Genomic DNA, 144179 nt, shown 5'->3' with positions numbered 1-144179 from the left:
TGTTTTTTTTCAGCCGGCGATCGACTTTCATGTAAAAGCAATCCTAGTGGCTAATTAGCTGCAGGATTTCTTTTACAAGCAGTGGGAGAAGATGCCCCCCTCCCCCACTGCCTTCCACGGCCTTCTCGGGCAGTCGTGTGCCATCGGGGGAACCTGAGAATGCAGCCGGTGTTTCTGCCAGCTGACCATAGAGCTGATTGGAGACTGGAATGGTGCCAATCATTTCTATAGTCTAAGAAATCAGAAGCTACGAGCATTTCATCACTTCAGTTTTGCAGGATATAAACAGCGCCATTTGTAAATTGGGAAAGCATCTGATCACACTGATCTTGATGAGATTAGATAATGTAAGGGCAGAGGAGATATCTAGAGCCTGATAGACTCCAGATTTCTCAAAAAAGAATATATAACAATGCCCATTGAAGTTATAAGGGATATTTGCATTCCCTGTGATAACATTAAAAGTGATTAAAAAAAAATAAAATAAAAGGGACAGTGTAAAAATAATTTTAAAAATCAAATTAACTTTAAAAAAAAGCATGCGCGTGCACCTGCATGCGTGGGCATTGACCCTGTCCCAGTATGTAAACAGCGGTTGCACCATACATGTGAGATATCACCACGAACGTCAGATCAAGGGCAGTAATTTGAACAATAGACCTCCTCTGTAATTCTAAAATGGTATCTTGTAAAGGCTTTTACAGCGTTGCCTATGGATATAAAGAATGTATGCAGTTAGTCGCCATTGCACTGGGCATGTGCAGTTTTAAAGTATGTCATGTTTAGTATCTATTTATATGGCATACCATCATCATTTATATTTTACCAAATAATTGGCCAATATATTGTGTTTTTGTGCATTAAAAGTAAAAAAAAGTGTATTTTTTAAGAAACAAATGTGCGTTTGAAAAAAATCGCTGAGCGAGTACTATGTAACATACAAAATTTCAGCACCCACCATTTTATTCACTAGGGTGTCTTCTTTAAAAAAATATGTTTGGGGGTTCAAAGTAATTTCCTAGCAAAAAATACTGATTTTTTTCATGTGAACAAAAAGTGTCAGAAAAGGTTTGGTCTTCAGGTGGTTAGAAGAGTGAATGATGTGTGGCATAAACTTCTAATGCTGGACATAAAATGCCCCCACCCCCCAAAATGACCCCTTTTTGGGAAGTAGATACCCCAAACTATTTGCTGAGAAGTTTTTGGAAAATGAAAAAAAAAACTGTGATAGTTAGTGAGGAAGTGAAATGAGGAAGTTACGCACCTTCAGGCTTTCAAAGTGGTCATTGGATTTCAGGCTTCTGTATGTGGCTAGCCTTCCAAAAAGTCTCACACATGTGGTATCCCCATACTCAGGTGAAGTAGCAGAATGTATTTTGGGGTGTACTTCCACATATACCCATGGCTTGTGTGAGCAATATATTATTTAAGTGACAACTTTGTGTAAAAAAAAAAAATGTTTTTGTCATATTCCAAAAACTTGTGGATAAAAAATAAATCTTCCATTGACTCAACATGCCTCTCTGCAGATAGCTTAGGGTGTCTACTTTCCGAAAAGGGGTCATTTGGGGGTGTTTGTACTGTCCTGGTATTTTAGCACTTCAAGAAATGTGATAGGCAGTCAAAGTAAAAGTTGTGTAAATTCCATTATCTATTCCATAGTTTGAAGAGCTCTATTTCTGTGAGAAAAGGACAAATTTCATTTATGTACAGCATTGCATGACTGCACAATTGTCAGTTAAACTAGTGCAGAGCTGTATAGCAAAAAATGGCATAAATTGCAGTATCTATACCATACTTTGTAGACGCTATAACTTTCACACAAAGCAATCAATATACACTTATTGGGATTTTGTTTACCAAAGATATGAAGCAGAATACATTTTGGCCTAAATGTATGTCTAACTTTGAGATTACTCTATATTTTTTATAGCTGAAAGTAAAAAATATTGTTTTTCCGTTAAATATTCGGTCTTCTCTTGTTTATAGCACAAAAAAACAAAAACCCAGAGGCGATCAATTACCACCAAAAGAAAGCTCTATTTGTGTGAAAAAAAGGACATTAAGTTTGTTTGGGTACAGCATTGCATGATCGCGCAATTGTCAGTTGAAATAGTGCAGCGCCGAATAGCAAAAAAAGGCCTGGTCATGGGGGGGGGGTAATTCCTCCAGAGGGAAAGTATAGTTCACTAAAACAAAAACAAAGTGGGAGTGGAGGTCACATGTTATCTGTCCAGAGTGGAGATAAAGTCTGCAGCCAGACCCCCTTAAAAAGTAAGGGGAGATAAGTGATAGGAAACATGTTCAATTAAAAAAAAAATGCAGTGGAAATCTCTTGTTTCCTGTCAAGTGGAGCTCCACTCTGCAGCCTTTGCTTGTTTGTTACATTAAAGTTCACATAAAAAAGTGAGGGGTGGCAGTAGAGGTCACGTATTTCACGTCAAAAATGGAGCTCCATTTTGGTTGTTCCCAGGAAAGTAATAGAGGTGAAATCTTCCAATGGGGACACTAGTTCTGGTGACCTGGGAGTCCCCAAGGAATTCCTTTCATTTGCAGGGATTTCCTTTCACTGCCTGTTTGGTTATGGGACAGGAAGTGAAGGGAAATCCCCGCAATGGGACACAGATGGAGAAAAAAAAAAATCTGACAGGGGTTATAACCCTCCATTGCTCTATCCAAAATGAAAACAAGTTTTGCCTATAGTTCTATTTTATAAGGTAAATTGATGTTCTGGTTATTCATCCTTGTCAAGGCACAGATCCTGGAGCACCATGCTATCTGCTTTTTTGTTTGTTAAAACACACCTTGTGTGAATGAGCCGTAATTGCTATCATATGGAATGATGCAGTCACATGTGACTGGTCTATGAAGTAAGTGAAATGGCTCCTAGTATAAATCTGGTCATAGCTGATTAGTTTTGGCTGAGCGAGAAAATAACTAACCATTCCTCCATCCACCCAAAGAGATGGATGGAGGGAACACAAACCCCTCCCGGGACATTGTATTATTTGACAGTGGGACCTGACACTGTCAGAATTCACTGAGCAGCAACTGATCAACAAAATATTTCCAGCTTGTTCATTAGAAAGAAGTTGATCTAACAATCCAATCTGTCAAATAGGGACAGAATGATTGAAATACAGCTGGCCCCTGCTGAACCAACTGAATTTTGATCCATCTATGGCGACCTTAAGACATCCTAATTAAAGCGGTAGTAAACTCTATTTTTTTTTCTTAAATGCACCCCCTGCAGTGTTATGCCATAATGTACTGGTATGCACCACTTTGAAACCAGAAATGACTTCTCCTGTGCTCCAAGACCCAGAGCAAAGGTGGATGGATGAAACAAGAACTTGTAGAATTCAACCACCAATGCAGCTCTGATGAAGAAGGGACCCCCTTTGAAATGTGTCAGCTGTACTCTGAGAATCTACCCCCACGATGTGACTCGCACAGGCTTCATACCTCCAAAGTTCCTTTGAGGACTTATATGCTTGATTTACTTTGTTGTTTGTGAGTATTATTCTGAATTTAATAAAATTATGGTTTACTGAGGTAATGCGCAAGGTTGGTGCGCTTTCTTTTTGTTTCACTATGCACCACTTTATGACAGACTTACTTTTCAAAGAGAGCCCACCAGCACTGAGATGTCACCACTGCCAGCTCTTCCATCTTCACCTGGTCTTCCTTCTAGGTTTGTGCTCCTTGGCCATTTGAATGGCCAGGCCATGATGATGTCACTCCCATGCATGTGCATATGGAGTCATCGTCGCAGCACGGCACTCTCTGCATTTAGAGCACACTCAGGGCTCCCTGAATGCAGACCACACTGCACAGTCAGGGGTGCATCTACCACAAGGCAAACAAGGCATTTGCTTAGGGCGGAATTTTTTAGGAGGAAAGAAGGAATGCAAGAAGGATCATATGCAGCATGGGGACCAGGTGGGATCTGAGAGAGGCTGCAGGCTGCTTGATGGTGTATGCAGAGCCTGGCTCTTGTTCCTGGAGATGTCCGGCGCGGTGAAGGTGAGTGTCTTATCTCTTGCCAGGGTGGGGTGGGGGGTTGCCCGGTGGTAGTGGAAGGCTGGGGTATTGTTGATCAATGTACGTGGGGGGGGGCAATTTTTGTGTTGTCTAGGCCAGCACAAAACATAAATACACCACTGTGCACAGTGATATCATCAGCTAGAGCCAATGTCAATACCCCCTAAATGACGCAAGATTTCATGTAGGATAAAATTCAACATAGGAGTTTTGACATCTTGAAGCAGCAGTATGGTGCGCTCATGTAGAACAAGTTACAAGTGAACAGCAGATCGGCACGAAGCGAGAAGCCAGGGCTGGTAAGCAAATGGAATAATAAGCCTAGAGGGGTTAATGTCTGTTGGCATTCAGTTGAATAGCTAGATTAGAGTTAATGAAGCAGTTATACAATCCTGGGTGGGAAAGGTTTGTCCCTCTTTTCTTCTTCAGTCTTTGTGTGCAGTTATGAGCCATTATCCTGTTATCATCGCTCCCAATGTATGACACTTTAGAGGATTAACCGGTAATCAGGCTGCCCTGTGTTTACAGCAGTGTAGGCCTCTGTTGTGTCTGCATGAAGACTTGGGAGCTTAGCAGCTGTGAGTCATTTTCACCCCGCTAACAACTAATACAAAAGAGTAATACAAAAGATTACCAGCTCTAGAAGACAAGGTCTATATCTTGTAGATATGTTGTCATGAGATACGTACGCTCCCTTTAACCCCAATATTTTCACATGAAGATTTTACTTCTGGAAAATATTTAAAATATTTTCCATGAATTACACCATCCTTTCACATTTGCAACATGTATAGAACTAGGGTTGCCACCTGTCTGGGATTCCCCTGGACAGTCTGGGCTTTGAATCATATGTCTGGCTTTCAGTCCACCTGAGTCAGAGCGGACGGTGGCTCCCTAATAGCTGGAGAGAGGATTATGTGTTCTCCTCCCTCCAGCCTGCAGGGGACGATAGAGAGTTGACACAGACTGAGAACTCACCTCAGGCTCAGTGGTACTGCCGAGAAATGAAGCCAGTCTGGAGAGAAGAATGAGGAGCTTCTTTGCAGTTTGTGATCTGTGATTACAGGGAGAAGGGGGAGGGACACCTGGGGGCACCTTATGTAAGGGGGGTCTCTGATGGGCGCACCTGCTGTAAGGGGGGTCTCTGATGGGGCACCTGATGTAAGGCGGGACTCTGATGGGGACATTGGAAGTAAGGGGGACTCTAATGCATGCACCTGATGTAAGGGGGGTCTCTGATGGGCGCACCTGATGTAAGGGGGGTCTCTGATGGGCGCGCCTAATGTAAGGGGGGTCTCTGATGGGCGCGCCTGATGTAAGGGGGTTCTCTGATGGGCGCGCTTGATGTAAGGGGGTTCTCTGATGGGCGCGCCTGATGTAAGGGAGGTCTCTGATGGGCGCACCTGATGTAAGGGAGGTCTCTGATGGGCGCACCTGATGTAAGGGGGGTCTCTGATGGGCGCACCTGATGTAAGGGAGGTCTCTGATGGGCGCACCTGATGTAAGGGGGGGTCTCTGATGGGCGCGCCTGATGTAAGGGGGTTCTCTGATGGGCGCGCTTGATGTAAGGGGGTTCTCTGATGGGCGCGCCTGATGTAAGGGAGGTCTCTGATGGGCGCACCTGATGTAAGGGAGGTCTCTGATGGGCGCACCTGATGTAAGGGGGGTCTCTGATGGGCGCACCTGATGTAAGGGAGGTCTCTGATGGGCGCGCCTGATGTAAGGGAGGTCTCTGATGGGCGCGCCTGATGTAAGGGAGGTCTCTGATGGGCGCGCCTGATGTAAGGGGGGTCTCTGATGGGCGTGCCTGATGTAAGGGGGGTCTCTGATGGGCGTGCCTAATGTAATGGAGGTCTCTGATGGGTGCACCTGATGTAAGGGGAGGTCTCTGATGGGTGCACCTGATGTAAGGGGGGTCTCTGATGGGCGCACCTGCTGTAAGGGGGGTCTCTGATGGGCGCACCTGCTGTAAGGCGGGACTCTGATGGGGACATTGGAAGTAAGGGGGACTCTAATGCATGCACCTGATGTAAGGGGGGTCTCTGATGGGCGCACCTGATGTAAGGGGGGGTCTCTGATGGGCGCGCCTAATGTAAGGGGGGTCTCTGATGGGCGTGCCTAATGTAATGGAGGTCTCTGATGGGTGCACCTGATGTAAGGGGAGGTCTCTAATGGGTGCACCTGATGTAAGGGGGGTCTCTGATGGGCGCACCTGATGTAAGGGGGGTCTCTGATGGGCGCGCCTAATGTAAGGGGGGTCTCTGATGGGCGCACCTGCTGTAAGGGGGGTCTCTGATGGGGCACCTGATGTAAGGCGGGACTCTGATGGGGACATTGGAAGTAAGGGGGACTCTAATGCATGCACCTGATGTAAGGGGGGTCTCTGATGGGCGCACCTGATGTAAGGGGGGGTCTCTGATGGGCGCGCCTAATGTAAGGGGGGTCTCTGATGGGCGCGCCTGATGTAAGGGGGTTCTCTGATGGGCGCGCCTGATGTAAGGGGGGTCTCTGATGGGGACATTGGAAGTAAGGGGGACTCTAATGCATGCACCTGATGTAAGGGGGGTCTCTGATGGGCGCACCTGATGTAAGGGGGGTCTCTGATGGGCGCGCCTAATGTAAGGGGGGTCTCTGATGGGCGCGCCTGATGTAAGGGGGTTCTCTGATGGGCGCGCTTGATGTAAGGGGGTTCTCTGATGGGCGCGCCTGATGTAAGGGGGGTCTCTGATGGGCGTGCCTGATGTAAGGGGGGTCTCTGATGGGCGTGCCTAATGTAATGGAGGTCTCTGATGGGTGCACCTGATGTAAGGGGAGGTCTCTGATGGGTGCGCCTGATGTAAGGGGAGGTCTCTGATGGGTGCACCTGATGTAAGGGGGGTCTCTGATGGGCGCACCTGCTGTAAGGGGGGTCTCTGATGGGGCACCTGATGTAAGGCGGGACTCTGATGGGGACATTGGAAGTAAGGGGGACTCTAATGCATGCACCTGATGTAAGGGGGGTCTCTGATGGGCGCACCTGATGTAAGGGGGGGTCTCTGATGGGCGCGCCTAATGTAAGGGGGGTCTCTGATGGGCGCGCCTGATGTAAGGGGGTTCTCTGATGGGCGCGCTTGATGTAAGGGGGTTCTCTGATGGGCGCGCCTGATGTAAGGGGGGTCTCTGATGGGGACATTGGAAGTAAGGGGGACTCTAATGCATGCACCTGATGTAAGGGGGGTCTCTGATGGGCGCACCTGATGTAAGGGGGGTCTCTGATGGGCGCGCCTAATGTAAGGGGGGTCTCTGATGGGCGTGCCTGATGTAAGGGGGTTCTCTGATGGGCGCGCTTGATGTAAGGGGGTTCTCTGATGGGCGCGCCTGATGTAAGGGGGGTCTCTGATGGGGACATTGGAAGTAAGGGGGACTCTAATGCATGCACCTGATGTAAGGGGGGTCTCTGATGGGCGCACCTGATGTAAGGGGGGTCTCTGATGGGCGCGCCTAATGTAAGGGGGGGTCTCTGATGGGCGCGCCTGATGTAAGGGGGTTCTCTGATGGGCGCGCTTGATGTAAGGGGGTTCTCTGATGGGCGCGCCTGATGTAAGGGGGGTCTCTGATGGGCGTGCCTGATGTAAGGGGGGTCTCTGATGGGCGTGCCTAATGTAATGGAGGTCTCTGATGGGTGCGCCTGATGTAAGGGGAGGTCTCTGATGGGTGCGCCTGATGTAAGGGGGGTCTCTGATGGGCGCGCCTGATGTAAGGGGGGTCTCTGATGGGCGCGCCTGATGTAAGGGAGGTCTCTGATGGGCGCACCTGATGTAAGGGGGGTCTCTGATGGGCGCGCCTGATGTAAGGGAGGTCTCTGATGGGCGCGCCTGATGTAAGGGAGGTCTCTGATGGGCGTGCCTGATGTAAGGGAGGTCTCTGATGGGCGCGCCTGATGTAAGGGGGGTCTCTGATGGGCGTGCCTGATGTAAGGGGGGTCTCTGATGGGCGTGCCTGATGTAAGGGGGTTCTCTGATGGGCGCGCCTGATGTAAGGGGGGTCTCTGATGGGGACATTGGAAGTAAGGGGGACTCTAATGCATGCACCTGATGTAAGGGGGGTCTCTGATGGGCGCACCTGATGTATGGGGGGTCTCTGATGGGCGCGCCTAATGTAAGGGGGGTCTCTGATGGGCGCGCCTGATGTAAGGGGGTTCTCTGATGGGCGCGCTTGATGTAAGGGGGTTCTCTGATGGGCGCGCTTGATGTAAGGGGGTTCTCTGACGGGCGCGCCTGATGTAAGGGGGGTCTCTGATGGGCGTGCCTGATGTAAGGGGGGTCTCTGATGGGCGTGCCTAATGTAATGGAGGTCTCTGATGGGTGCACCTGATGTAAGGGGAGGTCTCTGATGGGCGCGCCTGATGTTAGGGGGGTCTCTGATGGGCGCGCCTGATGTAAGGGGGGTCTCTGATGGGCGCGCCTGATGTAAGGGGGTTCTCTGATGGGCGCGCCTGATGTAAGGGGGTTCTCTGATGGGCGCGCCTGATGTAAGGGGGTTCTCTGATGGGCGCGCCTGATGTAAGGGTGGTCTCTGATGGGCGCGCCTGATGTAAGGGAGGTCTCTGATGGGCGCACCTGATGTAAGGGAGGTCTCTGATGGGCGCACCTGATGTAAGGGGGGTCTCTGATGGGCGCACCTGATGTAAGGGAGGTCTCTGATGGGCGCACCTGATGTAAGGGAGGTCTCTGATGGGCGCGCCTGATGTAAGGGGGGTCTCTGATGGGCGCGCCTGATGTAAGGGGGGTCTCTGATGGGCGCGCCTGATGTAAGGGGGGTCTCTGATGGGCGCGCCTAATGTAATGGAGGTCTCTGATGGGCGCACCTGATGTAAGGGGAGGTCTCTGATGGGCGCACCTGATGTAAGGGGGGTCTCTGATGGGCGCACCTGATGTAAGGGAGGTCTCTGATGGGCCCACCTGATGTAAGGGGGGTCTCTGATGGGCGCACCTGATGTAAGGGAGTTCTCTGATGGGCGCACCTGATGTAAGGGGTGACTAATGGAACCTAAAAGCCAAGGGCTCTGTAGTTGCACAGTTAGGTTGAATATAGACACAAGTACATCTACTTCAATCAATTTCTAGGTGGCACCTAATAATATCGCAGAAAGTTTTTATTCTTTAAAGTAAGTTAACCTTTAGGAACATGTTACATGCGCCACTCGTTTTTAGGATAGAACATTTAACATTTCCCCCCTTCTCCCTGTGACAGCAGGCTGGGCATTTTCTCCCCACACCCGCTGTCACTATCTGAAAAGAGCGTGGCAATGCAGGGCCCAGGGCTATGTCATTCACTCATAGAGTTCTATGAATGAATGAACTACAATTACCGACAACCTTTGTGTTTGATAGCTTGTAGTTCTCAGTGAACTACCACAGGGCTGTTGAGTGCTCTACGTAGTTAAATTATTCTTCCCGTCAGTGTGTAATTGCCTGCCCATACGAGGTATGAGCAGACAGCTTACGGTGACAGTTTGCAAGAGCCCTGCATTGCACCTGCTATCTGCTGACCACGGGTGCATTGCTTTCCAGGCTCCTACAAAAAAAAAGTAAATACACATTTTTTTTAGCTGCAAGAAAAAAAGTACATTTATTTAAAGGTGAACTTTTCTTTTAACCTGACCTCCAGAAGACTTATCCCCCTTCCTGACCAGGCCATTTTTGCTTTACGGCACTGCATTACTGTAACTGACAATTGTGCGGTCATGCAACACTACATAAATTACATTTATGTCATTTTATTTCCACAAATACAGCTTTCTTTTGGTGGCATTTGATCACTGGGTTTTTTATTTTTTGCTCTGAAATAAAAAGGCTGGCAATTTTAAAAGAAAAAAATATTTTTTTTACTTTCTGCTATAAAATGCATCCAATAAAATTTTGTTATTTAAATCAAAATTTCTTCATAAATTTAGGCCGAAACTGTATGTATTCTGCTACATATATGTTTGATAAACAAAATCCTAATAAGCGCATATTGATTGGTTTGTGCAAAGGTTATAGCATCTACAAACTATGGTATATATACTGGAATTTATTTTTATACTAATAATGGCGGTGATCAGTGACTTATAGCGGGACTGCGATATTGCAGCAAACCATATGACACAAACTGACACTTTTGACACTGTGTGGAAACCAGTGACACAAATACAGTGATCAGTACTAAAAATATGCACTGTCACTGTACTAATGATACTGGCTGAGAAGGGGTAAATAGCTAGGGTGATCAAAGGATTATATATGTGCCTAACCAGTGTTTTTGTATGTACAGTGTGCTGCTTTCACTAAGGAATGTGCTGAACAGTATTCCTTGCTTTGCAAAGAAACAAAATCTAGCACATCCCTGGGAGGACGGAGCTCTGCATTGTTTACATATGCAGAGCTCCATCCAGTGTTTCTCCTTGCCGATCTACGGGTGCCAGCGGTCATCCATTGGCTGCCACCCATTGATCGGTTTCTGCTGTAACTAATCATATATATATTGCCCCCTACCCACGTAGTAGTTCTGCTACAGGGCAGTTGGGAAGCGGTTACAATACAGAGGGTTTTATACTACTTAAAGTGATTGGAACCCTCAGCTTATAAAACAACCCATTCAGTTTGAAATAGAAATGAAAGGCAAAACATTCACGTATAGATATAAAAAAAACACACTATAAATACCTTTTTTGTGATCACATTCCCTCTGTTCTCAGCTGAATAAGAGCTGAGGGAGAAGAAACAGCAGTACACTAATCTTGCTAGTGAATGGCTGTGCAGGGGGCGGGTAGGCATCAGGACAAGTCTTAGCATTGGAAGAGAGCTGGCTGAGTTCTCAGCATAGCTAGAGAACTGGCTACGCCGTGTTCTGCTGCCTAGCGTGGTCAGTTTTTAATAGGGAATCAGAACGATTGGCAGGAACACCAGGGATTTCATGCAAAGGAAGCAATACAAAGAGAACAGAATCTTTTCATACAAGTACAGTAGGCACATATCCAGAATATGAAATGTTGGGTTTACATATTCTTTACTGCTTCCCACCCGGCCACTGCACATAAACGGCTGGGTGGGAGCTTTCCCATTCGGAGTGGACATTCTGAACATCCTCTCAGAACGTGGGCCTGCGCGGGGGATGCTGCAGCCTGTGACAACTCTCTGCATAGCTGATAATTGTAGTGTTCAGCTATGTGGAGAACACACAGTTTGCACCCATACCCACACAGTACACCAAGCACCATCTGTCCCTGTCCAAGTGTCACATCAACATCTGTACCAGTGCACAAAAACATCTGCAATAGTGTTCCATTGCAACATCGACATCCGTTGGTGTATATCGGTGGACGATCAATGAGACATAAAAATTTGCAAAACCCACCATTTTATTCTCTGGGGCCTCTGCTAAAAAATATATAATGTTTGGGGGTTCTCCTTGGATGTTGTGCCTCTCTTTGTGGCTACGCTGTCAAAACGTCTGACACATGTGGTGTCACCATACTCAGGAGAAGTAGCAGAATGTGTTTTGGGGTGTAGTTGCAAGTATGCCTATGCCACTGTGAGCAATATCTTGTTAATATGACATTTTTGTGGGAAAAAAAACACATTTTATTTAATTTCTTCATTTTCTAAAGAATTGTGGAAACAAATTACAACTTCAAAAAGCTTGTCATGCCTCTTACTAAATACCTTGGACTGTCTACTTTCCAAAAATGGGTCATTAGGGAGGTATTTGTACTGTCCTGGCATTTTAGGGCCTTAAGAATTGAGATAGGCCATCAGTATATCAGGTGTGATCCATTTCAATGATTGGTACCATAACTTATAGACTCTATAACGTTCACATAGACCAAATAATATACAATGGTTTGGGTTATTTTTACCAAAGAATGTAGCAGTATAAATTGTGATTAAAATTACAAAGAAAAATTACTTATTTGCAAAATTTTATAACAGAAACTAAAAATTTGCAGTCTTTTTTTTTGTTTACAGCGCAAAAACCCCCCCCCAAAAACACAATGCTGATTTAATACCACCGAAAGAAAGCTCTATTTGTCTAAAAAAAAAAGAAATGATTTTGTCTCAGAGTACTGAGAGTATTGGCCCTTATGCCGAGGTGGAGATTGTGACATCATTTATCCACCTAAGCCAATCAGAGGAATACTTGTATTAATTTAGAAAATACAAAACTTTTTGTAAATTTTGTTCTGGGAGCAGGACAGAAATTCCACATCCCGCTGCCGGAACACACCGCTATATACTGTATGTGGCTGAAGTTACATACAGTTCATGCAGCACTGACAGCATTTATTAGTGATAGAAATTGTTCATTTGGACCAGTTTGGTCCAAATAAACTATTTAAAGTTTACTAAAACATAAAGTTAGGCTTTAGGGTCCTATTACGGTTAATCCATTGAGATGCCACCGCATGCACTCCCACAATGCACTGGACCAATCACTTCCCACATAGTTACATAGTTAGTCTGGCTGAAAAAAGACAAAAGTCCATCCAGTTCAACCATTAAAAAAAAAAAGTTATAATCCTATACCCACAGTTGATCCAAAGGAAGGCAAAAAAAAACCCCGAGCAAAGCATGATCCAATTTGCTCCTGCTGGGGAAAAAATTCCTTCCTGATCCCCCGAGAGGCAATCGGATATTCCCTGCTGGATCAACTTTACCTATATAGATCACCACAATGAAAATCTCTGCAATATACAGTATGTATTCCCCACATTTTATCCATTTAATAATGCTACATGTGCAAAAAAATTATCTGTTGAATTATTTTGCCCGAATTTCAGTCTGCTCCCAACTTGAATGGACTAGCACAGTGCCTCTACTTGACCAAAATCCCAACCCGTATCACCAGTCCTGTCTGCAGAACTCTTCTTATCCCTCTCTGTTCAACTCCAAATGCGTACATTCAAGTGATATTAAACTCCCAAGTATGCATTTTTAACTCAGATTGCTCTCAGTCTCCTCCAATTTCCTTTTTTTCTGCTGCTAACAGCTTCCTGTTAGAGGGTGATTACCTTCATTCTTCATGGTTCCACTGTATGAGCAAGAGAAGGTGGCTACATTCCTACACTCTGTAGATGGCCTAGGGACTATGAGATTTTTAGCGTACAAAGAAGAATACGTATGACCACAGCTAACTTGAAGAGCTCATTCACACCAGCATCCATGTTATACCACTTCCATTGGTGTGCTCTGTTAAGGAAGAAGTGCCACTGCATCATAAATGAGCCATCACACCATTTACTTCTTTCCAACTTTGTTGAAAAGTCATAACAGGTGACATTTCATTGATTTGTTCACCCCAGTGTGCTGCAATGTGGTATACTATATTGCAACACACTGCACTGAAAAAAGTACAGCAGGTCTTACTCTTTTCTGCACAAATCACTGTGGTGCAGTGGTGGGAACTAGATAGGAGATGAGGAACATTGCCTTGTCTAAGCATTAGAACTGCATTGGGCATGGTTTCCCAGCACAGCCCCATGTATATAACATGAACTGCTATTAAATACTTCCTTCAGTCTAGTTACCAGGAAAAAAATAGCAATCCTTCCATAAATATTGATGGCAAGATCTTGGTTAAATCTGATGGGTCACCATTGGTGCAGCTGCAAACAACTGTTGTTAGCCACACACAATACATGCAGCCAGGGATTAGATTACAGTGTGTTCTAATGGTTGATGTGATTCACGAAGACCTAATTATAATCCACTGTAAAGATAGGGTGAAACGGGGGCCACACCCTGTGAAAATGGCTGTCAAGCAGGTATGTGCCACCAATGGTATAGAATGTGTACTGTGTACTATGAAGGACTTAGAATTTTTCAGACTTTCAATAGAGTTATGTCTGTTTGGGTTTTGTCTGAGTGTAATAGATCTTTTTTTTTTTTTTAGAGAAACATTGGTCAGCTGTGTTCTGTGCTAACATACACTGTGGCTAAAAAGCTGACCCATACATTAGTGTTCTCCTGACTTTACTACCACAATGCTCTATTCGATGGTGTACCTAAAATCCACTATTAATCGACTTCAATATGTACAAAATTCTGCAGCCAGAATCCTGACTAGGTCTGGTACAAGTGATCATATTACCTGTATCCTGGAGTCCTTGCACTGGCTACACATCAGGTTTCACATTGACTTGAGGCCTCATGTACAAAATGAACTTTCCTAGACATTTAGCTCTCCTGGCAGCAGAAAAAAAGCTAAACATGGAAAAAAACACATGTAAATGCGGTACTGTGTTTAGGGCTTGGACATTTATTCATTTGATTGTCCAGAGTATTTTCCACTGACATGAATAAACGCCCAAGTGCTAAACTCGGCTGGTGTTTTTGCAGCGTTTAGCATTTTTTTTGCCAAAACTTTCCCCTCCTTCTTCAGCATTCAGGAGAGAAACTTTTAAATGCCCCTAAACTCTGCTGCTTGTGGACACATAGGTTTTTACTGAGCTGAGCTCAGGGCCTTTGACAAAAACACCAAAAGCTCCTAAACTAATGTTTAAGAGCAGCAGTGTACATGAAGCCCAAGATCCTCTTGCTCTTCATGGCTTGGCATCCCATTATCTCTCTGAATCTTTTTCAATTTACTCCCCCCCATAACCTCCACTCCTCAAATTCTGGTCTTCTGTGTGTCCCTCCTACTCACTTACTCGGTAGGAGACAGAGCCTTCTGCTATGTCCCAAAACTCTTTCATGTGCAGTAATTGTTCCTTTTTTTTCTACTGTGTATTTCTTGTGTTTTCTTTGTAAAGTGCTTTGAGAAGCTACCTTTAACCATTAGCCACCCGGCCAATGGCCATTTGGCGGCTTGAAAAGCGCTGCAGCTTTCCGGGTGCACGCCATTTGGCGTGCTCCCGCACATGCGCGGTTTGCGCGGTTGCAGAGCGACGCAGCAGTGCGATCTGTCACCGCCCGTGCACCTCGGACACGGCCGATGACAGATCCGAGTACTGGCTCCCGTTGCTGGTACCATGTGACCTGCTGTGACCAATCACAGCAGGTCACATGACAGTTGTATACAATGGATGGCTTCATTCATGATGCCATCCATTGCATACTAGTGCCTAGCTGTGAATGGTCACAGCTAATCACATGCACATGTCATGTGATTAGCTGTGACCAAATCACAGCTAAGCACAAACAAAAAAAAAAAAAAAAAAGCTGAATGAATCGATTTCATTCAGGTAAATGCTTGCTTATAGCAAAGTAATTCTTTGCTATAAGCAAATTGTGTAAAAAAAAAAAAAAATACTGATCACTTCCCTAAAGTAGTACAGTGTTACTATGGTAACATTGTAATATTTTGGTCATAGTAAAATATGAAAAAAAATCTTAAAAAAAATAAAAATAAAGGTAATAAAAAATTAAATATAATAAAAAAAAATACTGTCACCAGTCAGTGTCGCTGTTCACCGCCATGCCAGTTATATGATGACGCTGTACTGCACTGGTGACAGTATGTAAAAAAAAAAAATAGTGAAAATAATTTTTTTAATTTTTTCATTTTCCGAAAAATTATGACAAAAAAATACAACTTCAAAAAACTCGCCATGCCTCTTATGAAGTACGTCGGACTGTCTACTCTGCAAAAAGGGGACATTTGGGGGATATCTGTACTGTTCTGACATTCTTGGACCTCAAGATATTAGATTGGCTGTCAGTACTTCAGGATTGATCAATATTCAGATCTTTACCATAGTTTGTGAACTCTATAACTTTCCTACAAACTAAATAATACATCCTAATTTGGGTTATTTTCACCAAAGACATGTAGCAGAATACATCTCGGCCTAAATTTATGAAGAACAATTATTTATTTGTAAACTTTTATAACAGAAAAAGAAAAATGTGTTTTTTTTTTCAAAATTTTTGGTCTTTTTTTGTTAATTTAGCAAAAAATAAAAACCCCAGCGGTGATTAAATACCACGAAAAGAAAGCTCTAGTTGTGTGAAGAAAATGATCAAATTTTAGTTTGGGTACAATGTTGTATGACCACGCAATTGTCATTCAAAGTGTGAGAGCGCTGAAACCTGAAAACTGGCTTGGGCAGGAAGGTGTAAAATTGCACGGTATTGAAACGGTCAAAGGCGCTATATAAAATATACTTTAGAATTATATTATTAAGTTCTAGATATTAATGAAATGTCCTTGGTTCAACACCCCAAATCCTTTTTCCCTTTCTCATGCTTTTATTAAATGAACATACTGTATGTTACATATAAGACAAATGCCCGAGATATAAAGAAAAGTAAAGCGATCCAAGATTCTTATTTGAATCAGCCTCTCCTTGTAATAATATGGAAGGTTCCCCACCATTTAAAGGCCATGCTGTTTGAAATAATTGGTAAACAAAATATTAGACTAGAGTCACTGATCTAATTACAAAAGTAGAAAAATAGTTCATTGGATTGAAATCATTGTGCTGGAATCTACAATGGACAACATTGCACCATGCAGGCATGTAGGGACCCCAAGTGTTGATTCTTGACAAACATTGCTGCTCATAGTCCTACTCGACTACATTTACACAGGTGATTAGGGGCATGAGGATTCTTGTGGTTGTGATCACAGGTGTATGCAAACAGCTGCCGCCAAGAAACTTTAACAAAGCGATGACAGAAGTTGTGGCTGCTTGCATGTATCTGCACCATTACCTGCAGTTAGGGATGGAGGAGTGACCCTGTATCCATTGTATACCCCTAATGACCTGTGTGAATGTAGCCGTATACTAATTAAAACTACACAATTACACAACCCTCTAGGTGTCTATCCCATCAGCTATTCACTAAGTGTGTTATTGCCACAGTTATCTAATATGTGTTCTACTGATTAAATCTTTAGCACTAGAAGGAAACATCTGCAAATATAATAATATAAATAATAATAGATATACAGTATATATTATACATTACTCCCCCTCCCCCCACACACACAGCAAATACACATATAGTTAGGTCCATATATATATTTAGACACATGCTACTCTTAAGAGCTGTAATCCCTAAACCCTTCCTCCAAATTTTCAACTTTTCTTGAAAAATTCTTTTAAAATTAAATTTTTTTTTCTTAAATTCTTTTAAAATAACAATAAAAAACCATAAACATGTTAAAATCCCCCTGTTAACTAAGCTTACAAAATTTTAAAGTGCCAACATCAAAAATCCATAGACTTTGCTTTTAAAGGCTAGTTCTGACTTTTTTGAGCTGAAAAAAAAGCTGTCTGCTGTTAAGAATCTGGATAGTATAGTTTACTGGTTAATCCATTTTAAGGAATCTTCAAAAACAGAACATCTGTTTCAGAAGCCTCAGTTGGAAGATAACATTTTCCAGGCTTACTAACCCTGGGTCAAAGAAGCTAAACCTATTCAGCTGCATCATAAAGTCTGTGCCTAAATATTCCCATGCGGCCTAGAGGTCATTACAGAGTCCCAATAAAGATACTTCAGAGAAATACAAAGCCCATCATTGTTAATGTGCTTCTAAAAATGCTAGTTGCTTGGCTGTCACTGGCTTAAAAACGCTCTCAGTCACAAACCTAGAACAAGCATGCAGTTTGTAAAATCTGGAGATCTTCAGCTCCTGACCAGAATACATGTACATGGTAAGCCATGCAAATAGAATTTTGAAAGGAATAGTTCAATAATGGCAGTGTAAAGTTGGCAATTCACCAGAAGAATTTTGTTTGAACATTTGTATGGAAAAACTCAGAAAAATTGAATGTCAGAGCGTTTATTGGTAAAAATATTCGTATGAAACCCCTGAAAAATATGGTGCTGCTGTCATGCCATTGTTTTGAATTATACATCCAATTTCAGGATCACAGTAAGTTCAACTTTTCCCCATCGAAAATCACATTCAGTTAGAATTTTGTTTGTTCAAGAGAAACTTTCCATTCTCCTCCTTCAACATTACATTTGAAAATTATATATATATATATATATATATATATATATATATATATAGGGGTTGGACAAAACTGAGGCAACACCAGGTAAAAGAACAAAATCGTTACCTAATATGGTGTTGGACCACCTTTGGATGGTGGATGATGGAATCTGATACCATTCTTCATGAAAAAATTGTTCCAGTTCTCGCAGAGATGCTGAAGGCAGAAAACGAGCCTGAACCTTGTTCTCCTTAATTGGTCATAGTGGCACAGATATTGAGGTCCAAAGACCGCTTTGCCCAGGGAAGGTGTTAGACTTCCTCTGCATGCTTGTCAAATCACCAATTGACACCAGCTGTGTGAATCAGAACATTATCGTCTTGGTAAATGGTGCGGTCTTCGGGAAACAATATCTGCACCATGGTGTGCACATAGACGACCAAAATTTGTACATATTTGCTGGTAGAGACTCTACCTTTCAAGTCAATGATGGGGCCTGCAGAAGATATGGCTGCCCAAACCATGATTGCTCTACCCCCATGCTTTAGCATTGGCACAAGACAGTCCTGATTGTAAGTTTGGAATGGTGTCCGCCACACGTAAACACGTCCGGGGGTTTAGAACAGTATGAAGCTTGATTCATCAGACCATATTAGAGTCTTCCATTGATCGATAGTCCACTCTCTCCTCTTCTGAGCATTAATGTTGGCCACTAGTGGTCTGACAATTGCAGATTGCCCATGAATGTTTTGCTTATGGAGTTCCCTCCGCTCAGTTTTTGTGGACACAGGTTTTGGAAGACAGAGATTGAGTTCTGCAGTCACTTTTGCAGTAGTTTTCTTATTCTGGGTCACGATCCCCTGCTGTGTTCTTTTGTCAGTTGACCATGTCGATCGTGCTTATATTCATCAGACAACATTTTCCCAGAAACTGTTGCCATCATAACCTTTGATACTGTACCTCACGACACGGCAAATAAATTAGGAACTTCAGTCACAGAGGCACCAGCTAAGCGGGTAACAACAATTTGCCCTTCTGAAGCTCAGTAAGCTCTGACATTACTCCATATTACTAACAGTGCACACAGTGAATGATGAAAATGAGGCTTCCCACTTGTTAGCTTGGAGTCTCATCACGGAGTGGAAGCAAAAGAACGTTACATCACGTGTGTGTGTGTATACACATACATACAGTTGTGTTCAAAATAATAGCAGTCAGACATCACTAACCTGATCAATCACTGTTTTTGGTAGAAATGATATTTCTACATGGCAAATAATTTACTAGCAGGTGTAGTAGAGTAATAGAAATCCAACAGTCATGACATGCATGCTGCTGATTCTGTGTAATTCAATCACTAATTGAAAGGGGCATGTTCAAAATAATAGCAGTGTGGAGTACTATTAGTGAGGTCATTCATTCTTTGAAAAACAGGTGGCAAATATTGCCCTTATTTAAGGAAGGAAGGCAGCAAATGTTGTACATGCTGGTTACAGTGCATTTCTCTCTGAAATTCTGAGGAAAATGGGTCATTCCAGACATTGTTCAGAAGAACAGCGTACCTTGATTAAAAAGTTGATTGGAGAGGGGAAAACATATAAAGAAATACAGAAAAAGATAGACTGCTCAGCTAAAATGATCGCAAATGCTTTAAAATGGCAACCAAAACCTGAAAGACGTGGAAGAAAGCGAAAAACTACCATTGGAATGGATAGAAGAATAGCCAAAATGGCAAGGACTCAGCCAACAATCAGCTCCAGGAAGATCAAAGAAGGTGTAAAGTTACCTGTGAGTACTGTTACAATTAGAAGACGCCTATGTGAAGCCAAGCTATCTGCAAGAAGCCCCCGCAAAGTCCCACTGTTGAAAAAATGACGTGCTGAAGAGGTTACAATTTGCCAAAAAAGCACATTGACTGGCCTAAAGAGAAATGGCACAACATTTTGTGGACTGATGAAGTAAGATTGTTCTTTTTGGGTCTAGTGGCCGGAGACAGTTTGTCAGACGACCCCCAAACACTGAATTCAAGCCACAGTACACTGTGAAGACAGTGAAGCATGGTTGCACAAGCATCATGATATGGGGATGTTTCTCATACTACGGTGTTGGGCCTATTTATCGCATACCAGGGATCATGGATCAGTTTGAATACATCAGAATACTTGAAGAGGTCATGCTGCCTTATGCTGAAGAGGAAAAGCCTTTGAAATGGGTGTTCCAACAAGACAACGACTCCAAACATACCAGTAAATGTGCAACATCTTGGTTCCAGACCAACAAGATTGACGTTATGGAGTGGCCAGCCCAATCCCCGGATCTTAATCCAACAGGAAACTTGTGGGGTGACATCAAAAATGCAGTTTCTGAGGAAAAACCAAGAAATAGAGAAGAACTGTGGAATGTAGTCCAATCATCCTGGGCTGGAATACCTTCACAGGTGCCAGAAGTTGGTTGACTCCATGCAACACAGATGTACAGCAGTTCTCAGAAACAGTGCTTATACAACTAAATATTAAGTGATTCAAAGGAAATCAAAATCTTCAAACATTTTTCAGTTTATATAGTGAATGTTTGAGTTTGTAAAGAAGAATACAAACACTGCTATTTTTTTTGAACAGTCTAATATTCACTTTTCTTCGATTTTTTTTAGAGGAACAACACAAATTTGATAAGATTTTTCTTCATGTTTTGATTTGGAATAGAATGTGTTCCCAATGCATTTGTGTGTATGGAAATAAAAGCTATTAGAAGGATTTTGAGCTTTATTCACTTTTTTCAACACACTATTATTTTGAACATAACTGTGTATGTATATATATATATATATATATATATATATATATATCAAAATGTTTCAAGACTAATTTTGTAACATGCCAACAGATGGCAGCACAAGGCTACACGCAAAGTCAAAGGGAGCACTGACTTTCATAAGTCAGTGTGCCAAAAGACATTGTCCTATGTACATTGGGAACTGCACAAATGGTGCTGTTCTGACCGTTACCATGTCTGCTATTTCATCATGGACAGCAAGTTATAACAAAGAAAAATGTGAAATACTGCATGAAACTGGGCAAATCTACCACAGAGATGTTTGACAATGAGTTGTCTGAGGTGTTTCAAGTGGCACATGCGCTTCAAGAGCATAAGAACATCACTGGAAGATGACGAGAGATCCAGAACACCTTCAACAAGCTCAATCCCAAAAATGTGGAAAACCTTTCGGCAACTTGTGCATGATGATTGTCAGAGAACAATCCATTGTTGCCATTGTCCGTGTGTCATATGGAACAGTCCAGGCAATCCTCACGTGTGATTTGAACATGCGCCATGATGCTGCCAAGTTCATCTTCAGGCTGCTGACCCAGCAGCAGAAGGAACACTGCATTAAAATCTGCCAAGAACTCGTACTGTAGATGACCTGTCCATCATGTTGAAGAACATTGTCGGTGATGTAACTTGGGCATACAGGTTTCACGCAGAATTTCACCTTTGCTCTAACTTGCTGTCCATGATGAAATAGCAGGTGTGATTGCACAGCTCCTGCTGTGCACAGGATGATGTCTTTTGGCACACCGACTTATGAGGGTTGGTGATCCCTGTGACTGTGCACGCAGCCTTGTGATGCCATCTGCTGGTGTGTTACAAAATTAGTCTTGAAATTTTTTAATACCACCTCGTGTGTATATACTGTATATCTGTTTTAGTCTCTCTTAAAACTGCACACATTGAAAGATAGAAAGCTATTATTGCTTACCTTCTCATCTGAAGATTGCCTGATCATCATGCTTCAATACTTTCTTACTAACATGGAACAAGTAGAATTCACTGGCTGCAAGCTTGCTTAGGGATAATGACTCATGGTACATTTGCATTGTTCTGTGTAAAATACACATTACATGCATTAGCCTGTTGTGGCACCATTTGTTTTCAACGGCACCGCAAATCATCAAGGAAATGCACATGCTTTGCAACACAAGCACTGCGTTGCAAAAAAATGGTGTATGCCGTCTTTTTGGGGTGCTTTGGTGTAATGCCAGCCCATTTATTTGATCAGCTAGCATTTTTTTTTTTTTTTAAGGACAGCCACCATATTCCTGTTTGTACAGGTTGCTTTTCAAGTGAAACTTCAGGCAATTTCTTTCTGTTATAAATAGAGTGGGGAACGATTAGAACTTCTGTTAGCTGCTTCGCTCCCCTCCCAGTTACGGTTAAGATTTCCCCTCACTTCCTATAAAGATGCCATGGGGTTGATTTACTAAAACTGGAGAGTGCAAAATCTGGTGCAGCTGTGCATGGTAGCCAATCAGCATTTGAAAGGTGATAAAATAAATAGTGGGTGCAAGGAATAAATATAGAAAGCAGCTGGCACAATGTGGCAAACCCTCTGTCTTCACCAAACAAACAATAGTAATATTAAGTGCAGCGCTAAAGAGAATAATAGTGAATGTAAAAAGACATGAATAATACACATACAGACGATGTGCAATTATAAAAAGTCCACAGTCAGAGGAAAGGTAATGATAACCCAAATATGTAATATGATCAACCAAAGAATATATATGTCAATAACTACTGTGACTTGCACTTTGAAATAAAACATATGAATGATGAACGTACAAGTATGCAACTCTGAATGATGAAAAAAATGGTGAGCACAAAGGACAAATGTCAGAGGCAACTGACACTGTGTGGTAGACCCTCTGTGACCACCTAATGAACAATAATAATGATACAAAAGTGCAGCACTAAAAAATGTGTGAACTTGTGTCGCTACATATCCTCAATCTTAAATCGACATGAACCATCAATATACAAATAATGCACAATATTAAAAAGTTCTTTAGACAGGGAAATATATTGATAGTCCCAAAGTGTGTGACGTGATCAACATAAATATATATATGTGACTTCCAAGTAATCTTCCACCTTAATGCACTCATCAGAAGCAAGTGGTAAATTAACATAGAATGGATACATCTTTAAGGCAGACTCTGCTCAATTCCCCAGTCAGCAGATCTATCCAGGGGTAAGATCTCTCCAGAGGCAAGTAGTATATTAGAAGGAACCAATAGACACTGGACTACATATTAACTCCAAAATCATCTCCAACCCAGTATTCCAGAAATGGGAATCCTCCTAGTGTATAAGCTCATAAACCGAGCCTGGAGACAGTGTAATATAGTGTAGTACTTTTATTTAAAATATAGCATCCACGTGGAGCTCAAAAACAGACAAATGTAAAAGCACTTACAAAGATGGCCAGCGGACCATCACGTGGATGCGGCGGCGTGACGTCAGCACATAGGCTCCTTTCTGGCGTGTTTCGTGCACACGCACGTTCTCATAGGGATCAGCATTTAACTTCAACTTGTTCACTAATGCAGGCCATACATGGGTCGAATTCCAAACAAATTTTCTTTAGAAAATCGGAAATTTTGTGCGTTTTGTAATCCGATGGTGCCATTGATTTAGAAATTCAACCAACCAAGGCTTTCATTTCACCTCATGTTGCTACATTTCTTCTTCGATTACATTTCTCGCACGATTTTCCCATCATTGATTAGAAATTCGTTCATTTTTCTAAAAATTTCCAACATGCCCGATAACTCAAATTCGATGGTCACTCAAAAATTGGCCAATTCTGTGGTCCACTAATGGTGCGAAATTCATACGAAAATTCTTAGAAAAGATTTTCAAAAGAATATTCTTTCGGTATTCAACCCATGTATGGCCGGCTTTAAAGGTCAAGAGAGCAGTAAAAACTGACAGGTTTTAACCATTCCCACTCTATCCAAAACTAAACAAAAAATGGCTGGAGATGCAATTACATTTTTTTTCTTTTTCAATCAATGAAATGCATACAAATAAGACAACTACCATTTTTTTGTAAAATAATTTTATATACTAAAGAAAGTTTTGTTCACAATACAAACATAGGTATACACTGATGTCCACTGTTAATTTTCTCCTGTGTACAATGGTTTTCCCCAAAAATCAGAGCAAACAAAGCATTTCCTGAAAATGTACTGGAGTGATAGAGAGAAGGCAAACACATGGCAAGTGGGGCTACTAGGCACATTCATTATCATCCTCTTCCCATCTAAGGATTCTATCACTATCCTACCAAAATATTAGGGTTCTATTCCCCAGAATCATACTTAATAAACCCTTTAATATCATTTTGCTACTACTGCAATGACATTGAGATTGGATAGTGCGTATTATCTGTATGCTGAAAGATCCTTTTACCAATACAGATATGCCTGCTGGGATCTTAAGCATTTGGGCTAACAAGACAAATAGCTGAATGCCCAAAAGGGAAGTTTAAGGGTGGCTACAGAATCATTGAGAAACAAGACATTTGCCTGTTGCCATGTGCTGTGTTACTTGGCAGTGCAAGTGGAATGAAAAGATCACATAGCAGTGAAAAGTCTTTTTAATCGATGTTCAAAGTTTCTCATGTTAGAAAATGAGCATAGTCGACACCTATATATTTGTGTCGTTTCATGCATGTCAATCTTTGGAAGGTCCACATGTGAACAGTGGACCACTTATGGTTGTTGCAATGTTATAGCTTTGCCAGAAATAATCGCATGCAGTTAGAAATTTAAGAGAGAAGCAAAGTACCAGGTAGCTTGCCAAACTAAACTGCAAAATAGACATGCCAAATGAGCTTAAAAAAAAAACTTAAAGCTGAACTTCGGATAAACAAATATTTCTAAATGCAAGAGGCATATTTATTCTTACTTAAATCTTGGTGGCTTTGTGTATTTCTTTCTGATCTGTACAGTAATGCAGTGTGAAAAGTTTGCTTTGTGCAGGAGCTTACCATTATAAAGACCAGTCACTGTTGTTATCTCTCCTTGTGCAGGATGACTGGTCTTGTATCCACCTCTTCCTGTAGTTTTCTGCTGGCAGCCTGTGGTAGGTGGAGCTGCTGGGTCCCTCTCACAGCTGTGCTCTCTGCACAAGTATGATGACATTGCAGCATTTGCAAGATAAAATCTAGGTTTACAAAAGGCACACAAAGTGGATTTATATTCAAGGTGGTTATTGAAAAACTGAGAATAGAGAATTGTATGTTTAAATGAAAGTTTTTGTTCCCAGAGTTCAGTTTTAAGATATCTGATTCACATTTAATTTTGTTGCCAATGTTTTTTTCTAGCATGCAACATTTCGCAGGAGCCTAAACCAAGTACATCCCATTGAAAGAAATTTAGAATGATAACTTGAAGGCTTTTCAATGCAGCTACAGTATTTGCACATATACAGGTCAAATATCTTATGTTATGGCAAAGTATATGCACTTTATAATTGCATTTATGGATGTTAATGTTACCTCTCTCTAGTGAAACAGTTTTTTGTCCTGCTGTATATTATGTGTTTCTACTAAAGTCTGAGGAAGATGCAAAAGAAAAAAAACATTAAAATGCATTAGCTTGTGTTTTATTTTATTACAACCTGCATCTGATAGTTAAAACCTTAAGTTCCAAATAGAAGATTCAGCAAAATGTTACACAAGCCAATCTATTAGGACAAATCTATGTCATTGATGAAAAAAAATAATTTAAATACCCTTTTTATGCAGTGCTTAATCCACACTCCTGTCTAGCTCCACACACTTTCATAATCCCTATAAAAGCATATTCTATAATAATAAAATTGCCTCTAATCTGGCCACTTGACTTTATTTAGATAAATACAGATTCCTGATGAAAATATGACCTATATAGCAAAATTGAATATGGCACACTGTAATGGGTGCACAAAATGGAGGTTCCAAGCTATGCAGTCCTATAAATTAAGAGTAGGTTGGTTGTATTTGGGGAAACAAAGATTCCACTGGAGATAAGATCAGTAGATAACCATAGCCGGTATATCTTTGGTTTGATAGAAATTGTGTTTAAGAGCTCTGCTCATTTTAAGGCACCCATAAACTACAGATGACATTCAGACATTAGACAACAGTACAATTTTCAGAACATTGTTTTTTGTGTTGTTGTTTTGTTAGTGTTTTAATGCTGAATGATATGTACTGCAAGAACAAATTGCCACAAAACTTCAGCAAGATTGGTCCAGATTATAGTTTAGGTGTCCCAGGCTGTAGCCTGCTGCCTTAATGTCCTTTAACATGGCAAGTGCTGGACCACAGACCTGGCCTGGTTATGGGTACCTTTGGCACTCTTCTCTAACCACAAAATAACAAGTGACCTAAAGATACTGACATCTAACTTCTATGCATTAATAATTAGTCCATACATATGACAGTAGTGGCTTGCATGAGCACGTTTACAGAAGCAGTAGGGACCATTTCAGGTATCACAGTACTCCTTTGCTCTACAAATGTGGATGAATAAATGCCCCGTGTACAGTTTGCAGAGATGAGTAACACACATTCCATACTGCATCAATATCAATCACATGAAATGCTGATACACTTCCAACTTTACGACCATAAAAAAGACAAATTGGCACACTGCAGTGTAAAGGACCAATCTTCTCCATGCTTAAAAAAAAAAAAAATCTGGCCTTTCTTTGGGAGGAAGGGCAAGACATGCAGATTGTGGGCTGCCAGTTAAGTACATTATTTTGATAAAAATATTAAATCCACCCAGGAAAAAAAAATCTTGGTTTTCAATACAAAAAAATATGTATTTTCCACTTAAATTTTAGGCACTGAATTTGTGACACAAGAGGGTGACAGTCATTATACATTTTTTCCTAAGAGTCCTGCTTTACAAAAGTCCGACCGGCCAATACCAAAATTCTTTAGCATTTGTCTTCATGACAAGTCTCTGTTTGTGCTCAGGGTAACTTGTTAGAAGTGCCACAACGACACTTGTTGGAAGCTCCCACTTTAACTTGAAAATAAAAATTGAACTTCAATTGGTCTTTCATTCATACTCAACAAAACAGTCAAGGACCAGATGTCAATATTCACTTTGGCCATTCACCAAAATTCTAAAGTTTTTTGGCAAGAAGGAAAACTGCTTAACTAATTATTGAGTCACATTAAATACCACCTTCTGGATTCCCATAAAAACTTCACAAGTCCATATTGGAGAATTAAATGCACCAGCATTATTTAAAACTTTCACACATCGAAGACCAAAAAGGTGCATTAAACCCACACAGTAGAATTTGCTTTCTGCTGCTCCCTGATATGTTAAATAGGATCTCTTAGTCTTATGAACTGGCCACACACAACATGACGTTTAACTGTGAACCAGATTAAAATACTGTGCAAGCTATTAACAAAAAAAAAAAAAATTAGTGGGCTATTATGGTGGATATAGCTACAAAGTTTCGACCACGGAAAGTGCAGGAGTTACATTTCAGTGGGGTCCAAGAAGCTAAATTAAAAAAAAAAAAATAAAAAAAAAGTGAGACAAGGAGTGTTAATAGAGATCTCCTATCCCACGCAATCCTCCACAGCCTTCTCATAAAATGGCGCCGTACCATGAACTGATGCACTTGGCAGCAACATATGTAAAAAATAAAAATAACATTAAAAATAAAACAAAAACACCTTATGACAGTTGCGGTTTCTACATGGTTTTCCAGGTTCGGAAACTGTTTCACACACAAACATATTTATATTTATATATATATAGATATTTATATATATTCCTTTTGGCTCAAAACATAAAACACAGAAGGTTCTGTTAGGGTGAGGTCTTTGTGGTTTCATGGCCCTTCCCCCTCATGTCCATGCTTCTTCAATTTAAGGGTTCCATCCCTGTTTCCCCCAAGTCTCTTCACCTTGGAAAAGGATTGAGAGGCTCAAAGAGAATGTGAGATGCCTCTGAGACTGCCAAAGACAGCCAAGTCCCACATGGCTGACTCATAGGGAAGGGTTTTCTACAGCTCAGTCTTTCACCAGCCTGTAGATGTGATGCTGAGCTCCATGTTCACTGGTGGACACTTCAAATACATAAGCTATGCAGAGGAGCAGTTCTTGAGTGTCCCGATTTGTAACCACCTGAATGGGATACAAAAAAAAAAAAGATAACATATTAAGATTTCATTTAAAAATGCATATTAAGAGTCTTCAGCAAATATGTCCAAGAGCAGTTGGTTGTCTCACAAGAGACTAGCAACACTAGCAGCATTGGTGGGAGGCCATTTGGGTGAACAGTGAACATATCCTAAATATTACTTAAAAATCATCACAATGTAACTAGCATAAGTTCTGGCATTTTTCTATATATCAAATTCCTGTAATCCTATGCACATAAAGACACAGACTGGAAGAAGGAGGGGAAGCACAATGAGTTTATTAATTTGTACTAGAAATGTACCAAGGCAGTATCTGATAATCCCCTTTAGTAATAAGCATAAAGTAATAATAAAGTCTATTTAAAAAAAAAAAGTAAAATAGGTCATACGTACCTGTTCTGTTCAACGATACTGCATAGAAAACACTATCTTCTTTGCTTTTCTGGCAGTCCTCTGCTGACACCATCACTTTTCTCCCTGCTCTGGGTGCCTCCTTAGCAAACTAGGTGCTAAGCAGACACCGGCGCATGCATGCTCTTGAGCCGGGGTGTGTATGTCTATAGACACACAGTGCTAGTAAACCACACCTCTGCTCTCTTTAACTGACAGCAGCAGGAGCCTATGACTTATGCTTCCCTCAGTGTCTCCTGTAAAAGCAGGAAGCAAAGGGAGAGGTGCTTCAGCTGAGACAGCGCTGGAGTGATGACATGAGCCAGGTAAGTATTTAGGGATGTGGGGGTGGGAGGGTGGCTTTTATGGAGAGATAGTGGAACTGCTTTAAGGATTTTTGTAATGCAAACCTGTGGATCCGTTTTCTTGCTGACTCTGTTACAATAGGGTGCTGTCAGTCTGTCTAACACTGAACATGCTTACAGGAGGTAAAAAACAAGATGATGCATCCTACTCCTTTACTGTCCATTGAGCAAACAGGTGATGTAACTTGCACCAAGCTGTTCTCTTCCAGCTGTAGTCCATTATCTAGTTGGTCTCTGATTATTTACAAATCCTTTCACAAGTAAATCTAATTTATTAAAGCTCTATACTTAGCTGCTTGATTGGATTTGAATTAAAGTCAATGCGGAAAATTGCATAGATATATTACTGCAAAGGCCTGTGTGTATTGCATGGGTCACACCTCAGTGTGGTAAACACAGACTGTAATGCACAACCAACAAATAAATGCACAGTTTATACATGATGCTGACGTGCATTTGAAACACTCTGTGCCAAGATGCATAGAACTGGCCTATTAGCAAAGGAAAGTGCAAAAATACTTTTTTACCTGCAGTATAGTAAAGTTTTCTAACACACTGTTCATCATATATTTTTCTGGAAGCTGCTTTAATTTGTGGATGAAATTGATGAGATATTCACACATGGGTGAGCGATGGATGCGATAAAGAAAACGTCCATTTTCAAACCGAGCATACTCTGTCTGTGTGTGAGAAAGAATGGGATTATCAGGGTTAACCCGTTTACAAACCTTTACTTCTGAATAGGATCATTATATTTACATTGTTTATTGAAGGGAATTCTCAGGAAAATGGGAAATTCTATTTGTTTAGGACATGCAGGGCCCCAACCGCATGCAAATTTTGGACAGTTACAGGTAGCATCTGCCGCAATCTTTAAGCAAATCGGTCACAGAATAAAAAATGATTAACTAATGTAGTCCAGAAGGTGCCTGCACTAAGCCACAGTTTGGGAATCCATATTAGGTGCAGGTGAGAGCTCCCCATTCCCTAAAGCAATGGTGCTTTAATGTTTCATAGGTCAACAGAGATACCCAAATTTGCATTGAGACTCTGAAAAAAAATTGTGCCAGAGCACCAAGGTAATGCAAAGTCATGAATGGCAGGAAAGCTCTCCTTGCATGCTGATGATGCTTATAGATTTAATGATACATATAGCCACTTTTTGCTTCCTGCTCTGAAATACTTGTCTTAGGTAGAGACTTTTTATTGGATATAGAATATCTCTGAAATTATTTGCAAATTAAATCATGACTTCTTTTTTTTTTATTCAAAAGGCACTTTGCTATTAGACAGTGGGGTTGCCCATGACTGCTAATAGCAGAGGGGGCCATCACACAGAGCAGGAAATCACTCATTTGCCTGTGAGTGGCAGGATTGCAAAGCTCACATTGAAAGGGACCCCTTCCCAACCAGTGTTTTTGATGTGGAGAAACAGCCTTTGAATCCGGCACCCTATTTCCAGTTGCACTCAAATCAGAAAGTTTTATTTTTCTCATGTAAGTTCAGGCCACTATAAATACTGTACAGGAGACAATGGTTTCTCACCTCTACTTTCTCCACTACTTGCTTTCCAAAGGAGCAGACTTTGGAAGAACAGGTGATGGTCATATTCTCTGGGCTCTCATACTGGCTGCTTACGCCATAAAATATACCTGGTTCATCCTGAATGCTGGTATTGAGGTCAGCCTGTTAACAAAATAATGCAGAAATAAACAGAAGAGAAAACACACAACATAAAATCGTATTTGCATAAAGGTGTGTGACTTACTGAAATCTGGGACAGAGTCACATGTAGTGAGGAAGGATGAGTCACTGCTCAGACTCATTCACGCACGTGTGTATTTTCCCCACAGAACATCTCATAGTTCTAAAACTTCACTGAAATGATATTATCTATTCAGCTGAGAAGTAAATAGTGCCTAGCAGTTCTTCCCCAAGGTGAGCATTAGAAAGGTGACGTGGTGACGTACTTCCTGTAGACGCCATCTTTGAACACCAGGGTGCATCCAGTACACCCAGCTTAGTGGTGTAAAAGCTTGTTGTTTTCATCTCAAATGTAAGTGTGCACTTGGCGGTTTTTTTTTTCATCTTAATAAAGTAATGGTTTTACACTATGGAGGCATTCTGTTTTATGGTCCCATATGATGCACTGGCATGAATGTATGCATTGCAAACCGTGGATGGAGGCTTAAGAGGGAGTGAAGGAGATACCATTAAGGAGTGTGGAGCCTGACCAACCCAGAGATTACAAGCAGGATCCAGGGTGATCCAAAAGGCGTTGTGGCCTCTGGGGGTCGCAGTGGGAAGGTGAGCGCGCATGCCTGCTGGTTTGGATTTTCTCTTCACTTTATCACCAAACGCATGAGCACGTCTGAAAACGCATGGTTGATGCAACCTTACAATAGAAAGTTTATTTAAGGACATTAATGATTTAAGTTGATCTGTTTCATTATGACTAATACACATGTCACTTATATGGGAATATTTATCCCTATATAGGGAAGCACCGTGGTTTAATCAAATCCCTTGATGGGAATCAAATTAACACCACCTGTTTAGGTTCCATTGAACCTCTCATCTTTTTTGCACTAATTAGCACTTGTGGTTCACTGAATCAGATCCTATCAGATCTTACACTATATATATTGTATGATTTTGTGACATCTATTATTATTATTCATACTTTATATCATCAAGTATCAATAATAGGCGATTGCATCAATTGTATCTATAGCGCTGCATCATAGTACCAATATTGTCTTTAATGCATCTTGAGGGGATGTTTTAGATGCTAGCTGCTCCTATTTAGTTTTGCATAACAGCGCAGGTGGACCCCTTAACACTTTTTCTTTGGCATATAGTGAACTTGGTGTAGAGCTATTCACCCTGAAGTCATCACAGAGGACAAGGGGGCACTCTTTATTTCTGGAGGAAAATAAATTTAAATCTCCAAACACGGAAAAGTTTCTTCACAGTGAGAGCTGTGAAAATGTGAAATAGACTCCCTCAAGAGTTGGTTCTGGCCAGCTCAATGGGTTGCTTTAAAAAAGGCCTGGATTCTTTCTTAGATACACAGAATATAACTGGATACTAACATTTATACATAACGTTGATCCAGGGAATATCCGATTGCCTCTCGGGGGATCGGGACAGACTTTTTTCCCCTGCAGGAGCAAATTGCATCATGCTTTGCTGGATCAACTGTGGGTATAGGATTATAACATTTTTTTTTTTTAATGGTTGAACTGGATGTCTTTTTTCAGCCAGACTAACTATGTAAGAGGAACCCTTAAAATCCGATCTCAGGGAATCCCTGTAAAAAATGACTATATCTACAACTCATGATACATTAGTGTGATGGTCAGTGGGAAGAATGCTTCTTACACTTGAGTTCATTGGGAAGAATGATCCCCTTGCAGATTGCTAAGAGATCATTGGTGTCAATGGGAACTTATCTGAAAGACAGAAATTGTGAGTTGCTCAAGGAACCACTAGCAACCTCTGGAAGAACCCTAGGGTTCTATGGATCTCTAGTTGAGAAACCCCCATTGTTATTTAATCAATAAAACAACTGTCATGTCCTACCCAGAACTTGACCAAAAAGAAGGCATTGGGTGGCCCTTTCTCGTAGAGTTCTTTAAGTCCTCCCTTCTTTTCAGGAAACTTGTCGTAAATCTGACGCACATCCACAGACTCCAGTAATGCATCACTATAGGAGGGATTCGACTGGCTGATATGTACATACAGATGCTTGTTGTACTGTGGAGAAAAATGTACATAACATAGCTCAAGGCGGTTTATATACAAAAGGACACTGTTGTGAGTACAGATCTAGTTAGGCGACATCTATTGAAATGTACTATGCATTGTACTTACTGTATATGCCAATACCACAAAAAAATATAAAAAAACTTTTAAGTGCAAAAAACTTTTGTGCAAAAAAAGTGTCTAAATATGAAAAATTTCACCAAAAAACCTTGATAATATAATGGCAGATCATCCATAAATATATCTTCAGAAACGGAAACTCTGCAACACACCGATCCTCATCGATCGAAATAACAGGATGAAAAACTTTGTAGTTAATCGAAAATCCACTTCTCCAATAGATAAAGGACCACCTTCAAACGTATCCATGGGGGGAAATGCCAAGCACTCGAGAGAAACAGAAAGACTTCATGGTGCAATATTATAAAAACCAATTCCTTTATTAGGTACTCATTGCACTTACTCAAGAGGTGTCCCAGCCGACACCAGCATCAACAGCATAACAGCAATCACATAAACGAGCCTGGCTACTCAGCACATGCGCAGTAGCTGGCAGCCAAAAACGTAATGACGTCACATCAATCAAGGAGAACTCTAGTAATAATACAAACAATACAGTAATAATACAAACATTATTTTTGTATTATTACTAGAGTTCTCCTTTATTTGTGTTTAAAGTGTTACTGGCCCTTTAAGTTCCCTTTTTGAAACACAGTCTTAGAGGGTACTGGCCTGTTAATGTATTTATTTATTTAATTTATTTATCATTAGTGTTTTATTTAAATTTCTTTTTATTTTATTTTTGTTCTCTTGTTTTAAGTTTTTTTGCTTGTGATGGCAAATATATTGGATACATTGTATATCCTTTGTGGACTCCTGTCATCTGTGGGGCGGCTTGCTTTGCTTGATTCCCCATTGATGTCAGCTGTTCGTTTCCTGTGAGTGAATATTTAAGGAGGTTGAGACGTCTCACATCTATCCGCTCCGTGAGGACGTCGATGACGAAACGCGTAGGGCGGAGCTTGATTGATGTGACGTCATTACGTTTTTGGCTGCCAGCTACTGCGCATGTGCTGAGTAGCCAGGCTCGTTTATGTGATTGCTGTTATGCTGTTGATGCTGGTGTCGGCTGGGACACCTCTTGAGTAAGTGCAATGAGTACCTAATAAAGGAATTGGTTTTTATAATATTGCACCATGAAGTCTTTCTGTTTCTCTCGAGTGCTTGGCATTTCCCCCCATGGATACGTTTGAAGGTGGTCCTTTATCTATTGGAGAAGTGGATTTTCGATTAACTACAAAGTTTTTCATCCTGTTATTTCGATCGATGAGGATCGGTGTGTTGCAGAGTTTCCGTTTCTGAAGATATATTTATGGATGATCTGCCATTATATTATCAAGGTTTTTTGGTGAAATTTTTCATATTTAGACACTTTTTTTGCACAAAAGTTTTTTGCACTTAAAAGTTTTTTTATATTTTTTTGTGCTATTGGCATATATATATTTTTTTCTGGACTTATGATTTGATGATTTCTTTATATATATTTATATATTTATACACATTTACTAGCGCAAATTATTTATTTATTGGTACACTTTATATATGGTGATTTTTTGCAGCTGGTATATTATTATTAAGTTATATAATTTTGACCATAGGCGCTATTATTAATTTTTCTTATTGTACTTACTGCATCAGGTTCTCCTTGCTGTTCCATAAAGGCCATAAATTCCACTAAACGCAGCTTGGGTGTGCCAATAGAGCGGCCCTGCCACGCAGGCCCTGTAGGTATCGGAGACAGACTGGCAGGACTGGCATTATAACCTTAAAAGGCAAAGAAAACATGAGTGACAAGGAATTGCTAAATACATAAAAATAATGTAGGCATAAGGTCAGACCATATCTACATGGGTTTAGTTTACCAATGCACTCTAATCTAAAGCATAGAAATGTATGAATGTAAATATCAATGAACGTACATATGAATATTATAGGAATGAACGAATTAAGAATAACTATAACTAAGCACTGATGAGCCACTTTACAAGTATACTTGAGTTATTTTTCTTTTATTCATTGTTTTAGCATGAAGATGCCGAATTTGCGATAATAAATATCATGGGGTGGAGACAGTATATTTTCTTATATGCTGTTATTTTATAAGCACTTAGAAAAGGCTGGCTTTCTGCCCTCTGTAACAACCACCTCATAAAAACTTGATGTTAACCCCAGACAGAAATTATTGGCAATTTTTAAAGCAAAACTTGTGCGTGAACCGACTTTTACTCTTGGAATAATGCACAAACCATTATTTATCCATGTGATAAATTCAGCAAATTTGTGATAACACCTTTAGTGAATAAAAGAACAATAAATGCTTTTCTAAGTTATAAGCTATATTGTAAGCTCGAAAGAGCAGGGCCCTCGAACCCCTCGTGTATTGTTTTGTTACTGTCTTGTCTCATGTACTGTCCTCCCACTATATTGTACAGCGCTGAGCAAACTTTTTGGCGCTATATAAATACTGTATAATAATAATACATAAAAATAATAAAAATATTAAAAAGTTATATATTCCATAAGTGTTATGCTTTTTGTGAACCAATACTCTGATGGTTCATTCAAATTATCTAACTATCTAAATACCATATGCAAACTATTAGCCTAAATGTTCCAAAATGTTTTTACATCTGTAGCCAATGAAAGGAAACAAAAAGGTTGAATGAAAGGAGTGAAAAAAGAAAGAAAAGATATATCGGGAAAATGTAAAGCTGTCACAACTTATAGACAGAAAAAAAAAATCTGTACCTGGTACAGCAGGAGGGGGGGCAGCAGGCTGCAGGGGGTATGGAGGCTGGGAAAACGGCTTAACACTATAGAAAATAATACAAATGATAAAATAAACATAAGTAAATAAGTAAAATGAAAACAAATTCACCTTTGAAGCCCTTTTCTGTCCCATGAAGCAATGTAATTAAAAGAAAAAAATCATAGAAAGAAATAGATTGACAAATAGTATCATATATAAAATTTGTGTGTAAAAAAGAAAAAAAATAGTTTCCATTAGAATAATCTTACATACCCAACCTACAAACTGACCTGGGAAGACTACATCTATTTCTAAAATGTCTGACTGCTTTGGGACCCAAAAGCACTCAAAAAATCAGAGCTGCCGAAGACATGCATAATACTGTTCCAATTCATAGATTATTGATTCACTGATCATACAATATATAGACTTTGTGGGCTTCATAGTCACAGAAATCTAAGGTACAACTTTAACTTTATAACTGCAGTAACACACTCACTTTATGACCATGTTTTGACTTATTTTTGTGCTTTTTTAAAGTCCTAGTTAAGGACATACGTGTTAAAAAATGCACTGCCAGCAAGAAAATATGTTCCACACAGATTGTGACATTAGATTCAGAGAGAGTAATGACAGAATGCTTGAGTGGGCAGTACTTACTCTTGTGTCGGCCGGGGCTGGCCAGGTCCTCCGGGCCAGAACTGGAAAAATTCTGGAGACTAGAGAAAAGAAGAAAAAAGTGGAATGGTTATCATATTTACTCTATGCTTGCAACACATCTAATATCTGTGTTTAAAGTATTAATAGCAAGAACTAGAATTAGGCTCATTCACACAGGCGTACTATAGCATATGTGAGGGAAGTGTTTGCCTACACAGTGATGCATAGATGTTCCCATTCATTTCAAATTTGGAGGCATTGGCTGGACAAGGTCGCTGCTCCCATTTTGACAGCCATTTGGGTGTGGCACATGGTCCTGAACGCACACTGTCTGTGTTTGGGTTTTAATTTGAGTAAAAATAAACATTTCCAAAGTTTACTATAAAAGCTACACTTGAAGTTTTTGGGAAGACTACGAGATTGATTTATTAAAGGCAAATAGGCTGTTCACCTTGCAAGGAAAATTTCATGTTAAAAAGGTAATTTACCCTTTGCTTGAATGTGAATGTGGTGAAAATTCACTTTGCAAAAAATACCCAATCACAAGCAAGGAAAAAACATTTTTTTTTACTTGCATGAGATTGAATGATGGAAGTCAGTAAAGCTTCACCTTATTCACTAAGCTAAGAGAAAATTCCCCTGGTAAGTGAACAGCCTATTTGCCTTTAGTAAATCAAACTCTATATCCTTCATGAGGTAAGGCTTTCTGCTGTGTCCCTGCAGCTTCGCAGAGGAACAGAAGAGAAATTACAGGCAGCCCACATTCATATACGAAAATCAGCCTCTAAGCTACACTATACAAAAATGTAAGCTTATATTTCACAAAAAACACAAAAAAAAAAAACCTTTCATAACTAAGGACAAAATATTTTTCTGAATTTTACTCTGCTTTAACAAGGTGGGGGCAGAAAAATCCTGATCCAGTCACCTGCCTTCTGACCATCCCCTTTATTGTCCTCCTGGAGCAGCTGAAAGCTAGCATCTCCTCCTTGCCCTTCCTCCAGCGTACAGCTGCTGTGGGAGGAAAATCCTGGGGATCGGTTCTAGTAAACGCCTCCCCCACTGCCCCTCCCATCTTTGCTCCTCCTTTTTTCTGCTGCTTAGCCCTTCCCCCAAGTGCTCCTCTTTCAACAGGGCTCCTAAAGAAATTGTGAAAAAGATTTAAAAAATAAGAATGTAAATATAAAAGCTACTGACACCATCCACTGTCCTACTGACACCATCCACTGCCCTACTGACATCAACGTCTGCCCTACTGACATTGTCCACTGCTCTACTGAGTCCGTTCACTGCCTGCTAAATGACATCGTTTACGGCTCTACTGATGACAACAACCTCTGCCCTACTGACTGACAACAACTATTTTTAAGGTAGACTAAGTTTGTATTTTTACAGTGACATTAGTTTTATTATATTTTTCTTCATTTTCCTTGCTATTTAGTTAGGCCTTGCTAGTTAATTTTTTCTTTAAATGGTGCTGAACTCTGGTGATCTTTGATCTCTTTCATATTGTTCAGGTAGATCTCAACCTCTCATAGGTTGCCTACCCCTGGTTTAAACAATAAAAAAAAGACACATAAACACAGCACAAGGACCTTGTGGATGAAGTAAGAAATAATGGCAAACACTGTACTGAAAAAAAAACATATAGCCTCAATTGTCCATTCATGGGATTGATCCAGAGCCACACATAACCCAGTGGCAGTTGTGCTATTATGGCGGCATCACGGTGATAAAAATCAATGGACAGACTTTGCCATTATTTCTGACATTACCTGCAAAGTCCTTGTGCTGTGTTTATGTGTCTTTTATGGTTTGCTCCTATCCGCAAGTAGGATCTCATAGCAGCAGGACCTGTTGGGGCAGTTTCTGCCATCAGTGGTTGAGACGGTTTAGCGTCTTGGTTTCTTTTTTTGTACTTTTTGATAATTAAATATGAGAGCACATATCCAGTTACAGTAAAACTCTAGAAAAGCTTTTATTGTTAAGCTTTGAATATAGTGACAATCAGTTTTTTTTCTACTGCTGCCTTTATCTCCCGTGTGGAAAATTGCCTTCCTTCTTATGCTATGTGCAAATCAATAGTGAGTGAAATCTCCCCAATAGTGATACAAAGAGTAATAAAAGGACTTTTAAGACAGCCATAGAGGGTTTGAATCTTGGCCAGTTTAGCAGGGACTGGTCGAGATTTGATCCATCTATGGGCAGGCTGATTGTACCAAAGTCAATTCATTAATCAGCTTGGGTACAAACATGTCGGATTTCTAGCATGTGATTATTGCCAGTGGCTATAGCTGCTAGCAATAATCACTGTGTTCTGGCAGTGACAGCTCCCCGCACCCACCCCCCAATCCCCAGTTGGGAGAACATAATAGCTCCACAAGAAGTATTCCCCCATTAATACTAGGTTGATGGGGGAATCACATGAACTATGGCCTACCTTGGAGTACAATGAGAAAGGCTTAGAACCTGTGCAAGGTTTTCTCTGATGTGACCCCTTTAGTGCAACAAAGCTAATGATCATAAGTGATAAGAATCTTTCATTCAGGGACAGAAGTTTTGGATAGAGCTGTGCTTCATAAAAAAAAAAAAAAAAAAAAAACCCTAAATAAATAAATGGTGATCACTTACCCCAGCGTTGGGAGGGAATGGGGTCTGTGATATACTGGGTACTCCTAGCTTATTCTGAATGGCTGTTGCAGAGATTAGTTGTGCTGAAGACATTGCTGCCATACTCTGTAGAGCTTTATCTTTTGCTACCTGATCCTGAAACATGAGCATAAAAACATCATAAGTATGAACAAACCACCCTACTAAGGGAAAAAAACAATATTACAGCATTCATCCTTGCTATGACTGCAAACTAAAGCCATCATATTTACACTGTTCTGAACACAACAGATTTTCATAAGATAAAATGGAAAAATGCTAATCATTTTTAGCAAAAATGGACTTATCCTCAATAAAAAAAACCCCCAACAAAACAACCCCCCCCCCCCAAAAAAAAACAAAACAAAAAACAAAAATGAAAGTTGCGTTTATTTTATCAGCATGGACACAGAGCATTGGTGAACAAACCTAACAATGTTATTGTAAAAAAAGTATGGACAGCATAATGCACAATTTATTAAACAGAATAATTACAGAAAACCATGCTAACATACCAAGATTTTGCTTCTTTACACTTCAACATCATTAATGTAGAAACAGATTTTTAAGTATTAGCAAACACAAAAGGTTGTATTATTGAAATTTTAGTTCGCCTTCTTCGTTTTTCCATCTAAGGCAATATTTTAGGCAATAATAAAAGGTAACATAAGAAGCCACCCGCGTATTTATTCCACCAGTGCCCACACAATATGGGGATAACAGTTTTAGGCAAAGTTGGATTTTAAGGGCTTATGATTTGTTGAATCAATATCTAAAAGGCTGTATACAGGGTTTTCTTCTGATAGCAAAAATCACTGGTCCACAAAATAAAGAAAGTAGTCCCTTCTAAAGCCCAAAGATATTTGTCTATGTTTTGGCAGTCAGCCACGACTACGTCTCTGCCTAAGCTATTCTTTGTAGTTTATCCTGGAGGGATGGGGGTGGGGGGTTCATAAGTTTATGAAACATGTCATATTGGCATGTCTTTAAACCTTTGGCTTTTTTGCATATCGAAGTGTTGACCAGTGTGCAATTTCCTTAAAGTCATTGTGTCCTTTGCCCATGCAAAGCACCAGGCTCACTCTGTAGGCATACACTCCCAATCCTGTAGCTGTTCTCCGCCAATGGCATTGAAGAAAGGAAGCCCTATCTGAGAACTCTCTCCCTACCTCTATGTGACAGCATCGGGTACCTTAGCAGCCAACCACCAAGCACTAGTGCTGTCACATGAAAGAAAGGGGGGTGAGTTACATGGTCCCCCCTACTCAGAATTAAGGGGCATTTGCACCTGACAGCTGAACAGCAGGCCACGGAGAGCTCTTCACTCCAAAGGAAATGGGTGGGCAGCTGTTAAGTAAACCAGTGATTACGGACGTTCTTTAAAGTGATAATAAACCCAAAAACAAAATGTAATACATTTCAGTTTACCAATTATTACATGTAGTGGCTGCATTAGTTTTCTTTTTTAGGTTTTTTTCCCTTCTCTTTTCACCTGTTGATCTGGCCAGTAACATACCACCTCTATTAGAGGAATAAAGGAGCACAGAGGCACAGCTGACAGTGGTACTGTCATTCATAGGGGGAGAGAGTGTTAAATCTCCTAGATTGTAAGCTCCAAAGAGCAGGGCCCTCAATCCCCTCATGTTTTGCATTGTATTGGTATTGTTCTGTCACATGTTCTGTCCCCCTTTGAAATGTACAGCGCTGAGCGAACTATTGGCGCTTTATAAATACTGTATAATAATAATAATAATAATAATAATACTAGCAGATTTAGATACACTAACAAAATGAAGCCAAACTCCAGCTCACTCTTTATAATCAGTTACAGCAACTGTTGTTCTTTTCCTTTGGGATAGATGCTTTACATAAATAAATGCTGATCATTGTAAGCACCCCTGTTAAATGGTTTCTCTAGTCCCTGTAAACTGATACATTTGGAAGTGAGCTTGTTCTTTTGAAAACTGGCTGGATCACCAGAAGAAACCACACAAAAGAATGCCTAAAAAAGAAAACTAATGTAGACACCGCAAATAAGAATACGAATAGACAAACTGCAATATAATCAATTTTTGCTTTTGTATTTAATACTCCTTTATTACATTCATCAAATAGAAATCATACAGACTGCATAATGGTAATTAATTCATTCACTGTGTTTTTTTTTTTATTGAGGAAGTGGTTTGTTTAGGCAACCAACAGAACTTATCAAAATGCAATTCAAATATCCCACTTCCCATATGAGAACATTCATCCAACCACAAGAATGTCACTTTGATTTTGAGTACTGTTGAGTACTGTTAGAACTGTTTTGCTACAGCAAAAAGAAAATGGGCTATAGGGGAGAAAAAGGCCAATTACATGCCATCTTCTGTCTGACCGGCACAATCAAATGACAATGGAAAGCTGTCTGGTTGCTACAGACAACTTTTTTCCTTAAATTTTTAGAACACAGTGGCTTAGTGGTTAGCACTTCTGCCTGGCATTACTAGGGTCGTTGGTTTAAATCCCAACCACGGCACCACCTGCCTGGAGTTTGCATGTTCTCCCTGTGCCTGTGTGGGTTTCCTCCGGTTACTCCAGTTTCCTCCCACACACCAAAGACATGCTGGTAGGTGAATTGGATCCTGTCTAAATTGGCCCTAGTATGTGTATGTATGAATGTGAGTTAGGGACCTTAGATTGTACACCCCTTGAGGGTTAGGGACTGATATGAATGTACAATATATATATGTAAAGCACTGCATAAATTGAAAGCGCTATATAAGTACCTGAAATAAATAAACTCTGACCATTATGGTAGCCATTTTGTTGCCTGACAGATTTGTGTAAAAAAAAAAACTCCCAAGGAGAAAAAAAAAATCCCAAGAGCTGTAAACCACCTCCAGGATATCTGCATGTTATTTACCATTTATGCATTATTTAAGCAATGATTTTGCTATACTTTTGGCGCTCCTACATAGCAGCTGTCCTGGCATTTGCCTGCCCCTCCCCTCCTTGTCTATTCACAGGATGCTTTCCAAAACCCATTCAGAAAGTATAAAGCAGTCTGTAAATGGACAGGATATAGGGGGACGGACAGGACGACGGCAGAGTGGGAGAGACGCCTGCTGTGGGAGTGCCAGAAGTATAGAAAAAGCTATATTATTGGTGCTCAATGAAAGTGGAAATTGTAAAGAACAGGCAGCAATCTGAGAGGTGACATATACCCCCCCCCCCCCCCCCCGAGATTTAATTATTTGAAACCCAGCAGATTATTTTTTAAGGGCCATAAAAAACATACAGAGAAGAAAAAGGGACTTTTTAAGGTTATTTTATAATGCTCCTGGAGTTTTTCTTTAAAATAGCTAACAGACTAGAAACCAATAACATTTTTGTCATTTCTTCCTAGGGAATGTATATATGTGTCTTCTTATCTTAGAAAGCAGTTTTAAATGCACTGGCCCAAAGCAACCCAATGACATATTTTACTGATCTCACCTTAATGTATTTATATAGTGTGAACATAAAATGTAAAGCATGCTTGCCATCAGTCCCACTCTTAAAAAGGAGCTGACATGCTGAAGTCCCTAACACAGTCATACACACTCCAGGGCCAGTTTGCTCAGAAGCCAGCATATTTAAGTAGTATGGCTTTTGGGCAGTTATGTGACCAGCCTTTTCTCTAACCATAAAGACAATTCACACATCACATGCCGCAATAAGTCATAAAATACAGTCAGAGGGCAAATAACAATTTCCGCTCTGTTATGAACAGGTACCTTAGCGCTTGGCAACACTCTGGAAAAACGTACTGTTTATCTAAACGCCACACACTCAAGCCATGCATTGGCTTCCAACATCGAAAACCAACACATTGTTCTGACAACAGAAATAAAATATTGAAACTTCAGCTCCTCAAACTACAGGATATGCTACTGCTCAGCCCCGATAAACTGTCTGTTAAGGGAGAACCTGGAAATGTGCCGCCCAACGCTCATCCATGCACAAATGGTATTCAAGACAGATTTGCCAAGGAGGTTTGAAGAAAAGGGCATCATGTTCTACTCACTCCTTACCCAACAATCCTCAGAGAAACTCTCCATCTGGAGATTGTTGGGGTCCGAAATGGAAAAATATACGGACAACCTGGACTTAAGAAATAAGTCAAGAGAACTGGAAAACATCTTACATGTCCACTGCCCAGGGCAGATTAAGATTTGTGACATGTATTCAAATTTTTAAAACAACTACTCAACAGAACTGGAAGAAAGAATTTTCGCTTGATTGAAATATGTCCCTTGGGTATTTTACAACTTCTTTGCTACTTTTTGCTATTTCTACTAACTTACTTTTATGTCACTCAGTCTGCATGAGCCAAGTCAAAGTGCTTCTGGCAGTAACAAGGGGACCAACACATTTCTCAAACTGACACTTTTTAGAAAAAAACAAGAAATAAAAAAGTGATGTCTATCACCTCAAGCTCAGTGAATACTCAGCTATTTTCCTTTGAGGTGTACTGCTGTTCAAGTACATTTCAGTTATGTAGGAAAGCTTATGTTCTACCATTGGTTTTTAAATTCACAGTCAGAGTTAAAGGACAATTTCACCCAAGGCTAAAAATGAAGCTAAAGACATTATGACATACCACAGCGACTTCCTTATCTCTGAGCCTCCAGCACTCACTATTGAAGGTGAGAAGTTGTTACATCTTTGCAGTGGCGCCCAACAGGTGGGCAAGCCAGTATTATGCCTACAGGCACAGCTGAATCTTTTATGCAAGATTTCATGATCATCTTCTTTTAGTTTTAACTTAAAGTCTAACTGTAACCATTAATTCAACATAAAAAAGCTCTTCCATATAATAAAGTTCCGAAAAGCTCTAAACCCCAAGGTGACAGCCTACAAGCCTTGTTTTCTCAGCATTCCTATGCAGAGTTCACTCAGGTCTCATCTTTGGGAGCCAGAAGCAGATTTGAGGCCGGCAGTCCACCTCTTCTGGAAATAAAGACCTTCCCATAACAATCCCAGTCATACACACTGTTTGGGATGCCCTGAGCAATTCCGAGTGACTTGATGGTCATGTGATTAGAAGCCCAGGAGTACTTCCTACAAGGACACTGCATACCAGGCACTTTTTTTTTTTTGCGAGAACACGGAGGTGGATTACTACATAACTCTGACATCACAAATTCCTTCTCTCGGCATAACTTAGATGCCAGGAATCTGATGCAAGTATATTTGTGAGTAACTGAAAATTAAATATACAGGATGTGCTGCAGGTGTCTTAAAAGCACATAAAGGTCTGAAGTGTTAGTAATAGGATTAAGAGTTCATTCACACCAGAAACACTGGGGCTACGCTGGCCACTATTTCCACAGCAACCCTAATGCAAAGACAAGACAAAATGCCTTGTTCCCAATGTGGTGTGAGCTGAAAGGGAAAGTATTGCATGCAGTGCATTTTTTGTCAGAGCAGTGGGTTGCGGCAAGAACCAGTTGTAACACATCCTCACTCTGCTAAAATGTGCTTCTGTTATTGTCTATGCCCCTGTTTGAGAAATCTCATCACTTCCTGTTCTAAAGGGAAACAAGGAGTAATCTCCTCACCAGGGCCACAGATGGCAAAAATCATTGTAACATTCACCTATATTGAAGGTCTTACAGTGAAAAAGCTGAAGGTCCTACGGTGAAAAAGCTGAAGGTCCTACTGTGAAAAAGCTGAAGGTCCTAGGGTGAAAAAGCTGAAGGTCCTACGGTGAAAAACCTGAAGATCCTACGGTGAAAAAGCTGCAGGTCCTACGGTGAAAAAGCTGCAGGTCCTACGGTGAAAAAGCTGCAGGTCCTACGGTGAAAAAGCTGCAGGTCCTACGGTGAAAAAGCTGCAGGTCCTACGGTGAAAAAGCTGCAGGTCCTACGGTGAAAAAGCTGAAGGTCCTACGGTGAAAAAGCTGAAGGTCCTACGGTGAAAAAGCTGATGGTCCTACGGTGAAAAAGCTGATGGTCCTACGGTGAAAAAGCTGATGGTCCTACGGTGAAAAAGCTGATGGTCCTACAGTAAAAAAGCTGCTCCCCTATATACAGTATACTGTAGTGAGTGAGTGTCATCACCCTACTACAGAAGTGTTAGGGATTGTTCACATTGCCTGCAAACTAAAGCACAGCAGTTTAGTGTGTGGGCAGCTCTCCATTCCATATGCAGTGAGCCAGGGGGGCGGTGTGATGTGTCTTTTAGCACATCACACAGCTCCTTTTTTTTTTCTTTTTTAACCAACTTTATTTGAAGTGCACAAAAGTGAAACTTTATCATTGTACAGCAAGTGTGTTGCAATGCTGTACAGTGACATCCCTCCTGCGTGATCAAATGTAGAATTTCTTATCACAGTTCACTGCACTGCACCTCCGGGATGCATTGCAATGTGATCAAGACACACAGAAAACAATTGTTCTCTGTGTGGCCTAGTGATGACCTGCATTCAGTGTATTATAAAATAAAAATGCTTTATAAAAGGCATGATACGTATATATATCAGGCCACAGATGAGTAGTTACATAGTTGGGTTCAAAAGACATTAGTCCATCTAGTTCAACCAATAAAAAAAAAAAAAAAAGACTCATAGAAAACCTCCATATACATAAACCTATACCCACAGTTGATCCAGAGAAATGCACAATAACCCCAATAAAGCATGATCCAACTCACTTCAGTGAAGGAAAAAATTCCTTCCTGATCACCTAGGAGAAAATGGAATATTCTCTGGATTAACTACCCCTGGTATTATTACCTCTAATAATTTGTCGGGTTGAACAAAGAACAAAAAAATGACTTGAGCCTTACAAAGGCTCAGCGGGAAGGATTCCCCCATCCACATCGAGTGTGTAGATGGGGGAATCCTTCCCGATGAGCCTTTGTAATATAATGGGAAGACTTCCTGCGCTCAGAATACACTGATCAGTGCTACTAGCTATAGCCAGCAGTGCTGATCAACCTTGGAAAATCCGACAGGCTGGTTGTACAGATGTCAATCTGTAGGGTGAATTCTGTACAATCAGTCTGCCTATACATGGATCAAAGTTTGGCCTGCACCTGAGGAACCAGCAGGATTTCGATCCATGTATGTCTAGCCTAATGCATCCACAACATCTAAGGACTGGCAAGCTGCAATAAATTATATTCTTGGATGCAATTTAATGATAAAGCAGAGATAAGCTTACTTATCCATATACAGGGTCTGTTTTCAGTCAGGACAGCCCTAACCTATACACTTGCACTGACAGAAGTAGTAAAGCACAGCCACTGTGTACTAGTCAGGAGCAGAGCCTACATACAAATCACATTTACATTAAGTGGGTCATATTACAATGCATGAAACAAAAAAGTAAAATAATTAAAAGTGTATTAGAGATCAGTTATGAAATTACACTTATTTTCCCATAAATACAATACTAAAATCACAGAAACCCTGAAAGCAAAACAAAAAACACAAAAAAGCAAAACATACAAAACAATTATGCAAAAAATGTAAGGTCTCAAATACAAATGAACAGTCATAAAACCAAACAGACACTAAATGGTATATTTATGAAAAAGATGCAGAGATATTCATCCTGTGAAACTGAATGTATATTTGTTTTGTGAGAATGGGGGCAAAAAAATGTTAGGCTATTTTCTCTTCAGGTCAAATATTATCCTTCACACAGAAGAGTCGAGTCAGGAAATACCACATTATGGCCAATAGATGGAGCTGACAATCATAGTAAATACGTATTTACAGTGAAGGAAATAAGTATTTGATCCCCTGCTGATTTTGAATGTTTGCCCATTCACAAAGAAATGATCAGTCTAAAATTTGAATGGTAGGTGTATTGTAACACTGAGAATAGCAACAAAAAATTCAAAAGAAATGCATGTCTAACAAACTATGCACTGATTTACATGTTCACGAAAAATATGTATTTGATCCCCTTCACAAAACATGACTTCGTAATTGATGGTAAATCCCTTGTTGGCAATCACAGAGGTCAGACGTTTCCTGTAGTTGGCTGATGTTTGGCAACTCGAAAATTTCAGCTCCCTCCACAGATTTTCAATCGGATTAAGGTCTGGAGACTGGCTAGGCCACTCCAGGACCTTAATGTGCTTCTTTTTGAGCCACTCCTTTGTTGCCTTGGCCGTCTGTTTTGGGTCATTGTCATGCTGGAACACCCATCCGCAACCCATTTTCAATGCCCTGGAAAGAAGGTTCTCACCCAAGATTTGACGGTACATTGCCCCGTCCATTGTGCCTTTGATGCGGTGCAGTTGTCCTGTCCCCTTAGCAGAAAAACACCCCCAAAGCAGAATGTTTCCACCACCATGTTTGGCAGTTGGGATGGTGTTCCTGGGGTCATAGGCAGCATTCCTCCTCCTCCAAACACGGCAAGTTGAGTTGATGCCAAAGAGCTCGATTTTGGTCTCATCTGACCACAACACTTTCAACCAGTCCTCCTCTGCATCATTCAGATTTTCAGTGACAAACTTCAGACAGGGCATGCTTTCTATGATCATTAGTTCCATCTAGAGGCCATGATGCCATATTTTCCCCATTCACTCTATTCTGTATGAAGAATAACATTTGACCTGGAGGGCTAATAGCCTATTACTATTTGTTTTTGCCCCCATTGACGTACAACAAATGTACATGCAGTTTCACAGCATGAATAGCTCTGTATATTTTCTATAAATTGCTATTGCAAACAAATTCACTCCATCTCTCTAATTAGTATGGCCTAGGTTTGTACCTGTTGTACACAAACCAAAATGACAGAGATCAGTATAGGGAAATGTTTTCATAGCACGTCTACAAAAAAAACCTGCATGTCAGCACAAAAAATTTAAAGCAACCCTGTCAGGGGGTGAAAAACCTACCAACAGCAATACCCTGGAAAAAAAGCAGCTTTATACTTACCTGTCCAGTGTAAAGTTTTTGAGGAGCCACATCACTAGTTGTCCTTTAACAGAGGAGTCAGTGGAAGGCAACACTTCAGCCAGCTTGGGAAACTTCACTCAAAACACCCTTCTGGTTGTGTCCTTGGAGAGTAGTAGCACTCAAAACTGAAAGTAGAACTATAGGCACAACTTTTCTTTTCCATCTTGGTAGAGTAATGGGGGGTTATAACCCCTATTAAGTTTATTTTTTGCCATCTGCGTTCTATTGGGGAGATTTACCTTCACTTCCTGTCCCATAGCCAAAAAAGTGAGAGGAATCCCTGCAAATTAAAGGAATCCCTTGGGGACCTCCAGGTCACCACTAGTGTCTCCATTGGAAAATGTCTCTTTTCTGGGGACAACCCAAAAGTTGAGTTTTTCTTTTAGTTTCACTTTCAACGGTAAACAAGAGCGTTAAACAGGGCAAACAGAGAAGGAGAATCACCCTGACGAGATCACAGACAGCAATAAAAACCCAGTGGATGTTCTAATTCACCTCTACTCTGTCCAAAACTGTAAAAAAAAAAAAAAAAATTTGCCTTAGTAATACTTGAAGCTTCAGGTCACTACCTGCTGGACAGTTAAGTATCAGGCCTCATGCACAAAGGACGTTTTAAAAATACTCCTCCTCTTAGCAGCAGCGTTTCGGCAGAAAAAAAGCCTCATGCTTGTAAAAGTGTCTAACGCTTTTACAAGTGTTCAGACGCATTTACAGGCATCAAGCACTTGGGCGTTAATTCAGTTCATTGGCCAGAATAATAATTATTCTGGACTTTGAAATTAATTAACGCTGAAGCGCTAAATGCGTCTAGCGTTAACATGCTTTTAGAAGCGTCTAGACACGTCAAGTGGTTTTTTTCTGCCAAAACACTGCTGCTCCTGGATGCACTGGCAGTAGGTTTTTTTTATTTTACAGCTCCTAAAAGCCCCGACCACTAAAAGCTTTTAATAGTCAATGTGTGCATGGACACATAGGATAATATGGAGGGGCATTTGGAAGCTGTAAAAAAAATAAAACAAAAACGCCTGATGGCCCTAAAAGTGGCTGCAAAAATGCCCTGTGTGCATGTAGCCTATCGTTTCACATGGGTATTACTATTACAAGTTGTCCCCCCACCCCTATGGATCATCTTAAGAGGGAGTCAAAGAGGGAAAAATAGATATACATTCTGAAAGAGGTGTTCCGGCCCCCCCTCCAAAAAATTACAAGTCAGCAGCTACAAATACTATACCTGCTGACTTTTAATAATAGGGCACTTACCTGTCCAGGGATCCATTAGTGTCCTCACCCCAAGCCGTTTCTTCAGTCGGCTGTCAGGTGCTGGCGCTGCCATCTTGACTGAGGGAAGCCAGCAGTGAAGCCTTGCGGCTTCAAAGCCAGTTTCCTATTGCACATGCATGTATTGCGCTGTGCTCTGTGAATGGCCCACAGTCTTCTGGGACCTGTAAAGTCCCAGAGGGCTGTGGGGGAGAAGGGGGAGGGGCAGAATTTCCAGCACAGTTTGCCGCGTTGAAATGAACCGGAAGTGGGAGCGGGTACCTGTCAAAACCAGGTACCCACTCACTCCTCCCCTCCAAAAGGTGCGAAATGTGGCAACGAAGGGGGCAGATAAGTGGAGCTGCCAGTTTTGAGTGGAACTCTGCTGTAAAGTGGATCAACTTTGCACATGTTCCCATCATGTAAAGATCTGAACCTAGCTTTAGCTCACTGCAGCCTCGCTCACACATAATGGGGAATATTTATAAAATGAAGACTGTGACATTCAACATACATTCACAGATGGTTGGTTATTCTCTGTCATTTAAAACAAATGCACTAAAAAGATTCACCTGCAGTAAATATACAGTGAATTTCACATGAGTGAATTTCTTAGGCAAAAAGAAGTGGTTGTACAGCTTAGAGACATGTGACAAGAGACCACAGACCCCATTCAAGAGTAATATGAAATATTCAATGAATCAGGATGTGCAGATAACAAAGATGAATAACAAGATGAATTGCATGGACTTTCTGACAACAAGGTGACATTGATTCCAAACTAGCATTAGCATTTCACTGACTTTATCTGTAGCTGCAGCAAAGCCATATGACTTCAGTTTATTCCATTTCATGCAAAGCAATACCTCCATACAACCGGAATTCATCAAAAAAAAAAAAAGAAGAGGACTATATTAAGAGGTATTCTGAAACGCCAACTTACCATGTTCATAGCCTGGACACAAAGAGATTGTCATCCAGAGCGGAGAACAGGAAAGTTGCAGTCCACATGGAGGGAGGAAGGAAGGGAAGTTGCACAGGATGAAATGGAAAGGGTCGGGTAAAGGGAAGGGAGGGACACAGAGAAACAGTAGGAAGAGAGTGGAAATGTGAATCAAAACAATAATACATGTGCTTCAATGAACAACACGACGGATAACAACCTTTAGAAATACATGATCATATAAAGACAGAGACAGTGGGCAGCTATAGGGTGGTTAGGGGCAGAAGGTAGAGCAGCTCAGTTATAGAACATTGTTACTGTGAATACAATGCAGGAAAGGAAGAATGGGAAAATACAGAATACAAATACAGAAGGACAAAGTGAGGATAAACGTTTGGCTAAGTCAGCGGAAGAGATGTTAAAGTTCACACTGTGGTGTTAATCCATGATGGTGCTGCTGGTCAGAAAAAAAAGTGTTTTCATGGCACCGGCCTTTTAGACTTATTCATAACAAATGCCAGGCAAAGCAGAACAGGAATCGGTCACATCTCTAGAGGCAGGACAGACCAGACTAGAACAAACTACCAAAAGACAAAACGTCAACATCTAACAAGAGGACAGAGCCGGGGCAGCCTTACCATTCTATATTAGAACAAGAGTTGACAGAGACATAGCCAACTGCTACGGAGCTCAGCATGACGACAACAGGTCCCTTTTTGTGCAGACAGCCATAGCATTTACTAAATCTTGGATAACGGTGTGACAGCTCTGTTGGACACCTTCAATATTAATGCAATTAGAGTGCTGCAACCCTCTGTTAGAGTGCACAGGGTTTGGTTAAGGCTTGAGGTGTCTAATAATGATTCTGTGCTGACAGACCAAGATTTCATTTTTTTCACCTCCTTGTACTATTGTGCAGTGACAGCAGTACCCGTTTGAGATGATGTTCTTCTTCTGCTGCCAAGGCATACTTCCTACTAATGATCTGCCTTTACAAGAAAATTCTGTGCTTCACCTACATATACAGGGGTTAGACAAACAAATGGAAACACTACATGATTTGAAGGTGTGAAAGTGAGAACATGCTTCACATTGAAAGCGGAATTGATGTAACATTCTATTGCTTCCGCTGTGTGATGAGACACCTAGCTAACTGGTGGGAAGCCTCACTCTTGTCATTCACTGCAAAGACTGAGACTGAGCTCTACAGTCACCTTTGCAGCAGTTGTTTTCTTATTCTGGGTCACAATCCTGCACAATGTTCTTTTGTCTCTTTCAGTCAGTTGAACATCTCGACAATGCTTATCAGACACAGTTTTCCCAGAAACTGTATATGCCGTCATAACCTTTGATACTGTACCTTGCGGCACAGCAAATAAATGGACTTCAGTCACAGAGGCACCAGCTAAGTGGGCTCTTTGAAGCCCAGTAAGCTCTGACATGACTCCATATTACAAGCAGCGCACACAGACAATGAATTGATGAAAGTGAGGCTTCCCACCTGTTAGCTAGGTGTCTCATCACACAGCGGAAGCAAAAGAATGTTACATCACTTGCACTTTCAACGCAAAACATATCGGCACTTTCACACCTGCAAATCATGTAATATTTCCATTTTTTGTCTAACCCCTGTAGAAGTCCTGCCACCTAGGACAGTTTGACCAATATATATTCTAATCAGCTCAAATCTACTTATACGCCATATCTGACCCATTATCCTTTATGTAACACCAGGTTTTTGAACATTAGTTGGAAAGTTACAAAGCCATTTTATCACGGCAGCAACCACCAAGGATCATCCTGTAACACCGAGTAGGCTACATTAGGTTCACTTTTATCTATTTTCGATGCATGACTGTTTCCATCTTCAACACTCTCTGTAGACTGTTCTGTGGAGAGATGTGGCAAAATGCAACATTTTGGGCCCTGGGTAAGGCTTTTTTGATCCTTGCCTAATTTTTGTACTTGCTCTTCTTTAAAATTATATTGTTATGTAGAGTGTGTGAATTTTTTTCCCATTATACATTTTGGATTTATTGGTAAGTATTTTGTAATACATGCTATACTTGTATATACAAAACATAAAACAACATAGGAAAACAAAATTGAGACAAAGACATTTGACTGTTCCTTTTGGATGAACATTAGTATTTCTTATAAACACTCCACAGCGCAAAAAAATATAAATTTATGTAGAAAAAGTCCAAAAAAAGTCCCAAATATAAGAATGTGCTCCAGTCCCAGAAATAGTGCTCAACAAAATCTTCAAAACGTGCTCACACCATCCGTGATTGACAATCCAATCCCCACTCACCAGATGGAGTGGACTCTGCTGGTATGGCTAAAGAGTTAAACAAACTTTAAAGAGGGGGTGTATCCTCCCCAGATACATCTGCACTTGATATCCTCCAAAAACGATTCCCACGTTTAGATGGCAATGAAAAACGTTTTTGGAGGATATCAAGTGCAGATGTATCTGGGGAGGATACACCCCCTATTTAAAGATTGTTTGACTCTTTAGCCATACCATCAGAGTCTACTCCATCTGGTGAGTGGGGATTGGATTGTCAATCACGGATGGTGTGAGCACTTTTTGAAGATATTATTCTGAGCACTATTTCTGGGATTGGAGCACATTCTTATATTGGGGACTTTCTTTGGAGTTTTTACACATAAAAAAAATGTATATTTTTTTTGCGCTGTGGAGTGTTTATATTTATATTTGATTGTTTTTTTTTCCTTTCATGAGCAGCAGCATTTAGATTTGGATTATATATTTAATTTTTTCTTTGGCGCAGGTTTATTTCATTTATTGGTATTTCTTGGCTTACGCTACTAGTAACTATTGGGATGGTGTCTTCTCCAACATGTCTATTAGAACACTCACAAGCCCATACAGTGTCTTTAGGCTCTCTTCTGTATTTGCTACTTGTAACAGTTCCCAAAGTAAGAATATTCTACCATAAAGCAGTTTATCAAGGAAACCCTGAGCCTTGCAAGTGTGCCATCTACACTGATGGCAAACACAACCAGCGGTACACATCCCACGTGTTGGGAAAAACTACACTATGGCCTAACGCCCTCACTATTAGAACTACTGTCAGCTAAACTACAAAAATGTAGCAAACAATTACATTTTCAATACTCTATAGACATTATTAGCAAACAATTGAAACTGATCTAAAAAGAACAAACATCATTAATCCTAGTGAAAAATATAACCAGGTATCAAACAAAACATTAAATACATTAGACATCTAACTACTACAAAAAAACTATAAAAAGTTTTGTTTTTTTTTAAACACAAGCAAGATATGCTGCTTGCTGCTTAAATGTCAGCTCGTGAAAGTTGAAATCATTTCAGAAATGGCCTTTATCAAGCCCTGGGTTCATTTTTCTTTATTCTTGAGAACCCATAAAAATCTGCCTGCAGAAGATCTCCATACTTCATAAGTTATCAAGGCCATTAGCTTGTTATATACAGTAGATCATTTAATGGATGGTCAGCTTCTGCCACACAAACATTGATCTATTCCTGCATAATGCTGGTATTAATATGCATGTCCATCCTGTCTGGAGCAGAAGCATAGCCATACATAATGCAGGCAAGTCAGGATGCAGGCACAGAAGCAGAGTCATATACAATGCAGCCTGGGGCCATGATGCAGGCGTAAGCAGAGGCTGAAGCCAGCAGATAAAGTGCAAGTTTCCTACTTACCTTAAGCTTGGACTGGATCTCTCGAGACTTCCTCCGTGCTAAAACTTGGATGTGACTAGACACCTAAAGAGACAGAAAATTATCTTTATTGTTTTTTTTAACATACTCACATCCCCAACCTCCTCTACATTTTGTTTGTGTCAAGTAACCACAATTATAAAATAATAATAAAAAAAGAATAAAAATTACAATGTTATAAACTACACAAACTAATATTGAATAATTAACTGACAACCATAAGCAATCCAGGCCCCATTCATGAAAATATCTTGTGGATGACATTTGCCAATCAATCCAGTTTACCCTATCCAATATAGATGTGTAAATTGAAGAAATGTTCACACGTCTTTAAAGAATATCTAAAAACAAAAAATGTTATGTAGGGCACAGTACCTGTCCTTAGATGTAGCTGCTACATTCGTTTTCTTTTGAGACCTTTTCCCTTGTTGCTATCTGCGAATCCTGCGAATAACACCTAATGTCTCTTAACGGCTACACTACTGTGTCCATGTGGAAGGATGGTTGTCACACAGGCTGGTCTTCAAAAATGTCAACTTGTTCATCTCCTTTACATGGTGAATTCAATTGCACTGCCTTTCTGATGAGAACAACATAGTTTCTGTACTTGCAGGAAAAGTTTTTATTCTGAGTAAATACTTATATTTGAAAAAAAAAATACTTTGCACTTGGTGTAAAATCCGTTTTCTGAACTCATTGAGGGACACGGCTTTATGAACAATAAACAACCAAGTGTTATACTGCCTTCTACAGGAAAAACAGACACTAGACAAAAACACTGAACAGCAGCCCCCCTGGAAGCTAGAACCTCTCCCACTTGCTGAGTTGTAGTAAGCAGTCAAAACAAAAAATTATTGCATACGAATGTAGGGAGCTGTGTCTCTCAATGGACTCCAGGAAAGTTTTCACAGTGAGTAAAAGCCCTATTTCCTTTATTGATGAAGACATTTTTATGAATAATAAGCAACAAAAGGACCTGCAAATAAGAGTAATAAAGAGAAGGGTTCACCCAGCATGTTTGATTCTGTGATAAATCACACATACACCTAAGGTACAGAGGGAAGTAGCAATGCCTGCGTGTTGTTCACAACAGTGAGTCTTCAGAGATAGGGGCAGTTCGGGGACAAGTTAACTGCCACAATAACTCTGCAAAGAATCCCCAGATAAACTGGCCTGATCTGAATGGCGGAGTCCTGCGCTCACTAGAACACAGATGGGTTGTCACTGCTGACCATAGGACTGTCGCAGAGAGATCACCAGTATACTAAATGAAATTGGAAAACCTGAGCTCATTGGCCAATCAGAAAGCTTTTTAGGATTTCCAGTTACTGTTGACAGTATTAAAAAAAAGTCTTCCAATTCAGCAAAGTATATAGCTAAAAGGAAGGAGATATCCATTGTAACTAAGCAGATGTAGGGTGGGATGGATTATGGCTCCTAAGGAGCTATCCCTCTCTTTCTATGTGCCTAAGGTTCATGTCTTCTATAGGCAGCAGTATAACCCTTGGTTGCTTATTATCTATAAAAGTGTGTCCCTTAATGCACAGTACAGAAAAGAAAAAAAATGTGGCCACCACATCTAAGGAACTGTAAACTTTAAATATATGAAATTTTTGTTTTGGGTTGAGCTAAACTGAATTCCAGGTATATTATTTTCTTGCATAGTTCCATTGTTCCATTTTGGACCAATGTAAGCATCTATTTTCCATATCCAATCCCAATGGAAGATGAGAATCACTAGAGCAGCCGAAGTCATCCTTGCCTGTGTTCTGTGCCAAGTGGCTGCCCTGCTGCGTCGTAACCACAGGGGGTCACTCACTTGGCATGGGTGCAATTCAGACTACACCTTTCATTTTTTCAGGAAATGTTCTCTGATTGGACATAGTAAAGAGGCAGGGTGGTGAAGTTAAGATCTCTATCTTGTCCAATCAGGGAATGGTTTGTATTTATTGAGAAAATACAAGGCGTTATCTGAATGGAACCAGTGCCAAACAGGCATTCCAGGTATAGAAAATAAATACTTAGACCAAGGTAACTGCAAAAAAAAAAAAAATTGCTTTAATGCAGCTTGAGTTTTGAAAACTGAACATCAAAGCAAAAAAAAAGAAAAAGAAAAGAACCTTTATTTGAAAACATACAGGTTGTCTTTGAAACAAAAGGTTCTTAAAATGTAAAATCCTTTTTGTCCACATGGTGGCAGTATAAGAAAAGTTTTAGAAAGACCATTCCACTATTACAGATAAAGTCAACACAGTATGGATTTGGTTAAAATGTACACCTCCCTCTACTGAAATGTCCAAATCATTAGATGTTAAACTGCCTTTGTCAAGTACAAACTGAAGAGGCAATGAAAGAACAACTATCATTGACTTGAAACATCTTCAGATTGTGTTTTTTTTGTCTTATTAAAGCCCAAACTTAAGTTATAAAGTTCCTATAATTGCTTCTACACTCAAGACCATGCTAACGGACCTCTGGACTTATTCATAAGGGAAAAAGTAGTTCAACTGACCTCCCCTTCTAATGATCTGTTCCAAACTGTTCCCTTTTACAAGGTATCAGCTAAAATTTAATACGTTACTTAAAAGCAATGTTACGTTTATAAAATATGCAGAGATCAACAACGTCACTTCAGCCAGGAAGTGGCTACAGCTCATTTGGGTTGAGTCACTTGGGTTGCTGGACGATCTCAGAGGATGATCTCAAGTGCTCCAAAACAGCAAAGAAGTCCATCACAGGTGACCCACAAGCTGGCTGATCTACTGTAATGTGCAGGACAGTCTGGGATAGACCATGAAGAGAAGAGGGGGAACCTTACTGAATATCTTTTCAATATCTATTTAATAGCTGGTAGTTAAAGTATTCATGAAACTAGGAAGCCACGTAAAGTCCAGCCAAACCTTCACCTATTGGCCATATGGTGACCAGTTGCATGTACCCCTGCACAAATCATTAGTAAGACCTCATTTGGAATATGCAGTTCAGTTTTGGGCACCAATTCACAAAAAGAACATTGGGGAACTGGAGAAAGTACAGAGAAGGGCAACCAAACTGATAAGAGGCATGGAGGAGCTCAGCTACAAGGAAAGATTAAAGGAACTAAATTTATTCTCTATTGAGAAGAGGAGATTAAGGGGGGATATGATCAACATGTATAAATACATCAGTGGTTCATATAGTGAACTCGGTGTAGAGCTATTCACCCTGAGGTCATCACAGAGGACAAGGGGGCACTCTTTACGTCTGGAGGAAAAGAGATTTAATCTCCAAACACGGAAAGGTTTCTTCACAGTGAGAGCTGTAAAAATGTGGAATAGACTCCCTCAAGAGTTGTTTCTGGCCAGCTCAGTGGATTGTTTTACAAAAGGCCTGGATTGTTTCTTAGATATACAGAATATAATTGGATACTAACATTTATAGATAAAGTTGATCCAGGGAATATCCGATTGCCTCTCGGGGGATCAGGAAGGATTTTTTTTCCCTGCAAAAGCAAATTGGATCATGCTTTGCTCATTTTTTTTTTGCCTTCCTCTAGATCAACTGTGGGTATAGGATTATAACTTTTTTTTTTTTTTAACAGTTGAACTGGATGGACTTTGTCTTTTTTCAGCCAGACTAACTATGTAACTATGTTCATTTATCACACAAGCAAGCAAGATCACAATGGGAAATATGACTGAAATGGCAATAATGTTATATCAAAACGTACAGCCATTGCCAAGTAATTAGCAGTGCAAAATCAATGTTAAACCTTTCTTAAATGCCTGCCTCTGTAGAAGAAAGCAAATAAGAGTCATAAGCTCATGATGCTGCATATATTAAAAAGGGCAACGCGATCAATTTTTAATTTTTTATTTAAAGAAACTTTTCCTGAAAGAGACAGGGATGCTGTGATTGCTACTTCTCATCCTACAAATACTAGTTTCCTGCATGTCATATTTACTCCCCTGCATCACTACTTTGCCTACCGGAATAAGCATAGACATAAGGATGTGTAACTTTACAGATATGCATATTATTCCAGGGGAATGACCTTAGTGAACTCAGCTGGTCAGTGTAGTAGCCATGCAATTAGCAGCATCAGCACAGAGGCAGCTCCCATGTGTCTCTCAAGGAAAGCTTGCTTTAAATTGTATTTTAACATTAAAGTGGTTGTAAAGGTAAAAAGATTTTTCACATGAATGCATTCTATCCATTAACTAAGCTGCCTCCACCCAATAGCAGAAATACTGCTACAGGGTGGCAGGGCTGCGCAAAGACACGTATATATATATGTGGTTTGCATGTCCGGGTAGGGGGGCGCACATGCCACCCTACTCGCGCCGCCATGTTGGCTATGGATGTCAATCACCAGCTCCCGGCCAGAGATTCTCCACCGGCACCTGCTGATCGCCAAGTAACACTGGCAGAGGAGAGACCTGTATGTAAACAACACAGGTCTCTCTCCTGCCAGCAAGAACATGCTGCTGTGTGTTTCTCTGCACAGCAGAGAAATACACAGCAGCATGTTTCCCAAGCAAAACACACAGCACATGTTGTAAAACACAACACAGCACACAAATAACCCTTTGATCGCCCCAGATGTTAACCCCTTCCTGCCCAGTGTCATTAGTACAGTGTCAGTGCTTTTTATTAGCACTGATCACTGCATTAGTGTCATTGGGATGTCAGTGGCAGTTAGTTCCCATCCAGTGTCCGAATGCCCGCCGCAGTCCCTCTACAAGTCGCTGATCGCCACCATTACTAGTATAAAAAAATTACAAATAACAATTACAGAATATATACTGCCATTTGTAGATGCTATAACTTTCATGTAAACCAATTAATTTACATGTAGCAGAATATATTGTGGCCTAAATTTATGAAGAAATTAGATTTTTTTTATTTTTTTACTGGATATATTTTATAGCAAAAAGTGAAAAATATTGTTTTGTTTTTTTTTTCAAAATTGTCAATATTTTTGTTTATAGAGCAAAAAATTAAAAATACACAGGTGATCAAATACCACCGAAAGAAAGCTCTATTTGTGGGGAAAAAAGGACATAAATTTCATTTGGATGCAGCATTGCATGACCGCACAATTATCAGTTAAAGTAACGCAGCACAATATCGCAAAAAATGGCCTGGTCCGGAAGGGGGAAGGGGGGGGGGTAAATCCTCTGGAAGGCAAGTGGTTAAAGTAAAAAAGCTGTGCTGTGTGTCTGAATAGACACAAACAACCCAGCTTGGGAGGGAGCCCACTCGAGTGCCCCCATAGCAAGCAGCTTCCCATGAGGGCACTCATCGGGGTGGAGGAACAAGATGCGCTGAAGGAGGACCTGAAAAGAGGAGGATCCAGGCTGCTTTGTGGAAAACCATTGCACACAGCAGTTGACTATGACATTTTTTTTCATTAAAATAATAAACAACAACATTGAACCTTTAATACCACTTTAATTTTAAAGTGTAACTAAAGGAAAAAGCTCTTTTTTCCATTTTGGATAGTTATAACCCCAATGAGTTTTTTTCACCCTAGCTGTGTCCCATTGGAAAGATTTCCCTTCACTTCCTTTCCTGTAGCCAAAAAGGGGAAGTGAGAGGAAATCCCTCCAAAGTGAGGGAATCCCTGGGTGTCACCAGGATCACCAAAACTGGTTTCCCCATTGGAATATTTCCCTTCAATCAGTGTTCTGAAGTCAATCCAAAATTTGGAATTCTCTTTTACTTTCACTCTCTGTGATAATAGTAAACAGGACAAATAGGGAGAATCTCCCTAACGAGGGCACAGACAGCAATTAAAACTGGCAGGTGTTCTAATCTGTCTCCACTCTACCCAAATCTAAAAAAAGTTTTACCTTTAGCTATACTTTAACATATAGAGATGAATTTACTGAAGGCAAACAGACTGTTCACTTTGCAGGGGAAATTGCACTTTGCAAGGAAGCTTGCACCAGAGTTTAGTGAACGTTGAGAACTTTTACTGTGCAAAGAATACACATCACATGCAAGGAAAATTTAAAAAAAACCCACAACAGTATTTTTACTTACTAGATTGGATGATGAAAGTCACACATTCACTAAACAAAGTTCCCTTGCAAAGTGCAACTTACCTTGCAAAGTTACCAGTCTATTTGTCTTTACTGAATTTACCCCATAGAGTCCCTTTATGAATTGGTGAACTGCTGCATAGCCAAGACCTTTAATAATTGTGACAGATTGATTTAAAAAAAACAAGCATGACTCGCTGCTAAACACTATAAAAGTTAGCGTTTCCAAGGACAAGACATTATTGGCTCTGTGTAATGAGAAATTATATGGAGGAAATGAAAATTTTTCTAGAAAACACAATTATGTTTCTCTTTCTCACCTGTTTCCTTGTGCGCGTCTTTCCTGTCCGTAGTTTTATATATCTGGCTATTAACTCATTCCGGCCTGAGAAACAGGAAGAGGGGATTGAAGGAACAGATGAAAGAGTGTGAGAAAGTTTTCAGAGAATGGACACAGGATGCAGAGCAGAAAGACACGACAGAGATGAAGACAGAATCAAGAGAAAAGCAAACAAAAAAGACACATTAATAAAAATGTGGTAAAAAAAAGGAACAAAAATAAACACACACATAAAGAGCAAATGCCTAAATTTGCAGATTAAAAATTAACATTTTATGATTTAATTTCGATTTTAAATTTTTCATAAAGGAATATAGTGCTTGTCCCAATGTTCTTGGATCCAACTTGGCAAGCAGATCTCAATCTGCATACTCGTAGAAGCAGGGTTTTGCTGCCGTATGTCAAAACCTCCAGGAAGGAGAACAGTGAGCAGCACAATAGTGACGTCACCAAACCTGGTGAGAGCAACAATCAGACTAAGCAGTGTTATAAACTGGCCATTCACTGGTTGAATTTTGTAAGGATCCTGATGAACCATTTAAAATTCACACAGTGGGGAGGCCTGTTATCGGCCTCCTGCCTGACATCCCTTGACTAAGAAAATCAGAGAAGTTGGGTGTGAAACTGTCAGTCGAACAGTGACTACGTCCAATCAGTTGAGCCACTACTCAGGTAGTTTGACAGCCATCAAGGCCTAAAATGGAGCAAGAGTTTTTTAATCTGTATAGGTTATCACTCTGCATATATACACAACTAGGAACTGTAGGCACAGGAGTGCTTAGGTACCCACCCTAACACAGCATGAATTACATTTAGAAGTCATTCAAAACAAAAAAGGTAGATTTTAGGAGTACTGCTTAGGCACAATTAATACTGTATACGTAAATGTTCCCTATAACATAGCAAGGGTCAGGTCCACTTATAAGGAGCAATTCCAACTAACAAGAGTCTTCAGTAACTACTAATGTTGTCTGGTTAACACAGTAAAAGTAAATTTCTTTACTAGTGATGGTCTGAACACCCCCCTGTTCGGTTCGCGGTCGAAACTCTTCCCCACAACCCTGGCTGGGTGGTTGTGGTGGTCTGCGGACAGAGGGGGTCATTAGCATCAGTGTACCCCTTTAAATAAGGGGCACCCGGATGCTGCCTACCCCCTTTTGAGTAAGGGGTACTTGTACCCCTACCCATTCACTAAATGGTTAAAAGTGTGAAAAAATAAAGAGACCAGACTTTTGAAAAAATCCTTTATTGAGCAAAAAACAGTTTTTGACAAGTTCTTCATTTAAAAAAAAAAGCCAAAAGAAAAAAAATGTTGCAATCCATTGTCAATCACGACAATGCCGACTCACTGCAATTAAAAAAAAAACAACTGACACTGTGTGGACATTTACAAGTTAGATGTAAACAATTGGGCGGAGCTAGCGGTGATATCCCCGCTACCTCCGCCCAATTGCCGTGAGCCATGATTACCCAAAATAACTGGTCTGGTGTACTGCTTTGGCCAATTACAATGCACCACCATTGCATGTTGCATTGTGGGGCGCACAGGCGAACGCCCCGCCAAACGCCCCAGATGTTTGTGTATTCAGCAAACACAGGAACATCCAATGTTCGAGTCAAACGTATGTACCCACATGTACACAAAAATGCATCTATAGCCAATATTTTGTATGCTGTCTGTACCCCTCTGGAGATATTTCCTGTGTCCTGGAAAAAAAGAAAGGAATTGAGAGATGAACTTTGCAACAGGTGACCCCACTGCAAGATCTTCCTTCACTTCCTGTTTTAGAGACAACCATCAAATCTTAGATTTACCACAATTTTCTGCTCTGGGGACGATGCTAATCACGATAAACACAGGGGAGCATGGGAGCTTACCCTTCAACACTCTTCTATTTCAGAAATACTCATTGACACCCAATCATGCCACCATCTGACATCAATGGGCCTATTGGTAGCTAAACCATTTCCCGTTGACCATCTAGGTTTGCGTGTTTCCAGTCTATACCTGTCCTGTACCTACTGCTTCCAGGTAGTTGTGTACTGCAGTCAAACAGTGTCATTTATTAGTCATTCATTAGAATCAGAAAAGATTGAGTTCATACTGTGGCTAAATGGTTAGCACTTCCGCCTGGCAGTACTAGGGTCATTGGTTCAAATGCCAACCATGGCACCTGCCTGGAGTTTGCATGTTCTCCCTGTGCCTGCGTAGGTTTCCTCCCACACTCCAAAGACATGCTGGTAGGATGCTGTCTAACTTGGCCCTAGTATATGAATGTGAGTTAGGGACCTTAGATTGTGAGAACCTTGAGGGTTAGGGACTGATGTGAATGTACAATATATATGTAAAAGCGCTGCGTAAATTTACGGCGCTATATAAGTACCTGAAATAAATAAATATAGAGCGGATGGAACTTGTTCTCTGAGCATTAAGAAACTGGAAGGGGGAACTGGATCTTAGAACAAGATGGGGGGAGTGATCAATAAATGGCAGCAGTGTTTATCTCTAAACAAACCTCTGCATTTCCCTGTCTTATTTGTTAAAGCAGGAGCCACTTTCAGCCTTTCAAGTTTGTTGAATGGTGGGGTCAGTGAGGTGGTGTTTTCAAAACACCTTCCCTCCCAGGCCTTGGGGGGAGATAAGGGTCCCTGGGCTCTGCATTATCTTTTGTTAAACTGCAGGGAGGAGACTGCATGCTATGGCTACAGGCAAGAAGGGTGGAGGCTGCTGCACCTGGGGTGCCTTTTGGAAAGTAATGTCATGTGAGCTCTGACAGCAGATAATTGTTGAAAAACTAAAATAAATGGCCCAGAGTGTTCACTTACAAAGCAGGTAAGAACTGGTCAATTAAAAATAAAATTGTGTTTAGGGTTAGAAGCAAATACGTGTCAGGTTTCTGCTCAGCAATCACAGTCCTAATCCCACGTGGAAGTTTTTTAGTGGAATCTAGGTGTAGAGAACTAATTTTTCTATATGGAGGGCAAATGAGAGTGTGTAATACTGTAATATTTCCTAATCTATCACTTTGATGGTCATTAGAGAAATAATGGAGGTGGTCATTGCCAACATACTGAAATTCTAGTGTTCTGGCTGTCTGTGAGTCACTGTCCCGGAAGAAGGATAAAGTCCAGTTAGTGAAGTCCAACCTCATGATCTGCCTATTTTTCTTAAACACAAAAAAAAAGCAAATCAAAAGCATTAACGTCACCGGATATACAGTACATTACAGCCAGGTAACTAGTATTTTCAGAATGAAATGTCCGCTATGACAGTTGTAATATTTCTCACAACAGATTTTCTTGACAGGGTTTCTTTCAAAAGGTTTAAAGCCAGCACTCCCCTGTAATAAAAAGCTATATTAGAAGACTATAGTTTAGTCACCGAATGCCTCTTGCATTTGACAGAGTTGGGTGACTACATCCCCATCAATTATGGTTCAATTCTGAACCCCCTATGACATAGGGCTTCACAGTGATGGAGCAGTCAAGGGAAGAAACAATGGCACATGGCTGGGGGACACAGGCATCCCGCCCAATCTTCATCTGATTGGATATCATTCAGGACAGGATGTCCTATGATGACCACATACAAGTGTTTGCATGCATAGAATTTTGCATTGTTGAATGCTAGTTACCTGGTTATTATGTTGATCCACTGCCTTTTATCTATTCGGAGTCACTGACCTGGATCAGAAATTTCAGAAGTCCCTTATCAGCATAATTGGTCCAGGTCAGTGATTAACAAAAAGTAAGGAACTGAAGCAAGAAGGAACACATGACAGTCCAGCAACTAGCATTTTCAGAAGGAGAGGTCAGTAATAGCAACCTCTGTTTTTTTTAAAAGTAATATTTGGTGATCTTGTAAATATTTGCTTTATTACTATTATTATTATCTTATGTTAGCTGGGTAAATATTGTATATACTAAAATTCTGTAGCTTTTTAGTCGTCTGGTCGAATTTTGGTCTCCCGTTCAGTTCAGTTTCAGGTCTGTTTACAGAACTCTCTAGCTCAATCTGCAATTCAACACAGATTGATTCACACAGTGGCTCATCCCTTAACAGACAGCTCAGTTGGTGGTTCACACCAGATACAGTGCATTGCATTTTTTTTTCTGCATCAAAAATGTACAGTTGTGGCCAAAATTATTCAACCCCCAATGCTGTAAAGGGGTTTAGGGACTATAGTGTACATTTGGAATTGTATTCAGAATCAAATCCTACAAGGACGTTGTAACTACCCAAATGCAACTAAAATGACATCAATTGTTTATGTAATACAGTAGTAAATGGTTCTTATGTGGTTTCTTCATTGCCACAATTATTCAACCCCTTAAAGACTACCACTCTGAAGAACAGAGGTTCATACAGGTGCTTTCCATCAGGTATTGAAAACACCTGTGGATGTCACCGAGCAGCAATCAAGCATAATAAGCACCAATTAGGCAGCTTTAAAATGACTGTGATACTCAGCTCCTTCTAGACATTTACTGGTGTGGTTACAAACATGGTGAAGGCAAGAGAATGGTCCAGGAAGACAAGAGAAGAGGTGATTTCTCTTCACAGGAAGGGCAATGGCTATAAGAAGATTGCAAAGATGTTAAACATACCAAGAGACACCTTAGGAAGCATCATTCGCAAATTCAAGGCAAAGGGCACTGTTGAAACGCTACCTGGTCGTGGCAGAAAGAAGATGCTGACTTCGACTGCTGTGCGCTACCTGAAGCGTAGAGTGGAGAGAAGTCCCCGTGTGACTGCTGAGGAACTGAGAAAAGATTTGTCAGATGTGGGTACAGAAGTTTCAGCCCAGACAATAAGACGCACACTGCGTAATGAAGGCCTCCGTGCCAGAACTCCCAGGCGTACCCCCTTGCTGTCTCCAAAGAATAAGAAGAGTCGACTGCAGTATGCCAAAAGCCATGTGGACAAACCACAAAAGTTGTGGGATAGTGTTCTGTGGACTGATGAAACAAAATTAGAACTGTTTGGGCCCATGGATCAACGCTATGTTTGGAGGAGGAAGAACAAGGCCTATGATGAAAAGAACACCTTGCCTACTGTGAAGCATGGTGGAGGGTCAATCATGCTTTGGGGCTGTTTTGCTTCTGCAGGTACAGGGAAGCTTCAGCGTGTGCAAGGTACCATGAATTCTCTTCAGTACCAGGAGATATTGGATGGAAACGTGATGCAGTCCGTCACACACCTGAGGCTTGGGAGACGTTGGACCTTTCAACAGGACAATGATCCCAAGCATACCTCCAAGTCCACTAGAGCATGGTTGCAGAGGAAAGGCTGGAACATTTTGGAGTGGCCATCGCAGTCACCAGACTTAAATCCGATTGAGAACCTCTGGTGGGACTTAAAGAAAGCAGTTGCAGTGCGCAAGCCTAAGAATGTGACTGAACTGGAGGCCTTTGCCCATGAAGAATGGGCGAAGATACCCGTAGATCGCTGCAAGACACTTGTGTCAAGCTATGCTTCACGTTTAAAAGCTGTTATAACTGTAAAAGGATGCTGTACTAAGTACTAAGATTGAATGTCACTTGGGGGTTGAATAAAACTGATAATGCTGTGAGCACAGAAAAGACATTTGTGGTTATTTCATTATAACTGTTATGTTATATTTGTCTGACCTACAAGTGCCTCTTTAATGTAAATGTAAGCAAGATGACTGAATGATCAAAAGCAATGTCAAACTGGCCAAAACACTCAATTTCAGTGGGGGTTGAATAATTTTGGCCACAACTGTATGCACAGTGTTTTCCATGTGTTCCAATGGACCTAGTTCACACTAGTGCCGGTCAGTTCCAGTCCGTTTCCAGTGCAGAAAAAAAAGCAGAACATGCTGCATTTATTTCTGCACAGAACTGTACTGGAAAACAGTAAAAAGCTTTAAAAAAAACAAAAAAAACACAGTGACGAAGTGTGGTGTGAACTGGAATCAAAAACGCATCTGAAATGCATCTGGAGTGCGCTTTTGTGATGTGAACTGGCCCTTAGGCCAGTTAGGGGTTAGCGGCCAGTTAGGGGTTAGCTTCTGCAGTGGTGTCTCTTTACATAATCAAGTGTTAATGTATTAAGTGTAAATGTTTACTTTAAAAATGATAAACAAACAATACACATGTACCATAACCTGTAACATTAAAAGGAATGGAGAGTGTAATTAGGGACACTTAGCCAATTCAGATTCCGTGCCTATAGGGTCCCTATGCATTTTCAACTCTTCTACCCCAAAAATCCTTTAATGTAAGAGGCTATCTATTTAATAATTTTTTTCTCTTAAGTGTATCTAACTCCAAAAACTAAAAAATATATAAAAATAAATAAATACACACACACACACACTAGAATGCCAAAAGTATTGGGACACCCCTCCAAATCACTGGATTCAGGTGTTCCAATCACCTCCATATAAAACTGCGAACTGTCTGCAAAGTCAATAGCTAAAGACCTCCAAAATTTGTGTGGCCTTCAAATTAACACAACAACAGTGCATAGAGAGCTTCATGGAATGGGTTTATATGGCCGAGCAGCTGCATCCAAGCCTTACATTACCAAGTGCAATGTGATGCAGTGGTGTAAAGCATGCCACTACTGGACTCTAGAGCAGTGGAGACGTGTGCTCTGGAGTTAGAATCAAACTTCTCTGTCTGGCAATCCGATGGATGTGTCTGAGTTCGGCGGTTGCCAGGGGCATGATACTTGCCTGACTGCATTGTGCCAAGTATAAAGTTTGGTGGAGGGGGGACTATGGTGTGGGATTGTTTTTCAGGGGTTGGGCTTGGCCCCTTAGTTCCAGTGAAGGGAACTCTTAAGGCGTCAGCATACCAAGACATTTTGGACAATTTCATGCTCCCAACTTTGTGTGAGCAGTTTGGGGATGGCCCCTTCCTGTTCCAACATGGCTGCGCACCAGTGCACAAAGCAAAGTCCATAAAGACATGGATGAGCGAGTTTGGGGTGGAGGAACTTGCCTGGCCTGCATAGAGTCCTGACCTCAACCTGACAGAACATCTTTAGGATGAATTAGAGTGGAGACTGTGAGCCAGGCCTTCTCGTCCAACATCAGTGCCTGACCTCACAAATGTGCTTCTGTAAGAATGGTCAAACATTCCCATAGACACATTCCTAAACCTTGTGGACCGCATTCCCAGAAGAGTTGAAGCTGTTATAGCTGCAAAGGGTGGGCCAACTCAAGATTGAACCCTATGGACTAAGACTGGGATGCCATTAAAGTTCATTGGTGTGTCACAATACTGTTAGAAATATAGTGTATATATTTTTTTCTTGGCTATGTTAGTTTTGATCTGTCAGACTACGAACATTTTCAGCAAGTACAAAAAATACATTATGATCTTGCCAGAAATGTCCTTGTCACTTCGTGTTAGAAAGCAGAGAGAACCTTATCTTTATTGTGTTAGCTAGGCCCACTATGTAAAAGAAATGAACAAAAACAGGCATGTTCAGCCTGCATGACAGCAATGGGTGAACCAATAGATACAATGGAGAAATGACTGTAGACATAAAGGGATAGAAGTGTGTTATTTGCAGGATTACCTGGTGAAAATAAAGAAAAAAAAAAACAACCGGGGAAAAAAAAAAATCTAATGCACCACAACGAACAACCAGTAACCTACAATATATAGATGATTTGTTTTCAGGTTTAGATACTCTTTAAAGGATAAGTTCATCTTTTGGTAATAAATAATAAATGCACATTTTTTTGCAGGTAAAAAAAATGTGCATTTATTATTTTTTGCTGCAGGAGCCTGTAAAGCATTGCACCAGCGATCAGTAGATTGCTGGTGTCATGCAGGTCTCCTGCAGACCTGTCATTATCCGTACGGGATGCGCTAACAAGCAGATATACTGACAGGAAGATTCAATGAATTACAAGCTGACAGCTGCTAGGGAATTCATTGTAGCTGAAAATGCATTATTTTAGAGCCACAAAGGGAGGATTTACTAAACTCAGAATCTGGTGCAGCTGTGCATGGTAGCCAATTCGCTTCTAACTGTTATATATTTTACAGCAACACAAGCGTCCACCTTTTTAGACAGTTTGTTTGCAAGTTATATGAGCCTATCCAATATAGCTTTGCAAAGAGCAATGATGATATATATGGAACCTGAATGAGATATATATGGAACCTCAGCATGAGTTAGTCAGATCAATGACACATAAATTCGGATTGGTAGCCGTGGTTACTGCCTATTGAACATTGCTCTTTGCTTGTCCGAATATGTGACGTAGTTTTGTATCAATTACTAAAAACTATGGAATTATTTTCTGTCTCCTCGCTGCAGCTCTCCTTGGCCTGTACAATCACAAATACACAGGAGATGGTATGTTACTATTTGGATGTGGCTTTAATGGCTCATGAGGGTTGATTTTCTAAAACTGATGCACTCAGAATTTGCAGCTGTGTACGGTAGCCAATCAGCTTCAACTTCAGCTTGTTGAATTGAGATGTACCATCAAAACAAATTGTGGGCTTAAACAAAATCGGTCAAAACAAAAATTGATAGTTTCACGATTAGGAGTAGCATGCAGAATAGAAACCATGGTTACAAAATTGTAGCTACTAAATTCAAGAACCGGATGGAAGAATATTATGAGAATAGCTATGCAGAGTTTGGTTATAGGTGGATGCCGCTATGTATCCTGCTAGTGTTTCCAGCTCAGTACTCCACAATCAAATGACATTCCTAATTCTGGATGCTTCTAAATTGTAAAATCCAAATGAAAATAAGAGACTGCCCCTTAATGGGTCTAGCAGGCAAACAGACAGGACAGGTGTGGTGATCATCAGATAGATTCAGTGGGTGATCGAACCTTCAAGCTTCCACCATGACATGTGGTCCAATTTAAAGATGGCCATAGACCAGTAGAATTTCTTTCAAACATTTGTGTGGAAATTCTGAGCATACAATCATGCCATCAATGAATCAACTAATTTTGTTTGAAAGCAGTTAAATTTGGTCCAGACTTACTCCTTGAATGGAATCCCAGATGTATAAAACAGGTGTCTTTTGTAACTTGCACTTTCACAGTACAATATGTACAATCTTTTCCCAAACGTAAACCACATTCACAGTTAAAAGGTTTGTTTGAGAAAAAAAAATTCCATCCTGTTCCTTTGAATTTTCTTGTCATGACAGTAAAAAGAAATTGGTGTTTTGACCCGCTGTCAATGGTTTGCACTTCCGTCTGGCAGTACTAGGGTTGTTGGTTCAAATCCCAACCACGGCACCACCTGCCTGCAGTTTGCATGTTCTCCCTGTGCCTGCGTGGGTTTCCTCTGGGTACTCCAGTTTCCTTCCACACTCCAAAGAGATGCTGGTAGGTCAATTGGCTCCTGTCTAAATTCGCCCTAGTATGTGAATGTATGAATGTACGTTAGGGACCTTAGATTGTACACCCCTTGAGGGTTAGGGACTGATGTCAATGTACAATATATATGTAAAGCGCTGTGTAAATTGACAGCGATATACAAGTACCTGTAATAAATAAATTATAATAATAATTTGAAAACTGAAAGTTTTTAAACAAAATTCTACTGTTGTATGGCTAGTTTAGAAGGTTCGGGAATACCAGCTGGCTCTAGGCATTATGAACATTAACATTCAAGTAGGGGGAAGACATGGGGGGCATTGGTAACCTCAACTCTTTAAGGTGACAAATACCTCGGTTTTATATTGTGTCACTTTTGATGATGCAATACGCCATTGTTACCATATGACCATACCTCCTGAGCACGAGGACTTCACCAAATGTTAATCTGGAGTTCGTAATCTCCCAGTAATATGGCAATGCTAGCTTTCATAATATGAGTTGCTTTTATAATGTCCAAAATTGTAAGAGAAAGAAAGAAAAGAAAGAAAAAGAAAGAAAAAAAGAAAGAAAAGAAAGAAAAAAAGAAAGAAAGAAAAAGAAAAAAGAAAGAAAAAAAGAAAGAAAAAGAAAGAAAGAAAAAGAAAGAAAAAGAGAAAGAAAGAAAGAAAGAAAGAAAGAAAAAGAGAAAGAAAGAAAGAAAGAAAAAGAGAAAGAAAGAAAGAAAGAAAGAAAGAAAGAAAGAAAGAAAGAAAGAAAGAAAGAAAAGAAAAGAAAGAAAAGAATTTTAGCTATGTTAATGCAGTTCTCAGAAGAACTAGCGTGGCCCTTTTGGTTATCCTATCCACCATTTAAGCTCTATTTTATTGAGTAGGACATGCCTGCAATATATAATGTGAAACCAACATGTGCTGGTCAGTACAGAAGCTTTTCAAGCGCATGTGCAAAACGGCCTGCCTGATGTCTGGGGTGCCAAGCTGTTGCGCAGAGTACAGAAACCGTTTGAGAAATACAAGCTTTAACTTGGAAATGGAGCCAGTAAACTGGGCAGACATAACTGATTAATGTATTAACTTGGAAGCATACAAAAGACTGCTGAACGACTTATAACATTATAAAACTTGTGTTTGTAACAGGTTGGGGAATGAGAGCCAATATTGTCACAGCTGCCATGTGAATCCACCGTTTGGTCATCCATTAGTAGTACATCTGCTTCACACCCCCACCCTGTTCAAGAGCAGAGCTGCGGGGCAAACACATCCCCCTGAACAGAGACAAGTCACAGCACATCAGTGACCAAATATAGCAATAGTGAGGCTGAAAGTTGCACTAAGCCAAATCTACAGTCTGGAGGAAACACTGGAGTTCAGACAAACCATAAACTGAGCCTTCCAAATGTAGCCGCTGCCTTATTAACTCCAAAACATGAATCACGCTGAATGTTCCGTAATCCTGGCTTAGTTCAACAGCATAGTGACATGAGTACTGAGTGTTAAGCTACCCAACTGAAGGGATTTCCTGCACTTATACATAGTAAGCACTGCAAATCAGTTTTCTTGGAATGGACAATTCAGAAAACTTCAGTAAGTGTACAAGTTACCGGTCGGCTAGAGGTCGCTATAGTTTTGTCACCTGCATGGTGGACATGGTATACAGTAACTGTTGCCATCTTTCATCTTGTAAGCACAAGTCTTGGGTTCTACAGCCAAACTGAGCATTAAAAGTTTTTGTTAAAAGTCAAGCCAAAAACTAGTTTTCTATGGGAAAGTGAAGAATTAGAACTTTTGGTTTTTACTGCAATGCTCAGCGGTTTTAGAGAGATTTACAGTCACTTCCTGTTCTGCTGACAACGGCTTTATAAGACAGGAAGTATCATACAATATGGAGTAGAGACAGAAATAAAACCTGGCAAGGGTTCTAAAGTGCCAGATAGCATTAAAAACCCGACTGTGGGTCTAACCCCCTTCCCCGCCCTATACAATACTAAAGCTGGCCATATAATAATAGACTTTAGTAGATCAAACAGATTCCTTCATCCACACTATACATTGTGGAATGGACAAATTTGCAGGGCCAGCTATCATATTCTGAGAACCAATAGAAGCAGTTGTCTGAATATTTGAACAGTGGATGCAGCCACTGTTTGACAATTTTCCTTCGTTTCTTCAATCCAAAAATGTCAGGCAAGAGGAGGCCTACAAGACCAACCACAAAGCAAATGCTGGCCAGTTCATCAGGAACCGACCTTAATTCGCTCAGTGTATGACTAGCTTTAGAATGAGGTCATTCAGGAGGACAGGGACTGCCAGTATAGCTTGTGTTTGCATGGCTACAGCACAGACTCCTAACAGTAGGTTGTGAAGAGCTGAGAAAAGCTTGATGGCCCCCACTACAGAAGTAGGAATCTCCTCAGAAGGCTTACGTATTGTGTGATATGTTTAGCCTTTACGGATTGCTTTCCCAGTCAGCTTTGTGAAGGGTTAAACCTTCTGTAGCCAAGTTAATAGAGCATGCAATGTAACAGAGAGTAGAACAGGTTCTGTTTAACCGGCTGCTTTCTTTCTCTGTCAATAGGTTTACTGTGCCTGAAGCAAATGTCAGCAAACAGCTTCCCAGGCCTGATGTGTAATGTCCGTCAAATTTGAGGCAGGTGGAAGGCCGAGGCACCTGTCCAGTGTTTTTAAACACAGCCAAAGCGTTTATCCGGTCGGCTCCACTGGGAGAGAGCTAGCAGAACTTTTTTTTCCCTTCGGATAAGCATATTATCACTTAAAGCCATGCGGACTTGCAAAGTTGAAAACAGAGTATTACAGTTATCCGGGCTTGTTTTCACACGCACATAGCAGGTTTAACTAGGTAACCCGCTCCTCCTTCTAAGTCTTAAAACAATCATCCAGATGAGTCATACTGCTCTGTCACTGTCTGCACTGCGCTTTTAACCCATCAGTGGACTAACAAACCTAAGGCTTGCAACACGTTCCTAATGCCTACCTTTAATTCCCTGACACCCAATGTAGAGCTCAAGACAACAGGCTACATCATACCTGTATGTTAGCTTTGCACTTCTCCAGAATGCTTTCAGGAACAGTCCTCACTTGATCATGGAATAACGAAGGAACAAAAACTGAAATACACAGCCATCAGGTCCATGGCAGTGCTCATGCAGACTAACCTTAGCATGGCTATGGTAAAATCGGGATCTTCACCTGCACACCTTGGTATAGGGATAATAACAGGCATCACAGGCCAACGTTTCGGGACCTCACAGGATCCTTTTTTCAAAGTACAGTCCGCCTTAAAAAAGGAGGAGATCTTGAAAGGTCCCAAAATGTCAGCTTGTGATGCCTGTTACTTTTTGCAAATAAAGGACAAGATTATCACTATACCAAGGTGTGCTGGTAAAGATCCCTGTTTTACAATGACTGTATTGTGGTGCCATTCACCAATCCACTACTGCATCCCACATGAACAGAGGGTGAGCCTTCATAAACTCATGTAGGCCACACCTTCATCGACAAAGTCATGGCCCTATATAATTAACCCTTGTCAACGGTCTTCTCTCCGCTCCACTCTCTATCAAAAAGAGCATGAGATAGGGTTGCCCGTTTTCGCCTATGTGTTCCAACTATGGAACGTTTGGATATAACATTGCATTCTAGCCCATCTATCCAAGCATTAAACATTGGCATATACCACCATATGTTTTTTTTCTATGCAAATGACCTCTTATTTTGATCTGAGGTTGGTAACTTCAAGGCACACATAGATAAAATCAGATTTCTTGAATGTTTCTCTACCCCGTAACCTCCTACTCAGCTTAAAAACTCCTTCTCTTCAAAGGGCAACCTAAAGCCATTTCTTTCTGGATGCCCCAATACCAGCCAATTGGAAAAAAACTTCTCCTTTAGTGCCTAGATAAATTTGCGCACACATGTACATTAACATGTTGCGTTATGACAGCCTGTTGCATTGGATGGTGCACGTGATCAGGGTGAATAAAGTATTGAACAACAGATGCCTTTAAATCTTAGTTAGATTCCTAAACCACCAGAATACAGCATAGAAATGTCTACTTGGATACCCTATTATTCATTAGACAGGTGCCATGTCAGTTGGCCTTTCACATAAAACTTTCTGCCGTCATGGCTTTCCCTTCAGATCTGTTGCCGGTTACTTGCGACACTTTTCAATCTATTCTTCTGTCAGCACTACTTCATACCTCCTCTCCACCATTTCTAATACCTTTCCACGCATGTAAAAATTACAGTCTTATTTTCAAGATTTATTTCACCATGTTTGGACTTTTTTAGAGTTTCCTCTATCTTGCCAATACCATGCCTATAATAGCCATAAACCACATTGCTTTTTTGATTGACTTTATTAAGTTGGATAACAAACATTTTGGTCAATAATACTGTCTTTGTGAAATTAAGGTTAACAAAAAAAAGTATTTTACAAATCATGTTTTTTTCTCTAAGTGATATTATCTTTCCTGATGCCATTTTCCTGAACAGATCCTTGAGTAACAGAATTTTCCCAGCTTGCTGGATGATTTCAGTGGAGAAACTTTATACCTTTTGTCCTCCTGACCTGCCCTCATTATTAGTTTTAAATACAAACTATCTCAGTGATCTGTATACTCAGCATCAAATTGTTACGAGACCCATTTTTGCCCTTGGGTATTACTCAACTAGCATTGCTGGTTTTTCTTGCTCAGAATGCTGAAAACATCAGAATATTAACAATGTACAACGTACCATTTATGCAGAACATTATTCTATCAAGTACATTGCCATATGTTTAAATTGCATGCAATAAACTCTAAGAGAGCACAGATTGTTCCACACATAACACAACAGGATCTCTTACTTAGATGATGGTGATTCCAGCTGGTCTCTTTGTTCATTTATCAGTGAATATTTCTTGAATATGTATAGTCAATGAATCTTGTACCAGATTGATAAGTCACACTTTGTAAACAAGAAAGTTTCATCTATGTCAGCCATTCACAACCAGGGTTTCTCTAGATGTTGCCAAGGGTTCCTTGGGTTGTAGCTGATTGACCTCCCATTTGATGGTACCTGCATAGCAGTCACTTGGCAGACCCAGCTTCATAACACTAATGATCATTTTAGCTGTGCGTAAGGGAGGCATTCTAACCACTACTGTAAAGACGGCATTCTTCCCACTGACCACCAATTAATTGATTTCAGAAGGGATTCCCGAGACCTTAAAAAATATCACAAGGGTTCCTCTGGTGTATAAGGGTTGGGAAAGACTTATCTATACAATAGCCTCTCCAATGACATCCTTACCAGCTGTATGGATGGATCCATGCTTTCATGTTGTTTACACCAAATTCTGACCCTACTGCATGTAGCAGCAACCAGCCTGCTCATTCTCCTCTGACCTCTGAGAGCAACGAGGCATTTCTGTCCACACAACTGCAGCTCACTGGATATTTTATTTTATTTTAACCATTAAACCCTAGAGATGGTTGTGCGTGAAAATCCCAGTAGATCTGCAGTTTCTAAAATACTCAGACCAGTCGGTCTGGCACCAGCAACCATGCTACGTTCAAAGTCAGTTAAATTCCTTTTCTTCCCCATTCTGATGCTTGGTTTGAACTTCAGCAAGTCGTCTTCACCATGTCTACATGCCTAAATGCATTGAGTTGCTGCCATGTGGTTGGCTGATTAGCAATTTGTGTTACCGAGCAATTGAACAGGTGTACCTAATAAAGTGGCTGGTGAGTGTTCTTTGTTGCCTCACTATTCCAATGTGCTATTTATATGCATGCGTGTTTTGCATTTAACACAAATCTGCTGCCCAAAACATTGTAATATTTGCCAAAATTCACAGTGAAAGCAAATTCCTTGTGTATACCCCAGACTTTAGGGCATGTTCCCCATCTATACATTTGAGATTATAGTTTTAGACACGAAGGACTATGTACCGATAATCTGGTTACACTACATAACCCCGACTAAGCATCCTGTTTATTGCTAGGGTGGTTGGAGAAGAGGAGCTGATTTGGCAGTGCCATTTATTTATTTCAGGTACTTATATAGCGCCATCAATTTACACAGCGCTTTACATATATATATTGTACATTCACATCAGTCCCTAACCCTCAAGGGGCGTACAATCTAAGTTCCCTAACTTACATTCATACATACACATATTAGGAACAATTTAGACAGGATCCAATTAACCTACCAGCATGAGTTAGGAATGTGGGAGGAAACTGGAGTACCTGGAGGAAAGCCACGCAGGCATAGGGAGGACATACAAACTCCAGGCAGGTGGTGCCGTGGTTGGGATTTGAACCAGCGAACCTAGTACTGCCAGGCGGAAGTGCTAACCATTTAGCAACTGTGCTGCCCATTTATTTAAATTAGGTTACAATAGTTATTGTGACAGGTTCTCCTACTTCCCTGAAACCTGGTTCTTCCAAGGAATGATCAGCTGGAGGAGCAACCATTTACAAATTTCTATGGGTAAATTTAAGCTGGCCAAAAACCTAAACATTTGTACAGAAATTGAGAAAAATCATTCACAGGAGCACTCATTTTTGGCATCAACGAGTCAGCAAATTTAATTGGAAACCATTAAAATTTCATCCAGTCTTTCTACTTGAAAGGGATCCCAGATGTACTAAACAGCTTGCATCTGGAACAAGCACATTACAATATGTTCAATTTTTCCCAAACAAAAACCACATCCACAGTTAGATCTTCATTCATTCAAGTAGTATTTTCCCTCCTACTTCTTCAAATGTTCTCGTCATTATGGTTGAAAATAATCATTGAATTGATAGCCATTAACAAAATAGCAGAAATGTTCTGAAAACTAAATTTTTACTTTCAACATTTTTATTGTCCTTTGTATATAAAGAATACTGTCATACATAAAGAGTCACAGCATATACAGAATCTTGCCAAAGAAATTAAGTCCTTCTACTGGGGGCATAAACCACCCCACCAGGACATTATGAATATTACAAACAGTATCCTGAGTCTTCCGTATCAACAGAGGATAAAAGAAACATTGCCCAATAAATATAACATAGAAGATAACACAGGTAAGGCATTAAACCCTCAGATAAATCTTTTCAATATTGAAAACTACATTTCTGAATGAAATTGTACTACTGAATGGGCAGCTTTAGAGTGCCTCAGTGAATTACGAAGCATGTTAATGATTAAAAGAGAAGTATATTTATACTATAAATATTAATAGATACTTTTATGTTAACAGAAATCCCTGTTGCAGGTGCCTGGCCTGCATATTTACCTCTGATGCATGCAGTGGTAAGCAGTGTACCCAGAGGTGAAAGGGAAATTTCCAATTCAGAGCAGTTCACAACGAAATAAATTGCCAGCCTGTTGAAGTTCCTGTCCACATCAGTTTCCTCCGAAGTATGATGCTCACCCTACTGACGTTGTAAGGTGTAAATACCAGGCAATAGCAACTGTCATTTCTGATAGTAAAAGGACCCTAATTAATATTTATCAGGCAGCACAGATTGCCACTGGCATATCTGTTTTGTGGGGTTTTTTTGCATAAAAAAGTACAGATCTCTCTAATAACCTGAAAAAATACCCATTTTCATTGGACTGACCCTTTAAAGTGGAACTAGACCCTCCTATTTTTTACAGGCATGAAAGCTGCCATCCTAGCCTCTCAGTGAGCTGCAGTCACCATGGTTCTACACATGACCAGTTATGACGCCATTTAATTTGATGGCTTGGCAATTTGGTGTAGAGCACAAGCAACTGTGACAGTTATTATTCACAGCATGCCTTGAATGGAATGGTTTTGGAAAACTGTAAAATTGACGGGTTTAGTTCCGCTTCAATGTTTCTTCTTAATTCCAGACAGACTTTTAGCCCTAGAGAATAACTTTGAAACTGACTTTTTATTTTTACAGGTCCCACTCAGAAACTAGATAATCTTTCAATTACTTTGAGACATCTGAGGAATCACAAAAGTCCAACCCAAAAGTGTGAATTGAAAAGAGAAAAAAAAGGAGGGAGCTGAGGCTTTAGAGGAGTTGAATTCAAGTTTAAACTGTTGCTGATTCATCGTCAGTGAAAGAAGTTTATGGAAGAAGTTCATGAGCAGCTTGTCCCAGTTGGGATAGAAAAGACAGTTGTTGGAGGGAGGGAGGGCGGATGGGGAGGGGGTTAGGGAGTGATCTACGCAGGAGGGAAAAGTATGAAATTCAAGGAAATGGGCATGCCTCAGTGTTAAAAGGAAACTACGGCAAGGCATGACAGCTGCTTCGGGGGTCAAAGGCCACTGCTTGTGCATTCATGGGCTTAACAGTTAGAAGGCAGCACCTGCCAGCTTTAGGGTGTGTCTAGATTTTTCACTGCTTCTCTGCTGACATGTGACAGCCAGCCAGGAGAGGGAAGAAGAATAAAAAAGGAGGATTACAGAGATAATGAAAACAAAACAAAAAATTGCATACAGAGGTGAGGGCGCGACCGACCCATAGTTTATTTAACTGACACGCATAAACGCCATTAGGCAGATGGAGGAGAACAATCTGCAGCTAGGGGAGGGGAAAATAGGGCAGGTAAGTCAAAGCAATAAGAATTAGAAGGTGAAAGAAAAATGCCACTTAACACTCTTTGCAACTTGAACACATTACTCAACCTTCTTGTTATTCTGGAAAGACTACAGCTTTTCTTCAGAAGATCTTATCTTAGGCCCCTTGCAATTTGGCTGGAAATGTGGAAATACACTTTAAAAGAGAAAGTTTTTGGGCAATACTTCTCTTGTGGGCATAGGACTGCTCCCTTGTTACCCAGAGACAGCTTATAGCAGGCTATAGCTACTGTCATCTGGCATGGCAGAGCCACTCTAGGCTCTGGAAGGATCCTGACAATAATGTTGGGATTCACTCAGCTGCCTGACTGACAGTTGGCTCCGGCTCTCAGCGCACTACTGAGAGATGAAACCAATTGAGCTTGCCCCTTCTCCAGCCCAGCATGCCGGTGAGTGCTGGAGTATCAGACCTGATAGCAGAGACTGACAATCACGGCTCTCCAGTATGAACCAAGAACAGAGCGATCATGTGATAAATCACTTCGCAGGCGTAGACTCTGCATAAGACCGCTGCAGCATCAGACCAATGCTGCAGCATAGAGGTGAGTATGTGTGTTTGTTTTTTTTAACCCCATACAACTCCTTTATGGTTTGTTTGTTTTTTTTGCCCTAAGGCCTCATGCATATTGGACATTTTTACAGCTGCTGTTTTTGGCTTCTGGCGTTTTTTTCTACAGCCAGTAAACTCCCTAGCATGTTATCCTATGTGTTCATGCACTCATAGGCTTTAATCGGCATTTTTTGACTGGAGTGTTTTCTGGCTGCAAAAAAAAAACAAAACAGAACTAGTGGGTTTCAAGAGGCGTTTTTTAGCTGTAAAAATGCTCCGACTCTGATAAACACTGAAAAAACGCCAAAAAACCGTGGCTATCCAGCATTTATGAACGTTTTTGAGCCTGAAAATTGTGTGGGAGTATAATTTTGCTAAAAAATGCAAACGCTGAAAAACACTACAAGAAAAGCTGAAAAAAGCTAATGCAAAAACGCTAAAAAAAAAAAATGACGAAAAATTCATGTTTTTAATGCAGCATTCTACAGCGCTTTTTTATAACGTCCAGTGTGCATGAGGCCTAATAACTGTTTTTCTGCAATTACTATAAGGTGCTACAATGTTGTCAGTTAAGATCAACTTCATGCTTAACCTGTTAATGACATAAAAAAGGTGATTAAGAAAAAGTTTCCCTTATTAGCCTCAGGAAACAATCCATCACATATTTTTCTTAAAATAGTTGAGTTTACAGTATGCAGCACAGCAAATACATATTACTGAGAAATGGTGCATGCAGACATTCCTTTACAGAATCTGGACTATGATGTCCTCATCAGAATAATTGACTACAGGCAATACAATTTGATTGCCTGCTACTAACATTATTAATGAGATCTTGAGCCGCCAGCAGTCTGGGAGATTAGTGTTAAAAATGAGATTACAGCTGGCTACAGCTGTTCATACAGGATGGTTCACCATGGAAGAAGAAAGCCTCATCTTTGTATTTTCAATATTAATTAAACCACCGCTCAGAGGCCTAGATAGGGATGGGCAGCAGCGGCAGCTGCTTATGAAGTGAGGAAGACATGAGGGAGAATATATTAAAAAGGTCCTTGAGGACTGTGTGCATGTCCTGACAAGTGAACCCAACAACTAGACGTTACACACATGAATGCTGGATTAGGACACTCAATGGGAAAAGATGGAAGGGGAGTAGTGTTACCACTTACAGATGCTGCAGTCTGGATTTTATTTTGCATGGTACAACCCAAAGTCAACTTTTCGAGGAGAGTAGGGCTGTGTTGAACCAGCCCACAAAATGCCAGTGGTTGGCCAAGCATGCCAGGAATATACCCTGAAAACTTCCTTCTGGCAGTCATGTGGACCAATGCTGGCAATACACTTGGACATTTTTTTTTTACCAGTTTTGGAACTTTCCATGAACTTTCAAACATGGCAGTCTGCCATATATGTTTTATTCATTCCCCTAGTTCAAATGGCTAAGAAATCAAAACTGAAAATGCCCTTGAATAGGTAATGCGATATTTGTTTATGGATCTACCTCCAGAGTATTGAACAGTCACGCAAAACTAGGAATTAAAACGAAGACTGACAGAGCACTATGGTTAAAACTGGATGGAAAGCAACAAAACTGAAAATGGCTGAATTTCAGGAATGATCTTTATAAAATTACATTGGCCCAGCTATTTACATCTAATCCTTCTCATGGCACAGAGGCCTGCTGGGGTACAGAAATTCCAAATAGTTTTGGTCTGTATGCTAAACACAGGGGTTGCGGGGGAGGGTGCTTCATTTTTTTTTCATGCTAAGGCCTCCTGTACACATGAACTTCCCTAGACGTTTAGGTCTCCTGGAAGCAGAAAAACGCTAAACACAGCAAAACCTCGTTACCGTGTTTAGCGCTTGGATGTTTACTCATTTTATTGGCCAGAGTATTTTCCACTGACGTGAATGAACATCCAAGTGCTAAACGCGGCTAGTGCGTAGACACATTTACACATGATTTTGCTGCGTTTAATGTTTTTTGGCCAAAACATTCCTCTCCTGAGCGCACTTCTTCTGTGTTCAGAATAGCGACATTTAACTGCCCTTAAACTCTCTGCTGCTCCTAAACTCTGGTAAAAGCCCATGTCTACATGAATACATAGGCTTTTATTGAGTTGAGTTGAGTTCAGGGGCTTTGGCAAAAAAACGCCAAAAGCTCCTAAACTCATATTTAGGAACAGCAGTGTACATGAGACCAAACAGTTAACTCACAAAATAAGACAGGTTTGTAATACTAAAAATATTTTTAAAAATGGGAACAGTTTGTGTTGACTTCAGCAGCCAATCAAACTCCCATAGTTGGATATCTGAGGCAGGTAAAGAATATAAAAGGTTGTTATAAGCAATTATAAGTTTTGCAGACACCTTTACAGAATAGCTGGTCGCCTAATCCACAATGCAAGCTTTTCCCTGAATGCCAAGGGCAACACAAATGGTCCTTCAAATCTGCCATTCTTTCCATCCTCCCAGCCGTTTGTGCCAATGGGACAGTGCCCTCCTTGTATATGTGCATACAATATACAAGGTCTTCAAGAAGGGCGCACTATACGTAACTGAGAAGTGCTGTGTCCTTTCCGTTCCTCTCTCCCTTCTGTCCCCATCCATCTTCCATATGCAATTTCACAGAGAACAGCCCCATCTGGAAGACACATGTGCTTCTCTCTGAAGTAATTCAGTGAATCTGAGCAAATGTGGCCAGCTATGCTGGAATTCCTGGCATGCAAGCCAGTTGTGGAAGGGCATTGAAGAATGTGAATCAATTTAGAAATGGAGAATAGAGACCTCACCATGGTCACATGTCCTAATCCAGACTCGTGACAAGAGTAAAGGGAGGGGGGTCACCAATAGAGGATTTCCTTCAGGCAGCACTTAAACTGTGCTTGTCACCACACAATAGAGGCCACTATGTTGTAGGCAGAACCTTCAAAAAGGGTAAAAAAAAAAAAAAAAAATCACCCGACACTAGTGACAAGGAGGCACGAGGTACAATTTGGAAAATAAAGACCAGTTCAGAGAAGTGTTTTATGATTTTGCTATATTGCTACAAGATTTGTTTATTTGTGCAACTATGTGCCCCAACCAGTGTTAGGTTTTTCCAATTTAAATAAAAAGTGTCTATAAAGAGCAATGCAGTCTGTTGTCTGCCATCAAACACAAATGCTCCTGCGCTTGGGGATGGACTCGATACAGGCTACAACCACATAAGGAATGTCCTGGAACATGCACACCTTGCTGCCCTCAAATGGACCGGGGAAATCCAAATATACTGAATGAGGAAAGAAAAAACAGAGGGCGCACAGGCCTAGTGCATTACCATAAAAAATGTTTAATAAAAAATAAAGTATGTTTTGTACTCACAAATGACAATATAGTCAAGGCACATCATAAAGAACAGCTGGGTCAACACCACGCTGAGTAACAGTCCGCAATAGGGAGTATAGACATTCAAAACGCTGACGTGTTTCGAGGACTGGCCTCTTCCTCAGAGCAAGTCTGCCATGGCTAAGTCAAACAGTATGATGTGGAGTGGTATGGATTATAGATGTTCAGCACAGTGTACAGAGTGGGAGATTAGAGCATATAATGTGCAGCACATTTATACAAAGTGGGGTATAAAATGTACAGCACATTGTGCAGAGTGGAGCATATAATGTACTCTACAGGAGGTTTGTTTTTTGCCTGTAGAAAGTGCAATGTCATCCTATGGTAGAAAAAAAATGCTAAACACTCCTGTGTACACAAATGCTCTTTATGAGCGTTTTTTTTCTGCCAAGGCGTTTTGCATGGAGCCTAAAGTCAATGCCCAGAACTGTCACAAATTTCATGGAATGCATCACAAGCAAAGAATTTACATTCCTTTTTTTGTTTAATGTCACTGAGGCAGCCTAGATACCTATTTGATAATATGGAGCAAACCCATATCAGAGCACTGCACTGGATTCAATAGGCCCAATATTGTTAAAGGTTAACTTTATTTTACAGCCAACACTACAACCACTCTTAAACAAACAGGCCAATATTCTCTATGGCTAGGGCATTTGCAGTACTGCAGAAAGTCTGACTACCAGGGAGGATGAGTATGCCATAGAGCGAAGCGTCAAGAGAACACTACAGTCTTGGGGCGATAACACCATATGCATTGGGCTGCTCTAGACAGCCTTACCCAGCACAGTCCCTTTTCCTAGAAATGGCAATTTACCTTGTGTTCTATTAGTGTACATCAATGCACTGCATTGGTTTATGTAAAATAAAAAAAAAAGAACATGTTGCATTGCTGTGTGCAACAGCTCAGCATGTTGCAAAGCACTACACTGCATTGCAACACACTGCAGTGCCTAAAGATGAATACAATAGAATTTAAAAAAAAAAAAAAAAGGTAAAAATAGTGATGCATTGTAACAATGCGTCACATTGCTCTGTCCCTTACACATAACTACCAAACTGTCCCTGATTTCAAGGGACTGTCCCTGATTTGGAGCAAAGTCCCTCTGTCCCCTTTTCCTCATTTGTCCCTTTTTTTGTTCTGATCTATATAGTTGTATATAAAATGCACTATTTAGCTTTCAAAAAGTGTTTCCAAGAGCTAAACCTTTCATCCAATTTCTAAGTTGTTTAATCTTTTGTAAACTTCAAAAGCCGCTGTAAAGAAATAGAAGTGGTTAAAAAAAGCACTTGTGGCTTTACTTAATTTTTTTTTCTCCTGTAAGGAAGTGTGTGTTTGTGTGTGTGTGTGTGTGGGGGGGGGATTGGTATCATATGCCGATAGATGTCCCCCATTCCCAAAAAAAAGTTGGGAAGAATGCCATACAGAGCATAATGCACCCACTGGAGAAAATGGGCCCCAAGGTCTCTATATATGGGGGGGGGGGAACTACCTAAAATTAAAAAAAAAACAAAAAACATTCCATTAAATCATAATCCTAATTCCAAAACCATATTTAATTAAAATAATCCTTAAATTCCGTTGCATACAGGGATGAACCTTTTTTTTCTAGAACGGACACTTACAACCTGTCCCTGTCTATTCCACATCCACCCAGTAATGCAGCTTCACTGCGTCTTCCTAACATTAAAGTGATAGAGAAAAATGATGGGGTAACCTAGCCATCATTCACTGATCCAGTCAGAAGAAAGCATCTATGCTCTTCAACTTCATAAAATGGGCACTGGGGATTGGCCTTAGAATAAAAGTATGTGCATAGATAAAAATCAATTCACACAATCTGTGCATAGGCCTCCCTTTGTTAGAGGAGATCCGCTAGGAAATGAAATTGCACCAACGCTTGAGTAGAAGGGCAAAAGATTTAAAAGAAGTGTATGAGGAACATGGAAGAAACAAGGAACCACATGGGGGATGTGGAATGTAGACACGGATGGAAAGCTGCAGAAGGTTTTTAAATTTTCTTGCACATCATGAAAATATCTGCTTCAATCAGAGTCTTCTCAAACAGGCAATCAAGGTATTAGAAAGTTGTATAAAAATATGTGCAAACGCACTAAGTGATGTAAGAAATAGCACAACTTATTCCTTATTGTTGACAGAAATTGAAGGTATACCTGTCAAGTGAACAGCAGGAGGATTTACCAGGGAATGCAATTAAGCTACTCAGTATATCAAGCCACAGTAATGTCACCAATTTCTGGTGAACTGACAAAAATAAATAAGCTATCACCCACAAATGGCTACTTTGACTTTGTGGTAAACAGATATAATTAAAAGGTTGAATGGTGTGTTTGTGTAAATGCTCGGCATGACCATCCATAGGATGCCAAATGTGTCATACATCTTGTCCCATAATAACTTAAAGGAATATTCTGCTAAAAAAAAAAACATTTTAAAATAAAATACATTTTTCAACTGGTTATATACTCCCTGAATTTCATCCAAAATTATAGCTGTAGTTGACTATGTTGGCCTCCACCCCCCCACCACACCCTCACCACCATCCCCTCACCACACCCTCACCACCATCCCCTCACCACCATCCCCAACAAAAGCCAATCTTTCAATCTACTTTTGGGAACCAGAATCAGCTGCAAGCACTGTTCAGGTATTCAGCAGCCATTACAGCAGCAGCTGCTAAACACAATAGCAGGCAGCCGACACTCCTGTATCCTATACTGCTTAATGTGGATGGGGGAAGATCGATAGATCGCGGGGCTGAATGAGAGAAATTCAAGATGGTCCACTTTAGGATGAATGCACTGTGTAAATGTCACTGATCTGTTTATGTTTTACGTTTTAAAACCCAACTCTAGGAAAATACACTGCTCAAAAAAATTAAAGGAACACTTTTTAATCAGAGTATAGCATCAAGTCAATTAAACTCCTGGGATATTGATCTGGTCAATTAAGTAGCAGAGGGGGTTGTTAATCAGTTTCAGCTGCTTTGGTGATAATGAAATTAACAACAGGTGCACTAAATGGGCAACAATGAGATGACCCCCAAAACAGGAATGGTTTTACAGGTGGAGGCCACTGACATTTTTTTTCCTGCTCATCTTTTCTGACTGTTTTTCACTAGTTTTGCATTTGGCTAGGGTCAGTGTCACTACTGGTAGCATGAGGCAATACCTGGACCCTACAGAGGTTGCACAGGCAGTTCAACTCCTACAAGATGGCACATCAATACGTGCCATTGCCAGAAGGTTTGCTATTATTATTTATTTATTTCAGTTACTTATATAGCGCCGTCAATTTACACAGCGCTTTACATATATATCGTACATTCACATCAGTCCCTAACCCTCAAGGGGCGTACAATCCAAGGTCCCTAACTTACATCCATACACATACTAGGGCCAATTTAGACAGGATCCAATCAACCTACCAGCATGTCTTTGGAGTGTGGGAGGAAACCGGAGTACCTGGAGGAAACCCACGCAGGCAAAGGGAGAACATGCAAATTCCAGGCAGGTGGTGCCGTGGCTGGGATTCTATGTCTCCCGAGCATGTAAGAGATTCCAGGAGACAGGCAGTTACTCTAGTGAAGCTGGACAGGGCCATAGAAGGTCCTTAACCCATCAGCAGGACCGGTATCTGCTCCTTTGTGAAAGGAGAGACAGGATGAGCACTGCCAGAGCCCTACAAAATGACCTCCAGCAGGCCACTGGTGTGAATGTCTCTGACCAAACAATCAGAAACAGACTTCATGAGGGTGCCCTGAGGACCCAACGTCCTCTACTTGGCCCTTGTCTCACTGCCCGGCACCACAGAGCTTGATTGGCATTTGCCATTCAACACCAGAATTGGCAGGTTCGCCACTGGCGCTCTGTGCTTTTCACAGATGAGAGCAGGTTCATCCTGAGTACATGTAACAGACATGAAAGGGTCTGGTGAAACCGTGGAGAATGTTATGCTGCCTGTAACATCATGAGTGTTTTGGTGGTGGGTCATTGAAGGTCTGGGAGGCATATCCATGGAGGGATGCACAGACCTCTGCAGGCTAGACAATGGCACCCTGACTGCCATTAGGTATGGGGATGAAATTCGTGGACCCATTGTCAGACCCTACGCTGGTGCAGTGGGTCCTGGGTTCCTCCTGGCGCATGACAATGCCCAGCCTCATGAGTATGCAGGCAGTTCCTGGAGGATGAAGGAATTAATACCATTGAATGGCCCACTCGCTCCCCTGACCTAAATCCAATAAAACACCTCTGGGATATCATGTTTCGATCCATCCAACACCGCCAGGTTGCACCTCAGACTGTCCAGGATATCAGCGATGCCTTGGTCCAGAACTGGGAGGAAATATCCCAGGACACCATCTGTCGTCTCATTAGGAGCATGCCTCAACGTTGTCAGGCATGCATACAAGCACGTGGGGGCCATACAAACTACTGAGCACCATTTTAAGTTGCTGCAATGAAATTTCAGCAAAATGGACTAGTTTGCTGCATAATTTTTTTACTTTGATTTTCGGGATGTCTTTGAATTCAGTCCTCTGTAGGTTGATCATTTTCATTTCCATCAAACTATGGGGCATCCTTACATTCCTAACACATTAACCAGTCCATATCAGTATAGATATCCAGCATGATATCGTGAATGCAGGGTCCTGGGTTTAGTAACACTTTAAGTGATCCCATGCAGTAAGTCTGCTTCCACACACTGCTAGGGTTAATCACTTGTTTTATCTAGGTGGTGAACTGTCTCTTGGTGCCATCATGTCCAGTGTACAGTTCTGAACCCTGCTTTGGTCTTGATGATATCAGGACCCTAGAGAGCTGGAATGTGGGGAAGAAGAAGCAGGGACTTGTCTAGCTGCAGGAAGGAGTGGAGAATCAGGTAAGTAAATCTTTTTGTTTTCCAATTGTGTTTATTCGTTTTTCATAAGAAATTACAAATCAGTACAGAGAAGATGTACATCTATTCCTCCCACCCACCCCCCCCCCCCCCCCCCTTCCATCCCATACAAACTGCAGCCCTTTCGGGCCAGAACAGGCAATGCACAAAACACAATGTTTCAATAATAGAAATAAATCTCTGTTGATGGTAACCAAAAGGGTCCCCTAGGGACCTGTAGATGGAAGATGTTCAGAACCAGGGAAGGGAAAGCAGAGGCGAGTTTAAAACAGATAGGGAAAAGTAAGTAAATCTTTTTAGTTCCTCTAGACCAGAGATCTCCAAACTTTCTAAACAAAGGGCCAGTTTACTATACTTCAGACTTTAGAGGGCCTGAAGCTGGTGTGAATGGGAGGAATAATACCCCATCATTGGTAGTGGGAGAAATCGCACCCCATCATTGGTGCCATTGGGAGGAATAGTGTCTCATTATTGGTGTCAGTGGGAGGAATAATGTCTTTTATCAGTGGGAGGAAAAGTGCCCCAAGGGCTAGATAAAGGCAAGCAAAGGGCTGCAGTTTGGAAACCATTGCTGTAGACCAAAAAGGCACAGTCCCACTGCAAAGGATCATTTTGTAGTTGGCCAGAGTTGGGGTTTAAGTCCCGCGGTCCCCTTCTATCAGTTTCACATGTAAGGGATTATGTAATACGAGTGCAAAGAATACTCAAGTGCAAAAACCAGAGGATTCAACCTGAGTTAATGTTTACGTGCACTGTAATGTGCTCTAAATTACCATGACTTGCTGTGCCCTCTTTTTTTTTCCCTCAAATTTCTATTGTTATCCTTATGCATTGCAGTGTGTTGTGATATGCTACAGTGTGTTGGAACGTCCTGCACAAGCGCACAAAAAAAATGCAACATCCTATTTTTTCAAGTACACAAATGCTGTTTGTTGTGAACTGGAGCCTTAAATCAGAACTTCACTGAAAAAAACGGAAGTTCGGCTCTTCCTCCTCCTCCCCCCTCCTCTTCTAGTTTTGGAACATTTTTTTATTTTTGGTGGGAAGGGGAGCAGGTACCTAGTTTTGACAGGTACCCTCTCCCTATTTCCTCTGGAATCACTTAGGCGATTCCACAGGAAATTTGCCCCCATCCCTCCCTGCAACCTTCTTGGACACGTGACAGGTCCCAGGAGGTTGTGGGACCACTCACGGGGCGCAGAGCAGCTCACACATGTGAAGTGGGGAGCTGCCTGAGAAGCCACAAGGTATCACAACCGGCTTCCCACAATCAGCATGGCAGCACCGGGGACAAGAAGACCAGTGAACCACCCCGTGTAAATACAGCCCTGGATCCCTTGACAGGCAAGTGTCTTATTATAAAGGTTCACCAGCTACAGTATTTGTAGCTGCTGCCTTTTAGTATTTTTAAAATGTGACCGGAGAACCACTTTAAGACATAAAACTAACTGTGTTGCTTTTGCATGGGGATTGCATTGGGCAACACCACCCAACACTGCTGACGCAAACAAGCTTAAATAATTGGTTGCTATATAAGTCATTGAAATCTGAACATAATGAACACGCTTTATAACACACATCATTAAAGACGATGGTGTCAAATAGATTGGAACTCTTGCATTGGGTCTTGGGTTGCATTACAGCTTACTTCCGTCTAATCATTAGATTACTGTACAGTTTGGTGCAAGAAAAATATCTAAAACTACCTTTGTAGTTTGCAAAGTGATTCATTTCTAGATATAGATCATTTTGATTTACAACGGCCAGCATGTAAGGCAGTAATACAATACTGTGATAACAGAATATGTCCTAGGCACTATTGGGTCACAAGTTTGCCATCAGTAATCATGTGGCAACTTGCTTGCATATAGATTTTTTTTTTCTTGCCAATTGGTGTTATTTTTAGTCACTGCATCTATATACAAAAAGGAATAAAAAAGTGGTAACAGCCATGTAAAAAAATGGAAACTCCTTGTACTTAGTGTCACATTTCGCACCTACATGCACAAATGCACCTGGAACATGTTTTTACCAGTGTTGATAATCCAGAGTGCATTGCAATGTTCATCAGTGCGTGTTTTCATGAATTCCCAATGGAAATTTCATGTCTGTAAAGATAGACCAGCTCTGCACCCACGTGAATGAGTCCTTACTCCTCATCCCCTAGAGTAGTGGTCTCCAAATTGTGTCCCTTTGCTGGTCTTTATACAGCCCTTGGGGCACTATTCTTTTCACTGATACAATGCACTATTCTTCCCAAGATTAATGGGGCAACAATTCCTGCACTGACTCCAACAGCGGGCACCATTCTTTCCACAGACACCAACAATGGGGCGCCATTGCTTCTACTGACAACAATGATGGAACACCATTCCTTCCAATGATGGGGCACCATTATTCCACTGACACCAACAATGGGACACCATTCCTTCCACTGATACCCACGATGAGGCACTATTCATTCTACTGACACCAATGATGGGGCAGTATTCCTTCAACTGACACCAATGATGGGGCACTATTCCTTCCACTGACAGCAACAATGGGTCATTATTCCTTTTACAGAGCCAACAATGGGGCTTTATTGCTTCCATTGACACCAACGATGGGGCATTGTTCTTTCCACTGACACCAATGATGGGGCATTATTCCTTCCATTGACACCAACAATGAGGCATTATTAACTATCATTGAAAAATGTAAATCCACAAAAAAAAAAAAAAAGGAAACCAAGCATTCTTTGTATGACGGTAAAAAGCCTTCTGTGTGCTGCTCCCCCAAAGAGGAGAGAGCAGGGGGCAAGGCTGAGCCGCGGCACTATGTGTCTTATGATCGGATAGAGGCGGGATCGGGAGCGAGCATCAGTGCCCCCATAGTAAGCAGTTTGTTATTGGGGGCACTGGTAAAGGGGGAGGAGCCAGGTGCACAGTATAATATGTTTGTTTTTGTTTTGTTTTTTAAAGCCGAACCTTTAATACCACTTTAAGGTTGGAGTTTAATAATGTACAAAGCAAAGCGTAGACCTGAATCCATAATCTGTTCACTCTTGGACAGTACCACCAAGTATGCCCTATTTTTACTGGCTGGGCACAGCCCTAGAAACAAGTTGAGGGATAATTAGGAACAATTCAAGATAGTCAAGCCGGAATGTAGTACCAGCGATTAAACAATGTCAAGGATGAGGACAGTTTTCAAGCATGTGGATTCAGTCATGTCATGATCTGCCAGTTCTGAGGATCCAACTCCATCCCTAGTTTGCGTTCCCATAGTTGCCTATACTTTGACACAGGAGATTGTTTAGAGATTGAGGAGTAGATCAAGGAAATTAAACCCAGTGACTGAGGGCATGAGCGACAAAGACTTTCAAGAGAAATCAGGCTATATGAAGTGGATTGGGAGTGAATGAGGCCAGAAACAAAAAAGTGACGAAGTTGTAGGTAGCAATAATGTTCACACAACATTCATGAGAAGATAAATCAATTTCAAAGATCATAATCCTGGTGGGCATGAGCAGAAAGTGAACATTTGTGAAACCATGCTCAGACCACCAAAGAAATTGTGTTGGATTTACTAGGCCGGGTGGGTAAAAGCAGGACATTTCTACACTCTTGGCCACAGTCTGGCCCCTCTAAAGCCTGGAGGACAGTAAACTGGCCCTTTGTTTAGAAAGTTCTGAGACCCCTGCCCTAGAGTTAACATGCATACTGTATAACCCTTGCCATGCAGGAGACCCCTACTACAAAGTTAAAGTTTTTTTTTTTTTAATAATCCCCAGATTTATGCTTTAAGGCAGGCCTTCTAGTTGTGGTGTATTGCAGCATATGTGCATTGGTGCCACTGAAAATGAATGGTGCTGCAGAGCACCAACACGTTGCATTAAACAGGAATGTTACCAAAACACACCATAATGGAGAAGCATAAATAATGACATTTCTATATGAATCATAACCTGGGCAAGTAATCCGCAGCATTTTATTGTGCGTTCAGCATAGCATACAGAAGCATCATTTAATTATCTGAGCTACGAAAGCCGATTTTCGAATTAATACCTCTCTGCCATTGAGTATTCAATCATTCTTGGCAATTTGCATAGACAATGTGTGTTCATTTCCAGCGCTGGAATTTTACAGATTAGCGAATTTACACAGGTTAAACAAAATTGCGTTGGCAAGTTCTAGAGCAGAGCAAACATTCTCGGCATGTCCTAAACCCAGCCAGGTGCGGAGGGGGTTAACCGTACACTGCAATCCTTCATTGCAGGCCTGGCTTGTAATAGATTAGGTCTGTATGTGTTACTCCCCCACCAATCCCTCCAAACACACTGGAGCTTGTCCTGCCAGGCAGAGACCAAGATCAGATTTCATCTACCACCACCTCCTCCTCCCCCTTCTCTCCAGCCTGACTCCCCTCCCCCCCACCCGCTGGTGTCTTCTTTCCATGTGACCTTGCACAAGCTTGATTTACTGGAATCACAGACCCCCTAGAAAGGCAGAGAGAGGGAAAGAAAGGGTGGGAGGGGAGAGACTACTAGGGTATTACACAACAAAAGCTAACTCTAGGTCTCTCACAGACAGACACCAATAAACAGCACTTCCAGCAAAGAGTACACCCATGCCAGGTGGAGGAGCGCAGGCAGGCTAGATGGAGGCCAAGCAACAGGTCTTTCCAATGTAAACTAGCAACATTCATATAAAAGAACGTGTCCTGTAAATGAATCCGAAAAGACACTACGGGAAGGCAAACATGGACCTGCAGCACCCATTTACAGAAAAGTTGGTCCTTTTGTGAACAAGAAAGTATGGAAAAAAAGTTTTGGTTTTACATTTTTCTAACTCCCTCACCCCACCCCAGTCATTAACTTAACTGAATGTGGTAGCTACATTAATTTTTTTTTTAGGATTTTTTTCTACTTTGTTTTACCTGGTAAACCAGCCAGTAGCACCCTTCCTGTTCTTTTGTAGCTCCACTCTGGATGGGGGAGCAATGGACCCATCCTTGGTCAATCTGGGGAGATGGTACTGTTAAATGGCACTAGCAGATTTAGATGGACTTGACTAACAGATTAACGCTGAACTACTGCTGTCAATATTTAAGCTGTTATAGCAACAGGGTTTCAGAAAAAAATGATAAAGTGAACGCACAGCATACACCCCCCCCCCCCATGTACTAACCTCTGTGGCTAAGTAGACAGTAGTCCAGGGATTTAAAATCTCCACTCTTCTCCGTCTTCCTTCTGCGCATCTTCTAGGACAGATCAGAGTGATTTTTATGGATGAGTGCCAGCACAAAGCATCACTCTGATCAATCCTGGAAGCCCCACAGAAAGAAGAGGGAGAAGAGTGGGGATTTCAAAACCCTAGACAACTACTCCAGCTGTACTGACAGCCCATCACCCACGGAGCTATGTATAGTAAGGACGAGGGGAGGTAGGTGAACTAACTTTTTAAGTGGTTTGACTCAAAAATCTAACTGCCACTTTTGCTGGACAGCTTGGTGTTTTAAATAATTACTTGACTTACTGGCAAGATTACCAAGTGACAATAAAAGAAAACTAATGCAGCCACCACATCTAAGAATTTGTTTTTGGGTTTAACACCACTTTATTTATGGCTAGAATAGGGAAGAGTTGGAACCCTGTCTGGTTTTTTTTTTAATCGCGGTCTGCGTCCCTGCTAGCAGATTCATCCTCACTATTGGTTCTGCTAACCATTGTCTCTGACACAAAAAGTGATAGGAAATCTGAAATTTTAGTTTTCACAGGAACAGTAGGTGAGGAGAAAACCTCCAATGGGTAAACCAGTTCTGGTTACCACCGTCTATTCCTACAGTTGGAAGGATCTACTTGCTGTGCGTTTGGGACAAATGTAAAGGTACTGTATATGCCTCAGATGGGGTACATGACAAAAGCATGACAGGGGTGTTGCCTCTTTCCTGCTCCATCCAAAATTAGAAAATACACTCCCGTTCTGTTCTTATCAGACCATTTTAGCAAATACCATCTTTATCCAGTTACAGGAAATACACCATGACGGAACTAATGTCTATCATAAAATGCTAGTTTACTGGCTATCGCGCTGATTTGTTGGCTTTACTACTTGTGTTCACTGACCTATTGCACATAAGGAATTTTGACCATTATCCAAATCCAGGGATAAACACACACTCTGTTTTATTTGATTTTACGGTATAGAAGACACATATTCTTGCAGCTCTTTTGCAGCCTCATTCAACCAAATCCAGAATTTTTTTGTCTCAATGTTTTGAGCTTCGCACTGGAATTGCTCTGAATCTAACAGAGCCATTTGCCTTGCAGATAGAAGATAAAAGCCCTTTATTTTGTGGGGGAGGGGGTGGCGACTCACCGTACATCTTGCCCTCATCGGATAAGATAATTTTGCGCCTCCCACATGGTGGGTATATTGCCAGTGCCTCTTGGAAGCTTTGTTCAATGTCTGGACTCCACACTCCTTCTGCATCATTGTCTAGGCTCTTCTCCATGGAATCTCCCAGGTCCCCTGTGCTCTCTGCCGGACTGCCGGCTTCACTCCAACCATTGGGGTCCATGTTCGATACAGGAGGGTAAGGAGAGGCTCCTCCAAGCCTCACTCCACAAAGGAGAGCTCAGCAACTGCTGTAACAAAGAAAAAAAGAGCCAATCTTAATTTGTGACCACATCACCATAATAACACCAATGATACTACAAGCCTTAAAATCAGGAAACACAATGGGACTCACTAATGAATTAACGTGTCTAGATATAAGAATTTTGTGAGCTACCAGAAGAACCAAATAAATCAAAAACCACCCCAAACACATGCAAAGACAGCTATCCGAAGTGGCCATCACCATATTGGGTAATAATCACATGGCTAAGGTAGGCAGACCATACCCCCAAGCGATCAGTAATCATCATTTGAACATGAGTAAATCTCTCCAATGGGGACACAGAAAACATAATACCTTTATAGTACCTCTAACCAGGGGGACCATTTGGAAACTCAGGCACTGCCCGAGGGCCCGGGGTCAGTAGGGGGCCCCATGAGATGCCCCTGGTACCTTTTTCATAGGCTTTTTTGAGTTTGGGCAAGGACACAGGGGTCCCATGATCCCCTATTGCCCGGAGGCCCCATGAGTTGTGAGTCCACCCTTGCCTCTAACCCTGCGATACTATTCAAAACATCCAAACCAACTTTTGGAAGTACAGTTTTTTCTTTGCGTTGATGTGTTACTAGCACTTGCCTTAAATGTAGTCATTTGCTTGATGTGACTCTAGACCCTGGAGACTGAGGATAAAGTTTTGGTAAAACTGTTGGCTGCAAAGTTTAGCTGTAAGTTCATTTACAGCAAGCCTGCTTGGTCACACACTACCATTGTGATGTTAAATTTTAACAAGGATTTAATGAGAAGCTCAGGCTGTTTGACAACTTTGGTTAAAGACTTTATTTAGTTTAACTAGTTTAAAACCAGCCTAGAACTGTTTATGTCAATAGTTCGTTTGTGCTCAAGTCCATCTGTAGAGCAGACCAAGGTTATAAAAACTGCTGAAACTCATTGACTAAATAACATTCATCATGCAAGTCTCAGCAAATCTGGTCTGTTTATTGATAAGCGAAGCAAAAATTAAAAATAAAAAGGGGGGCTGCCTATGACAAGTAAGTATTCTCAGGAAATTAAATAAGTCATCTAAGTGGTAAGGGCAACAGTTCTAGTTTTCATTGCACCAATGAGAGTCACACTGCCACTAATGTAACATCATAACTGTGTATTTTGGATCCAATCACTGTTGTCCAGGAGATGAAAACTTAGACAGGGCTGATAACTCTGCAGTAGAGGCATGGTATTGTCAGCTCAAACAGGAAATTATGATATTTCAATATTTGCCAGATCAGCGGGTATTTTTCTGTTCTCTTAGCATTCTTAAAGAGACAATCCATGGGGCATGTACACGTATGGCAGAGATGTAGGGAAATGTTTCTGTTGCCTAGACGTATGCTTTAAAGACTGGATCATTTACCCATGAACATCCATCATCTGATGTCCATGACCAGCCTAACTCTGAAGCTCAAGAACCTTAAATAAATATAAAGCAATATGGCAAGCACAAAGGTGAGACATTCTAAGTACACATGAAGAATTTCATCCTCCCTACAAGCGCACTGCAGTTCTCTGAACACATACAGCTCAAAGAAATCATATACACTAGGGAGACGAACACTAAAACATTTAGTTTGCTTAACGTACAAAAAAAGTCTTTAAAGTAATATAGTATAATATGCACCATAACATGCAAACTCATACGTCTATTAAATATTTGTTTAATGAGACCAACAAATACCTATTTCTTGCCAGAAATCTAGTCAGAGTCAGGGAGCACTACAGAGGACTACAGAACTCCACCCCTCAATATTATGGAGATAATATGAGGACAGGGGTTTCTGTAGTCCTGTCCGGTTTCTGTTGTCCAGGTACAGTAGGATGAGTGTTGTCACCCTAAGCCCCCATTCACGCCTATGCATTATGTAGCTTAAAACTCAAAGCTCCAAAATGCTCAACAAGCCATATTATGTGCTTTTAACTTGTCCCTGTTTACACATACTGTAAGCATCCAGGCACCCATAGCTCAAGACCTAAAGCTTCAAAAAGGTACATGAGCTAGTTCTGAAGTATATTGTTACAGGTGTTTTTCAGCACTCCCACCATATGCATAGCCACGTGCACAGCCTATTCTGTAATTATGCTTTACTAAAAAAGTGAATTCCCAAATCAATTTGCTCCTAAATTCCCCCAAAAAAAAACAAAAAAGAGAAGTTATGATACTATATACTGGTAAATAAATATAAGACACAATATATTAAATCATATAAAGTTGTTATTGTGTGTATACAGAAGAGAGAAGGTTATTTATAAAATTGTAATTTGGGAACCCTGGCCACTTACAGACTTTCCTGATGTTTGGTATTGTCTAAAGTATAAAATGCTGTTCTATCTTCACTGGAATTATTTAGAGAAGTCAAAATGCCAGCTTTTTTACTTGCCCGCTAATTCAAATATTTTGTATGTTCACACTAGGAGAGACTTATCGTCAACAATGTAAAAATAATGGTCACCCAGATTCCAAATAGATGGACTAACTTTATACCTTGAACAGTACCCCAACAGAGGGATTTAAACTGGATGATACTGATATAACAATATTATAAAATATAAAAAATGTAATATATGGGAAGCACAGTGGCTAAATGGTTAGCACTTCCACCTGGCAGTACTAGGGTCGTTGGTTCGAATCCCAACCACAGCACCAACTGCCTGGAGTTTGCATGTTCTCCCTGTGCCTGCGTGGGTTTCCTCCAGGTACTCCAATTTCCTCCCACACTCCACAGACATGCTGGTAGATTAACTGGATTCTGTATAAATTGGCTCTGCTATATGTATGTATGAATGTAAGCTAGGAACTTTAGATTGTACGCCCCTTGAGGGTTAGGGACTGATGTGAATGTACAGTATATATGTAAAAACACTGCATAAACTGACGGCGCTATATAAGTACCTGAAATAAATATATAAAAATGCCACTAAACACACACAGACACACAAGACACCAAAATGTATTGTGGTACCTCTAATATGGGTTATACTTGGTGGTCCAAAACAGTTTGAAAGACCACTAGTCTGTAAAGACCAGGAAACAATTTACGTTAGTCCTCTGTGTAATTTATACACAGATTCAGAACCTCTGGCTATCTCATCTTCCACAGCCATACAAATAATAATGTCAAGCTGAATGCCAGTGATAGACTATGTATTTTCCAATAGATCAGACCTCCAAAATATGGGATCCTTGCAGATAAGTACTCTAGGCAAAGCGCATATAATTCAAATTAAAAAAAATCTAGTGTCAAGCAAATGTTGTCTCCTCGAAATCACATTATGAAAATCTTTTAATTTACAAAATGCTCCGATGATGAAATTCAAAACAAAAATAGGCTAATTTCTCTTTAAGAACTCCAAGATATCCTCACATACATTTTTGCCAAAAAGGGAGTCCACTCTAAAACGTAATAAAATTATAGGGAAAAACTTGGCGTGAAGCGTTGTTTAAAATTGACACAAAAGACTTAAATCTATTACTACTTCGGCTTTCAGTACAACGATTTGGCAGGAGGAGTGTTTATGAAACACATTTTTCAGACGAAGGGAAACATTATACTATTTGAACTACTTAAGAAAATGGCAATACGAATAACCAATCCTTCTGGATAATTCTCAAAATGGTACAAACAAACCGGTTCATGGTGTCACTTACAGTAATACAAACCATTTCAGTACAGTCATAAAAGTCGTGTATGCATAGAAAAGGATTGTGTCCAATTACCCTGGGACCTAGAATGGGTATGATGCCTGTACAGTTTTTGCCAGTGGACAGTGGCACCAAATTACTAGGAACCAAAAACAGAAGTATAGTAGTGAAATGCAAGTGAACAAGATGTGGCACAATCACCTAGGTTCCTGTGTAGAATGGGGATAAACATGGCATGCCTATCTCATTATATGTCAACGAGTCAAGAGTCACCATTGTCAGAGCTGGTGGCCACACTGAAGCAACCGAGGCAGAAGTGGCAAGGAACTACTAGAGTGGAGGTAATTGTGAAGTGGTGTCAAACTCACAGATTTGATGGAGACCTGCCAGGTAATGAAAGTCATCACAACAAATTCTGGTGCTTTAGGTTGGCTAATTAAAGGCTGATTTAAAAAAACTGATGATTAACTATGAAAGATCTGACTATCATAATTCAGACATACAGATGTGGTTCAGGAACCAGAACAGGCAACAATCCTTGAAAGGCCAGAGATCCACCAGCACACTGGAAAGCTGCATAGCTTAACAGGCATTTGCCATGCTCAGTAGTGCTCATTATTTTTCCATCGCAAGCAATTCCACATGTTCACATTTACTTTAATGCAAGTGGGAAGCTGGAGGCGATAGGTCGAACTGTGATCAGGACAGGTTTTTCTGAACTTTCTAGTTTTCCCCTCAGGAGCAGTCTGAAAATGGGTATCTGTGGCTCATAAATATAAATGTCTGATCAGAAGGCCTGGGTAATTATCAGCTAAAGTCTACAGACTGCTAATACAAAAAGATGTCTGGCATGACATTATTGTGTATGTGACCATTTAAAAAATTGAGTAATGGCTTCCATTAGAGTAAAACCTTTAACGTCATTATTGTTACTCTGAAGCCTCCTCCTTTATTATTGTAGTTCATTGCCAAGATGCACTGGGTTGGTTTACCGGGGTCCGCTGGCTACAAAACAAGAGTCTCCAAGCACACATTGGATTTTTCTGGTATTGGACTCTGGGGAATATTTAGCCCCTGTTTACATCCATATGCTGCATATGTGCATTGCCCAGTGCACCACCACGTATGGTATTTTCATATAAGCAGTTCTTAACCAATGGAGTAAATTTTCACATGCTTAGTATGCTTTTAGACAAAGTCATGATCCAAATCGAGGTAACTTTTACTGATTCTCTGGTTTAGTGTCCTTTTCTGTGGCAAACCAAGCCAAACCAGTGGAAAATGTAAACAAATGTTATAAAAAAAATCTTTTCATATAGGCAGTTCCTAACCACTGGAGTAAATTTTCACAAGCTTAATATGTTTTTAGACAAAGTCTAAATCCTTAGACAAAGTCTTAATATCCTTTCCTATGGCAAACCAAAACTTCGTCTGGCAGTGTATCATGGTAGGACAACATAGAAGACGAAAGCAGAAGGAAAGAAATACACTTATCGGTGTTGTCCAACCCACACAATGCCACAAAACAGACAGACAGTCTTCTGACTGCCGGTGGGCAGTTCTTGGAATACAAGGACAAGCTGACCTCAACTACATGGAGTGGGTCTGTCATGCTGCCAGACTGCAGCAGGTGTGGAATGAGCCCATGTCATTAGAGCCGCTGGCAGGGATGGGGCACAGACACCCTTCTAACAGAGTACAGATAGAATTTTAAGAGCTGTCAAAAGTGCTACTGATATGAAAATAGTACATTTACTTAACATATACATGAAGAAAACATCTTTTGAAACTCGCTACTTACAACCTTACACAAAAAATGTAAAACTTTTTTTTTTTTTTTAATTTTGACTACAGTTAGGAGTAAAACTTCCTATCCGTGATGCCCATAACTCTAGCCATACACAAGTAGATTTCTCTTATTCAGTCCCAAATCACTCGATTTCCCCAAGGATGAACAAATCTGCAGTGTTGGCTACTGTATACCAACACCAAGGTTTACTGTAGTAGGCTACAATGCAGGTGTATTCTACCGCTGTCCCAAATGCTAGGAGAAAAATCTAGCCCACTCAAAACTGCCTAAGGCTGGCCATACATGATACAATTTTCTTGTACAATTTTCCTTTAGATTTACCAAAAACCATATAATAGGAGGTCAAACCTAACAACACTTTCAATTGTATCCAATTAGGCGGGCTCTTGCAGTACATAGTTGAAGGTAAATCTAAAGGAAATTGGGCAGAAAATTGGACAGAAAATTGTATTGTGTATGGCCAGCCTAAAGCGTACTTTAGGCCTCATGCACACAGGACATTTTAAAAACACTCTTCCTCTTGGCAGCAGTGTTTAGATAGAAAAAAAAAACACCTGATGCTTGTAAGAGTATCTAATGCTTTTACAAGCGTTTAGGTGCATTTACAGGCATCAAGCACTTGGGAGTTAATTAATTTCATTGGTCAGAATAATACATTATTCTGGTCATTGAAATGAATTAACGCTCAAGTGCTAAACACGCCTAGTATTAATACGCATGTAGGCACGTTTACATGCGTCAAGCCAAAATACTGCTACTCCTGGATGCACTGACCCTAGGTTTTTTTCCCTGCCTGTAAATGCCCCTGCCACCAAAAGCTTCTAAAAGTCTATGTGTGCAGGGGTATATAGGGTAACATGGAGGGGTGTTTACAAGTAGTAAGGAAAAAAAAATGTCTGACGCCCTTAAAACTGGCTGCAAAACGCCCTGTGTGCATGAGACCTAAAGCTGAACTCCAAGCAAGCAGCTAAAAAAAACAGCTGAAATACAAATATCAGAACTAATATAGCTACCAAGAGTATAAAATACTGCTCAGGCAATCTTGTGGTCCATGGCATCTTTACCAGACCACAACAATATCCTGAACCATCACTGCAGTGGAAGTACAGCTTGGTCCAGAACACATCTTAATCCTGTTGACTGGACAATAAAAGAACACCAGAACAGTTAGCATTCAGCTCTCTCCTTCTGGTAACATATTCCCTGTTAGCACATATGTACTGCAAAAAAGCCTGATTGGCTTCTGGTGCTGGCCTTCCCACTTAGAGTCCAAGTCCTGCTGTAAAGGAAAAATGTGATCCTATATTTACAGTAGTTGAATTTAAAATATATATTACTGAAATACATATATAGCCATCTTGTTTGCCATTATCTGCCTGTAGTTCAGCTTTAACCTCTTTCAGGCACAAAGTACACTCTTGCAAGCATAAATCGTGAGGTCTTTTTGCCGTACAGCAAAGGGTGGAGTGGAAATAAGTTTGGAACTTCCTAAAGGAGTTTAAACACATGAGAAAATAAAAAATATATAAGAGAGTGTGTAACTCCCAAAAAGAGAAAAAAAAAATCACAGAAATGTCCCTTTAAGCCTTTCATGTTTTAGGTTTGCCATAAATCGCTTTTTTTTGTTTGTTTTTTTATTCAACAAATTCCCCCATCCACACACTCAGTGCAAGATGGGGGAATCCTTCCCACTGAGCCTTTGCATTTTGACAGTGCAAAGTTTTCCCAGCTGTCACATTACAGTGATCATTGTTGCTGGCTATAGCCGTCAGCACTGACCTATCAGGAAAAACCTGACATGGATTAACTTGTGTACAACCAGCCTGCCCATACATGGATCCAAATTTGGCTAGACCCTGCTGAACCGGCCAAATTTCGATCCATGTATGGCCACCTTTAGAATTTATACAGCCTTGGCATAATAACAACAACATTGAAATAATTCAATTATTTATTTTTTTACATTCAAAACAAGAAAACAGTTCTTAAATGGTGAAGTCCCTTGGAGGTGACATATTTATGGAACGGAATACACCAGGGTATAGAGCATGAAAAATATTACCAAACAAGGTTCTTCGCAGCACATCTCACTTTAATATTAACAATTCAACAGGAAACGTTGGCATAATGATGAAGCCAATAGCTGAAAAAAGAAAAGTGGCTTTTGCTGATCTTAATTTCAAATAAAGAAAAAAAAGTAACAGATTTTTCACTTTATAGCAGTTGCTTTTAAGGTTTTGATAGGCTAACACAAAGAATTCTTAAATTATACTTTTCGATCATACCAAGAGTCTCTGACCCAGAAGAAGTATGCACATGAAGGGAAGCCAGGAAGTAAAGCTGGGTATACACTAATATAATTTAGTTTGAAATGTTTAGCTTTAAGAACGTTTGCTCAATTTTTTTCATCGTTAGTTGGGCCAAATCAATGTTCAATTTTGACCAAAGTGATGAGAAAATTTGAAGGAGAAGGGTGCAAATTTTCTTCTGAACATCCATGCTTTCCTAAATTGATGGCAAATAGCAGTTGCAGAATGACAGGTTGGCAATAGCAGCCTTCAATGTTTCTCTTAGGAAGAATTTCCTTTAATTCAGCTACCCTTATAAAAGGGTTATTGTTCTAGAAGGTGAGCAGAAGCCTGTAAACATTAGGGCATAATCTAATAATGATAATAAAGGCATCAAACACATACATTATATTGTACATGCGGATGAGGAAACCCTGGCAGCCACTTCTGAAAATTAAAAGTTGGCACTTTAACCTTTTGCTATGGTTGTCAACAAAAGTGTGTGTTCCCTGGCTCCTAAAAATTGTTTGGTGGCTTCTAGATGCATTGACTCCCTCATATATTTATATTTTCTTTTCTATTGTACTTCACAAAGTACTAGGAGACACATAAGCAGTGGTTTTACATCAAAAACAATTTTCTTTACAAGAGACGATGACTAGCCAACAGAACAGGAATCTGTAACAATCATGGCTGTGGGATGTAAACAATGTACGGCCTGGAATTTCCTGACTAACTGAAAGAGAAAGACGTGGTGTGAGGTATGCACAATAAATGACTGGAATTCTACGCAGGACAGGTAACTCCTAGCTTTCCGACTCATGCAATGATTTTCTGGGGAAGGCTGTTCTTCTGCAAGTTACAATATGCTCTTATTTACCAAAACAATCCCTGAATGGAAGCCAAGGCCTCTAGGAACATACACAAACCTCTAGTATTTCTTTCCACACATATCATCTTAAAGGGCACTGAATGAAAAATAAAAATGGAAAGAACTATTTAGTAGGCTAAGCAAATATAAAAATTGCTATTTGAACACCAATGATGTCATTGCTTAGAAAACCTAAGGACACATTGACACACATAAGAAACGAAGAACAATATGGCTGATTCTAGATACACAGCCCACCCAATCATTTCTGGTAAGGACATCTCCTCCTAGTTAAACATAGTTGTATGCTATAGTAAAAATTATACACAAATTGCTGCTATTCTACAGGTTAAAAAGTAGAAACCACTGAACATGTAACCCTCAGTTTAAACTGGAGACAACCATAGCTATTGGCTCACTGGGTATTTGATTGTGTTTAAAAAGAAAACAGCCATGACTATAAATCTAACGGAAGTTGAAGCCCTTCCTTCCCTGTTACTTTTATTTGACCATGGACATCTAGGAAACATCAGATGTTCATGCATAATCCAACGATCCTTAAGACTATCTTGTGCGCCAAACAAAACAGTTTGGCCAAAGTGGTTCTTTCATGGTAACGGGGGTCGAAGAGATGGAACCTAAAGGAAAGGTCTCACTGATGTCCTCCCTCAGGAAAGCAGCATTTCTATTGTGTGGCATCGGACTCCTTCATACAAAACGTACTAAAAACAGCTGCCCAATTGTGCTCTGGGGGGGAGAAATACCGCTTTTTCCACAAGTCACACAAAAGTAACAGCCGTCAACAGTAATACATTTTGTAGATCTCCCCCACCTCAGCCCACACTATGGGCAGCCTGTCAAGCAGCACTGACACGCTAGACCTCCTGCTCTCCAATCTTAGCTGCAGAACAGGTGCACTTGCTCTAGGCAGCTGTTCCACACAGGATCTGGAGATGCAGATTACAGCAGGCTGCTGCATCAAGGGCAAAGAGAAGAATGGGGAGGACACAAAAATGTGCGCATGAATAAAAGTTTAATAAAGACTTTGTTTTCAACCCACGCCACAAACACTGTTCCAATCCTAGTTAAAGTGACAGTTACATTATTTTTAATAAAGGGTTTATGAAAATAGTACCATTGTAAATTCTATTCGATGTTCTTTCACACATTCTTATGTTATGTACAGTGATTAGAAACAAAAAAGGTTTTAAATTGGATGAGACTTTGCTAAGACGTAAAATGTTATAATATAAACAATTATTTGTGTAACCCCTTCACTCCCACCCCAGCGTCCCCTTACTGGGCCATTATATATGGGAGGTGGGAAGGTCTGCCTAGTCATGGGACTACTGTGATTGGCTGTCACAGTGGTTACATGATTGGGAGCCTGTCCCACCGGTTCCTGATCTTTAGCATAGACTGAGAATTGTCTTTGACAGCTCGGCCTCTGTGCTGGGAGCATGCAGTGAGCATGCGATCTCAGCACAGAAACCTTGGCCTCCCATAGCTGGATATGTGCGCTGTGTAGGTGTTAAGGGCCACCCTCTTTGGTGCTACACATATGCATTACATGGGTAGCACAAGGTTAAAAGGAGCTTATATTTGAGTTATTAAAATATATTTACGCACTTGTTCACAAACACAATGTTGATCTGTATTTTTATGCACTGGATAAACAAAGGTCACCCTTAGGTTACATACAAGGCGATTGTCTTTTTTATGCCCTGTTCACACCATAATGCTACATTTTTCTGTAGCGCACTGGATGGCGCTGCAGGTCACCACAATTCTGTTCGGAGACCTGAATGGAGTGTACACTTTGTACACTTCCAATAGTTTTTTTTTAAAAATGCAGTCAGTCACTGTTCATCTGACAATTTTCTACATAGCTCTATCAATTTTTATAAATCAAAGTTTGTCGATCTGTGTTGTACTGATAGGGCCACCCACAGCTTGAATTTCACCTGATTCAGCAGGAACTGGCTGAAATTTAAGCCATGTATGGCTAGCATAAGACTGTCCCAACCCCCACCAGTTACTGCTATAATATGCAGCCCATGCATGATAGTTAGCAACACTGAAACCCTTAAAGTGTATCTAAACCCAAAAACAAAAACTTAACATACTGCAGTATAGTAGTCCTTAGATGTTGTGGTTGCATTAGTTTCCTTTATTCGGGCTAAGAACATTTCTTTCTAGAAATGCAGTGTCCTTGTAACTTCCTGTGAGCTAAAAAGACAGCATAAAACAATGTTACCTCTCTTTTGTAAACTACTAGTCTCATCAAATCAATCTTGGACATGAACAAAGGAAGACATGTTTGAAGTCCAGCCTGTGTGACAACCATGACTCTTTCCATAGATAACAATGAGAAGTAAATGTAGACACGAAGGGACAGGAAGTGTTATTCTCAGCATTACCAGGTGGAAATAAAGGGAACAAGGCCTGACAAATGGAAATTATTGCAGCCCCCATATTCTAAGGACTGGTAAGCTGCAATATATACATGCTTTTCATTTTTGGATTGAGATACTTTTTAAAGTGGAAGAAAGGCCCAAGTCCAACTAATTTTTCCCTCCCTCTTCTCCAACAACGGCTGGCTATGGGTGACGTCACAGCTTCTGGAATTCCCAGTCATTTTCGAGAATACCCTGAGCCATAACTACAGGATCACATGAACGGACTGGATTAAAAATAGGTAAATACATCTTTTTTATGCAGGTTAGGCAGGATAGGTAGAATGAGGGGGAAGGGAACATTTTTTTAAGAATAGTTGGACTTTTCTTCCACTTTAGGCCACCTTTTCCTTTTACAGACTCTGTTTCCCAAAAAAAGGTATTTATTTAGGAACAATTTATTCAGTGGTGTGTTACTGTTCTGTATATAAATCAGTGGCTATGGGCAGTGGTTAATGATTGGGAAGATGGTTTTAACTGTTGACTTTTAACAAGAAGGCACAGACTACCTGTTTTGAAATAGCATATGAGGCAGAATATGAAGGCATCATTATGGCCAACTACACAAGGAATAAAAGGGTTCACTATAAACAGAATGTTTTACACTGAAAAGTGTCATTTCATGATTGTAGGATTTTAGATTAGTTGTTTAACCAATACAGTTTATCAGAGTCAGTCACCAATACACAAGACCTTTTCTCAAGGTTTTCAGTCCTACTGAAATTACGATTTTATGAGCTCAGAAACACTAGAACTTTCAGATTGGTATTGCCTATTATGGTAGGGCAATCAACAATGCATACTATGGTATCAATTTAAAATGCTTGTTAACAACCACACACAAGTTAGCAGCCATTTTTCTTATTGAGGCTAATTAATGAAAGACTGAATTCATGAGAAAACATTTTGCAAATAACCAGAGTGACCATCCAGGTTTCAGATTTAATTTACCCAACGTACAAGATCGCTTCAAGCATGAAGACTACATTTTGATTGGCTGCTACTGACAACTATATACACTTACTGGCCACTTTATTAGGTAGACCTGTTCAATTGCTTGGTAACACAAATTGATAATCAGCCATTCAAATGGCAGAAACGCAATGCATTTAGGCTTCTAGAAGTGGCGAAGGTGATTTGCTGAAGTTCAAACGGAGCATCAGAATGGGGATGAAAGGGGATTTAAGTGACTTTGAAAGTGGCCTAATTGTTGATGCCAGATGGGCTGGTTTGAGTATTTAAAAAAACTGCTGATCTACTGGGATTTTCAGCACAACCATCGCTGGGGATTACAGAGAGTGGTCCTAAAAAGACAAAATATCCAGTGAGCGGCAGTTGTGTGGACGGAAATGCATTGTTGGTGTCAGAGGTCAGAAAAGAATGGGCAGACTGGTTCGAGATGGAAAGGCAACAGTATCTCATGTCAATATGGACAAAAATCTCTGAGGAATGTTTCCAACACCTTATTGAATCTATGCCATGAAGAATTAAGGCAGTTCTGAAGGCAAAAGGGGGTACCAACCCGATACTAGCAATGTGTACCTAATAAAGAGAACGGTGAGTATATACAGTAGCCTCTGCTCCAAACACAAGATCACTAACAGGACAGAGTGTTTTCCAGTATTCCAAAACAAAGTGGTGAAGAGCTATGCATTCACACAACTTTCCTACAAGAAAAATGAATATGCTTCCAAAAAGTTTCAAGTAAAAGAAGAAAGAAAAAAATAGCAAAACAGAAGCAGACCAAAGTCTGACTGTCCTCTCTTCTGGTCCTTTGGTTTCTCATCCTTCTTTCCAGCCAGACCTTTGCTTTACTATTCTCTCATTGAAAATATCTGGTCTCCTCTATCCTTGTTGCACAGAACCATCAAATATTCTAAACAATAAAGTTTCCACGCCAAATATATACAATATTTAGACTGTCTTGACATTGCTCCCTCTAAAACGTCAATCTTTGATTGTGAGAAAGAATACTTCACCAAAACACATGTGACATTTATGGTCATAAAAGAGGGTCCCTGCTTTTCTATTCACTCTACCAAGACATGGTTCTTTAGAAGGTTCCAGCTCTGATGAGGGGCCCTGGCAACAGATAATGGTAAAGGCATCCAATACAATAGTTTAACTGTATTACAATATAGGTGTTATGCAGATGTTCAGTCTACAGTTGAGGATCCCTTGAAATAGCATTCCAGTCTCAGAAAACCTCTGTTAATTATTATATCTTCTACTCGCTGTGTATGCCTGGTACCCACTGGGCTGATCAAAAAAAACAAAACAAAAAAAAAACAAAACTGAAGCAGTCGCTGTACTAACGATGCAATTTTAGTACAGTGATCTCCCCACTGAGCTATTGTGTTCTGACAGGGAGAGTGCCCTCCACCCCACCAGAACACACTGGTCAGGGCTCGCAGCCATTGGCTGCGAGCACTGATCGGATGTCAATCGGAAGATGTTTTTCTGGCATGCCTGTTCTACAGAAGCCAGATGTTCAGCCGGCTTCTGTCAGACTAGGCTGCTGTACACAGGGGCTGAATGTCGGCCAGTATCTGTTGAATCGGCCATTACTGGCCGATATTTGGCCCCTGTGTACTAGGCTTTAGTGTGATGGTCACTGGGAAGAATGTTCCTTATGTTTGTGGTCACAGAAAAGAATCCCCCACTTGCAAGTAGCTAAAATGATCACTTGTGTCAGTATGAACTTATCTGAGAGGTACAAATTGCTCATTGTTTAAGGAATCCCTAGCAACCGCTGGAGGAACCCTAGGGTTCATGGGACCCAGGTTGAGAAACTAAATCAAAGTGACTCATTTGAGAAAAAAAAAGAAATTGCTTATGGTTTTAATCCTGAATGCCATGAAAAGAGTTAATTTTACTGCTGGATCACACTACCGGCTACATTAGAATGCAGCCCACCACAATGCACTGTCCAGGTAGGAAACAAGGCATTTTGCTTTGTTTTGCAGTGAGACCGCACTGAAATAGCCACTCAATGCAGTCCTATTGCACCTGGAGTGAACAGGCCCTAAAAGCAGAACTTAACCCACCAGATAATTTTTCCATTAAAATGTACCTTCTCAGTATTCTACTTACTTGCATGTCTATATTTTCTCCTCCAATGAAGCTTAGCATCCTGAATATAAGAAGTGCAGACAGACAGGACTGCACAATGTATGTACCACAAACCTTCCTCTCCACAATTAGCAATCTGCCAGAATGAGGAACACACTATGTCCTTCTAATATTCAGGTTACGGCTTGTATCTAGACCTCCATACCAGCACCATCCTGTAGATTCTTTTTATATATTGCTCTTTACAATATTATTATTAAACAGTTCTAAAGTTCTGGGATGTGTGGTATTAAATGTCCCTTTCTCAAGCATATCATTTCACATTGCACATTCAACATGTACAATGTACAAGTCAGAAGAAACAGATTATATCAACTGACTTAGTAAATTGTAGTGATTGGTCAATTTTCAAGCCAGCCTGGATGCTGGGGAAATACAGTATACATAGTACGACATAGGGCTTACGTGATTTCTTTGTGTCAGGTGACATGGTTGGATCCTGATGAGATATACATGAGAGTGATATAGCAGTCATGTGACTTCTTTGCACCTTGGCTACCATTATATTCTTTCCAAGGTTGATAAGATTTCATCAGGAAGATCCATTATGCTGCCAAAACGAAGGCCAAAGTTTGTGACAAGTGAATGTGATTGGGTTTTTTTGGGGTTCACATATGTGCGGGGTTTGCAGTGCAATTGGATTGGTTGTTTGGTTTTCAGTGCGAGTTTAAGCCCTGTCCAGTATGATTTCGTTCAGTGGTTCAGGTGTGAATGCATTGCGAACTGTTAAAGTGTAGGAGATTGGAAATCGCACCTGAACCGGACTGAAAATTGCACAGGACTCTTTTTCAAATCACACTGTGGCTGACCCGCGCATATGTGAACAGGCTCCACAGAAAAGCCTTTTAGGTTCATATGTCATGTGAATCAATGTGGTTCAAAACACATCCAAGCTTACATATGTGAACCAACACCAAATCTTTTTTTTTTTTTGAAAGTTCAATTTTGTACAGGCTAGTGCTAGTCTAGAGGCCGGTTTTCAAATGCCATCATCAGAAGTGGCAAATAGGTGTGCAACTTATGTGGGCAGGTATCATATAAGTAGTAGACATGCTGGTAGGTTAATTGGATCCTGTCTAAAATTGGCCCTTGTATATGAATGCGAGTTAGGGACCTTAGATTGTACGCCCCTTGAGGGTTAGGGACTGATGTGAATGTACAATATATATATATATATATATATAAATAAAGCACTGCGTAAATTGACGGCGCTATATTAAGTACCTGAAATATATAAAGACGAGTGCCAGCATTAGACTGTAGAAAGGTTGAAATCTGTGTTCCCCAAATGCCAGAAGTTTCTAAAGAGTAAACTGAAGTGAACTGGGTTTCAGAGTTTCCAGCACTCAACAGTACTCCGAATGTGCAGGCATTGTATAACTTTTAACTAATTATAGGTTTGATTAGAAGTAGGGCAGGCAAACAATATCAATTATTCTGAATGCCTGGATAAGGGAATCAGACATTTGCATTTTCATGATTTCTGGCACCTTTAAATCAGAGTAAAATTGTTAATAGATATACAGATCTTACAACTGAATTGGAAAAAGTAAAAATTGCATAAAATAGCAGCCGCATGTGCATTTTTTCCAGAATCTTGGTATGCTGTGTGTAGTACTTCCAGATACAAGCAGTAATCCTTCATGAAAGTTTTACTTTGTACAGGAGCTTTCCGTATCAAAGACGGTCACTGTTGCGCTCTCTCCTTGTTCAGGGTGACGGGTCTTGTATCCTCTCCCTCCTGTACTTTTTTGAAGGTAGTCTGTAGTGGGAGGACTTGCTGGGTCCCTCTCACGCCTCTGTTTTCTGTACAGGCTTTGTGCATAACACAGCATTGATATCACAGTTACTTTTACAAGGTAAAACCTGAAGTTTGCAAAGGCATTTGGTGCACAGAAAATGGATTTATATCCTATTATTCAAATTATTTAAATATATTTAAACAAAATTATTTGTGTCTCGAGATCAGCTTTACTGCTCCCATTGTTAAAACCCTTGAAAATGGAAGACAATAAGTATAGAGGACATGTTTTACCAGAATGCGATGGTGTCATCATGATTTACTGAGCATTGTCATCAACAATCTGAAAATAAATCTGGCCATACACTGCTCGAATTTAGGCCACTTCCTGCTGGCTTGGCCACAATTCAAGCAGTGATATCACCCTGCTGGCGCAGCTCCACTAAACGAAAGTAAAGTGTTCATTCACCTTTAGTTAAAAAAAAGAGCCTGTCAAAAAAATGATGGTTGAACAGTGCCGACATCCAGTCAGATGTTTAGGTATTCTACAGGGAGGATTTGTCCATCTACACCAGTGGTGGTCAACTTTCTTGATATGGGGGGGGGGCTCAAGTGTGGTCCCCTGACATCACCAAATGGCTGCACATAAAATTGAGTAAATATTCAGTGTCAGAGGCAGCAACACACAACAGGATATAGTCATAGACTATGGGTATGATACAAGAAATGGTCAGAGACTGCAGATACGGCATATGAGATGGTCAGAGACTGTGGACATGGTATACGAGATGGTCAGAGACTGCAGACATGGTGTACGAGATGGTCAGAGACTGTGGATGTGGTATACGAGATGGTCAGAGACTGTGGATGTGGCATACGAGATGATCAGAGACTGTGGACGTGGCATACGAGATGGTCAGAGACTGTGGACGTGGCATACGAGATGGTCAGAGACTGTGGACGTGGCATACGAGATGGTCAGAGACTGCGGACATGGCATATGAGATGGTCAGAGACTGCGGACATGATACAAGAGATAGTCAGACACTGCAGACATAGCATATAAGATGGTCAGACTGGACATGGTATATGAGATAGTCAGAGGCTGTAGATATAATACAAGAGATGGTCACAGACTACAGACATGATGCAGGAAACTGTCAGACTGTGAGCATGCTATAGTAGTTGTTGAAGACTGGGGACATGCTTCAAGAGACAGTCATAGACTGGAGACATATTACAGGAGACTGCTAGAAGGCACTGGTTTAACAGGGCAATAGGGGAACACCTATTAGTGTCTGCAGGGGCCCTGAGGGCTGCAGATACAAGTGCCAAAGGGCAGCACACAGCTCATGGGCCACGGGTTGGACAACAAGGATCTACACTGTTAGCATAGATGGAGGAATTTGTTGGATCTCTTCTGTTCAGACTGAAGGAAAAAAAATCTGTCTGATTATTTTTACTGGCAAAATAGAGTTAAATGAAATCCTATAGACTTCTGACAGTTTTCACCTTTCCAACCAAGTACTGGTTTAGAATGCAACAGAACATACCCCACTGTGGCACAAAACAGACACGAGAAACTAAGATAAAACACTTTTTAAATTACAGTAAAAAGCAATAACAATGCGACCTGGAGGTGTAAAATACAATGTTTAACTAGTCAGACAAGCATATCTTCTGGTGAGCACAGCTACTTGGACACAAAGAGGAACAGACTGAGTGAACCAGGAAGGGGAGTGGGCTGCAGAAAGATCTAGAAGCCAAGAGGCCGATCTACACTGTTTGCACAGATTTTTTTTTCTTTTACAGGAGAGTTTGGAGAGGCAGGAAGTGCTTACTGATCGAAATCTCAGCCTCTCTCATGGAGGAGCCAAGAAGAATAAAGCAAGAACATGGGTCAGCTCTGCTGAAAACAAGCATGTTGTACAAAGTAATGATGTTTTACAGAGAAATGTCAAAAGCAGCCAAGACACTATTATATCTGCTTTTCTATACTACTAAAAGGAAAATACTGTACATGTGATAAAAATTAAAGGCCTTACTAGTCATGATTTTCTACTGAAAAACAATTTAACATATTGCAATAATCTGGCCATAGATGCAATCAGATGCACGTTTATGATCCAACCACTGAAACGTTTCCTTCGCTCAGAAAATAATGCAGACAAGCTTCCACATCTCCGGCAAATCTTTTCTGGGACCAGATCTATATATCTGGCTCTCTCTAAATGGGAAAACATCAGACCAGCCCTTCAAATTTTTTTTTTAACACTGAGGAACCCTTAAAATAAATGTCAGGTCTCAGGGAATCCCTGTTAATAATTACTACATCTACAACTCATGGTACATTTCCATGAATATCAGTGGGAAAAGAACTCCTTATATTTGTGGTCAAAGGGAAGACGTCCCCCTATATAGATAGCTAAAAAGATCACCGGTGTCAATAGTTACTTATACAACAGGGAGAAATTGATCATTGATCAAAGGAACCCTTAACAACCTCTGGAGGAACCATTGGGTTCCACAGAACCCTGGCTGAGAAAGGCTACAAGAGGAAGAAATTGATCAGTGCTCAAGGAACCCCTGATATCCTCTGGAAGAACCCATGTGTTCCATAGAACCTTGGTTGAGAAAGGCTACAAGCAGGAGAAATTGATCATCGTTAAAGGAACCCCTAATAACCTCTGGAGAAATCCTCAGATTCCACAGACCCCTGGCTGAGAAAGGCTGAATTAGACTGTCAACTGATCACATTAAGTAACTGTCAATCTTTCAAAGTTAACTGAAATATTTAAGGCCTTACACTACCCATTGTTTGCGAACTGAAGTATTGCTAGTAATATTTTGACAGTACAGGGACAATCATTTCTAGTATGCTCGAGGATATCTACAACCATCATCATCTTTTCAAATTTGTCAAAATTTAGACATGTCATGACAGCATATATACACTTCTCTGCCATTTCAAAGACCGACAGATATGTGACTTTTTACTGGCTAGACCACTAAATAACTACAATCCCAATTGATAGTAGTGCTAAAACCACTACAATACAGTAAAATGAGGGCTAAAATAAATGGAATTTAATTTTTTTTTTGTACAGAGAGGCCACCTCGTTCTTTCCTTTAATTTCCCAGTGGGCCTAAATTTGAGCCATTTAGTGCATGTAGAGCCCCATCCTGTCTGAAAAGTTGCACGACCCATAAATAGCAACATAAAAAATGATATTGATGGCCTCTTCTTTAAGTATACTGATTGCAAAGCTGTCATACTAACCCAGTGTTTTTAATACTTTCTAAAAGGCACTGACTAGAAGTATGAAGGCCAAGAGTTCAAAGCTCACTAATAAATCTTTTTCTAATATTTTCTTTTTAATGCATTCTTGTTCTGCATCAGAGACCCAAAAGCCACTGAAGCAGGAGACAGTCAGGCAAGAAGAATTTTAAGAAGGAGGTAACCAGCGATAGTCCTGTATTTCTCTCTGTTGAAATAAACTCCATAGGCCACATAGGAACTAAACAGCAATACACGTTAGCTTACACGTTCACTATGAATGCACTTTTCAATCCCTCTTTCGTGTAATGATACCACAGGAGGTCTATAAAGTGGTGGACAAGTTTTTCCCTTCTCTGGGAAATTCTCATTTGTGAGAAAACAGGGAATATCTGTGCTGTGGAAGGAACATGCTGAAATAAGAGAGAGGATGGAGTGTTGCCTGGAAACCCACTGTGTCACTTCCTTAATGATTCATTCATGTTTGTAGAACAATGAGAGGATGTGAAACGATGTGTTTAGTGCACATGACTATGGAGCCAGGAGGCTTCAGAGACAATCCCAGCTCAACTAAATCCTGACAATTCAAAGTGTAAATCAGCTTAGATGTTAACATTTTTCACAATCATACAGCTAGGCTTAACCAAGAGAAGGTGTTGACACAATATATTCCAGTACCATGTCTGTTTTATTTCTGTACACCCATGGGAAAATGCTGGTCAAATATCAGAACATGCTGAGGCTTAAGCCAGCCATACGTCGATCAAAAGTCCCTGCAGTACAACAAGCCTGTTGGAAAATGTTTGCAGGATCAGCACTGTCGGCTATAACAGGCAGTGCTGATTAGTGTAATCTGACAGCGGGGAAGTCTCCCCTCTCTCAGGATACAATAGCTCAGTGGGAGTGAGACCCCATCCACTTCGAATGAGGTCTTTTTTTTTGTTCAACTCACTGGTTAAACAGCAACAAAAAAATGACTAATGTATTGACTGCCCTAAGCCTGCCATACACAGCTCTAATTTATCTGATCCTTGCTGAAACAACCAAAATTAGAGAATACCTAGCTCTCTGGGAACCACCCAGCTCGGCAAACATTACCGGAAAGACTGAAGGAGCTGGGTGAAAAATTGATGGTTGTACAGTGATCAGGTAAACAGACATCAGGTGACAGCTGTCAGAATACAATAGCCGAAAGGAAAGATTCTTCTCATCCAACCCGAGAAATCTGTGTGTATGGCTAGCCTTAGCTTTATGAATTTATCAGGAATGACAAATGTTTCAATAAAACCCTCCCATCAATGTCCTCCACAGATATGGTAAGAGTTATGAATACTGGAGCAAGAGAGAGCAACCACGTTTGGTCATCCAAATCGGAACCTGACCAAATTTTCTGCAAAAACAACCTGTCCCAGTTTCCATAAGTCAACACCATTTTCTTTCTTCCTTACATATTTCCTTGTGTCTCATTTAGTATGGCTTGCATGTGGAGTACTAGGCAGGTACCGTATCTAAGAATCTGGTGGCTTTTCTAATGTATAATTTTTGTTACCTACTAAAGCATAAAAAAGGTAAAAAAGTAATGTCATGACTTGGCAACACTACTCTAAACTGCAGAATTTGTGACATGGGAAGGTGCTTTTTTTAAAGCCACACAAAGATCTGTCACATGCTTGGAATATGAATATTAACCACTTCCTGTCCGGACACTTTTACCTCCTTCCTGTCCAGGGCAATTTTCAGCTTTCAGCGCTATCACACTTTGAATGGCAATTGAGCGGTCATGCAACACTGTACCCATATGAAGTTTTTACCATTTTTTTGAGACTTTATTTTGGTGGTATTTATTCACCGCTGGGATTTTTATATTTTTGCTATGTAAATGAAAAAGTCCAAAAACTTTGAAAAAAAGTGTTTTTCTTATAAAATTTTGCAAATAAATAATATTTCATCATAAATCTTGGCCAAAATTTATTCTGTTATCTTTTTAGTAAAAAAAAATAAAAATAAGCCAAATTAGTTTATAACCAAAAATGATAATTTGTAAACTTTTTTTTACATTTTTATTTTATTTTTTTACATTATTTATGGTTTTTTTTTTTTTTTTTACATACTGTCACCCTAGCAGTACAGTGTCCCCATGGTGACACTGTACTACTTGTGGGGGGTGATGAAGATTTTTTTTTTTACACTGATTGCTTTTACACCCATATAGGATGTTAAAGCAGTCATTTCTCTTTCTCTCTGTCTGCATTCTTGCAGCCATTGAGAACTACTGAGTGAGTTGTGTGTGGTCACAGCTTGTCATATGGTAGAAGGCTGTTGTGAATAGTCTTGTACTATGTGACCTCTGTGATCATTCACAGATTTCACACATAGTAAGCAATGATGTCACAAGTGACATCTTGCTTACTACTTTGCATGTGATCACTGATTGGCCAATCAGTGATCACATGATCGGGACCTAGTACAGAGGTCCTGTTCGACGAGCGGCATTTCACTGTGTCCGGAGGACACAGCGGGCACCGGATCGCGGTGCTGCGCGCTCCCAGGGAGCGCGCCCATGCAGGGTGCGGGGAGGCCACCCGACCCTGCAGTGCCACCGTCTGGCCGTTTATATACAATGGCAGGACGGGAGGTGGTTAATATCATACTGGGGATATATAGCACCAACAGTTAGTGCAGTGATTTACAAATTGGAGGGGAACAGTACAGTTACAATACAATTCAATACAAAAGGGATAGAGGACCCTGCACATTAAAACTAAAATCTAAAAGCAAGGGTCAAGTGAGACAAAAAGTAATAATTGTTTGGCATGAGCTGATGGAGAAAGTGAGGCTCCATGCATTCTGGGCGATTTAATAACACTGGTAATGTTAGCTGTGTAAAGTCACGTTCAAAATGAGTTTTTCAGCGTTATTTAGCATTTTTTTAGCATTACCATTTAGCTACATTCTTTCACGGTTTCCCACGTTTGCGGTTTTTAGCGTTTCTTTTAACCAAAACAAAATGTTCTTTTTGCTCAAAAAAAGTCCAAAAACGCCGGTCCAAAAACTCCTCTAGAAACCCACTAGTTCTAGGGTTTTTTCCCAGCGAAAAAAACGCCCCTGCCAAAAAATGTTCATTACAGTCTATGTGTGCATGGACGCATAGGATAACATGCTGAGGGGTTTACTGGCTGTGGAAAAAAAATGTCAAAATCCAAAAACAGCAGCTGTAAAAACATCAAGTGTGCATGAGGACTGAAAGTACAGTATGTTAGTTAGAGGCAGGATAGGCCTCTCTGAACAGATGGGGTTTCAGAGATCAGTCTAAAGGTGAACAGAATAGGAGCTAGTCAGAGAGATTTATTTATTTATTTCAGTTACTTATATATTGTACATTCACATCAGTCCCTAACCCTCAAGGGGTGTACAATCTAAGATCCCTAACTCACATTCATACATACACATACTAGGGACAATTTAGACAGGATCCAATTAACCTACCAGCATGTCTTTGGAGTGTTAGAGGAAACCAGAGTACCCGGAGGAAACCCACACAGGCACAGGAAGAACATGCAAACTCCAGGCAGGTGGTGCCATGGTTGGGATTTGAACCAAGACCCGAGTACTGCCAGGCGGAAGTGCTAACCACTAAGTCACTGTGCCACCCATAATTAAGCAGGGGTCTTCAAACTATGACCCTCCACATGTTGAGGAACTGCAAGTCCCATGAGGCCTTGCAAGATTCTGACAGTCACAAGCAAGACTCCCAGAGGCAGAGGCAAGATGGGACTTGTACTGTAGTACTTCAACAGGGGCCATAGTTTGGAGATCTCTGGATTAGAGGAAGGAGTTCCACAGTATGGGAGAAGCTCCGGGGAAGTTATTAAGGCATGCATGGAAAGAGGTGACAAAGAAGCAAGAGAGCAGAAGGTCTTGGGAGGAGCGACAAGAATGGTTTGGTTGGTATTTTGAGACAGGGGATGGCGATGTAGCTGGGGTCAGAGTTGATGGCTTTATAGGTTGTTGCCAATGGATGACCTGGCAGAGAAGGGTAACAGACACTGAACGGTTGCTAAAGATGAAATCTGGAAGCAGCATTCATGATGGATTGAAGGGGGAATAGCCTGTGTAAAGGAATGCCAACGAAGAGAGAGTTACAATTGTTGAGGTGTGAGAGAACCAGGGAGTGAAAAATATTAGCAAAATTGTACAAAACGCTCAATGTACATGAGGGCCATCAACCATAGAAGAAGAAAAAAATGTTATAAATGAGACAGCCAGGGTCATAGGAGTATTTTAGATTTCCCATTAGGGTCTGCTGCAGTAGCACAGCAAAGACAGATCGAGATATTACTGCCATCCGTCACTTGCTGATCTTCCAGGGATCTAACTCATTTATAAAAAGAGAGCTACAGCAACCAAATACATTAGTTCCATAACTCAAAAAAAAACAACACAACAAAAAAAATGTAAAGAATATGGTTAATTCAGTCATTAAAATGACATAAATATGTAACCTGGGACTTTATTGTAGCTCTGGATCTGACAAACCTAGCCAGGACAGTCAGGGCAAAAAGTGATCCTTATCTCAAAAAATGGCAGAAACTTAAACAGCCTCTACCTTACAGGAGGGGCCCAACTGCACATCTGGACTTGCCTGGCCCTTCCTGACCCCCTGAGGGCTGAATAGATGGGGGAGGGAGGGAGATGTTATCAGACCTGTGAACAGATCCCCTTGGGACAGAATGAGTATGATAAGACAATCAGTGATTTGAGAGGCTCTGACTTCAGGGTTTGACATTTACCAGAAGACAGAACAGTTTAATAAACAGACAAAACTAAATATACTGCAATAAGCCACATTATCCCTGCTATTACCGTACTCTACCACCTCTGCAAGTTACAGTATAACTATGACTGGTGGATGAGTAACCAAGCAATGGTATCACGCTTCCTGAAATTACACTGCGCTATCTACAGATCATATACTTTCTGAATCAGTGGAGTTCAGGGGGTGATAACTACATTGGACCTACTATGTGCAAGGTACAGTGCCAATAACCCACACCAACCAACATTCAATCATTATTATTATACAGGATTTATATAGCGCCATCAGTTTGCTCAGCTCTTTACAATATAACATTCAATCATCTGTTTAATAGTGAATTCAGGCTGATCATGGGGTATTTGTGTTAACACTTCAGCCATAGAAATAAAGCTGGGTACACACTATAAGAAAATCAGAAGAAAAATTCCGATCGTTTGATTTTCATGTAGTGTCTAAAACAATTTTCAACATCAGATTAGACTTTTCAAAGGGACTAACTCCACAATGTTTCTTGTACGTGATCAGAACTAATGATTTTCAATTAATGTGTACTGTTTTCGTACAAGAAAAATTGGATACGAAGGAATGCGCAAGATCATAAACAATAAACAACAATAATCTATTCTACAGCGTTTCTACACCAAACAAAAACAAAAAGCCTTTGCTATTTTCGTACATTTAGTACCACCCTCAGGTTCAACTTGTGAAACATCAAAGAAAATTGGAGGATCATTCGCCTGATTTTCTTATAGTGTGTGTCCAGCTTAAGGCCTTATGCACACTGCGCAATTGCTCAGCTCTTCTAAACCTCATTTCTCCTGGTAGTGTCAAATGTTTGAGCGTTCATTCATTCCACTGGTCATATTATTAATTTATTCTGCCCATTAAAAATGAATGAATGCTGAGGCGCTATGTTCCTAGCATTTAGGTACATTTGGATGTGTTGGGAAGCACAGTGGCTAAATGGTTAGCCCTTCCGTCTGGCAGTACTAGGGTTGTTGGTTCGAATCCCAACCACGACACCACCTGCCTGGAATTTACATGTTCTCCATGTGCCTGTGTGGGTTTCCTCTGGGTACTCCAATTTCCTTCCACACTCCAAAGACATGCTGGTAGGTTAATTGGCTCCTGTCTAAATTGGCCCTAGTATGTATATGAATGTAAGTTAGGGACCTTAGATTGTATACCCCTTGAGGGTAGGGACTGATGTGAATGTACATTATATATGTAAAGCACTGCGTAAATTGACAATATAAGTACCTGAAATAAATAAAAAAGAAGCACGCTTAGGCCAATCATCTGTTTTCCTGCCGAAATGCTTCTCTCCTGATCGTGCAAATGATTTTTTTTTCTGCTGAAACGCTTCTCTATCAATCGTGCAAATTATTATTTTTTTGTGCTCAAATGCTTCTCTCCTGATTGTGCAAATGATTTTTTTTTTCTGCCTGTAAATGCCTATGTGTGCAAAGAAAATCATCAAAAACCCTTAAAGTGGCATTTCTGACATAGAGTGTGCACGAGGCCTGCCAACAGCAACCAATCAGATTCTTGTCAGAGATAAGAATCAAACGGCTTGCTAGCCGCTATTTTTTTTAGACAATTCTACACTTATGCTAGCATTGCACAGGCTCTCCCGACACCACCTGTCTTGACAATTATCACTTATAAAAATTGACGGAGAAGGGCAGACTATTAGAGGCCGAACTGTAACTGCATCCCCTCAGATGCAGTCACCATATGGATATTCAGAGAGCCATGAGAGCAGCAGCTGTCTGAACACCATAACTTGCACTGCATTTTTCTCCATTCATGCGGTTTAGTGTAATTAGAGGAACCTTTTGATTTTCTCCCAGCATATGCTCCAAATGTGTGCAATCTATTCCTACTACATGCAATTGCATTTGTAGTGATCAATAGTGGCTATTCATGAGCAATTGCATGCAATTTTAGTGGTGCAACCACTTAGTATAAAATGGCTCATGGCTAACAAGACTAAATATTTGGACAATTCTTTGTCTGCAATGAAGGTAAAACATTTCACATGTGGCTGTAATAGAACATACAACAACTATTACATAGCATCCTAAATAATAGGATACATGGCTACACTGTCATGTAGAAAAAGTGAAGCCCAATATTTGGGGTGTTCCACCCCTTCATTACGAAGGACCCTTGGAAGAAGGGATGGAACACCCTGACACCTGTATTTCTTTACAATAGTATAGCATCACTATACAGGACACGCTACACAGACATGTTGTATGCATCTTGAAAACTGTTGTATTATATATAGAGACTTTTATAACTTCAATACAATCAATTTAGCAAATCTGAATTTATTTTACCTTGAGAAGAGGAAATTAAAGGGGCATATGATCACCATGTATAAACACACAAGTGGGCAATATGGTGAACCTGGTGTTGAGTTTTTCACTTTTAGGTCATTACAGAGGACAAAAGGGGGCATGCTTTATATCTGGAGAAAAAAAAGAGATCTAACCTTCACATGCAGACAGGCTTCTTCACAGTAAGAGCTGTGAAAATGTGGAATAGACTCCCTCAAGACCTGGTTCTGGCCAACTCAGTAGACTTATAAAAAAAAAAAAGAGCTGGATGCATTTTTAAATGCACAAAATATAACAGGATATTCACATGTATAGTTGTCACCAGCAGGGATTGGTAATCCAAGGAATATCCAACTGTCTCCTGGGGGATCAGGAAGGAATTTGTTACCCTCACTGCAGCAAACTGGGCCATGCTTTATTGGGGTTTATTTTGCCTTCTTCTGGATCAACTGTGGGTATAGCATTGTGTATATGGAGGTTTTCTATCAATCGTTTAACTAGAAGGATTTACGGTATGTCTTTTTTTTTTCAACCTAACTATAACTGTATTTTATGCATCATCCTGGCCTGGCAGTGCAGTTTTTTTATAATCCAGCTATAGACTTGGAAGGACACGGCTTGACATTCTAGTTGACAAGTACCCCTGAGATATGGATTACCTACTCATAATAAAAGGTGTGCAGGCTATAATCTCTAACGTTCGATTCACTTATACTGCATTGAAAGACTAGAAGCAGCAATCCCTAATGACTTCCAGCTCTGTCTTCTGGAATCTGACACACAGGGCTTTATTTACTAAAGCTAGAGAGGGCAAAGGCAGGCTCACTTCTGCATGGTAACCAATCAGCTTCTAGCCTCAGCTTGTTCAATTAAGCTTTGGCAATAAAACCTGGCAGCTGATTGGTGCCTATGCAGACATGAACCTGATTTTGCATTCTCCAGTTTTAGTAAATAAACCCCACAAGGTTCCATGCCACAATAACACCACAAGGTGTATTTGAAGGAGTATTGTTGATTAAAATCATTTTGTTGAATATGCACATGCAAACTGTAGACAGGTGCTCTTGAGTCTGGTCTTTGTTGTATGCTAAAGACACTAAGGGTTAACTCTACAGGACGAGCGGGTTCCAAGGAGTGTTACAAGCATGACATAATTTACATAATACTTCATTTCAACAATCAGACATGTGAATTTTCCACTTTTTTCTGTGGAATGCTAAACATTTGGAATGCTCCCAATTTCCTAAACAAGGAAGGATCCTCTGCCACTGAAAGCCAGCATTATGTCATATACTCCCAGACTAAAGGTCACTTAACGAACAGAGCAGCAAACTGTCGCTACATCCAAGTAGCAATCTGAAGTCGCTAAGGTCGTATTAAATCTCAGAACCAGTCATTCTGATCTTTGAGTCAAAGTTTTCCTGAACTTTACAGTGAACCTGTTCTTTTCACAGCTTTCCCCAAGTGCGGATAATACAAGATGCTTACGTTTGCTTTTACTAGCCAGAGAAGCTTATTCTGTGCCCCTCTCTGGTTTAGTTTCACCTATTTTTTTTTTTTTTTAACTTAGAAGTGACTGTATTTAGGTGCATCAATAAGAGGTGGGGGACTTTTAGGGTACTTGCACACGGTACTGATGTATGAATTTTAGATTTCTGCATAAAAACAATATTGGCAGTATAGCAATTGTGCGTTTGCCTATGTGCACACGCATGTAAAAACTCTTTTAGCCTTTCCTGGGATGGGTTGTACATATGTTCATACATGTAAAATACTGTCCAGTAATGCAGATTTTTGTGTTTTCTGTTACTGATCTGTGCTTAGAACAAGTTTATGCACCTGTGTGTACAGGCCCATTAAAAACAATGGGCTGCATTTAGATCAGTAAAAAATAAAACATAAAAAAAACACACCTTAATGCCTATAAATATCGCATTTTTTAGGCATCCATGCGCAAGAGTCCTTAGTTATCATGCATCTGTTCATAGTTAAAGCTGGCCATACACTGACTGAAATTTGTCCGACTCAGCAGGAACCATCTGAATTGGGATCAGTGTGTGGCCATCCTTTTCAAACACAAGACGATCATTTGAAGGGACAAGCAGGACAACATTTGTTGATCAGTGTTTTCTGACAGTGGCGCATACTGCTTTCAGGATACAAGAGCCTGGCATTCCTCCATCCACCTGATTTGTGCCTTACCCACCCTGCATTCTGATGTGAACCGGCCTTAAAGCAGAAGACAAGTCAACAGTGCATGTTCAGCCATATAGCATGCATTTTAATTTGTTACAGTTAGTTTCCATGGGTGCTTTCAACGTGTTACAGCAAGAAAAAACAAAACGGAAAGGATTCTTCTCACTACAGTGCAAAACAACATAACTGCCAGTCAAGCAAAGGGTAGGTTCCCATTACAGCACTCACTTCAGCTGTAGTAAGCTTTTGCGTGTTCTCTAGTGAGTGGTCTACCTGCATTATGGTGTGGTTTTATTTTGTTTTGTACTCACATAATTACTTTTTAGCCAACGTGCTACAATGCGGAAAAAATGCTTCCTCATATTTTCTTTTTTTTTTTACAGCACATACCAATGCAGCATGTTAGTGTGAATTGTGATATTACAAAACAAGGTTTTTTTGCCTAGTCCATGCATTAGGGCCGTGTTAACCAATGCCACCTCAACACATGTGGAATGAAAACATGTCCATGTGGGATGTTTACTTCAGTAAAAAAAAAAAAACACAAACGTCCTGTAGCACACCACCATGGGGAAGGTAACCATTTTTATCCTGTATTTGTTTATAAAACAGTTTTCATTTTAACATGCAAAGTTTTAAAATGTATTTTAAAAAAAGCTATTCAGTAGATGTGGACTCTGAACAGAGTAGGGGCTTTGCAGAGTCTGGTTTGATCCTGCACATTGTTGCATTTTATTTATCTGAAGTCTCTGTGGCTCCCCTCCGGCAGATTCACTGCCCTGCCCATCACTATCTTGCTGCAAATTAGTACAACCTTTCCCCCATCCATTTTGTTTCTTTTTTAGGGCCTCTCAATTCTGACAGGATTTTTTTCTTATAAAACACAACCAGCAATAAATAAATGGAAGTTTTGCTTAAAATCACTGCATACAACCAAAAAACACAGCGAACATGAGAGAAGGAGCCCTGCCATGTGTAATAAACTCTGACTAGCTTTAAATTGGGGTTTCACCATTTTTGTTTACCATGGAAGAAGGCTCGGCCCCAGAGATTTTATATATACTGCTCAAAATATTAAAGGAACACTTTTTAATCAGAGTATAGCATCAAGTCAATTAAACTCCTGGGATATTGATCTGGTGAGTTAAGTAGCAGAGGGGGTTGTTAATCAGTTTCAGCTGCTTTGGTGTTAATGAAATTAATAACACGTGCAACTAGATGGGCAACAATGAGATGATCCCCAAAACAGGAATGGTTTTATAGGTCTAGGCCACTGGCATTTTTTCCCTACTCATCTTTTCTGACTGTTTTCACTAGTTTTGCATTTGTCTAGGGTCAGTGTCACTACTGGTAGCATGAGGCGATACCTGGATCCTACAGAGGTTGCACAGGCAGTCCAACTCCTCTAGGATGGCACATCAATACGTGCCATTGCCAGAAGGTTTGCTGTGTCTCCCAGCACAGTCTCAAGAGCATGGAGAAGATTCCAGGAGACAGACAGTTACTCTAGGAGAGCTGGACAGGGCCGTAGAAGGTCATTAACTCATCAGCAGAACCAGTATCTGCTCCTTTGTGCAAGGAGGAACATAATGAGCACTGCTAGAGCCCTACCAAATGACCTCCAGCAGGTCACTGGTGTGAATGTCTCTCACCAAACAATCAGAAACAGACTTCATGAGAGTGACCTGAGGGTCCAACGTCCTCTAGTGGGCCCTGTGCTCACTGCCTGGCACCATAGAGATCGATTAGCATTTGCCACGGAACACCAGAATTGGTAGGTCCACCACTGGTGCCTTGTGCTTTTCACAGATGACAGCAGGTTCACCTTGAGCACAAGTGAAAGATGACAAATGTTGCTCTGGGTAACTAAATGATAGCATCTTGCCATTTACGGCCACCTTAAGCCCCCATTCACAGTTAAGCATGTGCATAGCCAGCTGATTTAGAGGTTAATTTTACATATGTTTAAGCACAACCTATAGCACAGGAGTAGAATTGCACATTTTTTGCTCAATACTCATTCAACTGGGAGCGCTATTTTTCAAGCTCTCCTACTGAAGTCTAAGAAGCCAAAAAAGCTATTGAAGTTTAAGGGGCAAATGATGTGCACTGTCCTCCCTTTGCCTCCTGGGATATGCATGTTACATATCCCAGGAGATATAGTACTTCATTCAGAAAGGAGGAATGATGCTTGCCAAGGCCACATCATCAGGAGGCAGGTTGGCTGAAACAGTAAGAGTCAGCAGTCCTCTTGATGATGTCACAGCCACCAAGGCAGTGAGGGACCAAGCGGTGGCAGAATACAAGAGGATCTCTATGGGACAATGCTGGGTCCTATGGGTGGAGGAGTATCAGAAATGTGCCATCTGGACCACCCAGTAAGGCAGCCAAAGATTTGCTTTAAGCATTGTCCTGTTTCAGGCCATCGTGCAACAAAACATTCAGGAGAATGAAGGCTTGTGCATGCTGGCAGGCCATTTAAAGGCTTTTTATGCGTAACTTGAAGAAAAACACACCCATTAAAGATTATAGGGTAAAAAAAAGCATGATTCTACCTCAAATAGCTTCTGTACTTCTTGGAGCTTCATGACAAGTGACACAATACTAAGGTGTAAATGGACCTACTGAGAATAATAGGATTCGTCATCTCTTGGGAATCCTGCAACACAATGCTCAGGTGTGAAGAGGGGCTAATAACTGCAGGCCATATACTACTCAAACGTCAGCCGATTCCTGGCCCTTCCAGCACCACAAACTGTTTAGCATGGATGGGGGAATCATTGATTTCTCTTGTTCAGCCCCGTGAGAAACCTTAATGTGTACTGCTAGCCTAAGTTTTAGGTATTTCAATATGTTTTATTTGCTTGGGTTTAAAAATAAAAAGTAGATAGAAATAAGACTTTCATACATAGTTGACGCAGCAAACCTCTAACACTCATCTAAATCTTCTCCAACCTGCAGGAATGTACTGTCACATTTTAGTTACTTTGTTGCTTCCTTTATCCACACAACAGTTTGATCTGTCTCTTTAAGGAAGCCGGTATTACACGGTGATGGAAAATGCTGCCAACCTTAGTGCCAGGAAAGGTGTTATGCTAATAATGAACTTGCACTGGCGCCAGCACCGGCCCAATTGAAACTCCAGGCTGCTCAGCGTCTACAGCCGCCAACTTTCCTCACCCAGAGTCTGGCTAAGTAAACTGCTCAAATGTTTTATCTGACTGTTGGGTGTGTGACATAATTTTGATAATGAAAGTCTGAAATAAAAGTAAATCATTCTTTCTACTGTCTACCAATACATTATAGGCATGCTGGAAGTTACTGTAATAAAAATATAATGCTAGGAAGGAGAAGCAGCAGAGATCATTCGAAGGAAGAATGCTTTACTGGGTACTGGAAGTATCATGTTTAATACAAGACTTCCAGGTATTGATATCTTTTACATAGTTACATTGAACCAACTTTAACCATAACAATATAATACCATACCTGTGGGATCTCTCTATAAGCTGAAAATCATAATAGTAGGCATGGCTTTTACAGTGATCTCCATACCAAGCGGTTGGCCACTTGGCTTGGGTGCCATTCAGAGAATGATATGCATTTTCTCATGAATGCAAAGTGTTCTTTGAGTGGAGAAGGTGGAGAGGTGGGGTGGCGACATCACACTCTATCTCATCCAATCAGAGAATGCTTTGCATTCATTGAGAAAATGCAAAGCATTCTCTGAACGGCACCTGCACCCAGTGACTGACCTCCTGTGTACACAAATGCAGCAGCACAGTACCTGGAAAAATGTGGAAATCACTAGAGTAGCATTGTCTACTACAATGATTTCCAGCTTCTATAAAGGATCCCACAGGTATGGTATATGCATAGTTACATTATTCCAAAAATATCCATACCTGGAGCTCTTCTTTAAGGCCCATTTCTACGTGCTTCCTTTTTATACCATGGCAGAGGAAGCACAGTGTGAGGTGGATTACAGTATTGCAGTACCAGATCCCGTGCTTTAATCTCACCTAGGACAATACCTGCATGGAGTTTGTATGTTCTCTCCCCGTTTGTGTGGATTTACTTCATGTTTTCCTCCAAGACCCAAAAACATACTGGTGAGTTAAAGGCTTTTCTACAACTGAACTTAGAGTGTGTATAAGAGTTGTAGGGATGTTAGACTGTGAGTATAGGGACTGATGGAATGTATCTATGTACTTTGCAAAGTGCTAGTTAATATGTCTACACTGTATGAATCCTGGACATATATAAAAGGTTTCCTCCTAAACTGAGCTTTTTTCAGGTTTTTTTTTTTACAGTCATTAATACTCACTAAATACTGTTTCCATAGAGTATAAATGAAGCAAAACCTTGTTGTTTTTGTCCCCAGAAAAGTAAAAGAGGGGGAATCTCCCAGTGGGGACACTAGTTATGGTGACTTGGAGGTCCCAAAGGGATTCCATTAGTTTGCAGGGATTTCCTCTTGCCTATGGGAGAGGAAGTGAAGGGAAATTTCCCTAAGAGATGGCAAAAAAAATTCTGACAGGGGTTGCAGCCCTCCCTTACTCTATCCAAAATGAAATAAAAAAAAAAAATACAAGAAAAAAGACAAAAAAAAATGTCCAAATTAACAAATTCTTTCAGCCCTATAGTTACTCTTCGGTCCTAGCCCATTCATACCATTTGCGTTGGGCTCCACTTGGCAAAGTTCCAACCAAAAGACAAGCCAATTTGCCCTGTTTACTATGACGTCAGTTCACACCACTGCAATGAGGTGGTTTTCGCTAAAACAATGTACTGCATATACAACACTCTTTTGGAACACCTGCATTGCAATGCTGCTGCGGTGAATAGCACTGAATGAAATGCTACTTGTTATATTTCAAAAATTCTAACAAAAAAAAAAATAGATAAAAGGTAAACCACTGGTTGTGTGTTCAGTGTAGCTGCTGATGCTTTTCATGCTAGTCTCGAAAATGAACAGATTACTAAAGATATGAAAATTCTGGTATGACAGAATACAACTTCAGAAGTGATGTACTGTACTGTCATGTATTATTTTGTTTCCAAGAATGCGCTGTCTTGGAATACTGTAATTTTCGTGCTTGTCCCTTCGGATAATTTCACATGAACTGTTGTGATTGGCTCTCGAAAGCAGCGTATTAATGATCAGATCATTAGACAATTGCTTCAAAATCAGTATTTTTCATCCAAATTTCTCATTGTGTGTACTAGGTTTTGGTGAGTAGCTCACTGCAGCTAGCGAACCACTCAACAGCTCATCCTACAACTGCCAACATTTCCCAACTACCCAGCCAGGTCTGCCGCTCAACCCACAAATGGGGTGATTTATCAAATAAACACTCAAAACTTCAGTTTCCTACCTGCAAGCACCAATCGGATCCAATTCTATGAAAGTCTAAAATTTCCCCAATTCATGAAATAAGTTTTACCCTATCCACACTTTGTCACTTTAGCTGTTAAATAAAATACATTCAAATGTAAATGTTACCAAATTAAACAAGCTTACAAAAGTATCAATAAGTAGGACTATAAAGAGCCTTTGATTGGCAGATAATCCTCCCACTGCCCATGGGAGGCCACTGAAATAGTTCTGTGTTGAGAGTGCCTGCTGGCACTGACGGGGTTAATTGAGCTAATCCTCTCAGTGTGCCGGACATCACAGTGTATTTATGTAATGGGGTTTCTTCTGTTAAAGAATAGGCCCTTATTCACTGCTGATGTGTTGTATTTGCACCATCTGCATAGAATAGAACACAGAGGTCCATGTGGGTGACAATGTTCATGCGGGCTGACTGTTATTGGGATGTTTTTGGTTCTTTCTGGCTCTACAAAGGTCAGCACTATTAAATTACACAAAACCCCACACCATTCACAATCATGACCTGTGCAATGAAAAGTAAATGGAAGCTACAGCTTGGAATGAATATTGGTTTATTTTTTTAAAAAGGACCTATATCAGACATTAGAACACATTTTATAATTAAAATACAAAAAAATAGGAAGAAAAGGGCTAAAAATGCTTACCTTTCCTTTGGGCCAGCCATTCTCAATCAGGGTTCCATGGAAAACTAGAGATTCCTCCAGAGGCTGCTAAGGTTCCTTGAGTTGTGGTTGATTGACCTTTGATATGATGGTGCCTACATAGTTCCACATCCAATGCCACTTGACAGAGCCAGAAGTGATCTTTTTAGTTGTCTGTAAGGGTAACATTCTGACCACCACTGTAAAATGGGCATTCTTTCCACTGACCAGCAATGTAATGTGTATTAATCCCACTGCCCCCAATGAATACATTTCAGGGGTTCCTTGAGACCTTCACCTATGAGAGGTTGTGGAGAGGGGAGAATACACAGCACCTGAGGGATTTACAAAGGATCTCATTTATGGAGGTTCGGGGGCTATGACTGGTCTAGTTGCCTGGAGGCACTGATAAAAGGTGGTCTACTTGGAAGAAGGGAACCTAATGTCACGTCTATACGATTTCAAACCGGAAGTAGCGGCACGGCCATCTTGAACACTGGAATTCATAGTTATGGACTGTGAGAGAGGATGGACGTTGGCGTTTTCAATGTAAGATTGTAATAAATTGTGAATCCTTTTATATATACTTCACTGAGTTGTGTACTATCTGCCCCCCTGTTTGAGGAACTGGGAAGAAGGATTGGGAGAAAATAGAAGCCTCTGAAGAGGGTAAACTCTGGTCTGTTTGGAAGGAATTTTGCTTGGCCTACATTGCAAGAGGGTAATAGTTTTTATTCTCACAAGAGAGATGACACTATATATTTTCTTAGAGGGTAATGGTATTAGCCCATTTGGATGGTAACACTAGTGTGGAGTGCTGCACTTTATCACTTTTGGAGTGTTGTTCACCACGGGTGATAGCCCTGGAGGAATCACTTTTAGTCTTCACCACGGGTGATAGCCCTGGAGGAATCACTTTTAGTCTTCACGAGTGTTTTTCTTTATTGTAATGATAATACACTATATTGAGTTTTATTTTTTTGAGGTATTCTGAATTTGAGGTCCTGGATTGGAATTCGGCAAAGGGGACTGTTTCTTAAAACGTCTGAAAAGCACTAATTATTGGAAAGCATTAATATTTTTTTTGGACATTTATTTTATTTTATTTTATTTTGACTCTATACATTTTGGACTTATATGTGGACATTTTTTTCTTGATTTGGGTGTTTAATTTTTACTAGTGGGTATGAGGGAGCATTGAAAAGATACTATTTATACTGAAAAATATTGGAAAGGGTTCTTCTGGGGTAAAAAGTTTGAGTAACGCTGCTGTAGGACGTGGTATTCCAAACTTTCTTGAGTGATGCCATGTGTCTGAATGCCTAGGCATTTGGTCATGTGATCTTTGTTAAAGAGAAAGTTCATAGCTTAGATTGGTCAACATTCCTAGAGATGTTGAAACATGCAGCCAGCACTGAAGGGAACCCAGGCAACAGCATTTTTTCCGATATTGACAAGAACCTCTCTGTTGTATCAAGATTGTTCCATCTAGGAAACACCTAGAATTTCTAGGTTTATGAAAAAAAGTCATGCAGTTTGGGGTGTTACAAGACCAGAAGGACAAGGAGAGAAATGGTAACAAGACTATGCTCAAACACTCTCCATTGTTGCCATTTGTTTCCCCACTTCCGGTCCCTCTGTCTCCATATCCCTGAAATAGTGTTCTAGCAAGAGAGTAGAGACCTCAAAGATAACCTACTGGAGGTTGCAGCCTTTGCAATCTATCCAAACCATAAAAAATAGTCTGAAGCTGGAAATAAAAACCAGTATCAAGATGGACAGATGTACCTTCTATATACTGCACATACCTTCTCTCCAGCAATTCCATTGCTGAGCCCAAATACATGTTTCTAGATGTAACCAGATACAACAAAATAAAATAAAAATATATTAAATTGCAAGCACTGTTTAGTGCAGTCCTCTCTCACTCCTCTGCTGTATGGTAAATGCAAATTTGATCACATTTTTTTATTTTTGTCTATACCATGTACAGATCTGCCTGTGTATGATCAATCTTCAGATGTTCATAAAACAATATGGGAGGTCTTACACAATGGGGCTGATGGACCCTTTTCAGAATGATCAGCCAGAGATACACTATATTGCCAAAAGTATTGGGACTCCTGCCTTTACATGCAAATGAACTTTAACGGCATCCCAGTCTTAGTCTGTAGGGTTCAATATTGAGTTAGCCCACCCTTTGCAGCTATAACAGCTTCAACTCTTCTGGGAAGGCTGTCCACAAGGTTTAGGAGTGTGTCTATGGGAATGTTTGACCATTCTTCCAGAAGCACATTTGTATGGTCAGGCACTGATGTCAGACGAGAAGGCCTGGCTCTCAGCTCTAATTCAACCCAAAGGTGTTCTATCAGGTTGAGGACAGGACTCTGTGCAGGCCAGTCAAGTTCCTCCACCCCAAACTCGCTCATCCATGTCTATAGACCTTGCTTTGTGCACGGCTGTGCAGTCAGGTTGGAACAGGAATGGGCCATCTCCAAAATGTTCCCACAAAGTTGGGAGCATGAAATTGTCCAAAACGTCTTGGTATGCTGACGCCTTAAGGGGTCCCTTCACTGGAACTAAGGGGCCAAGCCCAACCCCTGAAAAGAACCCCACACCATAATTCCCCTAGTACAGTTCTCCTGGCAACCGCCAAACCCAGACACATCCATCAAGAGAGAAAAGCGGGATTCGTCACTCCAGAGAACACGTCTCCACTGCTCTAGAGTCTAGTGGCAGTCTAGTGGCAGTGTGCTTTACACCACTGCATCCGATGCTTTGCATTACACTTGGTGATGTCAGGCTTGGATACAGCTGCTTGGCCATGGAAACCCATTTCATGAAGCTCTCTATGCATTGTTGTTGTGCTAATCTGAAGGCCACACCAAGTTTGGAGGTCTTTAGCTATTGACTCTGCAGACAGTTGGCGACTTCTGCGTACTGTGAGTTTCAGTATGCGCTGACCCCGCTCTGTCATTTACATGGCCTACCACTTTGTGGCTGAGTTGCTGTTGTTCCCAGTTGCTTCCACTTTGTTATCATACCACTAACAGCTGACTGAGGAATATTTAGTAGCAAGGAAATTTCACAGATGACTTATTGCACAGGTGGCAGCCTATCACGGTACCACGCTTGAATTCACTGAGCTCCTGAAAGTGACTCATTCTTTCACAAATGTTTGGAGAAGCAATCTGTATGCCTTGATTTTTACACCTCTAGCCATGAAGATGATTGGAACACCTGAATCCAATGATTTGGAGGGGTGTCCCAGCACATTTGGCAATATAGTGTATCTACTGTGGACAGAAGGGGGTTTATTTACTAAAGCTGGAGAGTCCAAAATCAGACTCCCTTCTGCATAGAAACCAATCAGCTTCCAGGTTTCATTGCCAAAGCTTCATTGAACAAACTGAGGTTAGAAGCTGATTGGTTTCTATGCAGAAGGGAGTCTGATTTTGGACTCTCCAGCTTTAGTAAATAAACCCCAAGGTGTCCATACAATAGCCAGGTCTGACCCAGGATTTCTGTAAAGGCAATATAAAATGGGCATGGATGTTCCAACTAGGGTTGCACCGATACCAATACTGGTATTGATACTAAGCATTGATACTTGTATTCGTGCAAATGCTATAATACCTAAAACCAATACCTTTGTGGTGAGATTTGAGCCCATACATAATGAATGGGCTTAAATCGCACTGCAAAGAATTGCATGTGATTTGAAAAGGAATGCGATGCGATTCCTGGCCGAATCACATGCAGTTTTCCCCACTGCTCCTGTGTGAACCTAGGCTTGTCATAGTGACTTTAGCCTTGGTTCACACAGGAGCAGTGCAGGAAATCGCATGTGATTCAGACAGGAATAGCACTGCATTTCTGTCCAAATCACATGTGATTCTTGGCAGTGCGATTTGAACCCATTCATTATGTATGGGCTCAAATCTCACCGCAAAAGGTATCTTTAAAGGGGGAGTACAGCTGTACGGCTGTACTGCTCCTGTAGACCACAGGATGCATGCCTGTGACCTGTTTTCAGCTAACAGCGGGCTTCACTCAGCCGGTCCAGGCTGGGGAAAGATTCTGACTTTAAAGTCGGGATCCACCCCAGAGTCTGGAGCAGCACCTGGCTCAGCCTCTCAGCAAGACACTGAGACCTAAGTCAGCCGCTCCCTCTCCCTGCACAGCTCAGCACTCCTGTGAGTCATGGTGATCGCTGAGTTCTCACACAGAGCTGGAGGGGGGACAGATGCAGCATTAAACTGATGCTGCATCCACATAGGTAAGTATTATTTAAAAAAAAAATGAAATCCCATACTTCTCTATTAATTGGTATAGGTGGGTACTTGAGCACAAGTATTGGTACTCGTACTCACCGGTAAAAAACAGATATCGGTGCAACCCTAGTTCCAACCATTCACCCACTGGTAACAAGGCACAGTGGATCAACACCATTAATACAAGAACACTGCGCATGACATTGATTACAATTAGAAAGAATTGTAGACGCGCACTGTAACTATGTCAAGCTGAAAGGTGACAACACTATGGGGTACAACAGACAACTCCAACAACTGTACAATTGAAATCAATAGTAAACATTTATCATGGACTGTTTTGCCTTAATATACTATTAGAAGGTAGATATGTAATCAATCCTTTTAAGAGTAGAAATCATATATCAAAAAGTGAGGGGCCCTTTGAAAATTCTGTGTTCCATAAATGGCTTTTTTTTTTCCTTTCACCACCTTATTAGGGTCAAGATGCTTTAACATGCCCTAAGGAAGACAGAGATGGATACAAGTAGAAATGTTTCAGATCAGGAACCAGTTTAACAACTTCATTATGAGCAAACAAAACAAGAAGATGTGAACAACTTGATTGCAAGGGATTGCCGGACGAACAGTTGAGGGCTGTTTTTAAACATGGACAGCAGAAAAAAAATGCTGTACTGTGCTGGAAGTAAAACTACATTAAAGTGACACAAAAAATTTCCCTATTCTCCAAAAACAATCCATTCACATCCCTACAATCTATTCTTCATGAAATTATTTATTACTGTGTTTTTCTGCTTCCATGTAAGATCCTCCGTGTACTCCCAAACCTCTCCATTTCCCTCTCACTTCTGTTGTTTGGAATGGGCAGTGTACTTTAGTTGCGGACACGTGCACTGCTCTATGCACACTACAAATTCCATAGTTCTTTTTGGGAGTTTCTAGTCCAACTCAGGAGTGAGAAGGGGAGGGTGGTTCTGTTCCTACATACAATGGGACCACAGAGAACGAACATAGCCACCCTTCTAAGAGGAAACCAGATCACAGCACCAACAAAAAGGAATTTAAAGATTTGGAGGCTGAGAGCAATAGAAAGTACTTAAGTTAAACATACATGCTTGAATGGATTTTTGTTTAAACCACAGTTTATTGTCATATACTGTATACACACACAATTTTTTTCGCACCAACATTTTAGTAAAAAGTTATCCTTTATAACAAAATAAAAACTATTAATACATACAATTTTGAAAAATGTAAAGAAATTACAGAAATTAAATTTTCTATACTATGGCACATGCACAGATGTGTGGCAATACTGGGAATACGCAGAAGTGGCGCAGGGCTCTGTCGGAGGTGGAGGGATGCGTACGTCACTCTCGCCTAGATGAGAAATAAAATACGGAGGTGTTGCCTTGCAGGCGGTACAAAAAATATATATATTAATAAATGAATGAATATCCAAAAGAAGAAGTGGGAAGAGAAAGGGCAAAATTAAAGTTAGTTTAGGCTGAAGGCCCACTTTAATTAGAATTGTTTTAATAGGAATTATTTTCAACTACAGACTTTCCTGTGAAATCTTCTAAACAATGCTAACAGACCTTCGCTCCACTAATTTTTTTTTATGTCCGGGGAGGTTCCACCACAGCACATGGCCACAATCGCCACAACTGATGTAATCAGAATATTCCCCAGGATGTCTGTATTTATGATTGATCTCTGGTGTACTGCGGGTATAAAGGAGAGTTTGTTCGGTACGATTCTAATTCATACACTCCTAGTAGAGTTTGTCGGGATGGTTGGGAGACATCTAAAATAACCCGGTAGCTAAACAGAGGCCAGTCTTGGTGATACTGCTAATAAAGACACAAGTGAGTTACTCATAAGCTGAGTTTCTGGAGGAGTCAACTATGTGTTGAAACATCCAGGATCACCTATGACAATCACCCTACATACTACTGTCCTGTCCTGGTGTGAATCACCAACTACAGCCAGGGTAATAGTAAGAAGCCGCTTCTTCTGGAGTCCCGCAGATGATATAAACCTGAATATATTCATTACAAAGATTTAATTAAAATTAGAAAAAAACTCCCTGGAAATGTTTTAGGTCCCATTCACACATGAGTGGTTTCTAACTTGAAGCTCCAAAATGCTCAACATTCTGAATCCCATGTATTACAATAATGACTGTTCTCATATGAATGCTCCGGCTCCTGTAGCTCAATGCCTGAAGCTACATGAGCTACTTTTGAGGTAGGATTGGGCATTCTGGCCCCGAAATGCCTGAAAACAGCAATTTTGAGCACCTTTCGGGCATTTTTAAACTTGTATGAACTGGTCTCCTCCATCTAGTGCTTTCCATTGGATTGTTTTGGATCTACTTTAGAAGAGCTTGATTGGTTCTTTACAGCTCCGATTTCTTTGCAGGGGTCCTATTATTTTATATCCTCTTTAATTCCCTCCTAATGTAATGTCCTTGAATGTTACATGCTGCCCTGCTGTTATTAAGGAAGCTTCTTTTACCATAGGCCTGCTCTCTATGTAACATGAATATTACCTTCATCCATATTCTCCTGAGAAAGTGAATGAATCCCATGAAATACATAGTGAAAATATAGTCTCAATGCTATATTATGTATATGCGGTTTTAAACCTATGGCTAAGTATAATAATAGGAGGGACTTTGGCTTGAGGGTATTTTTCACTTTTATATATATTGATCAGCCATAACATGACCACCCACCATAACCTATCAAGGCATGAACTCCATTAGACCCCCGAAGGTATGCTGTATGGCCTACAGCGCCTTAAAAAAGTATTCATACCCCTTGACATTTTCCACATTTTGTCATGTTACAATCAAAAACGTAAATGTATTTTATTGGGATTTTATGTGATAGACCAACACAAAGTGACACATAATTGTGCAGTGGAAGGAAAATGAAAAATGGTTTTCAAACTTTTTTTCCAAATAATTATCTGAAAAGTGTGGATTTCTATTAATTTCTGTTCAGCCCCCTTTACTCTGATACCCCTAACTAAAATCTTGTGGAACCGATTTCCTTCAGATGTCACCTAATTAGTAAATAGAGTCTACCGGTGTGTAATTTAATCTCAATATAAATACAGCTGTGACATTAGTGAAAAACAGCATCATGAAGGCCAAGGAACACACCAGATAGGTCAGGGATAAAGTTGTGGAAAAGTTTAAAGCAGGGTTAGGTTATAAGAAAAATATCCCAAGCTTTGAACATCCCACGGAGCACTGTTCAATCCATCATCCAAAAATGGAAGGCGTATGGCACAACTGCAAACCTACCAAGACATGGCCGTCCACCTAAACTGACATGCCTTGCAAGGAGAGCATTAATCAGAGAAGCAGCCAAGAGGCCCATGGTAACTCTGGAGGAGCTGCAGAGATCCACAGCTCAGGTGGGAGAATCTGTCCACAGGACAACTCTTAGTCATGCACTCCACAAATCTAGCCTTTATGGAAGAGTGGCAAGAAGAAAGCCATTGCTGAAAGAAAGCCATAAGAAGTCCTGTTTGCAGTTTGCAAGAAGCCATGTGGAGGACACAGCAAATATGTGGAGGAAGATGCTCTGGTTAGATGAGACCAAAATTGAACTTTTTGGCCTAAAAGCAAAATGCTATGTGTGGCAGAAAACTAACTCTGCACATCACCCTGAACACACTGTCCCCACCGTGAAACATGGTGGTGGCGCCATCATGTTGTGGGGATGTTTACTTCAACAGGGACTGGGAAGCTGGTCAGAGTTGATGGGAAGATGGATGGAGCCAAATATAGGGCAATCTTAGAAGAAAACCTGTTAGAGTCTGCAAAAGACTTGAGACAGGGGTGGAGGTTCACCTTCCAGCAGGACAACAACTCTTAACATACAGCCAGAGCTACAATGGAATGGTTTAGATCAAAGCATATTCATGTGTTAGAATGGCCCAGTCAAAGTCCAGACCTAAATCCAATTGAGAATCTGTAGCAAGACTTGAAAATTGCTAATCATAGACACTGTCCATCCAATCTGATAGAGCTTGAGCTATTTTGCAAAGAAGAATGGGCAAAAAATGTCCCTCTCTAGATGTGCAAAGCTTTTAGAGACATCCCCAAAAAGACTTGCAGCTGTAATTGCAGTGAAAGGGGGTTCTACAAAGTATTGACTCCGGGGGGCTGAATACAAATGCATGCCACGCTTTTCACATATTTATTTGTAAACAATTTTGAAAACCATTTATCATTTTCCATCCACTTCACAATTATGTGCCACTTTGTGTTGGCCTATCACATAAAATCCCAATAAAGTACATTTACGTTTTTGGTTGTAACATGACAAAATGTGGACAATTTAAAGGGGTATGAATACTTTTTCAAGGCACTGTATATGATTTTATTTGTGTATGTATAACATACTTTTAAACCTGATGTAATAAAGATCTAAGTTTTCTAACCCAAATCAATATTGTGATCAGTAAACTTATATTGGAATGGCAAAAGGTATCCCAAAGTGGGGCTTTAATGGATATAAGAGGGATGGAGTTGAAGAGTGTTTTTCAGTACAACGCAAGGTGACCAAAAGCCACATCTAGAGTTGGGCTTCCTTGGACTACATTAGCTCTCACTGTGTGGTGTTACACAGCCCTGGAAGCTTCAGCATGGACCTAAATGTGATGAGGTAGACATAGGTATCAGTTTAAAGTAATGTCTGCCATTCTGCTGCTCACTTGTTCCATTGTGCTTGGTTGCAATAGTTTATAGCCCTGTGCTCACAACACACACCCACCTGATCATTAATCGGAATCATTTTTTCTTGGAGAAGCCTTCTAGGCTGATTTGATTGGGCAGCCTTGTTCTAAATTTATCTAACCTACTTTTCCTATTATAAGATTAATTACAATGTGTCAAAGTCATATTCATAATACAAGTCACCATGGAGACATGACATGGCCTGCAGCATGACATGGAACTACGATCAGGCTGACTGTAGAGGTCATCCACAACAAACTCACGCCATCTTGCCATAACTTAATATTCAGCGCAGAACTGCAGTATACATAGTACTTTGTAATGTAAACATTACAGTTCATTGCCACTCAGACATGACATGTGCAAATACAGGACAAAGAAAGGAAAATCCTAAATTGCGTTTTTGCGTGTAATAGATTTCAATGGACCAGCACCAAAAACGCAACTTTTGCGCTCTTGATGCATTTTTTTTTTGCTAATAGGAAAGTATGACAGTTCTGTTCATGTAGAGCAACTTTGATGCGACTTTACACTCTGGCACTCAAGTAGCATCAAAGCTGCATCAAGGTCACATCACCGTAGTTTGGGAACCTTTATGTGTCCAAAGTCGCAGGTTAGGGACCAGGGTTTAGGTTAAGTGTTAGGGTATGGGTGAAGGGCTACCCTTAACCCTAACATGACTTTGGACACATAAGGGTTCCTGCACTACTTTGATGTGACTTGAGTGCCAGAGAGTGTAAAGTCACATCAAAGTCACAATACTTGAACAGAACTGTCATACTTTCCTATTGCCAAAAAAAAAAAGAACCGAGCAAAATGAAAAAAAAAAAAAAGTGTAAAAAATTCATCAAAAACAAAAATGCAGCCTAAAATGTGCTGGAAAACACATCAACCACAAGCTGCATAGGTATGAACCTAGTTTTGCTGCAGTGATCAACACCCACCCCCCCATCCCAAGCGAGAGCTCACATTATAAGGTTCATGCCTAAGGCCCCTCATGGGCAGTAAAGCCAGGGTTTTATGTATAAATCTCTACGGTTATGTCAAAAAGAGCCACGATTTACTAGCAAATCCACGTGCACCCAAAGACATTCTTCTAGGACTCCTCGTCATCCACCATATAGGAAACGCATGTTACCAGTACAAGGTTTATAGTTGGCCATACACTGCTTGAATTTTGGCTGATTTCTGTTGGCTCAGCTGAAATTCGGTCACTGTATGGACAGCTAAAACCTTTGCAGAAGGATCCCACTGGAAAACTGGCAGCCAAAAAGTTGGCACCATGCAAACAGATGCAGGCACTGTTTGGTGCAGAATACAATAGTCCGGTCGGGGATTCATCTATCAGAACTGTTAGCATGGATGGAGGAATCCGCAGCCTGAGAGAAAGCAGTCTATTAGTCCTCATGCACACTGGAAGTTTTTACATCTGCTGTTTTTGGCTTTTTTTCTACAGCCAGTAAACTCCCCAGCATGTTATCCTATGTGTCAATGCACACATAGGCTGTAATTAGTGTTTTTGGCTGGAAAAAAACCCAGAACTAGTGGATTTCTAGGAGTTTTTTAGCTGTAAAAACACTCTAAAGCTGAAAAATGCGGTAAATCGTCTCAAACCAGGGTTTTTAGACTTTATTTGAGCCAAATTTTTTTTTATGTTAACAAATACTAAAAAATGCAAATGTGAAAAAACGTGGCTAAATGCTAATGCAAAAACATTTAAAAAACTTGCGTTTTTACATGACTTTAAACAGCTAATGCTACCAAAGTTATTAAAATACCCAGTGTGCATGGACCTTTAGCGTATGGCCATCTTAAAACAGTCAAACCTTTACTGGTAGGTGGCTTATTCTTCCTTCTAGTTCTAAACAAACAGAAAGATGTTATCAAATGATCTCTTCCCTCTATCCCCTGGAGTATGTGCATTTCAATGACCAACTCATGTTGACAGTAAACTTTTCTATCCATTCACCTAGTCACACCAAAGATCAACCAACCTTTCTATCTCATCCTATTGTCTGATTGTCTAATTACCATATTCTGATGTGGACACATGAAGGCACAATGTTAACCCAAACAGTAGGAATTGCACATAATAAGAACCTTAAGGCACTGAAGGTTTGACAGAGTTTTGACAGATCGTCCTGCTCTAAATATCCACAGAAAAGTGAATTAGCCCAGTGAGATTCCATGTCTGGCCTATTTTCTTGGATGTACTTTTAATAAGCAGGCAGTGTTAAGTGTGCATGTTAAAAGTGCTCATTATAGATTGGAGAGGTTTCAGACAAGCTGGGAGATAAAAAAAAAAAAAAAAACAGAAAAAAAAGAAAATATATTTTTAATTGTGCATGTGCACCAAAATGAAACGTCAACCAGATCTAATAAATTAATTAAAAAAAATTATTCTGGCCCATGAACAGTTACACTGGCAGCTATTTCCAGCACAGCCTCAATGCATAGTCAAGACAAATTGCCTGGCTTCAGTTCACACCATAGCATTGCCATGATACACTGTAAAGGAAAAGTACTGCATGTAGTCTTTTATTTATTTTTTTTTTTTATGTGAACCACTAAAAACACCATCCCACCGAGCTGAGTAGAACTGTATTGAAATGTCACTCATGACATTTCAATAAAGGTCTGTGAAAAAGTAAACAATGCAATGTGCCAGGAACAAGCCCCTAAAAGCTACTTTAAAATGACAGTAACATGAGATTTTAGTCATTGGATTTACATATACTTTACCCTTTAAGTAGGCTATTACGCTGGGGGGGGGGGCAGCAAGGTCTGATCATTACACAAGAGTGGAATCCATCTTTGACAGCTCGGTCACTGTACTGGGAGCATGCTCTTAGCACAGAAACCTCTGCCACCCATGGATCAATATTCAATTCCTGATCATTACATGAGAATGGAATCTGTCTGACAGCTCAGTCACTGTACTGGGAGCATGATCTTAGCAAAGAAATCTCTGCCACCAATGGATCAATATTCAATTCCTGATCATTGCATGAGAATGGAATCTGTCTGACAGCTCGGTCACTGTACTGGGAGAATGCAGTGAGCACGCTCTTAGCACAGAAACCTCTGCCACCCATGGATCAATATCCAATATGGATGACTCTGATTTGCCCTCTTATGGGCAGAGGTCTCTGCAGCATATGACACATTGGGTGACATCTACCTGTCCTCCAACCCATTACAGGGTTCTCCCCGAACCTGCCAATGTGTAGGTGTAACAGCAAGCCATTCTCTTTTCTCCATACAAAAAGTCAAAATGATTAGAACCCTTCTACACCAAAATCTTCCAAGCCATATGTGAACAAGGTGGCAGTCATGGCGCAGTTGTCACAAGGTCTGCCAGAAATAGGCAACGTATGGCCAATCTATCTGTGTTACGTATATACAGAGCTCAAATCATAGTGTAATAATCTAGCCACATCTAGATATTAAAGACGAATATGGAGATATCTGCCAACAACTTTCAATCATTGTTTGGGGACATAGAATATCAATCCCTCTAAAATCTTACTGCAAGCATATGTCCATACAAACCTGATGCCGTCCAATATACAGAAAAACTCTCAAAAAGAAGATTTTTAGGAATATTTGCGCCACGTATAGAGACCTTGAAGCTGGCCATACATTATACAATCTTCTTGTTCAATTTCCTTTAGATTTACCTTCAACCTATATGTAGTGCAAGGGACTGCCTGATGGCATACAAACTGAAACTGTTAAGGTTTGACCTCATATTTATTTCAGGTACTTATATAGCGTCATCAATTTACGCAGCGCTTTACATATTTAGATGGTACATTCACATCATTCCCTAACCCTCAAGGGCTGTACAATCTAAGGTCCCTAACTCACATTCATACATACACATACTAGGGCCAATTTAGACAGGAGCCAATTAACCTACCAGCAAGTCTTTAGAGTGTGGGAGGAAACCGGAGTACCTGGAGGAAACCCACACAGGCACAGGGAGAACATGCAAACGCCAGGCAGGTGGTGCTGTGGTTGAGATTCAAACCAACAACCCTAGTACTGCCAGGTGCTACCCATATTATGGTTTTGGTAAATCTAAAAGGAAAATTGTACAAAGTATGGGCAGCCTTAGGCTGACTATAAACTAGACCAGGGACAATCTCCTTTGGATCTACAATCAACTTAATGGGAGAGCCAGCCTAATTGAATACAATTTGAATGGTTTGTTTGGGTTTTGATCCCTTATTACATAGTTTTGGTAAATCAAAAGAAAAATGTACAGTCAATCAGGTTGTCTAGTGCAGGGGTCTCCAAACTATGGCCCTCCAGGTGTTGAGGAACTGCAGGTCCCATGAGGCCTTGCAAAACCCTGACAGCTACAGGCAAGACTCCCAGAGGCAAGATGGGACTTGTAATACTTCAACAGATGGAAGGCCATAGTTTGGAGACCCCTGCACTAGACAATCTGATTGACTGTACATTTTTCTTTTGATTTACCAAAACTATGTAATAAGGGATCAAAACCCAAACAAACCATTCAATTTGTATTCAATTAGGCTGGCTCTCCCATTAAGTTGATTGTAGATCCAAAGGAGATTGTACAATCAGATTGTATAGTGTATGGTCAGCGTACGTCCTTGGAAAATTCCAGAAAGGTTCTCTGCAGCTCACCCTGCCACACAAGATCAGCTTTTATGTTAAATCCAGTAGCGCCAATAACAACCCTGGGCCTTTGTGCTGTGATTTTCTCCCCACCCAACCCCCATCAAGAGATTTGTTTAGTTGTCAGTGAAAAGAGTGGAAAAAAAAGCTTCCTGCTTTATTTATACTGAAGATACTACAAAACAAATATACTGTGAAGGCAGAGCACAGCCAGCATGGCAGAGCCCTACAGCCCAAGCAGCTGAACAAAGAGAGCAAACTTTGAAAGCCTGCTGTGTTCCCTCCTTATCTGTCCCTCTCCCTCCTTTTCTTTTTTTTTTCTACAACCTCCCCCTCCTTCTTCCAGCTTTCCATGTCGGCTCCCATTTCCTACAAGCTGGTCAGCAACAGTTGGGCAATATGGCAAATACAGTAACCCCAGTAAACCACCCCCCCCCCCTTTACCAACACCCTGATCCAAGACAAAGAGCTTGCCATTGCTTAGAAATCAAGGGGTTAACATGAGTCACCAGCCACGGGCAGAGCTTTGTTGTATTAACAAATGAAATATAAAACAACAGTTCAAATATAAAAACAATACCGGCAATATAAAAATACTTTCTATATACAAAAGAAACACTTTAAAAGAAATAACTCTTAAAAATATATAACTTAAATAAAAAAAATAAACACTTACAATATAAAAATAAAACACAATATAAAAAAAATAGTACCTTAAATCTAAAATGCTATAAATATAACACTGTCAATAAAAAAGTAGCGCTTTATATATAACATATAAACATAATACTTTACATATAAGATCATTTTAAATAAGAAGAGAACACTTTCAGTGTAAAAACAGAACTGTCAATACATGAAACAAACACTTTCAGTATAAAAATAGAACTGTCAATACATTAAAAAAAAACACTTTCAATATAAAAATAATACTGTCAATATAAAGAGAACACTTTCGAAATGTAAATAACACTTTCAATGAAAAAGAAACACAGAGTTACTAAAGACCTTGAAACTTTATGAAGTTCCAAAGTCAAGTTTTGAAAAGTTTCAGAAGAGGCGATTGGTGGCATTTAAAGGGTTTATAATCTCAATCTCACAGCTAAAAATTGGCTGGGAAGGAGGGGGGACCTACAACACACTTTGTACAAGACAAAAGAAGAGAAAATTCAACTTGTAACCAACTGGGGGAAAATAATCTCCACGCTTCGCCCAGCTCTGGGGGTTTCCTGCTTAGATCAGCAGAAAGATGGAAAAACAAAGGATCAGGACTTACATGGATAGAGGAACCGAGCAGATCCCAGGCTGGGGGAGAAGGTGGGTGTGGAGGCAACAAAGACCAAGTAAAAAAAAACAACAAAAAAGTGAAGTTTTCAAAGTTTGATGAACAATGAAAGGTAATATATATATAAAAAAAATCAGATCACTATAAACAATTAAAAAAGGGGGAGGATTGGGGGGGGCTATTTAACACTAAAAACAGTCCAGTAAATTGTAAAGGGATCCACAGTCTCCTCAGTGGTCCGACCCCAACCTGAAAAAGCCAGATCAGCCCATACAACGACAGATCCATGATCACCCTCTATGGAGGGATCACCAGGCCAACCAAAAAGAGGCGAAATGAAGGAAAAGCCCCCCCTTGCCATGATCAGGGCCAGCCAAGCTCTGGGCTATCCTCCTCTCCTGCTCGATCCAAGCTCAAAGTGATCAGGAAGAGAGAAAGGAACCCAAAAAATGCCAAACATGCTAGAAACGACAAGGATTCCAAGCTCCCGGATCGTGTGATAGACAGGAGGGGGAGAGAGACAAATACACAGATCTGGAACTTTTCTGCTTACCTTGCCAGCAGGAGAAGTGCAGAGGGGGCTCTGAGCTGCAGGCACTTGGTGGCCCCTGGCTGGTAAGTTGGGGGGGATGTGGGAGCCAGAAGAGGGCAGGCAGCCCCTGCTCAGCACTTTGTATGGGGGGGGAAGATTTGGGATTTTTTTTTTCTCTTCTCCTTGGAGGGATTGTCTCTGCCCCCTCCTGTGTGATGAAGGTCAGGTGAGGATGAGGAGGGCTCTCTGGCTGCTGCTTGTTGGTGCTGGTGGTAGGGAAGCAGGCTTGGTATTTTGGAAAGGTGACAGCTTTTCAGAGGAATCTCTGGAATGAAGAGAGGAATGAAATTAGCTCAATGAGTCAGTTGCAGTTCAGGGGCGGGGCTTGTAGAGGGAGGGGCTCTGCTCATTGTCCGGCCCCTCCCCCCCAGCAGAGTGAAGCTGGGAGAGGAGATCTGGAAGTTTGTCTGGAGGAGGAAAAGTTTTCTCCAGCCGGAGATCACAGGATCGGGAGAAATGAGACAGAAATCAATGGGGTAACCCGACCTGACATACACTGGCCATACACGATACAATCTGATTGTACAGTTAGCAAGGCTCTGTATTATGAGACCAAACTTAATCCATTCAGCTTCTATCCAATCTCAAACCCCGTATACACGAGAATATCGGATTTATGATCGGCCGGTTTTTTTTTTTTTTGCATGCTAGTCTCATGAAGAGGTTACTAAAGTTACGAAAAATCAGGATAAAAAATCGGGAG

At 40.7% G+C, this 144179-nt stretch overlaps 1 protein-coding gene across 3 annotated transcripts; it reads right to left on the bottom strand.

The window, feature by feature from the left end:
* Positions 1 to 25383: 25383 nt before the first annotated feature.
* On the bottom strand, positions 25384 to 143747 carry LOC149468384 (transcriptional enhancer factor TEF-1-like). Of its 3 annotated transcripts, none has more exons than XM_089670134.1 (12): positions 143438 to 143747; positions 93014 to 93282; positions 59823 to 59887; positions 53459 to 53521; positions 38576 to 38710; positions 35945 to 36003; positions 35284 to 35348; positions 34166 to 34299; positions 32293 to 32466; positions 30253 to 30393; positions 29235 to 29387; positions 25384 to 27935 (listed from the first exon to the last, which is right to left on the bottom strand). In XM_089670134.1, the coding sequence occupies exons 2-12, from the start codon at positions 93213 to 93215 to the stop codon at positions 27822 to 27824; spliced, it is 1305 nt and encodes a 434-aa protein (XP_089526260.1). In that variant the 5' UTR covers positions 93216 to 93282; positions 143438 to 143747; the 3' UTR covers positions 25384 to 27821. The 3 variants fall into 3 exon arrangements, with proteins under 3 accessions (XP_089526260.1, XP_089526261.1, XP_089526262.1); XM_089670135.1 differs by lacking the exon at positions 143438 to 143747 and adding an exon at positions 142876 to 143304; XM_089670136.1 differs by lacking the exons at positions 59823 to 59887; positions 143438 to 143747 and having other exon boundaries at positions 93014 to 93278.
* Between the last annotated feature and the right edge of the window lie 432 nt (positions 143748 to 144179).

The sequence above is a fragment of the Staurois parvus genome, unplaced genomic scaffold (assembly GCF_062004578.1).
Source record: "Staurois parvus isolate SC_StPar_1 unplaced genomic scaffold, SC_StPar_1.0 ptg000087l, whole genome shotgun sequence".
Lineage (NCBI taxonomy): Eukaryota > Metazoa > Chordata > Amphibia > Anura > Ranidae > Staurois > Staurois parvus.
This window is presented reverse-complemented; position numbering and strand designations above follow the sequence as displayed.

What these genes read in the sequence shown, in the direction of transcription:
- LOC149468384 (XM_089670134.1), bottom strand. Translation starts at nt 93,215, where the DNA reads ATGGACCCCAATGGTTGGAGTGAAGCCGGCAGTCCGGCAGAGAGCACA. An exon ending in CATTCCCTCCCAACGCTGGG is followed by an intron (nt 36,004 to 38,575) that starts GTAAGTGATCAC and finishes TCTTTTCTCTAG; the next exon opens with TCTCCAGAATTTTTCCAGTT. An exon ending in TCTTTTTGGTCAAGTTCTGG is followed by an intron (nt 30,394 to 32,292) that starts GTAGGACATGAC and finishes TTTTGTTAACAG; the next exon opens with GCTGACCTCAATACCAGCAT.